The sequence below is a fragment of the Mesoplodon bidens genome, assembly GCF_964165515.1.
Source record: "Mesoplodon bidens genome assembly, chromosome: 1".
NCBI classification, from domain to species: Eukaryota; Metazoa; Chordata; class Mammalia; order Artiodactyla; family Ziphiidae; genus Mesoplodon; species Mesoplodon bidens.
The window spans coordinates 170,596,761-170,718,656 of record NC_138176.1 but is presented as its reverse complement, the minus strand read 5'-3'; the positions used below and the strand labels follow the sequence as shown (position 1 = coordinate 170,718,656).

At 51.1% G+C, this 121,896-nt stretch overlaps 2 protein-coding genes across 4 annotated transcripts in view; both read left to right on the top strand.

Annotated features, from left to right (window-relative positions):
• The first annotated feature begins 609 nt into the window (after positions 1–609).
• Positions 610–44,182, top strand: SLC29A3 (solute carrier family 29 member 3). 3 transcript variants are annotated; one of them, XR_014015082.1, is made up of 7 exons: positions 610–690; positions 3,865–4,163; positions 26,083–26,165; positions 33,155–33,381; positions 37,548–37,710; positions 41,697–42,714; positions 43,671–44,181. XR_014015082.1 is itself a non-coding variant. In XM_081224534.1 (6 exons), coding segments are annotated over exons 1-6 (1,425 nt in total). In that variant the 5' UTR covers positions 610–689; the 3' UTR covers positions 42,349–44,182. The 3 variants fall into 3 exon arrangements, 2 of the variants coding, with proteins under 2 accessions (XP_081080660.1, XP_081080661.1); XM_081224534.1 differs by having other exon boundaries at positions 41,697–44,182; XM_081224535.1 differs by lacking the exons at positions 26,083–26,165; positions 37,548–37,710 and having other exon boundaries at positions 41,697–44,182.
• Positions 44,183–110,904: 66,722 nt separating this feature from the next.
• LOC308628990 (cadherin-23-like) overlaps positions 110,905–121,896 on the top strand; it is a gene marked incomplete at its 5' end in the record, with an annotated part of 201,076 nt that continues 190,084 nt past the window's right edge. The window contains 2 exons of the mRNA XM_081256434.1: positions 110,905–110,971; positions 117,414–117,491. Coding sequence (XP_081112560.1) covers positions 110,905–110,971; positions 117,414–117,491 — 145 coding nt within the window. The remainder of the gene's footprint in view (positions 110,972–117,413; positions 117,492–121,896) is intronic.

Sequence of the window (121,896 nt, the reverse complement as noted above, 5' to 3'; positions counted from 1 at the left end):
GTAATAGGGGCACAAGGCAACGCCGGCCCCTCAGGGCATGTGACAATAATGAGACAGTGGATGTCAGGGGCACAGCAGAGAGAGGGTAGGATAAAGGTGGCTGTCTTGGCCTGTAATTTAGACAGGAAGGTCTGGCGGCTGGTGGGAAGGCCTTGGTGGGGCCGGGATGGTCCCGAGGACTGCGTGCTGCCGGCCCAGCTACGCCCCTGCCTCAGCCAGACAATGAGCCTCTGGAAGGTGTTGGCACACAGGAGGGTCCCTCAGGCGGCGCGGGGGGTGGGGTGCGGGGAACAGCAGGGGATCAGGGAGGAGCGGGTGAGACTCCGCAGGAGTCTGGGGGCAGGTGGAGAACTCTTCCTGGTTCTGGGGAGCAGGGCTCTGGGAAATGATGGGGTCGGGCTCCACGGTGGAGAAGCAGCTGCGGCAGCACCGAGAGCCGGCTCACGGAGCACTCGCACGCCCGCCTGCGCAGTGCACCTGGCGGCCTGGCGCCTCACTCTCTCCACCTGTGAAATGGGGTAGCAGCGCAGGGAGCGCCGGAAGGAGAAAGGTTTGCAAACCGGGAAGCGCCGGCGGTGGTGGGCGGGGCGGCGCCTGGAGGCGGAGCCCGGCCTGCGGCCCCGCAGAGCCCCGAGTCGTCGTAGTGGCCGCGGTAAGCGGAGAGGCGGCGGCGGCGACGCGGCGGCGACAGTAAGTGCGGGCCGGCGGTCGGGCGCGGGTCTGGCTCCCGCCCAGCTCTTCAGGCTCTCGGTCGCCCACTGGGCTCGCGCAGTCGGCGGCCTCTCGCCGCGGCCCTCCTGGGGGGCTCCACGGGAGCCTCAGGACCCCGGCCTCTGTCTTGGCGCCTCTCGCTGTGACCCCCTCCCCAGCGTCCCTCCCCTTCCTCTCTGCTCTCTCCTCCTCCCCCTACTTTCCTCTCACTTTCCCTCTTTCTGGGTCTCTCTCTTCTTTCTCCCCCAGATTCTCTGCCCTCCTCCCCATGGATTTCCTGAGACTGGACCTCACCTCCTGGATATGGGGGGCCTGGGTATGGACAGGTCAGCCCAGAGTATCCAGAAGGTGGCTGACTGTCCAAACTGAGAAGCCTGAGGCTGGGGGTGTCCACAACCCCAAGGCAGATTCTGCCATGGCCTCTGGGTGGCACCGTGTGTTTCCCAGCAGTGCTTTCCAGTAGGTTAGCTTCACCAGCCCCCCTGCCCCCATTTCATAGGTGAGGAAATAGAGACACAGAGGCGAGACTGACTTAGCCAGAGTCAGTCAGAATCTTCCTAGAAACCAGCACCCAGACCCGGAGGATGGCCTGCAATGACTCCAGGCCCCGCGAGTTTCTGCTGCTTTGTGCAGGGGCTGCCCCTTGCCCCAGGTCACCCAGGACGGGAGCAGGGCTGAGCCCAGCCAGCTCCTGCAGGTGCCTGAGGAACACACTCCAGGCCACAGCCAGCCCACCAGCCGAGGCTCTTCCTTACCTTTCTTTTTAATCCAAAAGCCAGCAGCTAGTTTTCATAAAGCGTAATAAGACTTTGCTCACTCCAGTGCTTTGGCCTGTGACCTGGGTGAGAGGAAATTCCAGACTCCTTCAGAAGCTTTGTCAAGGCTGAATGGTCCTGGACAAATAGATGCCTGGAGCTGAGAATGGACTCTGGCAGAGTGTGGCCTGGGTGACCGAGCTGTTGGCCCCTGCACCGACCCTTGGAGCTGGAGCATCTGGAAGGAACCACTTGGTCTTTATCTGTTGTCCTACGTGGGTCATAATTTTTACATTTTAAACACTAATTTAGAAATGGTGTGTGTGTGTGTGTGTGTGCACGCATGTGCATGTGTGGCCACACTGTCTGGTTAGTGCTGAGCTCCCTGTGAGCAAAGCTGGGAAAGGGCTCTGCTCAACCAGGGGAGTTTAAAATAGACCTGATGACTCGGATGCTCTGGGTATCCGGCATCCTCCTGCCTGCCTGCTGCAGGGTATATGCTGCCCCAGCAGGGGAAAACATCCTGGCTGCACAGAGTCCATTCATTCAGCAAACACTGATGAGGGTGCCCTGCAGGGCTGCATTCACCGCTGCTCACAACTCACTGGCCAGGAGACCTTCCAGAAAGTCTGTACTTCGAGCCAGCAGACAAGGGTGCATGTTGCCAGGCACCTGCCTCCCAGGGATGCCAAGGAGTCCAGATGGGCTCAGACTGTTTGGCTATGTAACCTTACTCTTATTGTGTGACTCTGGGCAAATTACTCAACCTCTTTGAGGCTCACTCTTCACCTGTGAAATGGGTCTTAGAGTACTACCTACTGTACTGCGCTGTTGTCAGCCTCAAGCGCTAGGTACGGACCTTGACATGCATGAGTACTGCATTTAATTTTAACTATCAGGAATTCTTACTGTTTGAATGTGGGACAAATCAAGTGACTTTAAGTCCTCATTCTTTGCTTCTGATAAAAAGGAGACAATAATTCCTGTCCTGCCCAATTCCGGGAAATGTTGTGAGGCTCTCCCGAAATAGTAGCAGAGCCTCATAAGGCTCTGTACCTCTGTGACAGAGTGTTCCCATCTCACCTGGCCTGGCTTGATGCTCTGAGTTAAGGCTCAGACTCCTATGTGAGCCGAGATGCATTGATTTGTTTATTGCAGAAGGGACTACAGAGTATCCCATCCTCAGCTTTATGGAAATATTTCCCATTTATCAAGCTACTGCCATGGCCTATGTGCTATATAGAGCATAGAAGTAGGCATGCTACCTTGCAGCCAAACTCCGCAGCCAGCCAGCCAGGTGACAAGCCCAGGATGGCAGGGAAGGCGCTGATGTTTGTTAGCATAGCCAGCCAGTTGCAGTTTACAAAAACCATTGTAAAAAGGCTTCCCTGGGTTTGCGGATGGGGATGGGGAAGGTGAGGCTCAGAGCATGGTGACTTGCCCAAGGCCATGTACACAATTGTTACTGGCAACCTGGAATCTTCAATTTGTCTCAGCTGCTACCGCAAATGGGGAGTTGCTGTCTCGTGGTGGCATGTGATGAACAGAGGTGGGGACCCAGGCCGGAACTGCAAGCTCAGGCTTGGCCATTGACCTGGTTTGTGACCCGTTCTTTGGACCTTGGTTTCCCCACAAATGAAATGAGAGAGTGGACTATTAGATGTTTCAAACCAGCTTCTGGGGGCAGCTCTAGACACCATGAGTTTTTTTTTTAATATTATGTAATTTGAATGCCTTTATTTTTATTTATAATTTTATTTTTGAACAGATAGTTCACAAAGTTCAGAATTCGAGAGGCGCAGAAGAGTATGCAGTGAAGTCCCCACCCTCTCCATCCCTAGCCTCCCACCTCAGAGGCAACCACTGTTTGAAATTTTTTGTGTGTCCTTCCAGAGGATATACATACATATGTGTGTATTTTCTCCTTCCCATCTACCCCATCCCTGCTTTTTTTGCACAAATAGTACCATATTCTGCACACTTTTCCTGCTCCTTACTTTTCTCACATAAAGTTGAAGAGTTTAGAGAGCACTGTGTGCTCATCAGGGGTCCTAATTCCTTTTGTTATGGCTGCTTAGAAAGTTCGATGCCTTGAGACCAGATTTGCCCTTGCAGATTGATTGCCACAGGCCCCACCATGCCGCATTGCCTTACTCCCAGCTGCCCCACAATTATTTGCTACTCTGTCGCCCTTGTATGGACTGGGGGGAACCTGAGGTCACTTACAGTGTGACATCTTGTCCTTCTCCCTAATCTTTAAACCTCAAGCTCTCGAGCCACGCCTTGGTGACCCTGTAGACCTCAGAGTGGGGACACAGTCAGCTCTGTAGGACGGGTGAGTCCCGGCTTCAGCTTCTGATCACCTGCCCCATCTCTGCTTCTCTCTCTGCTCCAACAGTGGCCATCGTCTCAGAGGATGACTTTCATCAAAGCTCCAACTCCACCTACAGAACTTCAAGCAGCTCTCTCCGAGCTGACCAAGAAGCACTGCTTGAAAAGCTGCTGGACCGCCCACCGCCCAGCCTGCAGAGGCCTAAGGACCGCTTCAGTGGTACCTACATCATCTTCTTCAGCTTGGGCATCGGTGGCCTGCTGCCATGGAACTTCTTTGTCACGGCCCAGGAGTACTGGATATTCAAACTCAGCAACTGTTCCAACCCAGCTACAGTAGAGGAGCCTAAGAGCTCGGACATCCTGGTAAGGCGTGTTCCTCCTGGGAGGCGGTGAAGGGTGACTTCATTTGGGTGCACCCATCCAGGGAGGCTTGTAGCGTCCTAAGAGTATGGATGCAAATTGGGAAGCTGTGGGGAGTATAGTACGTAGATGGAATTCACTTCAGTCCTAAAACATGCTCTGTGTTGTATATGAGGCCTCATGCTTCACGTGGCAGGGGAAGATGGAAATGGATAAGAGACAGTCCCAGCCTTCACATTGCTTAGTATTTAACTTGGGGAGGAGATGCAAATGTTGATTCTGTGCAGTGTGGTATGGTAACCAAGAATCCAGAGTCCATGCCTCCAGGAGTTTGAAAGGGTGGGTATAATAGTGCTAAATTCACCTGTGAGTTGCAGAAAATTCCATAAGAGCAGTGGCTACCACAAGATGGAAGGTCATTTTTCTCTCATGTGCAAGTCTGGAGGGGACCAGCCCAGTGCTAGTGTGATGTTCCATGTTGGCAGGAACCTAGTTACTCCACCATGTGGGGCTTCTGTATTCAAGATCACTTCATAGTCCAGGATGGCTGTTGGAGTTCTAGCCATTACATCAAATAGGAAGAGGAAAAGGACAGGTATAAGAACATAAACACGCTGGGAAGTAAAACACATTGCTTTTGCTCATATCGCATTGGTCAGTCATGTGACCACAAGCACTGCAAAGGAGGCTGGGAAGTGTAGTCTTTAAGTGTTGTCTTTATCCCAGAGAACCATGTACCCAACTCAGATAGGAGTTTGTGTAGTTATGGAAGATGGGGAATTGAAGGCTGGGCGTAAGTAGTCTTGTCATTAGGGGAGAGATCTCTGCAACTTAGAAGAATGGGGAGGAGACATTCCAGGTGGAAGGAAAACTCTGAGCTATGGCAGGTTGGGAGGAAAGTGCAGATGTCTATGAGGAACAGTGAAGCATCTGGTTTTGCTATATGTGGGGTGCACATAAGAGAGAAATAAGGCTTGAGATAATTTCCTGGGCCTTGAAGGCTTTGCTTGGGCCTTGAATGTCAAGGTGAGGAGTCTCAGTTTGGTTGGCAGTGGCATCAAGCCCTCTCTCTCCACCTGGGGCTGCTCATTTTGTGGGGCGACTTTTCCCACGGGCAGGGAGAGTGTTAAAGAAAAAATTATTCTGCCACTTGTTAAAGTGGTAAGGAAACCTTTACTCAAGACTGTCGCAGTAAGGGAGAGAGATTGGGCTCAGCTCCAAATACTGCAAGGACGAGTGGGGATTTATAGCTAAGGAGCAAAGTGAGGGGGTCAGTGGTTGGAACATTGCTAAGAGGAATCATCAGGATAGAGGGATTTTTTTTTCTCATAAATTAAGGTTTCATTATAATTTGGTTTAGTATAAAAATTGTCACTAACCTTACTTGGAAAGTAGCCATAGCATTTGAGAATTATTTCTTTTTTTAATGTTGAAGTATAGTTAATTTACAATGAAGGGTAGGGGGATTCTTGCTAAAGGCAGGCCAATGACACAGACACCAAGGGTGGGGGATGAAGAACTTGATCAGATCTCAAGGGTGATAAGATATCAAGGGTGGGGGGATTCTCCATAAACTGACTTAGCAGGATTCTTGGTAAGACTGAGCTGGCAGGTGGAGATAGGACGGGGGCTAAGGTCCACGTTTAGTGGAGAAGAGAGGGCTCAGTGTGGCTCCTCTCTGTCAGGAGCCTCAGTTTCCGCAGCTGATCTGGGGCAGGGTGTGCTCTCTCTTGAAAGCTCATGGATGGGGGCAGCAGGGTGCTCTAAAGGCATGCCAGGCCGGGGGCTGCCAGCTGCTCCTCTCCTCCAGGGGTGCCCCAGGGGACAAGAAGAGGACACCCTAGCAGACCCTAGCCATACCCATCAACTGGCCTAGGAGTTGGCTCGCCACCCCTTTTCTGAGAGCACCTTTGAAATCCCTGACCTAACCCCACGGAACTTTCAATGAGTCTGACGCATTGACTGAGGCATCCCTGTTGTCTGTCTGGAAGGGCTCTACCATGGCTCCGCAGTGGAATCACCCAGGAAGCTTTTTAAAAATTCCAATCTGGGCCCTACCCCCGAGATTCTGATTGAATAAGGCCGAGGTGAGGTGTGGACATGGGCATTTTGAGACTTCACACTCCCTTCTCCAGCCCCAGCCCCTTGATTCTGACACCCTGTGAGGGCCTCTCCCTGTTACCTGAGGAATTCACAGAGGCCAGAGCAGTGCGTATAAACTCATTTCTGCAGGGAAGGGCTGTCACAGAACCTAGTATAGTAATTTAGAGCGTCCTACTCAAGGCGTGGTCTTGGCACCAGGCGTCACTGGGAGTGTGTTAGTGATGCAGAGTCTCAGGCCCCCAGACTGACTGAGTCAGGAGCTGCCAACACGCCACCCTGGGGACTGGCAGGCGTGGTAGAGTTTGGGAAGCACTGGCTAGGGCAGGGCTTTTGGAAGCAGACTGCATGGGTTCAAACCCTGCCTCTGTTCTTAGCCACCTGGCCTCTCGGTGCTACCTCATCTTGCAGGTGTATAACAGGAGGATAATACACCCACCACCTTCTTAGGGTTGTTGTGAGGATTAAGTAAATTAATAGGCATGCAAAGCACTTAGAACAGGGTCTGGCACCACTGCTGTGAGTTCTGTATAAACATTATTATTGTTATTATCCTTCGAGGGATGGGGCCACACTTCTGAGCTGCATGTGGCCCTGGTGTATTTCCAGACGTCTGGCTGGCTTAGCCAGGGTGCTTTATGATCCACTTTTATTTACCAGTGACTCAAGCGTCCCAGCTTTCTGCCAGCCTCCGTAAATCAGCCAGCGCACTTGGGCTTCATCCAGAAGATCCCTCTCTGTCTGGGCCAGCACCCAGCCTTGGATGGCCCCCAGGGCTACATTCCATGTGCACCTGTCCTGCCTCCTCGGGGCTGCCCAGGGCAGGCGAGGATGTGCGGTCCAGTCTCTGGGAGTGGCCCTCGCCCAGTGGAGGTGTGCCGTGAGCGGCTCTTGCTGCGAGGCAGTCCCTCCCCGGCTGCAGGCACTTAGCATTCCAGGCCCTGCTGCTATGCTTTATTGCCTCTTTCCAAGTGCTGCCAGGTGCAGATGTAGTACCTGCGGCTGCCCGGAGCTCCTGGCTCTTGGCATCGGAGATGAGAGACCTGTCACCCCTCGATTCATGGGCCAGGTTTGGGAAGCAAGCATGCTGGGGTGTTTCTGCATTTTGTGGGCCATTTTTCTTGGCCTAATTCCTCATTCCTGCCACCCGCCTCCCCAGTTCTTTCCCCCTCTCTTCCTGATTTCCCTGCGAGAGGCGGCTGGTCTGTGCTGTCACCTGAGGGCTACTCTGTGCGGAGCGAGCGGGGGAGAGTCAAATGGGTCCGTCTCCAGCCACCACCTGCAACTCAATTAGCTGTGGGTCTGGATGTTGGATGTTCTCCGTACTTCCTTTTTATATTTCCCAGGGATGGATACCATTGGGTGGGGAATTTGACTCCGTAAGGGGTGTTTGCACAGGCCCCCTCCCCAGTTATGTCACTTTCAAGGTCACCCCGCTTCTCAGGATCATTTTCTTCTGCCTGGAACACCCTTGGGGTGGTTTAGAAAGCATTCTCAGGCTCGCCTGCCCCCTTGTCTCCGTTCTCTGGAATAAGAACTTTGAATAAACTCACCACAGGACTGTGGGCCCAGAGCCAAAAAAATTAGAGCATAAATGAGGAAGAATTGATAGGAAAAGATGGTGCTTTGGGGAGCCGTCTTCTGAGCCTGACTCTGGGCCACCATGCTGGCAAGGGTGTTAAACACACCGTCTCTCATTAACCCTGTTTTTGGTTTTTTTTTTCAGGCAAAAAGCCAGAGGCTCAGAGAGGTTCAGTAGCTGGCCCCTAATCACATAGCTAGGAAGGGCTGTAAACAATTTTACGGAGAATTTAGGTGGATAGATGACTGCAGAATTTGTCCTGCTCAGAGGGTAGTGCAGAGGGGACTGTCCTGTAGACAGAGGCCGCCCCACACCCTGATTTGGCCAAACCCTATTATCTTTCTTCCTGTGGAGAGCCTGACCCTGGTGTGGCCTCCTTTTCCACCCTGGAAGCCCAGGTGCCTTAGCTGTACCCCTGGATTCTGGACCCAGCTTCCAAGCTGTCAGCATCCCTGATCCCTTCCCCACACCACCTCTACCACTTCCCCCTGCCCCCCACCCCAGTCCTCCCCTGGCTCTGGGGTTCGTAAATCATCCCTGATCCTGTGGAGGGCCTCCTTGGCCTCTCCTGCAAGCCTGTAGCGCTGCCACTGGGCCAGGGACTATAAGGCGGACACACACCCCCTTTCTGCCCCAGAGAAGGTGGTGATGACACCTTCTCCCGGTCATCCCCTGCCACGAGGCCTCCACGGCCCCTGCCCACGCATTCTTCCCATTCGCCTTGGCCTGCCCAGGGCTCCTCTCTCAAGGGGCTGCGGGACATGGCCAGGTCGTGGGTGGGACCCACAGTCCGACTTGGTGTCAGCGGGGCCAGGACCCGGGCCTGGCCATCTATTGCCATCCCGTCCATCCCCTGACCAGAGGCGCCCCAGGGGCCCAGACCAGGGAGTGGGGCAGGAGGTAGGTGTGTCTGTTACTCCTGGGAACCTCCCCTGCCTCAACCCTTCTGAACTACGGGCTCCTCATCTGGGTCCCCAGAGCCTGACGTACTTCCCCATCAAGTCCTCGCCCCACAACTCATGGTACTGAGGACTTATTGTGGGGTAGCAACACTCTCAGCACTTTGCCTGCATTAACTAATTTAACCCCCAGCACCCTGTGAGGTAGGAACTGCTATTATCCGTGGTGACAGTACCCTTTTCAAAGGTGAGAATGCCTCCCCCGCCAAACCGTTTGCTCTTTGGGAATAGTGAGTACAGTTCTCTTACTCTACATCCCTGTGCCCCCAGCACAGAGTTGCACATGATAAATATTTGTTGCTTTAGTTATTATATGGCTGGGAAAGAAAGCCCCATCACCCCAATCCACGATAGGGGTGTCATGGTTTTACAAAGAGAAGAAGATCTGGGGGTCACAGTGGCCACCACCAAAGGAGTTTTGACGTTTCAGGTGGGTTAGCAGAGACATGACGTGGGATTCCTGCATAGGGAAGGAATCCAGGTTGATCTGGTTCAGCAGGTCTCTGAGCATCTTCTCATTTATGGCACCTTTGTCCTGGCCCAACCCCTCAGCCCCACAAAGAAGCAGGATAGCATGACTTGGGAACTATTCTTACCACTAAGGGCAGACATCCCAATTCAAGGAGAAGGGTTAAAAGCAACCAGGATGAACTAGTTTAGAGAAGGACAGATTATCAGAGGTCTTGGTAATGACCTGTTGATTTTACAAAGTCCCTGCCACACAGCCTGTACCTGCCGCCATTGGACCCACCATCTTACTTCATCTGCAGGATGACCTGGTGAGTTAGGTGCTGTAGCCCTAGTTTTCAGATGGAGAAACTGAGCCTCACAGATTTGGAGCCACTGACCCAAGGTCACTGACTAGCAAGTGACAGAACTGGGCTGTGGACCAGTCTGGAGGTCAGTGGAGCCTGTGCTGGTAACCGGCGTACTCTGGCCTCTCCATCTCCCCTAGCGTCCTCCGCTCTGGCTGTACAGTAGAATCACCTGGAGAGTTGTAAAAACCTACCCGCCTGCCCAACCCACCTGATTCTGGTGACATTGAAGGAGGGGCCTGGGCAGAAGCATTTTTAAGCTGTCTAGGTGAGGCTAACATGCAGCCACATGATCCAAGAGTAAGGTTAGCAGGTGGGGGTAATGAATAGCTGTCTTCTGCCTCTACCAGAGCATCCATTGAATGGGCTTAGGCTACATCGTGAGAGACTTAGGTGAGCCCTCTAGAAGGACTTCCTGCAGTACAAGTGGTCAAAGCTGGCAGTGGAGGGGAGGATGAGAGCAGGCTCCCTACTGGAAGTCCAAGGAATGGTTTTCCTTAACCTGGTCTTCAGAGAGTGTGGGGTCCTCTCTGGGACCCTTACAAATGGAGGTGGTGATGCCAAAAGCTCAGCCTTTTTTGCACCGGTGCCAAATCAAATCTCAGAGACAGAGTTTTGGGTAATGTAGAAAAGAATAGCTTTATTGCTTTGCCAGGCAAAGGGGGACACAGCGGGCTCCTGCCCTGAAAAGCTCTGTGTCCCAACCTGGAGGATTTGGTGAGTTTTATAGTAACGGTTCAAGGGTGGGGTTGCTGATAAGATCAGGGTGTGTGCAGGGCCTGTTTTTTTTTTTTTTGCACAGTACACGGGCCTCTCACTGTTGTGGTCTCTCGCGTTGCGGAGCACAGGCTCCGGATGCGCAACTCAGCGGCCATGGCTCACGGGCCCAGCCGCTCCGCGGCATGTGGGATCTTCCCGGACCGGGGCATGAACCCGTGTCCCCTGCATCGGCAGGCGGACTCTCAACCACTGAGTCACCAGGGGAGCCCTCAGCTAATCTTCTTGATGAGTTTCTCTGGTATGAAGAATGCTGACATCTTCCATTTGTTGGGTTTTAATTCTATAAAGAGCTTAAAAACACTGTTGTGTATATCCCTTGAGTCCAGGGCCCTGCCCCAAGGCTGCACTATTGTTTCTTGGCTGCCCCTCCCTTGTCTCTGCATCCCCTCTCTTCCCTGATTAGCAGCTGTTCGAATCTGCCCCTTGGAACTCAGGTCATGGAGGCTGGAGTCTGTTCCCTACAAGAAAGGGGGTACAGAAGGGCTTCTGTGCCCAGGAGCCCCATAAGGTCCTGCTCTGTTTCACTGGATGGAGGGTCTGGTGCTCGCCTGACCTAAATGCTTTGGGCTTAATTCCTCAACATGACTCTGCTGTCCCCTGATGCCTGACAGCCTGGAAAGAGACTTCAGCTCTTCCTCTGGGCACACGCTCAGTGTGAGCTGAGGGGTTCCATAGCCACCTTCCTCTCCCTTCTTGTTTGCCAGCCTCCTGAAAAAGGAGCACTAGAGCCGACTGGGCCCTGAAGTGGATGTCCTAGCACCTAGGGTCACACAGGCCAGAGCAAGTGAAGCCATGAGAACGGAGGACAGGGAAATGGAGACAGTCCCGGCCTCTGCTCTCCTGGGCTGCTATCACTGCCAGGACCAGCCAGTACCCTCTCTGTGCTGGATCAGGGAGTGGACTGTGACCTGCTCCTGGAGTTTTAAGAGCCCTGGGTAGTTGATTTTGTAAAAGCTCTGTACCTGAGAGGAAGCTGGGTCTGTCTGTCTTGTGGGACTGCAGGGTAGCTGGGAGCAGCCCAGAGGGTGACAGGACTTCCTTCAGCCCCAGTCCTAGCGGTGCCCTCCCCCGCTGTGTGGCTTGGGGCCAGGCTTCGTGGCCCCTGGGTGCCCTGAACACAGACCCACCATGGAGCGTCCGCAGCATGTACAGAACGCTCCAGATGTCGCCGGGAGGGAAGTCTGGTATTTACTGCGCATCTCCTACATGGTAGCTGCGGTGTGAGGACTGGGCCAAAGCCTCCTAACATTCACCGCCTTTATCAAACCCTCGCCCTGTGCCAGCCACTGTACTAAGGGCTCTGACTTGTTTATTAATTCCACGATATGTATTAAGCAACCTGCTGTGTGCCAGAAGCTTTCTTTTCCTTATCTCTTTTGCTCTTTACTACAGCCCTCAGGAATAGGTATTATTATACCCATTTTACAGAGAAGGGAACCAAAGCTCAAAAACTACAGGTTATTTGTTCCCAGGCACAAAGTCAGTGACTCAGGCCGGGCCATCTGAACCCACATTGTCCATGCCCTTAACCCTGGGCTCCATATCAGCCTTTCCAGGTGTTTTCACACTACACATTTCATCTGGCAGAACGTACATGTCTGTAATGGAAAGAGCAGTTTCATGAAGCAGTACCTACACTTAAAAAAATCTCTGATTGTAGTTTTCAGGGAGGAGCAAGTGATCATCCGTGCTGATCTTATAAATGGCTTATAAGCCACCCAGGCTGAGGAGCATGGAGAGTTTGCCTCTGGATTTAACCTCGTGTGGGCCCTTGGTGGCCTTGGGGAGCAGCGACATGGGGGTAGGGGCAGAAACTGGACCCGAGGCCGTGAGGGAGAGGATGGGGGAGGGACTGGGGAGACTGCCAACCTGGGAACTACCTCTAGGAGTTTTGCTCTGCAACTCTTTCCTTCTGGGGGATTGGAGCGGGAGTTACAGGGGATGTGTGGTCAAGAGGGTACGGATATTCCGGGTTTGTTGTATTTTTAACACAGGAGAAATAGCAGGTAGTTTGTGTACTCATGTGAATGGTCCAGTGGAGAGGGGACCGTGAGTGCTGAGGAAGAGCAAGAAACATAGCTGAAAAAAAAAAAAAAAAAAAAAAAGGGCTTCCCTGGTGGCGCAGTGGTTGAGAGTCCGCCTGCCGATGCAGGGGACACGGGTTCGTGCCCTGGTCTGGGAAGATCCCACATGTCGCGGAGCAGCTGGGCCCATGAGCCATGGCCGTTGAGCCTGCGTGTCCAGAGCCTGTGTTCCGCAACGGGGAGAGGTCACAACAGTGAGAGGCCCGTGTACCGCAAAAAAAAAAAAAAAAAAAAAGAAACATAGCTGAGTGCAGTCTGCGAGCAGACAGGGCCTGGGCTCGGGGCACAGTGGAGGGGGTCCCGGAAAAGCACGCAGATGATTCAGCCTGAGGAACAGGAAAGAAGGCAGCAAAAGAGAAACTGAAATAAAATTCTGGTTGTGACCCATTAAGTGGATTTCATATCCTTCATGAACAGGGTTGCAACCTGGCATTTGAAAGCCCTGCTCCACCCATTTGCCTGTCACCTCACATCCAGCCATAAGGATGCATTTTGCCCACGGAGGAGGAAAGTGAAGCAATAAGTGACTTGCTGAGGCCACAGGGCTATGAAGACAAGAGTGGGGGCCGCAACCCAGGGGCATCTGAGCCTGCATCAGGTTTCCTGGGGCATTTGGCAGACACCCAGATTCCCAGGCTCCACTGTGCTGGCTCCTCCTCCCTGGGGTGGGCCTGGGCACTGTTGCCAGGTGCTCCGGACATGGCCAGCTGGCAGGGTAGCAGGTATCCAGGTCTCCTCTGTCCACATGCTGTTCCTTGAGAAGCACCATTCTGGGTGTAGATGGATCATGACGCTCCTGCAGTCCACTCCTAGTGCAACTCAGATCTCTCCGAATGGAAAAGATTCCATTTGACAATCTCCTTTTTTTTTTTTTTTTTTTTCTGTACGCGGGCCTCTCACTGTTGTGGCCTCTCCCGTTGCAGAGCACAGGCTCCGGACACACAGGCTCAGCGGCCATGGCTCACGGGCCCAGCCGCTCCGCGGCATGTGGGATCTTCCCGGACTGGGGCACGAACCCGTGTCCCCTGCATCGGCAGGCAGACTCTCAACCACTGTGCCACCAGGGAAGCCCTGGCAATCTACTTTTTAAGAGCAGAATTCTGAAGAATAGTGCTAAGTGAGGGAAACACCCTTCCTTACACCATGAAAGCATATTAAAGCGGGATTTTGCCAGAGCCCTGTCATCCCAGGAAAGGAGGAGTTGGGGGTGGTCTGGGGGTCAGGCAGGTTAGGGTGGGGCTCTAGGCTTCCTGAGCAGGACATGGGTGAGTGGCCACCAGGCAGAGAGGGCAGGTCCCTCTTCCCAGCTGCCCAGTGGCCTGGGCTAGCATGAATGGCTGCTCTAAACCATTTTTAAAAAATAGAACCAAAGTGAGTCATTTTTTTTTAATTCCCTTGTCCACCCTCTGATTCTAACTGCAGACCCAGCCAGCATGTTATTCCCAGTAAATATACCTGTGATGGCTTTTTCTTCTGTTTTTAGCTCTTGCTGTGTCCTGCAGAGGGAGAGAAAAAGCCCGACCTGAAACGCTGTCAGTCATGCCTTCAGTGGCCTCGACTTCTCTTTTTATTTTCTCCCTGTGTGCTCAGGGCCCCTGTCCACGGCTGCGCCCCGCTCCCTGGCCCTCCCAGGCTATCGCTCGCTCCCCTTCTGCCTTCGGTTTTGTTTCTTCCTGCACACATCCTTAGAGTGTAGAGGTGATTTCCTCGACAAATTAGAACACGGCCTGGGCCTTACGTGCTCCAGTGTCTTCTCAATGTGATTGATCATCTCGAGTACCCGGAGAGCAGAACCAAACTGTAGTCTTTGCCGGGCGCCTTCATTACAGGGCCATAATCTGGGAGGGATCTGTGGTGGCAGCAGCGACCTGGGAGGCCCTCTTGGAAGTCTCGTGTGTGCACACACACGCAGGCACACATGCATCTGAGGCCTGTAGCAGCCTGTGGTTTCTGCCCACATGAACCCCCAGAGAAAAATAGCCTCCCTGTAGAGGAGAGGGCATGTTGGGTGAGGAAGTGCAGCTGGCTCTGCTCAGGACTGCCTCTTCCTGGTTGTGCTCCTGGGTTTCCTTCTACAGAGAGCAGCTGGAGCACTGCCAGGCCACCTCATTTTTTTTGCTTGTGTTTTGGTTTTTTGTCTACCACTTCCTCTTTAGGCACATGCCACAGGGCCTGGTCCCTGTCCCCAGCCATCAGCCCTGGGTTGCTGATGTGTGTCAGCCCTCTGGGGGCTGCAGAAGCTGAGGGTAGGTGGGGAATTTCCTTGGAAGGCCTCTTCCTCCTTGCCCTGGCCACATGATCAGGCTGCAGAAGAGGAAGGACAGGCTGGCCGAGCATCAGCAGGGACCGAGCCCTGAATCAGCTCTCACCCCGCAGAGGTTGTGTGTGGATTTACAGGCTCCCTGTTTCTCTGACCTTTCCCTCTACCTGTTTCTGAGCCATCTCCCTGCCTACTAAGATTCCAGCCTGAGGGTGCGTAGGGGGCACATAAAGATGAAGATCCAAGGCCTGCTTGCCCCTGGTCAGGGACCTGGCGAAGGTGGGGTGGAAGGTTGACGGAAGTGATGTTGCCATTTTCCGCGCTCACCCTGCGTGGTGGAAAAACCTGGGGCTCAGGAGAGCTGGATTGTTTCTGACTCTTTGTCAAATTTGCGGGGTAACTTAGGGCTCCATTACCTTATTTAAGAAACTAGATCGAGGCTGGCAAACATTTTCTAAAGGGCCAGAGGGTAAATGTTTTAGGTTTTGCGGGCCACAGGATCCCTGTTTAACAGGTACTCAGCTCTGCCCTTGTAGAGTGAAAGCCACTGTGGATAATTCGTAAGCACAGGGGTGCAACTATTTTCCAGTATTTACAAAGAAAGAGGGTGGGCAGATTTGTCCCCAGGCCAGTCTTTTGCCAGGACTAGCCGCTCCCTTGTGGTTCTCCCCCTACGAGCGTTGTGAGATCCGTTGTAGAGGTGCCTACCTGGCTTAATTTCTCTTCGTAACACTTATCACTGCGTGACATGTTGTCTGTTTGTTTATGCATTTGCCAGCTGTCTGCTTGACCAGAACATCAGTTCCACGAAAGCAGGAACTTGGACTGGATCCCCTGTTAATAGCTATAGGGCTCAATAAATATGAGCAGAGTGATGAGTTAATCAATAAGCATTTGTAGAGGGCCAGTCACGTGTCAGTGCTGGACTGCTGGCGGGGAGAGGGCACGGGAGGAAGACCGACGTCCCAGGATTAGACGCCGTGGTCCCGTATTCAGGGGGTTGGAATCTCACTGTGGGGTCATTATTTTACCCGCACGCTCAGACTACACCGGAGCAGACTTCCTTCCCTACCCCTGCCCAGTCGAGTTGCTCAAGCCTGAAACTGAGGCGTTACCTTTATTTCCCTCTGTCTTTCCACCCCCACCTTCAGCCCACTAGCAAGTCTTGTCAATTCTACCTCTGAAACGTCTCAGTCCCTCCAGTTCTCCCCTCCACAGTCTCAGCCTCGCTGGCCCCCAGGGCGCCCCCTTCAGTCGATTCTCCATGGAGGCTGCAGAAGTGGTCTCTTTAAGACAAAACAGAGAAGCTGTCCACTGCGCCAGGTAAGGGGACGGGGGACTGGGTCTGAGCTATGTGACTTTGGGCAAGTACCCGACCTCTCTGAGCCTCAGTGTCCTCCTCTGCAACATAGAGGGAGCAAAGACGTGATGAACACTCGGAACAGCACCATGTGGTGGGGGCTTGGTGAATGGGTGCCTGTACCACGTTTCTCAGCTGTTTAGAATCCCACATCCAAAACTCCAACCCCAGCCTGGACGCCCAGGCCCTGCCCATACCCCCAGCCTAGTCCCCTCCTCTCTCCCTCGCTCCCTGGATTCCAGAATCACCCTGGTTTTTCAGTTGCTTGAACACACCAAGCTCATTCATGCCGCAGAGCCAGCTGTCTGCTGTTCCCTCTGTCCAGAAAGCTTTTCTCCTCACCCGTCACACAGCTTATCCTTGGGTCTCTGTTCACACATTAGCATCTCACTACCCTCTCTAACATCAATCCCCCACTAGGCTCTATTTTACCCCCTTATTTGGTTTTCCTTTTTATCCCATATGTTATAACTTGCAGTCTTTTTTTAAAACTTGTTGCTTCCTCATTTTTTGCCGCCCTCACTAGAGTACCCCAGCTCCAGCACACGTTGGGCAAATAGCAGGGGCTCGGCCATTACTTGTTGAGTAAGTGAGTGAGCTTTGGGGATCGACTACCTTTATCATTTCTTGAATGAATGAATGAGTGGATAAATGCATAGCCCCTGCCACCCGCTCCTGCCAGGCGACCCGCTAGACCTGGCACTGGTCATGTGGTTTTGCTGCTCAGAGGCCTTCCATAGCTCCCTAGTACCGTCTGGGATAAACACCCCTCTGCAGCCTGCTACATGGGAGCACCTGTTAGCCTCCCTCACCCCCACGTGCCCCATCATTTAACCAAACTGGAGCCTGAGAAAGGTCCAAAAGAGAGGGGGACAGTACATGAGGAGCTCCAAGGAGGGGCCAGGAGGCCAGGCTACTGGCGGAGGGGGTGTCGCTGCTGGGCCCTTTGAGGCAGACAAGCACAGGACAAATGGGCTTGGCTTGTGGGTGAGGGGCTGTGGGCGGAGGAGGGAGCTGAGCAAAGGCGAGGGGAGAGCTGGGACCCGGGGGAGTGGACGTGAGCTGCAGTCAGGTGATGGGTACGCGGCGGGGGTGGGGGGGCGGCAAATCATGGAGCTGGGGTGAGGGTGAAAGGGAAACCGAGGAAACTTTGAAGGGAGGACACTGAGAAAAGGAGGGAGGAACCATGCGGCCTCGGGTCTTGTGGGTTCTCTTGAAGGCCTCTGATTTGGGAGCTTGGAGCTTGGGCTCAGCAGGCCACCCAGGCGGGATGGCCAGCTGGCAGCGGAAAGTGTTCTGGAGTCAGCGAGTGACGCCGTCAGAGCTGGGGGATGAACTCCCTGGGCAGGGCTGTAGCACAGGAAGGAGGGAGCTAATGAGGACCCTCCGATGGCAGAGAGTGCAGGGGACTGAGCCGCCGAGGAGGGGGCCTGGAGGTGGCCCGTGAGTCCAGGAGGGGGCGCTGGAGGGGAGGTGCAGTGGTTTCTCGTGGCTGTTCCATTAATAAGCTACCACAACCCACGTGGTGTAGAGCAGCAGGAATTTTATTCTCACAGTTCTGGAGGCTAGAAGTCCAAAAGCAAGGCTCCAGCAGGACCGTGCTCCCCCTCTACCCCCCACAAAGACTCTGGGAAGAATCTTGCCTCTTCCAGGTTCCAGGGGCTCCCAGCGAGCCTTGGCTTCCCTTGGCCTGTGGCAGCACAACTCCGGTCTCGGCCTCTGCGTTCACTGGGCGCCCTCCCTGTGTGTCTGTCTCTGTGCCCTCTCCTTCTTGTAAGGACACTGGTCCTTGGATTTAGGGCTTACTCTGATCCAGTGTGACCTCGTCTTAACTAATTATACCTGCAAAGACCCTATTTCCAAACCAGGTCGCATTTGAGATTCTGTGTTGACGTGAATTTGGGGGGGACACAGTTCAGCCCATTATAGTGGGTGGCATGTGGTGACAAGAGCCTGAGGGCTCAGACCAGGCCGTGGTTATGGGTGGGCTGCAAAGAGGACCCCTTGAAGGAGTCTTTCCCTGGAGCCACCCAGGAGCGGGTAAGGCATTCACAGTGAGGGCAGACGCTGCATTTTGAGGGAGTTTGGAGTGAAAGGAAGGAAGGGCCTGCTGGCCAAAGACAGTGAAGTCAAAGAGGTTTTTTTTCTTAGCCCAAGGGAGACCTGAGTGAGCCTCTTAGGCAGAAGAGTAGGAGGGGGCAGCAGTGAGGGAGAGAGAGAGGAAATGCAGGTGAGGAAGGTGAGGGTTCGTGGTGGAGGAAGAGCACCTTCTTGCCCTGGAAAGCTTTACACAGAGGGGAGGGAGGGCAGGGAGGCTCATTCCAGAAAACCTCAGGAACTTTGCTTATCCTCTGGCAGGAGTTCCAAAGGAGGTGTGAAAAAAGATCACAGGCTGAGGAGGGCTTCCAAGCTATTGAAGAGCCAGATTTATAGTGGCCCCAGGGAGTGTCTGGGCCTGGAGAAGGCCTGAGAGTCCATGCTCAGGCCAAGCATCAGGGCTGATGTTAGAACAGCATGCAAAGATCTCATGGGGCCTTCTTTCCTTGGAGTGGCTGGGTCATCTTTCTGGGCCTTACCTGTCTGGCTCTGACCCCAGCTTTGTTGTGCCGTTGGGCCCCTGGCTACCCCATCACACCTTGGTGGATCTGGGCTCCTGTTTCCCTCACCTCTCTGAGCCCTGGAACAGGCATTGCCCCTCCCTCCCTGCCTAGCCAGCCCTCCCTGCTCATCCAGGCCCCCAGCCACAAACCCCTTAGTTTTCTGAGGCCGGTGCCCCAAACAGGGGGCCTTAGAACCCACAGACAGAACGCCACCTGCACCCCTCACGGGGACAGCAGCTCTCTGCTCACTTCTTGGCCTGCCCAGGAGTGACTGTCACCAGTGCCAAGGTGGAGACGCTTCCCCTGCAGCATCCCAGACACAGAACTCAGCTCTGGGCTGTCCGAAGGCAGCAAGTTTGCAATGGCAAGCTATTCTTGGCTCCAGCCTGCTCGCTGCTGCTAATTTCATGCTCCTGTGATCCAGGTAACGCTTTGCTGCCTCGAGCTGCCACCCCCCAGGCTTGAATCGCTTTTTCTCGCCCCGCAGGAGCCCAGCTGCCTCCACCGTGCTCTTGAGGTGGGGGCCACGCAAAGCTGCCTCTCAGAAGCCACTGGGCGGCCGGCCCCAAGCTAGCTGGCCGCGGCTCGTGACTAATTTGCTGCACTTATTTCAAAGTGTGCAAATGGCATTCGGGGGAGAGGAAGCTTACCCAGGGCCTGCCAGAGATAAACGGGCTCATTTTGGGGCCTCCCTGCCTGAAGAAACCTCTTTCCCTGGACTCTGAGCTCAGAATTAAATTCTTCCAGAAGAGATGCTTAGCACGGAGCCTCTCAGCGTGGAGGAGAGGAAATGCTGCCCGACGTAAAATGCGCCTCACATCTGGCCAGCTGGCTCTGCTGGGTTTTTAGATTGTGTTTGAGGAGCATCTCTCCCCCTTCCTGGTGTTCACAAGCTGGGCTAGAGGGTCATGGACGGAAATGGTTTCTTCCTCTCCACTGCAAGTGGATCAATGCCCTGTGCCCCAGCCACAGGGCTGCTCCACACCGACCTGCCACCTGGGGGCCCCTGGCACCTAGCGCCCCTGGGCGGGCTCTGTCCACACTCTGAGTTTTGATCCCCGCCCCCACTCGTCCTGGGGTGTTCTGCTGGGGTTTGCATGGTCAGGAGAGAAGCTGGAAGCCTGCCCAGTGCTTCCCAACTACAGTGTCCTCCTTCACATGGCCTGTGCTTAGCAGCAGACCGTGTCCATCCATTTCGGTGGCTGACAGTAGTGAGGGCTTCTCTCTCAACCTTTATTTTTTTGTGTGTGCTTTTTACTGCTACTCCGATCTACAGGCCTGAGGAAAATGCACAAGGGAATGGACGGTGGGGTTTAAGGAAAAGAGAGAGTTAACAGGCAGAGGGGAGAACTCAAGCCCCCTCATTTGCTGGCTGGGGCAGAGGGAAGACGCCACCCTCATGGAAACTTTGATCCCGCGGGCTGGTCCCAGCTCACTGCTGGGAAGGCATGTGGGCTGCCAGTCCCGGCCTCTGGGGCAGCCAGTGACATGCTGTAATCCCAGTGACGGTGTTTGGGTGTGTGTGACTGTGAGGCAGGCGGCCTCAGCTACAGCGGCTCTTACGTTGTGGAGAGATGATAACGATCTCCCCATCCCACCCCTGCCCCGCATCAGAAAAGCCTGCCACCAGCACTCTCCAAATGTGCACCTCTGTGCAATTCATCCACCTCTGTTAGCCTCAAGCTTCTTATCTGTAAAATGGGAGCAATCCTAATTCTGACTTGCTCTTACAGGCTGAGTTAAGAGCAAATGGACTGGGGTCTGTGCAGGCCACATGTAAGCAGTTTTGTTCAAATGTCAATAACCTGGTACTGTGCAGGGCTTCCGTGTCCATTGGATTACCTGGCAAGTGCCAAAGAGGACCTTTGATGTTACCTCTGCCAGACGCCGAGCCCTAGGTAATTGCACAGTGCAGGGGAGATACTGGAGGGCAGGGGGATCAGACTAGACATTCAAGGAGCAGAAGTTTTCCTCTTTGTTCCTCAGAGCTGGGCTCGCCTCACACTGAGTTGGAGAATTTAGAATGGTGGGGCCGCTCTCTCTCCTCAGCACCCCGAGGGGGAGGGGCAGGTGCTGTGGCTGCATTCCTGCCTCTCTGCCCTGTGTTTGGATTGAATGGATCACAGGGTGCCTTTCTGTCTCAGTGCAGTAGATTCCTGTGGATGCTGAGGAAAGCCTCAGGGTGGTCTGTTCCGACGGATGAGCTGAGGTTAGAGTCCTAAGTGGCAAAGAAGCATCCATCCCTGCCTTTGCATGTGCTCTTCCCACCTCTTGGAATGCCATTTCTCTCTCCACCAGCAGCCCCTCCCCATATCTGTCTGGCAAACTTCCCCCCATCTTTCAGGCTACAGTCCAAGATGGATGGCCTCCTATGGGAAGCCCCCCCCAAACTCCCTCCTTCCCTCCCCTCCCATCCCTTGTATCCATTGTTCTACAGCTGTAGGGTTACACCAGACTACGTGCTGCCTAAGAGCATCAGGCACCCTTTCTTGTCTATTTTTTTTTTTTTTTTTTTTTTTTGCGGTACACGGGCCTCTCACTGCTGTGGCCTCTCCCGTTGTGGAGCACAGGCTCCGGACGCGCAGGCCCAGCGGCCATGGCTCACGGGCCCAGCCGCTCCGTGGCATGTGGGATCTTCCCAGACTGGGGCACGAACCCATGTCCCCTGCATCGGCAGGCGGACTCTCAACCACTGCGCCACCAGGGAAGCCCTCTTGTCTATTTTATACGCCAAACCACCAGCACCACGTTGGGCACACAGTGAACAAAGGAGTGGGTAGAACAGGAAGGGATGCTGATGTGCATGGACAGTGGCCACTCAGCCAGGCTGAGGGCTGTGGGATTACCAGCCTCTGGGTCTCCCGCCTCCTCTGGTAGACAAACCTACTTGGGGACCTTTCATCATCTCATAAGGTCCTGCCCTGCTACATCCACCCACCTTCCAGCCCTGCCTTCTTCCTGAATCAGATACGGTCTCCCACCTGCAATTATGTCAGGCCCAAACTGACCCCCATGAGCTGTGTAAACAGGGCTGCCATGCTGCACAGCTCTGCGGAGCTCCATTCATGTCGCCGTCCACGTGGCTGGTGCCCCCTGGGGTTGTGCACAGAGCAGCCTCCACTGTCATAGGAGGGGGCCCAGTGCCATTGCCCTCCTCACTCCTCCAAGACCGGAGTCCTTGGTGTCGTCGGGTTTACCTCTGGAGGTAGAGGCTGCAGACTTGTTGCAAGGCGCCTGGTGGGATAAATAACAACAGAGCCTTTTGAGGGAACTCTCAGGAATGGGTCCCAAGTGGAGGTGAACCATGGTGTGAATTATCCCCAAACATTGCATTACGTAAAATCACCCTGTGGGATGGCGATTTCAGATTTCTTCGGAGGGGGCAGCACTGTTACCATTCTGACTGCAATGCATTTGAACCAGTATTCAGATGTCTTCACATTTCCTTGAGTAAAATGGGAGAGGGTAACCTCAACAGGCCTTGGAAGCAAATGAGACGAACCCAGGAAGTGAGTACCAGCTGCAAGTCTGCGATGTGTGGGATGGAGAATTGAACATAGGGCCTTTGCTGTTGGATGTTTTTAGAAAGGAGCCTGAGGCAGCACCTTACCTGTGATACTCCGTGGGGAGCGCAGTCCTCGGGAAGTAAGAGTGACGGAAAGGGGAGTGAGGCGGGGATGGAAGAGGCAGATACAGGCTGTGGTATCACTGCACTGGCCACAGCTTTGCAACTAAACACAGCTGCTTGCTCAGGCACACGGGATGTCTCCCGAGGAGCCACGTGGAGCCACCACATTTTAGAACAGATGTGGTGGAGGGGGGTGAGGAAAGAAAGACAAGCAATGTGTCTCTAGTCTCCTTCCCATCTCCTCTCATTGGTTGAAGCCTACCTTGTGGGTGGGGCTTTGCCTCCCCCACCCTTCAGAGAGGGTCACCCGGCCCCTCCCAGAGCCACCCAGGGAGCAAGAGCCTCAGGGAGCACAGCCCAGCCCAAGCAGTACGCAGGCTCAGGGGTCTCTTCTTGGCAGCTGGCGCCCCCTGCTGGTGGCGGCAGTGGCTTTATGACCACGTGGGACCAAGTAGCAAGGCAAATGGCCTAAGGGGCAGGTGAGGTGAGCAGATCTGGAGTGGCACATACACTAAGTCCAGTTTCTTGAAATCAGTGGATGCTGCTTGCAAAAATGATCCTAATTTTAGCGAAGGATTTGGAGAGGAAAGGCTAGGAGGACTGATGTGGTCGTCAAGCATAACCTTCGTTCCCCTCGTGGGCAGGCACGTTGGTCCTCATGTCTGGCAAGAAGTTGAATAAAATCATGGTCGGCTCTCTCTGCCTTCATCAAGGAACTGAATTTAAATTGCAACAGGAAGGCTGCGATATTCAGAAAAACCCCTGTTACTAGGAACTCAGCTATCCCAAACCCTCACTAAATAGGAATCTACTGCTGCAGAACAGAATACTACCAACTTAGCAGCTTACAACAACACACGTTTATTATCTCACAGTATCTGTAGGCCAGGAGTCTGGGTACAGCCTAACCCAGTCTTCTGCTCAGGGTCTCACATGGCTGCAGGAAGGGGTTAGCCAAGGCTGCAGTCTCACTGGAGGCTCAACTGGAGAAGGATCACTTCCAGGTTTACTTGGGTTGTTGGCAGAACTCAGTTCCTTGCGGTTGTAGGACTGAGAGCTTCAGTTTCTTGCTGGGTATTGGCCAGAAACCACTCTCAGCGACTAGGGGTCACCTGCAGTCCTTGCCACGTGGGTTTCCTTAGCCTGGCCCCCTGCCTTCTCCAAGCCATCAAGGGAGGAAAAAAAGAGTCCAGCAAGATGGATACCACCACCTCATGTAACGTAATCCTGTCCACATAATTGTGTATACCCGTCACCTTTGCCGTGTTCTGTCAGTTAGAAGCAAGTCCAGGCAGGTCCCAGCCACACTCAGCAGAGGGGATGATACAAGGGCATGAACACAGGAGGCTGGGATCATGGGGGCCACCCTAAGAGCCTGCCCACCACACCTCATTTTGCTAGAGCTCTGCTTATAAGCAAAAGCAGCAAATAAGTAAAAACCACCACATGTTTATATCAGGAATTAAGTTTTTTTTAAAAAAAAAAAAAGCTCTGTGGGATGTGCTGAGTCCACCTGTGCCACTAACCACAGATCCCAGATCTGAACCAGTAGAAAGATGACCCAGGGTCAAGTCCATTCTTCCCCTGCCTCTGCGCCCCACCCTGTGCCCTTTGTAAAGCAGAGAAATGGGCTCAATCAACAGAAAGGAAGTCCTAGCCTTACCCAGTTGTCAATATTTAAAAAGCTTTTCCAACATTAAAAGGAACTTCTTCTGCTTAAATATCAACAAACCAGAACATTCAATTACCTAGAAAATCCCCATTCCTAAAATGTTCAAGCAACCTGAGCCTGCTTGAAAAAACAAAGACAGAGCTTCTGCATCCCACGTGATGGCCGTTTATAGATTTGCCACAAAATGAACAGCCACTGAAGGAAGACTGTCATGAGGAACTCAGATTTAGGGCAGTCCTGGCCCCCACCTGCAGCTGTCTCTTCCTTGGGGCCCCTTTCCATTGCTTCCAACCACCCAGCACCTGCCTGGCCTCACCTACGCCCAGCCACTATGTCAAGGCGTAATTGACTGAGTGCCTCGGACCAGTCCAGGCTCCACTGAACCCATCAGGCTAGGACGTGAGGTGGTCCCTCAAAGGAGGAAGGCTATTTCTGAGGCTCATGGTTGATGGACCACAGTAGCTGTGATTATCATTTTAATTGCAAGGCCATCACAATCTTATATTCAGGGTGTAGATTTCAGAGACCACAAAGCACTCTGCAGCCTTAAAAACAGACTGTGGAAACGGTCTGTGCTTCAGACTAGAAGTGGCCCATTATGACATCTTTCTTTCTTGGCCTCCACATTGCAGTCAGACTCTCCCAGAAAGGAAAGATCTTACCCTCCCTTTTAAGGTCTGACGCAAATCCCACCTCCTCTGGGATCTTCTCCCCAAACCATATTCATTCCCACTCTCTCCAGGACTCAGCCCCCTCGTCTACTTCCCTACCCAGAACTCCCTTAGAACTCACTGCTGCTACCACTGATTTGACAACAACCCCCCCCCCAGAATTCTGACAGCTCTTCCTACGGTGTTTTGAGACATTAAAAAACCTCACACTCTATCGTACACTCTCAATGGGACACCCCGTTCTTAACAGGGAAGAAGCATGTCTTAAACTCTGCAGAGATCCTACAATTGCCCGAGCTCTTTGCACATTGGCAAGATTTTTGCACACATTGCTCTTGGTACTTGGCACGTCTGTACTCAAAATAGTTCCCCAGTTAAGTTCAATTTTGTAAACTTTCCAGAGTACTCACAGCTTTTTTATTTTTTAGGGTAAAGAATATCATTCGTATAAAGCCCTTGTACTTGCACACGGTATGCTTAATACATGGAAGCTGTTTTCACGGCTTAGAACCCATTGTCAATACTGACCTGGGGTTCACGGTTTGACATAAAAGGACCAAAGCCAAGATGTGTCAGCCTTTCCAGTGTTTTGGCTTTTTGTTCGACACGTATATTGAGGGATGAGGTACACTCAGTAAAATCTACCCTAGTGAGTGGACAATTCCCTGAGCTTTGAAAAATGCATACAGTTGCCACTCAGCTTCTTCAGCTGAAAGTTGCAGCACATTATAATCAGGAATCTTCGTCTTTTCTGTGGTCTCATGCACTCTTTGTCTGTAATACTGTCGAGCTACTTCCAGGAAAACGCCCTTTTTCCTCATCTTGGCCAGACTAAGAGCCACTTCCCAAAGTGGCTTTGACCTTGGGTAGCAGCTCTATTGAAGGAGCAAATCCAGAGTCGGAACAGAGTTTCTCTGCAAGGATCAGGGCCCCATGTATTTCTAAGAGGCCTCACTTGGTTGCGAGAATGTGAGAATGGGGATGAGTCATAACAAAACCCATCTGGGTGTCTCTGAAGTTTGACAATGGGCTAAGACGACAGGATAAAATTTTTCTTTGTAAACATACATCAAGTCCTGTCTCCATTGCCTCAGACATGGGTGGAACAGGTAGGATGGGTGGGAGCATGGGCTGCAGAGTGTTAGCGCAGGGACAAAGTCCTACCCTTCCTTATGTCCCCAGCACTTAGCACAGCTCATTGCTGGTATCTGTTGTGTGACCGAGTGAGCGGTCTTAGGTTAGAGATGGGGCAAGACCATGCCATCTCGGGGTGGACTTACCCATCACTCGTAGGTGTCTAAAGACAGTGGGGAGAAGACCCACCAAGAGGGGCCCTGTCCATGCTCTCAGGTGGGGCCCCTCCCCTCCATCCTGAGTGACCTCAGCAGACTCCTCACTTCTGTGATTGCAGAACTACTTTGAGAGCTACCTGGCCATTGCCTCCACTGTACCCTCCGTGCTGTGCCTCCTGGTGAATTTCCTGCTTGTCAACAGGTAGGCCACCTTCCTCCCTCTCCGAGGCCCCTGACCTTCACCTCCAGCCTCATCCGCTCCCCTTTGGTCCACAGTTGCTTCTCTTCTGCTGGCTTACATGTGCCCACTGAAGTAGGAAGCAGGCAGTTCAGACTCCTCCGTGAAGACTGAGAGTCAGATCGCTTACCTGGGGCCCTGCCTATGGAATGCCTGGTCAGGGAGCCGCACGCTGCCACATGGGGTCAGAGCTGACTGTCAACAGCTGCCTGGGCCGCAGGGACACCATGGGTGGTGGGTGGGGCCCGGGGAGCAAGGTTTGTGGAGGCTGGTCTTCCAAGCCTTTCTGAGAGCCGTAGAAAGTTAAGAGCCTGGGGTCTTCCCTGGTGGTCCAATGGTTAGGACTCTGTGCTTCCAACGCAGGGGGCATGGATTTGATCCCTGGTCTGTCAGGGAACTAAGATCCCACATGCCACGTGGAGCGGCCAAAAAAAAAAAAAAAAAAAAAAAATCAGAGCCGGAAGTTAAGAGGCTGGCACCCCACCAGCCTGGTTCTCACTATATGGGAATGGGTCACCCAATGTTCAGTGCCAAGCTGGTAACAGCAGCTCATGAGTCGACCACCTATGGGGGTGGTCAGTGGGTGACTTCTGACACAGCATTTGTGAAGGGTGGGATGCACTGTGGAAGAAGGAGTGATTTAGGAGATAGCCCGTGGCCCTTTCACCCCACTGGGTGACTGGTGCCATCCATTCTCCATTTAGGTTTACAGGGGTAACAGCCTGAGCTACTTTGCCTGCATTTCCCCTAAGCTATCATTAGCTGATAAAGGTAGCTGCGTTGTGATTCATAAACTTGGGCATCTCTTGGGCACTGCCTACTGAAACCTTAGGTCACTGGTGGCAAACCTGTTTTACCCAACCCTGCTCAGTTTGTAGTGACTACCTGGATCTCTGCTTGAACAGGATTCTTCGGCAGGTCTGACCTCAGGGAGTGTGCTGTGATTGATTATTGATGTCTGTTCTGAGTCCAGGAGGAGAGAGGGCAGCGCATGTGCCTCAGGTGTGCTAAGCCTGAATAGGCCAGTCTTTCCAAACATTTTATTTTGTGGGGTTATTCCAATGATCTGTTGTTGCAGAAAAATGATCCCAGAGCATGGTGGCTGAAAACACTACCACTATCTCTCATGGTTCTGGGAGTCAGCAGGCTCAGCCGGCAGCTCTGGTTGGCCCTCTCTCATGCGGCTGTAGACAGCTGGGGCCTCCGCGGGGCACCTCTCTCTCTGTCTATCTCTGTCCCTCCCCTCAGTCTCTCGCAGGTTGGCCTCAGGTAGCAGGACTTTTCATGTTGTGGCTGAGGAGCAGGTGCTCCAAGAGAGCAAGGCAGAGCTGCATGGTTTTGGTAACCTAGTCTCTGCAGTCCCATACCGTCCCTTCTGCCCACTCTGTTTTAAGGGACCAGGGACCCCACCTTTCAATGGAAGGAATGTCAAAGAATTTTGCACGCCTCTTAAAACCAAAGTGAAGGCTGGACGAGCAAGAGGGAGAATGGTCTGAGACGGCCTGGGGGCCGAAAGCCAGCTGGCCCCTAACCTGCCTGCTCATGCCTGTCCCTGGCACACAGGGCTACGGTCAGTGTCCTGGCAGGAGGAATGCAGCCTCCAGAGATCCCGCCCAGAAGGAGGCAGGGAATGGAGTTGTGAGCAGGGTAGAGCTGGGTCCCTGGCAGTGACTCAGAAGAGAAGGCATGAGGAAAGGAAGGGCATGCAAGAAGAGGACGACAAGGAAGAGGTGACAGAGCCATGGCGGTGGGCAGTCCCTCGGCCTCTCACCACCCTGTCTCCTTTCCAGGCCCCTCTCATGATCCTCTGTCCAAAGTGGAGGTCAGGAGATGTGCGCAGGACCACAGTGCCAGGAAGGGCCGGCCTGAGCTGGTGTCTTACCTGGCACTGCCCGCTCTGTGGTCGTAAGGTCCAGCAGGCTGGAAGCCAGCCGGGACCGGGGAACAGCAGCGGCAGGGAAGGCCCAGCCTCAGGACCCTGGGCGAATAATCTCTGATCATCTTAATTAGCATTCCGAGCACTCATAGCCCTCGGAGGCATTCTCTCCTTTAATCTGCAGTGGCCAAGAGCAGCAAGTTTATTCCCCTGTTTTACAGATGGGAAAACAGGCCGACAGAGGTGACCTGCCCAAGGTCATGTGGCCATTAAGAGGTTGGAGCCAGGATTGGAAGTGGGACCCTTCTCCCCCACATCTGTGCTTGGAACCTCTGGGCCCCCTGCCTCCTAGTTCTCCAGCTTCACAGGACCCCTCCCTGCAGCCAGAGCCGCATCTCAGACCTTATAAGCGAGAGCCCATTTCTGCCCTGACCTCGGGCTACTGGAGGGAAGGAGGTGGTGAAGAAGGTCTGGGTCTGTCTGCAGTGGGCGCTGCCCTCCCGAGGATGGCTGGGAGCTGGCTCTGAGGGCTCAGTGTTACAGGGCATCCTCCAGAAGGGTCCTGCCCACCCCAGGGCCTGCCTGTGCCCTTTACCGGCTCCAGGAGAGTCGTGAGGGCCATGTGGAAAATGCTCCCAGCCTCTGCCTGTTTCTGGACTGTGGGAAGATGGTTTGGAGCTAAGTTGTTTTTTATTTAATGTGCGAGATTGAAATGTCCCCTTTTCTCCCCTCCTGGAGAACCCTGGCTTTCTCTAACTGGCTCATCCATAATCGCCAAGTGTTTTATTATGTTAAATCTGTAGCATCATAAATACTTATGAGGAGGATTTACATTTTGGAGACTTACGAAGAAATCAGTCCCCTGGGGTCCTGAGCCCTCGTGAGCAAGGGAGGGAAGCTGGCAGCCTGGGTACATGTGGCAGCCCTCTGCAAGAATCGCCTATCAGTATGACCTGCCCCAGGGTCCCAGGGCTGGAGCTGTCACTTCAGACGTCCCCTGTGCCAGAGCAGAGCCACCAAGCCTAGGGCAGCACTTGTCTAGACTTCCCCTAAAATCCCAACAGTGTTACCACCCCGTGGGCTGCTGTCCAGGTGGAAGAAGCAGAGAGTAAGGCAGCGTGCCCCCGTTAGTGGATGTGGGGCGGGCTTGCACGGGGCACATTTTATAAAGCTTTACAAGCATTGACAATAGCCCCAGGCAAGATCCCTGAGGGCTTGGAGCCCCTGCAGGGGAGCTCCAGCTGAGAATGGGTTCTGCAGCTGGCAACTGGCTGGCGAGGAGGAGACCTGTGCAGGTGAGGGATGTGGGGGGGTGGGGGGCAGAGGCAGAGCTGGGAGCTGCGTTGCTTTTGTAATGCATTTGGTGTTTACCTCCTCCCCTCTCCCTCTGCCCTCCTCTCCCTGCCCTGGGGGTGCCTGGGTAAGAAGTCCCCCAGCTCTCTCCAAAGCAACTTTCCTGTTCAGGCAACTACTTACCCTGTTTTGACAGGCACGGAGAGCTTCTGGGATGCCAGCAGCGTTGCTGGGGTGGACCTTTCCTGCGTTGCATCTGGGAGGAGGTGGTTGGAGACAGAGGCCATTCCCAAGGCTGGCTGGGATCGCTGCTGCTGTTTCCAGCTGTCTCCCTGCCATGCTGAGGGGGTCAAAAAGCAGAGCGTGAAGGGGAGCTTGAGGCCCAGCGTGCACTGCTGGGACCCCTTAGTTATCAATTTGTGCATCCAGCAGGTGTTTACCAGGTGCCTGCCAGCCCCTATGCCAGCCCTGAGGGTGAGAACGAGATGGGGCCCTGTCCCTGTGCTGCTTCTCATGTCTCCTGCTCTGTCCTTTGCCTTCTTCTTGCCCCAAGGAACTGCTAAAACTTTGGGGCATTAGTCCCCAGCCTTTCTCTCCACTTGAATTTTTTCAGATTTAGAAGCATAAACTGGAAGAAACCTGAACTTTTTCTTGTCCCACCTCTTCTTTTTCAAGGAAACTGAGACCCAGAAAGGTTGAATATTTGCCTGGGGTCACACAGTGAATTGGTGGCAGACTTGGCAGGGTTTCTGTCTCTGGACTCAGGCTCTGTGCCCCTGTGGCTCTTATCTTTGGGGTGGGTGGGGAAGCTCCAGCTCCTGGGGGAGAGTTGCGGGGCGGGGGGACTGTGTGACAGGGTTGAGTGTGTAGCATCACCCTGAGCATCAGAGTAAGGCCTGACCACCAGCCTTCAGGGCACCTGGTGTGCATTTAAAATAGATACTCAGGGGCCCCTGGGGTCCCGGTGCTCACCTGACTGCCCACCAGCTCCTGCCCAGGCCAAGTCCCCTGCAGACCCTGGGAAGATGTGTCTTGATGTGGAGTTTCTCAGAAACAGACCCTGGAACAAGGATTCAAGTGCAGGTAGTTTATTTGGGTGGCCACAGTAGGAGAAGGGGGGAGACTGGGAAGGGATGGCAGCCAAGAAAAGAAGCCTTATCAAGCCAGCTCCCATAGAAGGTGACCAAGCTTCAGCTGCTCAGAACTCTGGCAGCCAGTATGGAACACACACCTGAGGGGGTGGGAGCTGGGGTATTTATCCACCCACTTCCCCATCATTGGCTGAAGGCTGTTCTTGGGAGGTGTTAATCAATCACCTGTCACTTGCAACCTGCTTCCTGGTAAGAGGGGAGGGCAGGAGGGCAGGACACCCGTTGCTCAGAGGCGGAGTCTCTATGTTGCTCCCCACGTGGAAACCCTGATGTGCCTCTACGTGTTGGTTGGCACTCTTGGTAACAAAGGAAAGAGACACAAAAAAGATTTTCTCATTCTTTCCTTAGAAAATTAAAGTCAGGGCTGCCTCCGTTGCTGGATCTAGGGGAGTACAAACGTCCTTCTCATCCGCCGGCCCTGGGCTCTGTGTGTGCCTACTTGGCTTCATCTCAAATGTGGCCTCTCCCCATGCAGCTGGCCAGATAGGGACCAGCAGCCCCCAACACGGTCCTGGCAGACACCCAGCTTCTCTCTACCTTTGAGTCCCAGCGATGACTGACTGGCCCCGCCTAGGTCACATGCTAACCCCTAACCCAATCCAGTGGCCAGAGGTATGGGTGGGACACCCTGATCACCCCATACCGGGTCGTGTGCCCTCATTTGTGGATGGGTTGGTGTGGACAGTATGACCGTCCACCTCCGCAGGACACCTTGGCATGGAAGGAGTGCTCTTGGTGGGAGGGATGCTGGCAGACAAAGCCTGCATGCCCACTCCACGCCCCACTCTGAGGATCAAGTCTTGGCACTTATCAGTTGGACTAGGCCCTCCAGGGTGGGGCTCCATGTCTGTCTGGTGTCCTCTGCTCTCAGTGTCACCTGCAGCCAGAGTCCATTTTAATTCCCTGAGTGTGCTACGCTCTCTCTCACAAGATATGTGCACCCACATCCAGTCATACCTTACACTCCAGCTTAGGTATCGCCTCCAGAAAACCTATGAGATGCTCAGAGTGGGTTTTGTGCCCCTCAGATGTGCCCAGGATGCCCTATGGCCCTGCTGATGGAGCACTTTGCACACTGGAACAAAATGCCTGTCCCTCATCTATCCTGTGTCCCGGGCATCCAGCCCAGTGCTGGACACACAGTATTTGGCAAGTGTTATTTGTGGAATGAACACACCAGAGAGGACGTGCCTTAGCAAGACAGCCATGGGTTGGGGCTCAGCAGACCTGGGTCCTCATGCCAGCTCCTCACACCACAACCTTGAACTATCCCTTCACTTCCTCGGGCTTCCTTCTGCCCCCGACACAGCCCAGGCAGCACCTGCTCTCCCTTCAGCCAAGGATAGGAAGGAAACTCAAATAAGCCCGGGGCCACAAAAGCACCTTGAAGAAATCCTTTCTTGCGTTTCATGCTCATCATTTCACACTTCTTTATGTATGTATATATTTTTTCTGCCTTTCATGTCTTTCTTTTTTTATCCAAAAGAAATTTGTGTATAACTAATCTGGATTTTCTCCCTCCCAGCCGCCACCCACTGGTTAGCAGGAAAATTAACTAAACGTCCAGTCTGGTTTAAAGCTTAGTCTAAGCTGATGATTTAAACAACCTCTTTAGATGATGTTCTCTCTCCCTGGAATAAAAATGCACTTTCACAGAGAGCTAGGCTTCCTTGCTTCTCCCTGCAGGACGGTGTCTGGGCAGGTTGGAGGCTGGGAGAGGTGTAAGGCTTACATGCAGGAGTGGGGCTGGATGGGGGTAGCTGGCTCTAGCTTGGCGTCAGCTGCTGCCCATGACAACTGAGACCATCACAGGAGCCTCCTTCTGCCCTGGCCACCTGTTCTGGGCCACCCATGTTCCCTTCATTCCCAGGGAGGCAGTAGAGTGTCATTCTGAGAGCACAGCTGGGGGCAGCTGACTGACCTTGGGCAAGTTGCTCAGCCTCTGTGACCTCGGTTTCCTTATCTGTATACGTGGGGTAGGTAAGAATACCTATTTTGTGGAGCTGGTGTGAGAATTCAACAAGTTAGCATTTAGAAACCACTTAGAAGAGTACCTAGCACAAATGAAGTACTATCTCAGTGTTTGCTTTGATGACGACAGCGATGATGATGATTTTCTTCTCTTCTCCCTTCTCTTCCTGCCACTGCTAAGTTTTGGGGGAAGGAATCCCAGTGGGTGGTTGTTCTGTTTAAGCACTAGACAAAGCCAGCAGGAGCTCATCCCCATGGCAGGAGGAACGGGGGTCTTGCCTCAAGAGCCCTCATCTCCTGTCCTTGAACCTCACAGCAGGATGAAAAGAAGCAGCATCTGAGAACATTGCCCTGAGCCGGGTACTGCTGCCTGGCTCTATACACTCCCCGCCAGAGATCCTCACAACCACACCTTCAGGTAGATTGATTCTCCTTTCTTTTGTATGGATGCAGAAGCTGAAACCGGAATGATAGAGTCACTAATCCAAGTCCCCACAGGACTGTGAGCCAGGAAGGCAGGATTCAGACCCAGGCCTCCTGACTGCAGAGTGCACGGTCCCAGCCACTGAGCACACCTGCTTCCCTTAAGAATGTTCACCGACCCCAGCCTGGCATGGGAGGCCCGAGGGGGTCTCTAACCGCTTCTGGTATCCTCGCCTCAGGGTTCCGATTCACGTCCGCGTGCTGGCCTCGCTGACTGTCATGCTGGCCATCTTCGTGGTGATGACCGTGCTGGTGAAGGTGGACACCTCCTCCTGGACTCACAGCTTCTTCGCCGTCACCATCGTCTGCATGGCGATCCTCAGCGGCACCTCCACCATCTTCAACAGCAGCATCTTCGGCATGACTGGTTCCTTCCCCATGAGGAATTCCCAGGCGCTGATATCAGGTGAGAGCTGGGGTCCAGACAGCTGAGCAGGTCAGTCTACCTGGGGGTTATTTGAAGGAGCCAGAGGTGAGCATGTGGTAGCCCTTCCAGAAAAAGAAATGAGTGTTATTTGTGTTTCCATGATCTATTATTGTGTAACAAAGCACCCAGAAACTTCTTAGTGCCTTAGAACAATAAGAATCATTTCTTTGGCCCATGTATCTGCAGTTTGGGTAGAAGTTCGCAGGGACAGCCTTCCTCCTCGGCTCCACGTGGCATCAGGCAGGATGGCTCTCCTGGAGCTGGAGGATCCACTTTCAAGATGGTGTGCTCACCCAGCTGGCGTGGTGGTGCCGGCTGTTAGCTGGAAGTTCAGCTGGGACTGGGGCTGGGGCCAGGGTTTCTCTCCATGTGAACCTCACCACAGCTGCTTGGGCTTCCCCATAGCATGGCCTCTGGGTTGCAAGAACAAGCATCCCAAGAGGCCCAGGCAGAAGCATTATTTCCTTTTATGACTTAGCCTTGAAAGACATTTAGGGGCACTTCCACTATAGCCATAAGCCTGCCTGGATTCACGGGGAGAAAACACAGACCCACATATCTCAGTGGGTGAGTATGAAAATCATACTGTAATGGGAGGGGAGACATAGTTGCAGCTCCTTTTGGAAAATACAGTCTGCCTACCAAGTGCGTTTCCTGAACCAGCGTTCCTTTCTTTCCCTCCCTCCTCTCCTCCTTTCCCTTCTCCTGTCCCCTTTCCTTCTCGTTATTTTTCCTTTCTCTTACCTTTTCCCCCTTTTTTTCCCATCTTTTCTCCCCTCTATCTGTATTTCCTTCCTCTGTAATTTTTATGAGACCTACTATGTGCCAGGGATTCAAAGATGAACAAGACTCAGCCTCCCAGGAGCTGATAGCCTAGTAATAAACTCCTCTGTTACCCTGAACTTTGGCATTTTACGGGGCTGCTGACATGACTTGGGAGCTAAAATTTTGATCCTAACCGAAGCCTGTTGCCTAGACCTTAGCAATTCTGTTCTCTCACCCAAATGTCTCAACAAGATGAAAAGGAGCTGGGTCAGGAAGAATCTGTGCTTTCCCAGGAGACCACCATCCCTTAAAGCAAGACTGGGGGCTCAGCTGCTCTGTTCAGTGTCTCTGCATGTCCATGTTGTGTGAAGGGGTGCAGTAAGCATTTGCCCACTTCAGAAGCATTTTGCGAAGAATCTGCTCTGTGCCCATTAATTGATAATGCCAAATAGTATGTGACAGGGATGACAAATACCTGGACAAGTGTATATCTCCTTTCCGTTCCCACACCAGTGCCAGACATCACTAATCGATCTGTATCTTTCCTCCTAAGCGTCTAAATCCTTCTCAGCATAGCACTGGAGACACTTACTGTCAACAGAGCAGAGTTCAGATGTGAGCTCAAATATGTTTGCCATTTTTTGTATAAGATTAGGCTTCTGGCTGTATCCTCAGAGAAACCCTTGGGCGTAAAGTAAAATAAAAGTGGACCCATCACTAAGTTTCCTGAGTACAATCAATATGTCCCTAGCAGTGCTTCAAGAAGGGCATGCCTAGGCTGAGGGAAGTGGCCACTGAACACTGGATTTAATCCCTTCTGTCATCCTGGTCTCTTGTCCCCTCATCTCCCTCCATCCTGCTAGAGGATTTTTCAATATAACAACCTTGCTGGCTATCTCTCCAGGAGCCAGTGACCAAACACACCGATATGTTGGCAAGGCGCCCTTCAGGTTCATCTGGCCACCTGCGAACCTTCCAGAGAAGGAGACTCTCCCGTGCACTTTTAAGAAAGTCCATTTTTGAAAAAGTGGAGAAATCTAGTACTCACACTTCAGCATTAATTACCCTGGGCCCTAAGCCGTTGTCACCACCGTGTGCAGCTCCCAGTGGGCACCCATCACCCTGGAAGATTCGAGGTGTCCCGATCTTCCAGAGGCCTCAGTGCCACTCACCAGCCCCCATTGTTTTTCATCCAGAGGAACCCATCTGTGAATTCTGTGTGTGTTGGCATCTGAGGAACAATTCATTTGTTTTGTACTGGTGTTTTTTTAAGTCCCTCGTTTGCATGTATTTCCATAACTGATGAGATAAAAGTAGGGAGTCATGAAGGATGAGCTCCCGGAGGCCTGGTTTGTTGTTGATGATAATATTATAAATTCTCTACAAGTTGGGAAGAGAGAGAGGAAGTGATGTTAAGATCTCTTCCTCAGGGCAGCTAGGGAATGTCTTATGGAGTTTAACTCTAGTTCTTACAAATCACCCAGGTGGGGATTACAGCTTCTCAGAAGTTGGCACCCTCTTGGCAAAGAGTTTACCCTGTTGTTGCTGTTTTGATGTAGGAAGGACAGAAATAACCAAACACCTAATTGGGAATCTGAGAGGATTTATGTGGCACTTCTCAGTACCAGACACTGTCCTGCTTTACCTGTAATGATCCTCTTAATCTTTGTAACAGCCCTAAGAGGTGGGTTTTAACATCCCCATTTTACAGATAAGGAAACGGAGGCACAGAGAGGTTAAGTGACTTGCTGAAGGTCACACACATAGAAGTGGTAGAGTGAGGATTGGACTCAGATGTTTTGATTCTAGAGTCTGTGCTAGAATTAAAACATCACTATGCTAACTTTCATTTCTTTGCCCTCCTCTCAGATCCCAACCTCTGGCCCCACCCAGGCTAATAGAACTCATATTGAGAAGGTTGGAGAGAAAAAGGGCCGTGGACTGTTTCCGGCAGAGCCACAGAGGTGTCAGTCAGAGTGTGGGTGAGGCGGTGAGGATGGGCATCGTGGTGGACGAGGGCCCAACTGTCCCTCTCCCACCTCTGCTCTCTGCAACAATGGGCAGTGAAGTGGTGCCTGGTCAGACCTGCCAAGTAATGACAAAGCTGTTTGCAGTCAGTGGCCTTCTTGCCTCCTTGAGACTCAGTATCCTGATCCTCTAACGCAGGCAAATCCATCCGTGCAGCCAGGCAATCCTGTGTTCACAGGCACTTACTGTGTTGATCCTATTGGACGCGTCCATGTATTCATTGTTTTTTCCATTCACTGTTTCCATTTCCATCCCACTGTGGTCTCATGGGAGGGACAGGACAAGTGTGAGTCCCATCTTCCAGGCAAATAATCAGGCTGAGAGGAGTAATGATCTGCTCACATGTGACCATGTATAAGCTCTGACTCGTGGCCAGCACCAGTTGACCACCCACGGTTGTGAGGGTTCAACAGAGAAGCAAGACACATGCCCTGCCTCCCAGAAGTGACGGTGTGATTGTGGTGAAGAAGGGGACTGACATTCGTAGAAAGCCCGCTGTGTGCTGGGCTCTTTCTAAATATCATCTCATTCTGTCCTTGCTCTGCAAGGCAGGTGTCATTGTCCCCATTTCACAGATGAGCAAACTCTGGTCCCAAGAAGTCATGTTGCCCCCAGGTCACGGCGAGCAAGTGGCAGAGTCAAGGATCAGATGTACGTCTGTTTGGCTCCTGGACCCATGAGTCCCCTCGGCTAGGTTGTGCTGCCTCTTCTGTTAGGTAGCAGAGAAAGACGTGGTGCCACGTGATCACCTGGGCCACGTGCCGAAGCCCTCGGCAGGAGAGCACATTCCATGTGGTGGGGCAGTTGCGTGCATGCGAGTGTGTGTATGAGTTGGGGGTAGCATGGTGTGTGAGTATATAGGAGTGTGTGGCTGAGTGTGTGTGTGTGTGTGTGACAGTGTGGTTTGTGACTGTGTGTCAGTGGGGGTGTGTGTGAGAGCTTGTGGTAGCCTATGTGTGTGTATGTGATTGTGTATGGGTTAGTGAGCGTGCATGCGTGTTCACACGTATATGGTGCACAGCTGCCGTGGGGTACAAGGTAAGCTCCATGAGCCCCTGGGTGGCTTTCTAACCGGTAAGGACTCCCCAGGTCGGCTGGCCTCGCTCGAGGCAGCGGGGAGCCTGTGCTTGGACAGGCCGGAGCCTCTTCCATGCCCCTTGGAGAAGAGCTGGGCTGGGGATACCCTCCTAGAGTCAGAAAGCTCACGGCTGCAGGACCCTCCTCGCCGTACTGTGAGAACAGCAGCGTTCTCAGCAGGGACAACGTGAGGATGGGGCAGAGCGGGCGGGCCCGAGAGGCAGGGAGGGTGGGCCCGCCCTGACCACCTGCGGGGGGTCCCACGCTCTCTGCAGGAGGAGCCATGGGGGGCACCCTCAGTGCCGTGGCCTTGCTGGTGGACCTGGCGGGGGCCGGTGACGTGACGGACAGCACCCTGGCCTTCTTCCTGACGGCGGACGTCTTCCTGGTGCTCTGCATTGGGCTCTACCTGCTGCTGCCGCGGTTGGACTACGCCAGGTGAGGCCGCGCTAGCGCTCCGCGGCATCCTTCTCTTATGTGTGCTTATACCTTTATACTGTCTGCTTGAGTTCTTCTATCCTCTAGCTAGAGCCCATGTTCGTTTCCTGGCTTACTGCCTGTCTCCCTGCTGGAGTGTGACCTCCCCTGAGGGCAGAAGTAGAGTGGGTTTTGTTCTTTGCTGTATCCCATGCCTCGAGCTGTGCCTGGCTCACAGTCATTGCGCAGTAAATTGGCTGGGCCGTTGGACATGAGAAGTTGGCTTTGCGTAACAACCCCAAGCAGCTGAGCAGCTGGAGTCTGCGTGTTTTCCATCAGAGAGGGCAGGCGGCGGAAGTGGGACCTGAGGAAGGATAATGATGAAAAGAAGCTCCTTGGGCTGCGCACCTTCCCTGCTCTGTGCTCAGCCAGGCCTCATGGGGCTTCTTAAAGCTCACACACCCGCTTCTCATGGGGTGCAGCACTGTGACTTCTCGTAAGTGTGCCCGTTCACACATGAGAAAACCAGGCTCAGAGAGGCTGAATTACTTGCCTGAGTCCAACAGCCCGTCGGCAGCAAAACCAGCGTTCGAACCCCACTCCAAACCTCTGTTTCTAACCCCTGTCTCTTGGGGCCTCTCTCGACCCTGCAGGACCTCTTTCCTTGCCTTAGTCTCTCTCGCTTTCTCTCTCTCCTTCCTCCTTTTTCTTTTTTGCTTCCTGCTGCTCTTTAAAAAACAACCCGTGACTTTTTCTTGCTTTTTATTCTTTTCAATGCATTTTCATAACCATTGTCGTATTTGATATAGGAATGGCAGGAATTATATTCCCCATTATACAGGTGACTAGACGGAGACAGAGAAGGCCAGGTGCTTGGCCTGTGGTCCCACAGTGTGCGAGCCACAGACTGGGCGAGAGCAGGGGTCCTGGCTCTGCCGGATCCACGGGAACGTATTTGGTGTGGGGGGCACTGAGCTAAGCAGTCCATTTTTTTTGCTTAGGATATATGACAACCTTGTGCAGTTTTTACTGTATTTTCCCATTTTACCGATGAGGAAACTGAGGCTTTGGAGAGTTAACAGACATGCCCAGATTTCTTACCTGGTGAGTTGTAGGCGGGGATTAGAACCTGGAGCCGTTTTCCGGCTGCGCCATTTCCACTGCATCCTGCTGCATCCCTGGCTTGTGACTGCGAGGTCCTTCCTCACCACTGACTCCTCCTGTCCCTGTGAGAGTCTCCTCGTTAATCCCCAGAGTCCCCTGCCTTCACCAGAATCCTGAATCTGCCGGGGCAGGTTGCTCTCCCCAGTTAGAGGATTGTTGTAACTTCAGCTGGCCTCCGTGGCCTCAGGAGGATAAAAGGGGACTGAGTGATGACACCATGTACCCCAGGTGGCTACAGACCTGAGTCTGCCCACCCCCTCCCTGCCCTTTCAGGGCTGTCATCACAAATTATCCAGTTGTGCTCCACGATGATGTCCCTGTGATTCCTGGGGTCTGACTGGCTCGCTGTCCTCCCAGCCCCTCATATACTGCCTGACACCTTGTTGCTGCTGATTAAATTATTTTGAGGCAATGAACAGAAGGCAGGAGGTTCCCACTACTCCTGCTGTTTCCCTGTGTCCTGTTTCAGGGAGCCTCGCGTGGGCTCTTTACACTGGGGTGGCCAACCTTCCTTGTTTGCCTGGGACTGAAGTCCCAGGGGTTCCCAGGACCGGGAGCTTTCAGTGCTAAAACCAGGATAGTCTTGGGCAAACCAGGACAGGTGGTCACCCTAGTTTTCAGTCTCACTTAAGCAAGCCAAAATCCTTTCCAGCTGAGCACGTGAGACAAGAGAACAACCCAGGGCTATGCCAGCCCATGGAAGTTTCTATTTCTTTGCATATTAACACTTTGGTCAAGGCTTCTGGGTTTACAGAAACCTATCTGAGGATGGAGCTTTAGAGCTGTGCTCCCAGGGCTGCTCAAACTAAATCTTACTTAAAAGGGAGCCCACAAGTGCTGCACCCAGGAGGGCTGGGCTAGGCTGCCCCATCCCACTCAAGAGGAACTGAGCCTCACGCAGTGGTGGAAACTGCTGATTGTGGTAGGGTGAGATGGGGCAGTTAGATTTGGAAGAACTTATGAAGAGCTTTGACCAGAAGAACTTGGTAGGCAGCTTCCTCAGAGCAGACTAAGGCAAGAACTTGACGCTGAGTAGAAGCAGAAGTAAGAATAGTCCTTTCTCTAAATAGTGATTGGGAAACAAGACAAGGTTCAAGGCTGAAGTGCTCAGCTCAGCATTACATGGAAAAGTGATTCTGGGGAGGAGTCCTCCCACTGACTCGCTTATGGACAGTATGTAGGCTCTTAGGATGGGAAGGCTGGCAGGGATCTCAGAAGCTACAGCTACAGAACCCCTCCATTTTACAGAGGAGGAAACTGAGGCCCCGAGAGGGGAGTACCTGGCCTAAGGTCACAGAGGGGAGGCAGAAGTGGTGCTGAAATCAGAACCCAGCTATCACCAACCTACTGTTCTCCCTGGCCCCACACCAGTTCTTCTGTTTGAGATATATTAATACAATCAGCCCATGTCTCCTGATTTTTAGGCACCCAAAGCCCAGAGAGGTTGAGTGACTCAGGAAAGATCACACAGCAATGCAAAGAGACCCAAGCCTTTTCTACTCTGGTCAGAGTAGCAGAAATTGAAAAAATTGATCATATTCAGTGTTGAGTATATGCGGGAAAAGATACTTTTATAGGCTTATCAGTTCTTTCAACAATTATGTTTTGAAGGGTTATTGTGTGCCCAGAGATTTAGCTGGGAACAGCCAAATGTGTCTTTGCCCCAGAGAGCTGTCTTCTACTGAAGGAGACAGAAGATAAACCAGTAAACCAACACAATGATTATAAATTGTGGTCAGTTCTGTTTAGAGAAACAGGTGCTCTCATGGAGATTCAAGGGTTAGGTTACTTTAGTTAGGGTAGGTAGGTGGTACAAAGCAGAGATAAATTGGTTCTACCTGTCTGGAGAGCAGTTTATCAATATCTATCAAAATTTTAAAGGTACAAACCTTGTGATCCAGCAGTTCTTCTTCTAGAAATCTGCTCTACTGAAATACTAGTGTATATGTGCAAGGATTTATGTATAGGGACATTCATTGCACCATTATTTGTAGTAGAGAAAAACTAGAGCTAACCTAAATGTCCAGCATTAGGGGAGCAGTTAAATTGTCCATCCATACAGTGAAATACTCCGCAGCAACAGAGACAGAGCCGTCTGTCCCTGTGTGAAAGGATGGCCACAAGATACTCTTCTTTAGGCAATTGTGTGTATACATTTATGTATAATAGTTATGCATGTAGGCAGTTATATAATGTATTTATATTATGTTAGTTATACTGTTGCAAAAAGTTTTACAATATGTATAGTTTGATCCCACTTTTGCTTAAGAAACATAGCTGTGTGTGTGTGGTGTTTGCACGTGCATGGAACAATATACACCAGACTCTTAATGATCTGTACCTGTAAGGAGTGAGAACAGAGGTGGGAGGTGAGAGTTCTTGTTCTACTGTATCATTCCTCTTATGTATTATTTGGGTTTATTGCATCAAGCATGTGTTACTTTTATAATTTAAGATTTTAAATTACTTTTATACTTGAAGAATAAATGCTACTTCAGCTCCACCTCTCCCCACCCCCAAAACCAAACAAAAATAAGTGAGTGAAGACTGGATCCCAGGCTCACCATGCAGTGGTCAGTGCTGGTTTCCTCTCTCCCTGCTCATGGCACGGCCAGCACCACAGAGCAATGGACTGGAGTCCAGCCTTACAGGCAGCTCCAGGACAGGAAGGCTGGGGACTGTGCAGGCCTCCCTCTGGCCACCCCACAGCACACGTGTCATCTGAGGGCATCCTGGGGCTTAGGCTTTACATGCTGGACCTAAAGACCCCCCCGGCCTTGTCTCTGAAAATCCCGAGTGACCCTGCTTTCCAGCCCCTCTTACCACTAGCCTCTCTCCTGCAGGTACTATATGAGGCCTGTCTGGCCGGCTGTGTTTTCCGGTGAAGAGCAGCTGCCCCAGGACTCCCCCAATCCCCCTTTGGTGGCCCCTGGATCCAGCGACTCCCAGATACCACCCCTGAGCCCCATCTTGAAGAAGACTGCTGGCCTGGGCTTCTGCATCATCTACCTCTTCTTCATCACCAGCCTCGTCTTCCCCGCCATCTCCAGCAACATCGAGTCCCTCAGCAAGGGCTCGGGCTCGCCGTGGAGCACCAAGTTCTTTGTCCCCCTCACCACCTTCCTCCTGTACAACTTTGCCGACCTGTGCGGCCGGCAGATCACAGCCTGGATCCAGGTGCCAGGGCCCAGAAGCAAGGTGCTCCCCGGGCTTGTGCTCCTCCGGACCTGTCTCGTCCCCCTGTTTGTGTTCTGCAACTACCAGCCCCGCGTGCACCTGCAGACGGTGGTCTTCCAGTCTGACGTGTACCCGGTGCTCTTCACCTCTCTGCTGGGGCTCAGCAACGGCTACCTCAGCACCCTGGCTCTCATCTATGGGCCCAAGATCGTGCCCAGGGAGCTGGCCGAGGCCACTGGGGTGGTGATGTCCTTTTACATTTGCTTGGGCCTGGTGCTCGGCTCAGCGTGCTCTGCCCTGCTCGTGCACCTCATCTAGGAGGGGCGGTGGCTAGACCTCGGTGCTGTGCGATGCCTGGGAGCCTCAGCAAGATGGGCAGGAAGGGCCAGGAGCGCCCGGGTGGCGAACAGGAAGGGCTGGAGTTGGGCTCTGCAGAGTGCAGAGCACAGAGCACACCCGGGCCTCGTTGCTGCCAGGGAGCTGGGACCAGTGCTGTCCCCGGGACCAGGCAGACATTCCAGATACTTTGACAGATGTCCTGAGATGTTTTGAGGACCAAAGACACCTGAATAAGACACAGTTACAAGTTGCACAGAAAGCTCCTTGCCGATGGGTACATTCTGCCTGTTGTTATTCCCTCTTGGGGAAAGTGTTGCCGGTGTTCGGCTCTTGAGTTGTTACAGGGTGAGTGCCAAGACCGTCGACAGGCCCTTTGCCTTCTCCCAGCCTTGCTCCTTCCAGCTGATGGCAAGATGCCAGACTCCTTAGCCCTCCCTACCCGGAGGAGGTCCCCCTGGGATGGCCAGTCCTCAGGCCAAGGGTCTACCCACTTTCCACCAACCAGACTGGGAACCCCGGGAAGACAGGCCTCCCAGGAGCCCTTCCTTCCCTGGACATGGGCTCCAGAGGGCTTCCCTGCTGTACCCAGGACCAAGCATGTCAGGCCTGGATTTCAAACAGGGATGCTTAAAGTGGTCTATGGCCTGGGTCAGGGCAGGGTTTAGTGTCCATGTTTACAATATGTCAAGGCCATTGGTTCAATGGCCTAATAAATACCTGGGTATTTAATGAAAGCCTTATTGGTGGCTGTTTTAGGGTCTTGGCAGGAAACAGCATACTCAAACTGAGTAATTTAAGGATATTTGAAGAGTGGGCGTAGGAACCCGAAGGGGTTATGCATTATATCCCAGAAGTATTGGGCTGGCCAAAAAGTGCTTTCGGGTTTCTCCGTAAGATGTTGGCCAACCCAATAGTAAGGCTGTTCTACCCCAGGCCTGAAGGGAGGGATACGTCCAGCCTGCTGTGACCCACAGGAGGCATGTTCCCTCCTCCCGTCCATCTCCTCTGCGCCCCTGTGGACTGAGTCACAGCCAAGGAGCAGGCGGAAGATGGAGACTGGACTGGAGGGGCAGAGGGTGTCCAGAGGGGGCCAGTAGCCCCTTCACCTTCCTAGCTTGGTTTATTATGAGCATCAGCTGAGCTCTGAAGCTTTGATCAACAGAATTAGGTGTTGCTTTGTCCTGATTTTTTCTGGGTAGTCGTATATTTTGAAGCTGTTGTTTCAAAAGGCAACCCTCAGGTTCTGAGGCCTGCACACACTTGTGATTGCCTGACATGAGTAGTAATTTATATTTTTTCAGGTTCCTTGAAGGCTCCCGCAAGGCTGTTCCTTGGGGGAGCAGGCTGACATGGGAATCCGAGAGAGGAAGGAACTAGATCAGACCAGGAGTTTTCTCAAGAGCTGTGCAGGAAGCACAGAGCTTGCCCCGAGAAGTGGCAAAACCCTGAGAGCTGTGAATCCACCGGCTCCTGCTCTGAAGCGCACCGGATCCGAGATGTCCTGTGGACAGCTGATTAAACCGGGAAGCAGTCAGGAATCCACCCAGTGGCAGCAGCTTATGGTCCCCACCGACTCGGCTGGTACACACTCCCTCTCTTTGGCCAGAGAATTGAAAAGGACACCCTTGAAAGGTTTTCTGAAACTTGATACTTGGAAAAAAAAATTTTTTTTCTTTTAAAAATAAATTCTCCCCTTCCCTTGCAGGAAGTTGAAACTCCCCTTGGTTTTTCTTCACTGACTTCAATGCTGTTGATCATTTGGGGCATCTGTCTGGGAGGTGAGGTGACTCATCTCAACCTCAGGTATCTTATAAATGGGGAGCATGTCTGTTTTAAGGTAAAACAGCAGTCTGAGCTCAGGGGTGGGACCGCCCTGGAGCTAACAGAGGAGGAGGGGTGGGGACCTCGCATGCTCTGTTGAAGGGGGTAGCTTTCCCGTTAGTGAGTTGATTTAGAATTAGCGTGGAGTGAATGGGGAAGAGGGTGGCCGGCGTGATGATACAGTGTTGTGGGGAGCTGAGGAGATGACGGGCTCGCAGTGCCAGCTGTGCTGCCGCGGCCGCTGCCGGAAGAGGGGCCGCCTGCTTGGCTGGTGGGAGGGTTATCCAGGCTTTTGCCCACTTTTCTTTGTTGCTCACTTTAGTGGGCATTTTGCAAAGGATCATTCCTTCTCAGGGAGGAAGGTAAATAAAAATACATCTCCAAGTAGAGGGGCAGACTGGAGTTCAGTCACCCTTGTCCCCCATTTATTGTAATAGCAGCTCATGGGGCTTGTCTGCTCTGGGTCTCAAGTCTCATGTGACCCCAGGAGGCTTGTGGAACTAGCTCACATGTTTTGGGGCGTGAACAAAACTTGCTAAAGAGGAGGGGATTTTTCAGTGAAAGAGGTGGAGGAGAATCCCTGAGAAGTTGCCTTTGTCTGGTAGTGCTCTGACTTAATCCCAAGTGGCAGTTTTTAGTGCATGCCCTTGTGTATTTCCATCCCATACACATCTTCATTTTCCTCCTTCCATTCAACAAAGAAAGCTAGAGGCAGCCAACTGACTCTATCTAGTGGGTTCCTACATGCATGGGGACATGAGGAGGCTTGACCCAGGTGTGGGTATTATTAGTGAAGCCCATTCATTCTGCTGTCTTCAGCCCAGTGCTCCTGAGAACATTCGGGACCCTCTAATCAGCTTGGACGTGATGTGAGGGGGTTTACTGCAGGGTCCTGGCTTCTGAGACCATGGCATGCTTTACTACAGAACTTCAGATAGAAGAGAGAAAGCCGAAAGTCAGTTGAAAGATTTCATTCTACTGGAGGTTAAATTTAAGCCCATGCTCATCTTTTTTTTTTAATTATAGTTGATTTACAATGTGTTAATTACTGCTGTATAGCAAAGTGATTCAGTTATACATATATATATTCATTTTTTATATTCTTTATTATGGTTTATCATAGAATATTGAATATAGTTCTCTGTGCTAGACAGTAGGACCTTGTTGTTTATCCATTCTAGATATAAAAGCTTACATCTGCTCACCCCAACCTCCCACTCCATCCCTCCCCCAACTGCTTCCCCTTGGCAACTACCAGTCTATTCTCAAGGTCCATGGTTCTGTTTCTGTTTCATAGATAGGTTCATTTGTGTCATACTTTAGATTCCACATATAAGTGATATCATATGGTATCTGTTTTTCTCTTTCTGACTTACTTCACTTAGTATGATAATCTCTAGTTGTACCCATGTTGCTACAAATGGCATTATTTTGTGCTTTTTTATGGCTGAGTAGTATTCCATTGTATATATGTACAACATCCTCTTTTTTTCTTTTTTATAAATTATTTATTTATTTATTTTTGGCTGCGTTGGGTCTTCGTTGCTGCGTGCAGTCTTTCTCTAGTTGCGGCGAGCGGGGGCTACTCTTCGTTGTGGTGCGTGGGCTTCTCATTGCAGTGGCCTCTCTTGTTGTGCAGCACGGGCTGTAGGCTTGCGGGCTTCAGTAGTTGTGGCGCACGGGCTCTAGAGCGCAGGCTCAGTAGTTGTGGTGCACCGGCTTAGTTGCTCCACGGCATGTGGGAGCTTCCTGGACCAGGGCTCGAACCCGTGTCCCCTGCACTGGCAGGTGGATTCTGAACCACTGCGCCACCAGGGAAGTCCAGTACCACATCTTCTTTATCCATTCATCTGTCGATGGACATTTAGGTTGTTTCCATGTCTTAGCTATTGTGAATAGTGCTGCTCTGAACATAGTGGTGCACGTATCTTTTTGGATTATAGTTTTGTCTGGATATATGCCCAGGAGTGGGATTGCTGGATCATATGGTAGTTCTATTTTCAGTTTTCTGAGGAACCTCCATATTGTTTCCCACAGTGGCTGCACCAGCTTACCTTCCTACCAACAGTGTAGGAGGGTTCCTTTTTCTCCACACCCTCTCCAGCATTTGTGACTTGTAGACTGTTTTAATGATGGCCATTCTGACTGGTGTGAGTGGTGCCTCATTGTAGTTGTGATTTGCATTTCTCTGATAATTAGCGATGATGAGCATCTTTTCATGTGCCTATTAAGCCCAAGCTCATCTTAACCCTGTGTGCTTTCCGAATGAAAGTATCTAGTTTCTACTTTACCAGCATCACTTCCTTGGTGGCAGCTTTGCCAGTGCCAGTTATGCCTGCAGTCTGAGTCACTGCTGCTCTCCACCCGTTGGCTGGGGTCAGCCCAGTTTCCAATCCAGCTTTGACCCAGGCAGGATCCCACAAGGAATTTCAGCCCCACTAGCCAGTGGAGGCAGGGACTAGCCACCTGGCCACAGACCCAGGGTACTGGGCAACTTTTCCATCAGCTACTCGGACACCTGGCCCAATGCTTTCTGGGCAAAAGCCACTTCACTTTTTTCTAAGCCTCAGCTGGAAAAAATAGACACCCCAACACTTATCCTGCCTTCCTCGTGGACATGTGGCCAGGTACCCAGATGCCCTTTAGAAAGGGCCATCTGGTTGTGTCCAAAATGGTTCCAAGAGTCTGTGCCCTGGAGCCAGGACTGTCTAGGTTTGAGCCCGCATCACTTCCTAGCTGCACGACCACGGGAAAGTTCAACCTGACTCTGTTCCCTCAAACAACTACGGCGGTGATTGTAGTCCCGGCCTCGCGTCTGGTGGTTGTAGACACTGAATGGTAACTAGGAATGCGTATAAAACATTTAGACTTGAGCCTAATCAGTGCTAATCACCTCCTCCTAGAAGGCTGTGTCTTCAGACCTTTCCTGTTTACCTGATGCTAAACTGTCAGTACTAACCCACTGCCCTCGTTTCTCTTCCTCACTGGATGCTGGGCTGGCCTCGGCATCCCAGCTCCTGGCCCCTCCCCTGCACCAAGTGCTGCCCATAGTTGGGGCCAATAGTCTGCTTGGAGGAGCTTCCCCAGGAATGTGGCTTTATGGTGCTGCTCACCCAGTGATGTTTTTAAAAAGGGGAAAAGAAGAGCAAGGAAGGGAAGGGAGGAGGAAGGAAGAGAAAAGAGGAGATGAGGATGGGCTGGGAGTCTGGGGTCTGCTCTAGGATGCAGGCAGGTTTGTGAATGAGAGTAAGAGGGTATCATTTAAGTCTCTTAAGTGCAGAGTTCTGGAAAAATTACAGCTCTGTCCACTGGTTCTGTCTGGAAAGTACAGATGCTTTCTTTTCCTTTTCTCCTCACCTACTTGTTTCACCTGTCCACCTTTTTGGTGGAGGCAGCTGGAAAGGCATTTCCGGCCCATGGGATGACACTCTGCTGTGTTATCCCCAGGTGGGGTTTGGTGCCTTTAACCTTGGAAGAGCACTCATTGGATAAGGTGTTTCTCTGCTGGGCGATGTCACAGACCACAGTTCTAAGGGAGACTCTGAGGCACTGGCCTGGCTGAGAGCCTCTGAGCAGGCCTGGCTTCTGTAGCAGGGCAGGGCACGGCCTGCATCACAGTAAAGGAGGTGCTGATTACTGAGCGCCTACAATGGCTAGGCTGTGCCATGTATAAGAACCCTGCCAGGTGGGGCTGGCATCCCATTTCACAGAGAGGGAAACTGGGACTCAGAGGGGTTAAGTCGGCGAGAGGCTGAATTGGAATTCAGACCAGGGCTGTGAGGCTCTGAAGCCTGTCTTCTCTCCTCTCCACTCAGATGCCTTAGAAGATTGAGAGGGCACTGCCAATTTAAATGGTTTGCAGATCTGAGGAGCCCCGGGCCACATGCTGGGTGGGTGGAATGGGGTTCCAGGAGGCTGGATTAACCTGTCCAGTGTGAGTGACAACAGGCACCCAGCCTGCCCTCCGTGTCTCTGTGGGATTTGGTGCGGAGTCACTGGTCTTCAGTAACCAAGGTTACAGTCTTCATGGGCACTTGAACCACAAGCCCACCAAGCTAAAGGCAAGGTTTACAGAGGTGTGATAGAGGCAGGAGCCTCACTGTGTGGACCTTACATGTCAGACGCCTTGCGTGTATCCGCTCCAGGGTACCAAGGAACCAGGGGGCCCATCTTCTCAGACACAGAGCAAAGTGTGACGTCCTGGGATCACCACACCTCCTATCCCTGACTTAAACACACACCCAGAGCTGGGAGGGCCCCTGTGGTCACCGAGTCCACACCCTGCCTCTTGGCAGGGCGATACTTGGGTTGCTCTAGACCGGCTGGCACCAGGCCTGTGCTGCCCTGCAGATTCTTCCAGATGGAGTCCCGGAGCCCCAAGGAGATTGAGCATCGTCAGTCCTGCTTTATTCTGGAAACAGCCTCATGTTCCCAGCACACCTCTCACACACTTCACTCTGGACAGAAGAAGAACATGGGATCTTTTCCCCAGCAGTCTCACCCGACAGCATCCATCCCTGCTGCTCTGGCCCCAGTCCTGCTCTCTGGAGTTTAATGAGGGCAGAATGTCTAATGCCCCTGGACTTCTAAGTCCTTCCTACTTCCTTCTAAGACTCTTACCCAGGTCTCGACTGGAGACCTCTGGATGGAATGCGAGGTTCACGGAACCTGAGATCATATTCAGAAGTTGGCGTGCTTGCCGTGGACCAAGGAGCCATAGCTTCCATCAGATTGTCAAAGGGACCATGTTCCAAGGCTTCAGAGCCCCTGGGTGCCTGGCTACAATGACCTGTCCCATCCGATGGTGTCCCTGTACTGGGCACAGTGCTGAACGGCAGGACTCTGGAGCCAGGCTGCCTGACTTTGAATCATGACTCTATCTCTTATTAGTGATTTTGGGCAGGTTTCGTAACCTCTCTCAGTTTCCTTATCCATAAAACAGGGTACCTGCCCTATTGGGTTGTTGTGAAGATTAAATGAGTTAATCCACATAAAGCTCTTCATCTGTGCTAAAGTATTACTTCTCCCCATCACCCTGTGAAGTTGGCAAGTCAAGGGTGACCCTCACCCCTCTTCTGATGAAGAACAGTGGAGACTGTCACTCAGGAACAGAGCCTCTGCCTGCAAAGGCAGCAGGTCCCGCCGGCTAGCCAGTGAGATCACTGCAGAGAGGAAGTTGGCCTGTGAGGCTCTCAGGGGTGGGAGGGCTCCATTAGGGAAGCTGGGAAATAAACTGGATCTGTCAACAGTTTCAGTCACAGGACACAGGAGGCCGGAGGGGGCTTTAGGTATGAGTCAGAAGCCACACAGCCGAATGGGCCTGACACCCTGGCCTGTGAGCGTCTCCATGATGGCCTCCTTGAGGCCAGCCTGTCTAATCGGATTTCCAGAGAAACAGAAGAGCTACCGATCGCGCACTATGGGCCAAGCATGTTAACATGTAATCTTAATCCGTTCAATCACACTATGAGGAAGTAGTAGTATCCCCAATTTATCGGTGCCAAAACTAAGATTCAGACATAGCCGCTAAGTGGCAGAACTGCGATTCAAAGCCAGGTCTGTCTGACTCCAGGACTCCAGCTCCTAAAGATTTTGACGGCAGCAATTTGCATCAGAATCGTCAAGAGCACTTGAGAGACTGCAGACTGTTGTACCCACCTGCAGGGATTCTGATTTCACAGGTCTGGCGTGGGGCATGAGAATGCGCATTTTTTTTTTTTTTATTTAGTGTTATGCGGGCCTCTCACTGTTGTGGCCTCTCCCGTTGCGGAGCACAGGCTCCGGACGCTCAGGCTCAGCGGCCATGGCTCACGGGCCCAGCCGCTCCGCGGCATGTGGGATCCTCCCAGACCGGGGCACGAACCCGCGTCCCCTGCATCGGCAGGCGGACTCTCAACCACTGCGCCACCAGGGAGGCCCTAGAATGCGCATTTTTTAACAAGTTCCCAGGCAGTGCTGATGCTGCCGGTCTAGGAACCCCACTTGGAGAACCAAAGGTGCTGGACCACCAGAGACGGATGAGGGGCTGTCAGGAGCTGATGACCTGGCCTGAGCAAAGAGAGAGCAAGGGCTCCGTCTGCTCCCGTTCCAGTCGAGGGCTCAGGACTGGAAGGTCTTTAAAGAAGCGAATGCATTGTGGATGCTCGCACGTCGTTCCTTAAGCTGATCACGGATCCAGGGCAGAGACTGCGTTTAAGTGCCAAGCGCATCTTCTCCACCAGCCCCCAAGGTTGGCGCCCCGTGGCTTTAGTCCTCAGCTGCATCTTTCCCACCTGCTCCCTTCACCATCAGTATTCAGGAGGGAGGAGGGAGCGAGAAAGGGTAGGGCCTGAGGGCTGAGTCAGCCCCAGCCCACTGCTTGGAGTTGCAAGTCGGGGGGTGCAGGGCCGCCTCCTGCTAGGAGTGCGGTCACACCTCCTACCTGTTCTGGGCACCCATTGCTGCTGAAGTGGTATTAACTGTTTTTCATTTTGCTGAGCCTTTGCTGAGACTCAAAAAGGGAAATGAGCCATTACCAGACAGCAGTTTGAAACAGAAACTGAATTGACTGCGTTTTCTAATGACATTTTGTGAGCTAAGAATGCAGAAGTCTGGCCTTGCTTTATCAAAGTTGTGTTTCAGAAGTCGTTGTCTCTGGCTCGCCTTCTGCTCACACAGTTCTGTGAGAAGGGATGGGAAGGGTCATATGCCAAAATGTGCCAGCCTGTTAGTGCCACACCAGCTGGTATTTAAGGGCTGATCCATAGCCTATTGTGAGGATATCAGGAAATTCCCCTTTCTTTGCTTTTTGCTGCTCCAGACCTTTGGGCTCTGCCCTGATAGGTAAGGACTAACCAGCTCAATTCTTGAAATAGAGAGCCAGTGTACAGAGCTCACAATCAGGGGACTTTGGGCAAGTCACTAACCTCCCTGAGCCTTAGTGTGCTTACCTGCAAAATGGGGATATTAAGCTTGCATATCTCAAAATCCTGATCAGGGCAGAGTGCCCTGTAAACTGCAAAGGGTATAGAAGATATTAGCTCTTGTTGTTGTTATTAAACTACCTGTAGGTCCATTTGTAACCCCATTCCATGGGGCAAGGAATCTGCAGGTCTAAGGGGACATGACAGCCTGGAGGTCACACCTCTTCCCCCTTCTGGACCATCCTCTGGGTACCCAGAATCCCTTGCCTAAATGGGCTCAAACTGCAACCAGGACCTGGGCAGGCTCTTTCCTAGGTCCATCCCCCCAAGGGCAGACTGCTCGAGGAACTTCTAGATTCAAGGGATGGCTGTGTGCAAGTGGTGCTGAGTTGGGACATATGGGTTGGGGTAGCCACATTGTGCATAGGAGACTTCTCCAGGTGGGGGACAGAGCCATCACATTCCAGAGGCAGAGAATTCCAGATTCAAACCTTCTGGGTTGTTATAACGGTGTACGTGTCAAGGTAGGAGGGAGAATATATTGTATTTAAGTTTGCTACCTGATTTATAACTAACGTATTGAGACACATGGTATATGGGCCTCCATTTGTAGTCTTGCCCCGGGCCCACAGATGTTCCTTTTTATTACTAGAAGTTTGAGTTCCACTTCCTTTGAGCCAGGTCAACCTCTTATTTTCCTCATTGAGTCTATCCTATTTCCTCTTCTCTGTCTTTCTAAATATTCAAAGCCGTGCCTTATTAGAAATGTAGCCAGGACTAGTAGAAATTCATCGAGATTCCAGGGGCTCCCTTTCTGCTCTTCCTTAAACCGTTTCTCACCCCCTAGAGACACACAGGACAGACCGTGGGCAGGAACATGAGTCCCCTCGTCGATGGCTGGCCTCCTTTTTGTCTCCTAAGCCGTATCCAGACAGTGGGTATCTGTACCACTTCAGGGTTTGAAGATAGAGCTCCATGCAGCTGCCACTATGGTAACCCCTAAACCATGGAGACTAGACGATTCTGAAAAAAGCCATGGGCTCCATCCTGGGGGGTGGGGGAGGCCCAAGAAGCCTATAATTTTGTACAAGGAGCAACTATAGGAAGAGGGGTCCTGCCTGGTCCTCCCCCATCTCCATCCTGGAAGGGTGCAGGTCCTCAGGGGACAGAAGGGGCGAAAGTTGGTTGGTGAGAGGTAGCAGCCAACAACTGCACGCCACGAGTTGAGGCCCTATCAGGTTCCCCTACCTCTTCCTTGGCTTGCTGTTGCTGGTGTCATTATCCACATTGTGCTCCATATAAAACCCTTTCCCAATGTCCCCTTTCGTATTCAGACACCCTTTGGCAATGCAGAGACTCTGATGCAGAAGTAGGGTTGCTTGCCTCTGTGAGTTGTCTCCCCCTGCCCAGAAAGTAAGACAGGAAGAGTTGCTCTTTCCCCCTTGCCTTCTGTGGTCCTGGGACGATGCAGACAGTAGTCAGACAGCCTTTGGTGCACATCAACTTCTGCTGAACAGCTGTTTATCTCACCTGTGCCTGAGATGGCTATATGTAGAGGAGGAAGGGCAAGGGGAGAAAAGGCTTGCAGTGGACCCACTAGGGGCTATCTCCTGCTCCCCACCTGCCCCACAGACCCTGAGAGAATCAGCCCAAATGCTGGCTATTAGACAACTCCAAGGACTCCACTGTTTTTCCAAGTGTTGAGAGTGAACTATTGGTACTGTGCTGGGTGAATTTAGGTGCCATCCGGCAGAGCATTAAACAACACAGAATCTCAGCATGGGCAAGTTCTTCCCTTTTCAGTTCTTTCAATCCTAATTACCCATAGGAGGAACTTTCAGTTTAATTTGTGAGTATCTTCAACACCTTGCTAAAACTTGCTCTTCTTCCTTTTTTTTTTTTTTGTTGTTGTTGTACACGGGCCTCTCACTGTTGTGGCCTCTCCCGTTGCGGCATGTGGGATCTTCCCGGACCGGGGCACGAACCCGTGTCCCCTGCATTGGCAGGCGGACTCTCAACCACTGAGCCACCAGGGAAGCCCTCTTCTTCCTTTTTAACAAAATGAGATCAGGCCTCAGTTCAAGGTCTTGCCCCCTAGAATTGAGAACAATGGTTTGTTTTTATTTGTATTTCTATTTAGAGCTTCGTACCTTCTATTTATGACAGGTGATTATTGGTTTTCCAGTGAAGTAATGATATACAGTTTTCTTTTTAAAGTAAATTTTAGTAAAGCAGCTGAGTTAATGAATATCAAATTTAAAAGATACAGGTAGTATTTGGATATGGTAAACATCATTCAATTTTGTGATTTTAAAGGCAGGGAAACTGAGACCCAGGCAGGAGTCCCAAGAACCCAGGATGGTTAAGTGTCCCTAACATTTAGGAAGGACACAGACATCTATCTTCCCTGAAAACCATAGACTATGTTCTGCTTGAAGGTCACAGGCTAGGTAAGGCCCCCTTCTAAGTTCAGGCTCGCATTAACTCCTTTCATGGCTGTGTTTTCACTACTTCCATTTTAGCCAATAAAAGTGAGAACTTCTGAAGTTACTGATTGTCCCTTTTAAACTCAGGGCACAAACCTGGCCATTTTCAGAGACAAAGGGCTTCATCCCTGTAGCTAGCAGTGACTGGTAGGGAGGAGAGGAATGAGATAAAAATAGAAGTGGAGAGAAGTGTTAAGTAGAAAGTAAAAGACACAGCAGCTTCAGCATGGTGAGAGGTAAGGAGTGGGGCACTACACTCTGGAGTGGGGCAGCTACATCTCCCAGACTGTCCCTGTCCTAAGTGGACAAAGCAATATGTCTCTGACAAAGCTCTGGCCAAAGTCCCCCTTTCATGCCAATATGACTGTTATTACTTGTTACCATGACTGTGATGACTTGACCACTAACCTTGCTTGAGCACTTAGTAGGTGTCTGGCACTTGGCTAAGATGTGACATCCATCCTCACAAGAAGCCTTTAAGTTAAAACCTTGGCCTCTGGAGCTGCACTCTGGGTTGGAAAACTGGCCTCTCGGAGCTGTGTGACTTAAGGCAAATTAAATCCCTCTCTGAGCCTCAGTTTCCTCGTCTCTCTAAAATAGGCATAGTAATATACCTATCTCTCAGGATCAGAATGGTTCTATACTAGTACGCTTATCAAGGGTAGAAAGTAAGCAGTCACTAACAATGTCGCATTATTAATCACTATTGATACTAGCACCAGGAAGACAAAGCTTCTGATAGTCATTCTACCCAAGGTCACAGAGCTGAACCAGGTTGGCTAAATTGGTGGGATAAGTCCAGGAGTGTTTGAGCCTCTGGGCTTCGGGGCCCAGAGGTGGGGTGGCATGTCAGGGGCTACTGGACAGGGGCCCAAGCAGCCCGGTGGGGGCTCCAAGCGACCTCCAGGACCCAGACCCATTTTCTGGGGCCTGGACTGGCCGGAGACTCACACTGCTGTGACCTGCCAGGCGGGATGCGGCGGATCCTCAGCCCCGAGAGGCCGTCCCTAGCGACAAGTAGCGATGACCAGCCAGCCGCTGTCACCTCGGCTGGGAACCGATTCCACGCCAGCCCTTGAAGCACAGGCCCAAGCTTGGCTTCCGGGAGCCGCGGGGCATGCCGGGAGCCGGGCTGCGCAGCCAATCCCCGCGCGGGGACAGGCAGCAGTTGCCCGGCAACGGTGGGGGCGCCCAGGCGAGGGGGGGCGAGGCCTGTAAGGCTGGGCGAGCAAGTGTGGAAGCTGGAGAGGTAGGTGACCTGCAGATCCCGGAGGAGTCTGCTTTTCCAGTCCCCAGTTCCTTCCCTCCTACCTGGACTTGAAGGAAAGAGATTATCAAGACAAATGATAAGAAGCAAGAATAAACCATGGGAACTAATAATAATAAAAAGATATTCATATTGATTGATCACGTACTGTGGGCCTGGCTCTTTACAGGGATTATTTCATTTGATCCTCATTTGATCTTGCAGGGAAAATACGTTTACTGGCCTCATTTTGTAAATGATTAACCGGAGCTTTAGACAGATTAGGCACCTTGCCCAAAGTAACTCAGCTAGAGAGTAGCAGAGCTGGAATTTGAACCGGGTGGTCCTGAGCCCAGGTGGTCTGTGTTCTTACTGAGTCAAGCAGTTGAACACCCATTTCAGTTCAGCAACAGAAGCTGCTATAGGCCTACCTGCAGGGGCCAACCCAGGCTTTATGGGTCCTGAAGCTTAGACAATTGGGGGGGCCCTCTTTAGGAAAAAGAATAACAAATTGCAAATATAAAATCAGGTAGAAAAGAAACTTGTTTAGAATGTAAACAAATCACAACAAAACACTTTGGCTAATTTTACAAAAACACCTGACCGTGTGAACACGTTGCTAGGGCCCTACACAAAGGCATCCTTGGCCCTTAGCTCCCACTGAAGTCCTTCAATCAGACGTCAGACTACCTTGCAGGCGTCTCTGCCCTTTCCCTGACTACCCTGCATCCCAGCCACAGGCCCTCCCTTGGCTGGGCCCTGGCAATGGGGTTTAGTAGGGTTTCTCTGGCTGTGGCAGCAAGCTTGGCCTGCCCAGTGAGCAAGCTAGAGAGTTAACGCCCTTGGTTGGAAGCAGCCCTCAAACACTGATGGACCCAGAACTGGTAACCATCGGCAGTCAAGTAGGATCATGCTGAGAAATCTTTTATACCAGTGATTCTTAGGGTGTGGCCCTGCAGCACTTAACCTGTTAGAAATGAACCCTCTCAGATGCCACCCTACACCTTCTGAATCAGAAACTCTGGATGGTGGGGCCCAGCAGTTGGTGTTTTAACAAGCCCTCCTAGAGAGCCTGATGCACGCTCAAGTCTGAGAACCACTGTTCTACCACACTGTTTCCCAGAGTTCCCTGTGGCCTGGAGCTCCCGTGTCTACAATGGTAACCTGCTCAATAATGCACCTTTTTTTGGTCTCCTTCCTTTGCTTGTCTGATTTCCTCACTCTTCAACTGGGGCTTCCTAGGATCATCTCCAATAAACTACCTGCACTTGAACCCTTGTCTCAGGTCTGCTTCTAGAGGAACACCAGCACAGATGAGAACAGGAGGAGGTGTCACTGCCCAGTGAGGAGGAGGATGGTGGCTGGCACCCACTGGATGGAGGCTGAATGTTCTGCTAAATGCTTTGCTTTCATTGTCTCATTCCCCACCCCACCCCTCCACGAGGAAATTGGGGTCAGAGGATTTAAGTGGCTTTGAACCCAAGGATTTGAACCCAATTCTGCTTGAGTGCCAACGGTGAGCTCCTTACCCACAAGGGTAGAGGGCCAGCCCACGTTATGTTCACCTGTCACTGCTGCTCTTCTCAGGGCAGTCAGGAATTCAATTTTGTCACGAGACCTGCTACAGTCTGCGACCTTTGGGCACAGCCAGAGTGCCCACCATGGGACGCTGAGATGATGTGTGCACTGGCCTCACGGAGGGCACAGCTGGAGAGGCTCCCTCACTCCAGTGCTGAGGTCCCTTGGGTCCAAGGCTGGTCCCTACGCCCTCCAGCCCACTGCTGTGCCCAAGCATGTGCCCTTAACTCAGAGCTGGAGGCTTTTCTGTCACAGATACTGACATCTGGCCAGCTCTGCAGCTGAGGGTCCTACTTGTGGAAGCGGTGGGGAAGGGTGTGTGCAGACCCTTGAACTCTGCATCCTCTGATGTTAGAGGCCCTAGGCCGCTTGGTTCTGCACATTTCCAGGAAACTTGGTTCTGCACATTTCCAGGACACTATAGCTCTCACTCCCATGTCACCTGCCCTAGTCCTCTAGGCTTGTACCCTCAAGAGGAATGGCCTTGCCTTCTCTAGGCCCACAGCACCTGAGGTCCTAGGTGTCTTTATTGTTAACAATTTCTCTCCACTCCCTCTACCTGTGATCCAGGAACGATGGCTGTGCTAACGGGTGTGGGGTAGATGGGGGGATGCGATGAGAGCACAGTCTTTGGCTCTGCTGCTGACTTTGGGCGAGTCTTTTTTTAACTTCCTTTTTTAGCCTTGTTTTTCTCATCTGTAAAGTGGGGAGCCCACCTCCCCTCCCTCGAGGTTGTTCTAATGATGCTCACAGGAGATAGCAATGTACACATATGACACAGGCATGAGCAGTGATGGGTGCAGTCTGCACCTGGGGCCTCCTATTCCCTCCATCACAACGAGGAGGGACCTGGGTGCTGGTCTTGTGTTCTCCAGGACCCTGGTCTGCCAGAAGGCTGCTGGTGATGCCCAAAAGGTAGATCTCTCCCCAGGACACTGCCAGCCCTCTCTTCAGGGTGGAAGAGACAGAAAGTCTTACTTGGGCAGTCACTAGCTTGAGGATGTCTCAATGCCTCACCCTGCCAAAAACAGACACCGGGCTCTCCAGTTGAAATCAGGTCCCTCTATAATAATTTCTCACCACATATTTGTTTTTCCTTTGTGGCAGTTATCATGAATTATAATTATTTATCTGCCTATTTTTAGACTTTAAAAAAATTTTATTTATTTTATTTTATTTTTGGCGGCATTGGGTCTTTGTTGCTGCGTGCAGGCTTTCTCAGGTTGCAGTGAGCAAGAGATACTCTTCGTTGTGGTGCGCAGGCTTCTCGTTGTGGCTTCTCTTGTTGCAGAGCACAGGCTCTAGGTGCACAGGCTTCAGTAGTTGTGGCACACGGGCTCAGTAACTGTGGCTCGTGGGCTCTAGAACACAGGCTCAGTAGTTGTGGCGCACAGGCTTAGTTGCTCTGCAGCATGTGGGATGTTCCTGGACCAGGGTTCGAACCCGTGTCCCTTGTGTTGGCAGGCAGATTCTTAACCACTGCGCCACCAGGGAAGCCCTAGACTTTTTTTTAAAATGGAAAATTGTGAACAATTACGAATGAAAGCGGAATAGTACATAGCCCTCATGAACCCATCACCCGGCTTCAACAATTGCCAACTCGGTGCCAGTCTTTTTTTACCTCTACCCGCACTCACTCCCCCTCCCTGTATTAATTTGAGGCATCATATCATTTCATCTATAAATATTTTGGTAGGTATCTCTGAATGATTAGGGCTCTTTTATGAAATATAACCACAATGCCATTATTACACTTAAAAAGATGAGCAACAATTTCTTGCTATGTGATTATTGTTAAATGTTTGTGTCCCTCCACCAGGCTGGGGGCTTCATGAGAGCTTTCTCTCTTGTTCTTGGCTGTATCCATAGTGCCTGAGAGCTAGCAGACTCTTAGTATTTGTCGGATGGATGGATGGATGAATGAATGGGAGAAAGGCAAAGGGCGCTGGGGACCCACCTTGCTTTCTGTGGATGCTGCTCCATCCCTTCAACACTGCGGTGTGATCGCTGCCTTGGAGGCCCACAGTCACATACTCTCTCTGATGTGAGCAACACTGTAAAACTCTCTCAGTTTCTTTCCCTCTCAACCTGCCTTCGGCTTAATCGGGCAGCAAGTCACTAATCCTCTCCTCATGGCTGCAGCCCACTCCCCCTGTGCAGCTAATTCCACCTTCCGACTTAATCATCATCCTTAATGCTTTCAATAAGGGGCTTTGCATCTTCAGAGCCCCACTCAGGCATTAGCTGATTACTGTAATCTGCCCGACTCCCAAGGCGTCAGCCAGGATGGCACGGGAAGCACAGGGCTTCCTTTATTCTCTTGGAGTCTCAGTTTCCTCATCTGTAAAATTGGATGAGTGGACCTAACTGGCATTGGTGTGGGGAGTAAGGAAAATGAGGTAAATAAAGTGCCTGTTCCCTGACACCTCAGAAGCACTCAGGAATGATAATCATTTCCCAGCATAATTCAAGGAATAACTCTCACTGGAGAGCCAAACAGATCTGGATTTGAATCCAGCTTTTGCCGCTTAAAGGGAAAATTTTCTGAGCCTCAGTTTTCCCATCCTTACAATGGGGGTGATGGTGCCAACCTTTCAGAGTTTGCTAAAAGGATGAAAAGACATGATATGTGTCTGTGAGGCACTGGGCAGAGTGCTGGGCACCTAGTAAATGCTAAATAAGTGCTGGTGGTTACTTATCTTCCCAGAAGGAGGTGGAGGCAGGGGAAGGAGGGGGAGGCTGCAGTGCCCCTGGGCAGGTATGGATCACATCTTTTCTCCTCTGTTCCCTAAGGTGTATAGTCAAAGGAGGATGCCTGTTGCACTCACCATTGTATCCCCAGCCCTTTGCCTAGCTGTGTGCTTAGTAATGAATAAGTGAATGAATTTGGTGAGGTGGGGATGTGAATAACACATCTGAACAGGACTGGATAGTTTCTAGAGGACTCAAGATCTTTATCACACAACCAGAGAAGGTAAGCAGGCCAAGGATTATACCCACATGTTACAGGTGAAGAAACTGAGGCTCAGGGAGATCAACACTGGGTCTGTAAGTGTTAACAGCTGGGGCTAATTCCACGCCAATTTGGCTCTGACAGGAAGAGTGTGCCAAGCATTGGCCTCAGGAAGAGTTGGGCCTCTGTCTTAGGTGGAGTTACAGGTCTTTCCAAGATTTTCTAAAGCTGCAGGGATTCTGTCTGCTATGCCTTCTTCCTCCCACTGTGCCTGGTACGGCCTGTGTCCCAGTGCACTTGTTTTTTTTTCTAATTTTCTGGTTGTCTTCATTAGATAAGTTTTTTCCCTCTTTTTCTTTCTTTTTTTTTTTTTTTTTGCGGTACGCGGGCCTCTCACTGTTGTGGCCTCTCCCGTTGCGGAGCACAGGCTCTGGACGCACAGGCTCAGCAGCCATGGCTCACGGGCCCCGCCGCTCCGCGGCATGTGGGATCCTCCCAGACCGGGGCACAAACCCGTGTCCCCTGCATCGGCAGGCGGACTCTCAACCACTGCGCCACCAGGGAAGTCCCCCTCTTTTTCTTTTTTTAATTGAGACATAATTGACATCCAAGTGCACTTGTTTTTTTTGTTTTTTTTTTTTTTTTGCTGTACGCGGGCCTCTCACTGCTGTGGCCTCTCCCGTTGCAGAGCACAGGCTCCGGACGCACAGGCCCAGCGGCCATGGCTCACGGGCCCAGCAGCTCCGCGGCATGTGGGATCCTCCCGGACCGGGGCACGAACCCGTGTCCCCTGCATCAGCAGGCGGACTCTCAACCACTGCGCCACCAGGGAAGCCCAAGTGCACTTGTTTTTAATTACTGACAGTTTCAGCTTCAGGGCTGCCATGAAGCCCTGAAGGCTACACACTGTGCAACTCCAGGGGATGGATGCCATTCACCAGGACAGCAATGAATCACCAAGAGGTAAGTCCCATTGTGAAGCCAGAGGTGGCCCTAGAAGGAGATGGGGGCCCTCCCTATGTCCTGGCTGGACTTTGGTCAGGAACTCAGCTCCAGGAACCAGGGCTTCTGGGAACTCCCTGGTCTGTGCTTGTAGGCAGGGTCAACATTTGGAGTGTGGACGTCCAGGGGCTGATCTCCACCCTTCTTAGAGATAAGGGTAGGAAAGCCCTGGACCCCGAACCCTAGCTTTAAAACTTGAGGTAGTTTAGGAAAGGGAGAAAGGCTCAACCCAGTACTGTATATACTATATTACATATATAAGTAATAACTTAATCTTGATAATAAAACTCTTTGAATAGGCATCATCCACCCATTTTACAGATGACTTAACTGGACACATGGAAGTTAATTAACTTGCCCAAAGGGTCACACAGCAAGGAAGTGCAGAGCTGGGATTCAAACTCCAGGCCCCACTATGTTACCTCTGGTTGTAACCTGCATTTTACAAGGGAGGTAGCTGAGGCCCAGAGAGGGCCAGTGACTTACCCAGGGTCACACAGCCAGCTAGTGACTGAGTAGATACTGAACCCAAGAATCTGGACCCTCAGTCCCGAAACGAGCCCATAAGGGTGCCTGGCCCATCAATTTATATATATATATATATATATATATATATATATATATTTAATGAATTTATTTATTTATTTTTGGCTGTGTTGGGTCTTCGTTGTTGCACGTGGGGTGGGCTTTCTCTAGTTGCGGGGAGCGGGGGCTACTCTTTGTTGCCTTGCGTGGGCTTCTCATTACGGTGGCTTCTCTTGTTGCAGAGCACGGACTCTAGGCGCGTAGGCTTCAGTAGTTGTGGCGTACAGGCATAGCTGCTCCACAGCATGTGGGATCTTCCCAGACCAGGGCTCGAACCCGTGCCCCTTGCATTGGCAGGCGGAATCCTAACCACTGCGTCACCAGGGAAGCCCTCAATTAATATTTTTGATAAAAACAAGTCTAGGGAGAGACCTAGGACGCCTGGGACAGGAATGCTGGGGGATGGGGCGTGTGTGGAGTAGATGGTGAAGGACAGGCACCAAGCCTCCGCACTTTTGGCTCCGGTCTCTCTAAAAAGAGAGCCTGTGTTCCCTCCATTTCAGGACTGCGAGCGGGGTCCCGTAGAGTGAGAGGTGCTGCACCAAACTCGGCCTCTAGGTGGCGCCCGTACCGCAGATCTGGATTCCCTTGGACAGCCGGGCCCTAGGGAACTGGTCTATCCCTGGGGGCTGGTCTGTCCCAGAGTTTTCACTACGCCCTGGACAACAGCTCCCTTTACCCCCCCCCGCCCCCCCCCCGCTCCAGGCTACTTCTGTCCTGGCTTTGGCAGCGAAGGATTGGCAGGGCCCAGACTGGGAGCTCATGCCTCAACTCAGTCCTCACTTACAAGTCCTCTGCAGGGCCCTGGGTGAGAACCTTTAGAAGGACTTGCGGATCATCCAGATGCTTCCCTTACGCTGGACCTTGGGCAGTTGCTCAACCTCCTTGAGCCTCACTTTCCTCATCTGTAGAGTGGTAGTGGGTTTTATTGCCAAGATATTGAGAGGATCAGATGGAACATTTTATAAAATGCCTGGCCCCTTGCAGGTGCTCAACAGATGGGAACTATTAAGGATTGGTCCACGGACGGTGGCTGCCTGCTGTTACTTCTGCCTGGCTGCTATTTCTTCTTCGTCTTTCTCAGCTCGCAATGCCAGTCCATCATACCACACCTTACCTCTCACCATCAGCCTCTTAATCCGGCCCTTGTGGACCTGGTACCTCCTTGGAGACGATGTAGAATGGCAATTAAGCAGAAAACTCTGAAGTTTTGCTAGCTGGGTTCAAATCCTTGACTCTAGCATTTCCTGTGTGGCTTCGGTCAAGTTCCTTAGCTTCAGTGCTGCAGATTCTTGGTGCTCATCCACTACACATTCCAGCGTCCCAGTAGTTAGGTTGGAGCCATGTGACTAACTAGTTCCCGCTGGAGAAATGGGATCAGGAGTGATGCGCGTGTCACTCTAGGAAAGGTGGTTAAGAGCCTGTGGACCTCCTCCATCCCTGTCTTGCCCTGTCATGGTGGCCTGTGTTTGGCCACAGGGGTATGTGTTTGTGTTGCAATACCCCACAGGGATATTGTGTTAGAGTATAGCTCTAAGATGGAAGCGCCCTGAGTCCCCAAGTCACCCTCAGAGGAAAGCCATCCCACCAGCCTTAACACAGTATGAGCAAGAAGTAAATTTTTATTGCCATTGAGATTTCAGAATTTGTACTACACCAAGGCCCAGTTTAACTTCACTGATACAGCCTTCCTTTGCCTCAGTTTTCTCATCAGTGAAGTGGAGACAATAATAGTGCCATTCTCATAGAGTCATTGCGAGGATTAAGTGAGATTGTGGGTGTAACCCCCTTAAGATGTGAAATTTTAGTTTTTATTACTTCTTAGGAAGGTACAGAAAAGCACGAAATGACTTTAGATTCTCAGAGCAGGAGGAACCCTGGGAGGACCTTGAACTCACTCCTCAAGTTTAGATGAGGAGACAGAGGCTCAGGGGGAGAAATACCTTTTTCAAGGTCATTCAGGCAGAACACGGCAGTCAGGGCTGAATCCTGGGTCTTCTGATCTCTGTTTGGAACTCCTCCAGATACACCTTGGTTGCTGCTCTCTGGGCGCTTATGATTTTATTTGGAAACAAGACAGACAGACATAAGACAAAACGATCACTGAAGCTTCCATACGGGAGTTGTCCAGAGAGTGAGGGTCCTGAGGATCAGGACTTCCTGGCAGTCCAGGAGGTGGGCAGGGAAGGCTTCTGGGAGTTGGTGGGGCTTGGAAAATGGGCTTCAGCAGAGAGCTGGGAGGGCAGTGGGCAATGGCAGGAGAGAGGACAGGGTGAGCCTGGGCCAGGGGACGGGGAGGTCTGAAGAGCAGGGCGAGTGGCCCATAGAACAGATGAATCAAGGCATGGTGTGTTTAACCAGTGTCCTGTTGAGGAGACCTGTAACTCCCCCCAATGCTCCCCTTCCCCCCATTTTAAAGGGCACCGCACTAAACATCCTTGTACCCACCTCTGTGTATTTTGCCAGCTGAGATAGAGGCTATGTCGGGAAGAGAGGTTGGGATGACACCCAAAGGTATGCTGGGCCTGATTTCTTAGGGTGAGAGGCTTGGGGGCTTTGAATGCCACCCTGATGCTTCCCCTTAACTCTTCATGTCAGGTGACATGAAAATGGGAACAAGCTCTTTTCTGGGGTAGTTTGACTGCAATAGGGCCCAGAGGTGGGAGGCGGGGCCAGCTGCTTCCCTCTTTACAGGACATTGGGTTTTCTGGGGTGTGACTAATGGGGCCAGGGTTGGGGCTCAGACCCCAGAGACGGCAGCTCTTGCTTATTGTCCCCCCAGTCCAGGCTGTGGACGTGCCCGGGGGCGTTGCCTTCTCTCTGCCCCACAGTTTGCAGCCAGGGCGGGTTCTGTGGGTGGCACACAGGGCCCCACTTTGGAAGGGCCCAGCCCCGTTTGAAGCTCTCTCACCACCCTTCTATGGAATGCATGCTGGCAGATTAACAAGAGAGAGGCAGCCCCTCTGTGTACCCACATGGAAAGAGCTCCAGGATATATTTTTAAGAGCAAAAAATCAAGTTATAGAACAATATGTGAAGTGTGACTCTATTTATAAACAACAAATATTTCTTAAAATCACACACACACACATGCAACCTTATTATTCAGTTTTCCCCCCTACTGACTGGTTATATCCATCCATTTACGATTCTTCTAGGGTTACCCTAGAGATAGAGCAGGCATCCTTGATTTATTAACATTTACCACACATCACATTTTCACCCATGTCCCGGACAATGCAAGGGCCTTAGAACATTCTAACTCCATTTACCCCCTTCCTGACTCATGTGCTATTGTGTTGTGTATTTTAATTTTCTCTGGTATTTCAAACACTAGTTGTATTGTTTTATACAACCAAGATTCATTGGTATTTATCCATATTTCCCTTTCTATTGCCCTTCTTTCCTTCCCGAATATCCAAGCTTCCATCTGGGACCACTTTCCTTCTGCCTGGAGCCTCCCCTTTATATTTATTTTTATATTTGAACCATTCATATGGTTCAAAATTCAAAAAAAGAGAAGTGTTCTATGATAGATGTCTCTCTCTCCCACCCCTGCCCCCAGACCCAAACTATATATTTGCATGTGTATATAGACCATTACTTGGAAGGATACACACCAGATTGAGAGGGGTGGCTTGTCTGTGTGGTCTGAAACGTCTGCGAGGATAATGTATTCCTGTCTCCTGTGTGCAAAGGAAAGTCAGGACCCGGGACAGGCAGCCAGGAGACCCAGTCTTTTCTGACTGACAGCCTCTCACTGTGTCTCTCAGTGCACACAGCCTCTCTGCATTATCTGGGTCCTCTTTTGATCCTTGCCCCAGCCCTGTGGGCCAGGAGGGGCAAGGTTCCCCATTTCCAGGACAGCTAATGCCCAGGGCTCCTGGGTACCATTTTATGTTCATCAACTCATTCAGTTCTCACAACAACTGTACTAGCATTGCCCCCATTTTACAGATGAGCAAACTGAGGCAAAGAGAAATTCAAGAAATTCTCTGCCACAGAGCCAGGATTCAGACTAAGCCCAAACAGCCCAACTCCAGAGCCCAAGCTATTACTAACTCCATTTTACTGATGAGGAAATGGAGGCCCCAAAAGGTTGAGCCATATGCTCTAATTCACACAGTCAGTAGCTGCAGAGCAAGAACTCATATCTGTGGTCTGGGGGTCGATACCCATACCCCACCCCCCAAGACCAGTGGTTTTCCTCTGCACATTAGAATCACCCAGGGAGCTTTCAAAAACATCTATGTGTAGATGTTAGCCCAGATCAATCAAATCCGAATCTCTGATCCTATTTTTACATCCCTGACCCTCCTCCCAGGAGCTTCTAAAGTGTAGCCAGGGTTGAGAACCACTTCCCCGGGCCCACAGGTAGGCAGGGCTTGGGATCTGACTGCTTGGGTTTAGTTTCATTCAGACGTTGCCCCCAGTGACCTTGGGCAACCTGCTTTTACATTTCCGTGCTGGCTCCATTTCCTCATCTGTCAGATTGGATCATTAGAGTGTCTTCTTCATTGGAGGATTGAGTGAGATAATCCATGCAAAGCACTTGGAACAGTGTCTGGAACAAAATCCATTTTAAACTGATGGCATTACTATTTCTATTATTATTATTACTATCTGTGTAGCTTTGTAGAGAGCCTTCCCGTCTCCCCTCAGGCTCTCCGTCTGTGAAGGCACCTTGAGGTGTGAACTGCCTGGTCTTGAAAGGCATCCTCTAGCTCCAGGGTGCTCATGTCAGTGTTAGCTGGCTGGATATCGAGGCTTTGCCACTCTTTGAGAAGCCCAGCCCTACCCATTTTGTGCAGAAGCTGCAGCAAGCACATGCCTGGAGAACCAGGGACCTGCTTCTGTGGGCTGAGTCCAGGCTCTGATTATGGTGTTGGTGCTACTCACAGCCAGGACATGCTATGCTGGGCCGTGCGGAGAGAAATCGCCCATGGTGGGGAGTGGCGGACAGGGCTCCAGCTGTCCCCAGAGAAAGACAGAGGGCCCTGGGTGGAGGGCCCCTCCGAGAGGCAGGGCAGGGGACCCTGGCAGAGCAGGGGGCCCTGTGCCCACTTCCTACCAGTGCCCAGAGCACATGGTGCCGGTCCTTGCCACCAAGTGCCATTCACACCAATGCATAATTCATGCGCCCATGTGCCAATCTGTGCCAGCTTTAATTAGCTCCTAACTTTTTGTCATTCATTTTGCTGTGAATACCTTATAAATAAATGATGGGAGAGGGGAGCAGGGAGCAGGGCAGGAGCGTGAGGGGAGGAGCCTGGCTCCTTAGGCCTCATGGGGGAAGAGGGAAACTTTCTGTAGAGGGGGCTAGGGAAGCCATGCCCTCGGGGGTTCCCCGCGGGCCCTCAACTCTGCAGATGGGTGGCCCCAGCCCACCCTGTTCGCCTTCCAGCCTCGCTCATTCACAAGCTGCATCGAGCCACCACAGCTGTGCCAAGCTCTGAGGGCCCACAAACTAAACTCAGGAGCACACATGCTTGGTTTATGGTGGCAGGCGCTGCCCCAGGAGAGGGGAGCCGGCAGACGCAGACAGGAAGCAACAAAGGGCTCCGCACCAGCTCAGGGCTGGGAATAGAGGGGGAGTAGGAAACGCGAAGTGGGAAAGGGATGCTGTTATGGAGGGTGCCCAGAGGAGAGGCGTTTATGTGCGCTAAAAATAATAATCGACGCTCATGGGGAGGAGAGACTTGTTTGTGAGTGTTGTTTTGTTTTCACAGTTTATAAAGCACTTGAGTGTGTGTTTTTCTCTTTTGACCTGAACGGCAACCTTGGGAGGTATTCAGGGAGGCTGGGGGCTATGCGCCCATTGACTGCTGAGGAAACTGAGGCTCAGACAAGTTGGCTAAGACCCAGGTCCACTGCATTCTATCTCCTGAGCCTTGCATTACACCCCCGTGCCTCGCCTCCATTCCTGGAGAAGAAAGGAGGGGTGGAAAGCTCCCCAGCGGGGCTGGGGTGCCGAGGGGCTGAGGGGGAAGCCAATCCAGTCCCAGGTGATTTAATAGGATGGACAGATTTAAAAGAGCAGATCTGGATTCCCTCCCCCTCCTTTCCTCCTGTCCTTTCTCATTGAGAGTGCCAGTGGGTCAGCAGATTATTTGGTATTTTAGGGATACAGAGACAGTGAAGGGGAGATGCCCATTCCTCCAAGATGCCAGCCCAGAGCCACTGTGGGACAGTACAGTCTCTTCCTCTCCATCCTTTAGCTCATCATGCTTTTCAGTATTATCATGCATCATACTGGACATCTTCGCCTCCAAGCCCATCCCCCTCCTCCACCAGCTTCATTTGCTCAGTGATCCCCAGGCCCAGGTGTGGCATACCAGGCCCTTCATGGTCCAGCCCTTACCCCTCTCCTGAGACTCCTCTCTCACCTCTCCCAGCACACCGTGGTCCAGCCGTACTGCCGAACTACCTGAAGCCTCTAAACTGTGACTTTGTACACACACAGCCCCTTCTACCACAGATGCCCTTGCTGGCCTTATCTGGCCAGGAGCACTCATCTTTCAAGGCTCTGCTTACGTGGTCCCTCCTCTTGGAAGTCTTCCCCAGTCTCCTTGGTTGGGTGGACTGTACCCTTCTTGGGGGTCCCTCTGTCACTGCTGAACCTGGTCCTGGCCTCAAGAATGGCATCGTCTCATGCCTATATCTGTCATTCCAACTGGACTGTAGCTTCTCTGAGGACCAGAATAATGTCATATGCTTCTTTGTGTTCTTAGCACCCAGTCCAGAGCCTAGAACACTATGGACCCTCCAGGAAACCTTGCTAGATGAATGAACAAAGACATGGTCCCTGTCTTTGAGGATCCTAAAATCAAATGTGTCTCTGAGCTAAAGATGAACTTGAACCCATTACAGAGATATGGCCACTTCTGGAAATACCTGGACAGGGTCATTCCGATATGGAAGGAGCCAGTATATCAATTCTTTCTTTTCCTTCTTTCCTTCCCTCTCTCTTTCTTACCCTTCCTCCCTCCCTCCCTTCCTTCCTTTCTTCCTTTCTTCCTTCCTTCCTTTCCTTCTTTCTTAAATCTTGGGAAAGGGGAGATGGAGGTACTCTGGCAATGCTGACCCCATGTTGTACTATAATCCCCTACAACTGACAGGAGAATCTTCATATGGTCCATACCAGGCAGGGTTCTCATGGTTGCCAACAACAGAAATAAGCACTGGCTAATTGATTCAGAAAATGAATTTACTAGTTAGATAAGGAGGAGTGCTTGCAGAATCAAACAGAGGCTGCAGGATAGGCCCAGAAAACAGATAGGAACCAAAGGAGGCAGGTGGCCAAGAATGCAGCTGAGAACGAAGCCCAGGTCAGGCCTCAAGTGCTATCGGTCAGGGTTTGGTACTTTCCATAAATTCTAATCTATTCTAAACTATTTCTAAACTTTGTGATTCTCTTCAAGGTTCAAAGTTGAGAGGGGAGCTTCTGATTGGCTGGCCGGGGCCTTGCGCTCTGCCCTGTGGCCAGGAGGTGAGATGATGGAGGACCTTCCCTTTTAATTGTTACAGTTAAAGCAGGGCCTGGTCCTTCCTCAGTGGGGAGCTCCCCTCAGTAGGACAGGGGTTTGTATGATGCTGGGCCCTGGGCAGGTAGCATCTCTATGGTTCTTTACGGTTGTCAAAGTGCTCTCACACTGCCCCAGGAGGAAGGCTGGGCAGATGCCATGACCTCAATTACAGAAATGGAAACCAGAGCTCAGAGAGGCTGAGAGACTTGTCCAAAGCCACATAAAGTGGTAAGAGGTGCCCCAAAGGTTTGGGGAGAGGCAAAGGTTTCCTAAGGAAAGGCAGGTGGGGAGAACTCTGAGCTGTTGGTGGACAACCCTGACGTAGTTTGAGAGATGGAAACCCCAGCCAGGAAGAAAGGCCAGAATTCCGGGGATTAATCCCCTGGAGATTAGAAGGCGCTGGTTCAGAGGATAGAGGCTGAGTTCTTTTTACCAGCTCTGAGTCTCCTGCAAACGCTGCCATCCTGCATTTGTCTGCTTCATGTGCAGAACAGCAGGACCGCTACTCACTTCTAGGGTCACAGCTCCTGCGGGGAGAGTCCATGTGCATTCCCCCGGACATTTTTTTTTTTTTTTTGCGGTACGCGGGCCTCTCACTGTTGTGGCCTCTCCCGTTGTGGAGCACAGGCTCCGGACGCGCAGGCTCAGCGGCCATGGCTCATGGGCCCAGCCGCTCCGCGGCATGTGGGATCCTCCCGGATTGGGGCACAAACCCGTGTCCCCTGCATCAACAGGCGGACTCTCGACCACTGCGCCACCAGGGAAGCCCCCCCAGACCTTTGCTCATGCTCTTCCCTCCACCTGAGATGCCCCTTTGCTTTTGCTGCCTGTGGAACTCCTGATCATCACAACAAAACTCAGCTCTGAAGTCTCCTTGTCCAGACAGCTTTTCTGGATTCAGCTTTCTTGAGAATCCATCACCGCACTCTCCTTGGGCTACCTCTCCTCTTTGCAACACTTAGCCTGCCAGTCTATACTTGATTTACATGTCTGTCTCCCTCTTGGACTGGGACTGCCACAAAGACAGGGCTGCCTGTTATTCACAGTTGTGTCCCCAGTGTGCGGTACTGGCTTGTTCTCCTCAGATCCTTTCCCTGCTCTCCTCTGCTGTGCTTCGAATCATAGCAGGGCTGACCCCAAATCCCACCTGAGTCTGCAGCTTGTGGCTGGGGTTGGCCAAAGGGAGGCATTGCGGGGAGGCCAGAGGGCTGGGGGAAGGGAGAAGTCAGGGTATCTCTTCTTCACACTTGACCTTAAGCAGTGTCTCTGGCAGTAGCTGTGTCTCCGGCTCCCACCAGCCAGGTCCACTGTGGTTCCATCTTCCACGGTGTGACCCTGATCCTGGTGACTCTGCTTCCTCCCTTCATCCATCCAGCCTTGGGGGCTAGCAACTTTCTGCTGTTGCTGAACTCTGGGTTACCTCACCATCCCCTGTTTGATTTCTCAGCTCTTCCATCACTGTGCAACCAAATTTGCTTAGAATCCCGTTACACACTCAGAGCAGTTCTGTGGGCTGGCTGCACTCGGATAGACACCCAGGTTCCTAGCACGGTGCTTGACACAGAGTGGGCACTTGACAAATGCTTGTGGAATAAAAGTGGCGGCCAAAGAGGTTCTGTGAACAGAAGTATGATGCCCACATTGGAGGAGGTGATGGTCTCCCTGAATTCAGTGCTGTTTTGTTCATGTGTAAAATGACTACAGACAGGCTGAGGAGTCACAGTTTAAGACAGAAGGTGGCAAACCAGAAAGAAAGAAGGTTTGGGGATTGGAGAAACTTTGAAGAGACCTCCTCTAGTGCTTTCATTTTGTGGATGAGGAACAGGAGGCAAAGAGAGGTCATGTCTACCCAAAACCAGATAGAGAACAGTCTGATATTCAGAACCCAGATCTCCCAACTCCTGGCCCCATCACCCTGTCTTAAACTGTGACCCCCTGAGACCTGTCAGACCATATCTCCGGCTCTGCCCTTTGTCTTCAAGCCCCAGACTCATGTGTCTAATGGCCTACCTGACATCTGCATTCAGTCATCTCACACTCGACACATCCCGGGGCAGGGGGGCTCTTGCTCCTTTCCCCGTGGTGGTCCTCTTCCCTTGCTCCCCATCTCAGGAAACAGCACCCTGTCCATCTACTTGCACAAGCCAGAAACCTGGGGTCTCCTTGACACCACCCTCTGCCTCACCCTATAATCACTTCCTCTCCTAGTCCTGTAGATTTTTACCTCCTGAATATCCCTTCTTTCCACTTCAGCACTACCACTCCAGGCCAGGACTCCGATACCTGGACAGCTGAGTAGCCTACAGAGATGTGAGCTCCAAGAAGGTGGGGATATGTGCACATACACTTGTGTGTGTGTTTTGTTCACTGATGTGTCCCACGTGTCAAGATTCACAGGGGTTAGCAAATTTTTTGTAAAGGGCCAGATAGTAAATATTTTAGGTTTTGCGGGCTGTGGAGTCTCTGCTGCAACTCCTTAACTCTGCAGTTGTACTGTGACAGGAGCCATAGCCTGGTGGGCATGTCTGTGTTCCACTAAAACTTTCTGTACAAAAATGGGGGGCAAGATGGATTTGGCCTGAAAGCTGCAGTTTGCTGTTCCTGGTTGAGAAGTTCCTGCCACACAGTAGATAAGTAAATATTTCTAATTGAAGAGCTATGCTCTTATCATCTATTACCTCCCAATCAATTCCCCATTTTTCCAACTACAAATCAGATCATGACAGTTCCACCCCTCCACCTCCATCCCAACCATCTGCTTCAAAGCCTCCACTCTTAGGATAGAGATCAAATCCTGATTAAGGCCAACACGCCCTGCACGGTCTGGCCCTTTCTCCCACTGTGGCTTTGCACTCACCGTCCTCCCCACCCTTCCAGTGCTCCAGCCTCTCTGGCCTTCCTTCACTTCCTCATGTATGCCAGTTCCTTCCTACCACAGGGCCTTTACACATGCTGTTTCTTCCCCCTAAAATCAACTCTCTCTCCATCGCTTATCCTTCAGATCTCAGCTCAGTGTTACCTCCTCCAGAAAATCTTCCCTGATCCCCTAGACCAGGTGCCATTAAAACACTCCTTTTCCTAGCATTGATTCTGACTCTAATTTTACCTGTTTATGTGTTTCATTGACAGTCTGTTTTCCCCATTAGAGGAGCTCTGCAAGGTACAATGACCAAGCCTATTTTTTTTTCTCCATCACATCCCCAGAACCTATTTCCATTAGCTAGCACATAGTAGCAGTAATGAATGAATGGTAAAGAACAGGAGCTTTGGAATCAGGCAGATTCTAGGTTTGGTACCTGACTCCACCACATGGGTAAACTCACTCACCTCCCTAAAGCCCATTTTATTGTTGTAAAGCCAGGCTAATGACAGGACCTACCAGAAAGGCTATGTTGAGGACAGAATGAACTGAGGTGGGAAGTCTCAGCCCAGAGCCTGGCTCTAGGCAGCTATTGTCAATATGCTGACAATATGGCAACAGTGACAGATCCAGACATCCTATCACATGAGAAATAGTTACAAGAATTCAGAATGTTTAGCCCTGGGAAGTAAAGACTAAGGCCAGGGAATGACCCTCTTCAGCTATGCGAATCTGGACTCTTTCTGACTCCAGCTGTCTGGAAAAGTCAAGAAATCTCCATCCCTACATAGGTGCAAAAAGAAGCTGGGAGACCCTTATGCAGGTACGCAGCAGAAGGGTCTCCTGCACGGATGAGGGTGCTCAGGTGACATCAAGGGTCTCTTCCAATCCGGGGTCCTCATTTGTAAGCAACTGGGGACATTTTGAGCTCGACTGATGGGAGAGGGCGCAGATTGGAGAGCATGAGTGGGGCGGGCGAAGGCAGCTAGTTGAGCCAAGCGCAGGTAAGTGGCCCCAAGGGCTAGAGGGACAGGCCGCTCAGTGCGGCTCTGGGAGCAGAGAGGGGGCGCTTAAAGCCAACAGATGGCGCAGGCTCACCTAGGCCAGGCGCCCGCTCGCTCGTTCTAGCTTCCCTGGAGCGTTTCCCCGTTCCGCCGGAGACGCGGGGCCGGCGGGAGGCGGGCCAGGCCCTTACCCCTCTTCGGGACAGGGAGGCCCTGCGGAGCACGGCTCCAGCACGCACCTGGGGCCGCTTCCTCCTGCTTCCTCCTTGCCCGTTTGGGGGATTCGTCGAGTTGCCACAGCAGCCGGTGCCATGACATCGGCAGAGGGCAGCTTCGCCAGCACTGAAATATACACGCCCTGAGCGCCTGGCCGGGCTTCGCAATGCTTCCGGGGGTCCGAGCGGGTCCAAGGGTGGCGGGTTCAGGGATCCTGGCGCCCATGGTGAAGGAGGGTGGGCGACGGGGCGCGGCCGGGCGGGCGGGGGCTGGGCTAGGCGGGAGGTGAGAGAGGGAGCGTCAGGAGGCGGGGTCTGAGTGGCGGGGGCCGAGCAGGGCGGAGGAAGCGAGGGAAAGTTGATCGCGGACTTGAGCTGCGGAGACGGCTCGGGAGAGAGGGACGCGGGCTGAGGGAGCGATGCTTGGTGAGAAGACGCGTCCGACGGCTACCGGGCGCTGAGCCGGGCGGGGCGGGGCGGCCCGGCCCTGGGCATGGATCGCAGGGGTCCGAGCCTCGAGACGATTGGGGCGCGCGTCGCCTGAGCCCGCTGCGCGCCTGAAGTTGCGGCCGGCAAGCGGCCAACAGCGAGCAGACAGTCCAAGGGGACCCCGGAGCGGCCAGCACGCCGCGGATGAGCCTTCGCGCCGGCAGCGAGACGCGGCGGTGGTCAGCACCCGAGCGGGCGGCCTGCGGGGGCCGATCCAGCGGAGAGCAGAGCCCAAGGCGCGGCGCGGCGTCGCTCCGCACACGCACACGGTACCAAGAGCCGCGCATCGCCCCTTCCCTCCCCGCTTCCCTCTCCTTCTCCACGCCGTTCACCCGCCACGCGGTGGGAAAGTTGGAGCCGTGGGGTTGCGACCGCAGCCGCTGAACTACTTGTTCTTGGCGCGGCCATCGCCCGTGGCGGGCGCCTGGGACCTCCTTCCATCCCGGGCCCCTAGCCAGCATTCTGCGTCCCGCTCCGAGCCCGCGGTCGGACGCGCGGCAACTTTGATTCCTGGGAACTCGAATTTCCTCCGCGTTGGCCTTGGGAGGAAAGGCACTCCACTCCCCACCCCGGGTCCTAGACCCGCGAATATTCGAGCGCTTTGCTTTCCGCCCCTCAGAGAGGGTCTGGGTCTAGGGTGGGGAGAATTTCGGGGGCAAAGAGGGCGTTGAGATCCGATCCCCTCTCCTTCTGCGCCCTGGATCCCCTTTTGGACAGTGGAGACGGGGTGGGGCACACCCCCACCGCGGGCTAGGCATCGGCACTGGAGAGACCTAAAGTCACGTAGCTCTCCCCTCCCCTCGTCGCCTCTCAGTGCCCTCGAGAGACCTCAGAGGACTCCTGCAACCTCCCCACTCCGGTCCGGCTATGGGAAGACGCGCTCTTCGCGGAGCAGGCAGTCTTGTGCGGCTCGCCCTTTACCTCCCCAATCCCTGTGCAGGCCCGCCACGGGCGGTGCTGGTTGTCCCCAGGGACTTGCGCTCAGGGGCGCAGCCCGTGTCTTCCCTGCAGGTCAGCCCGGGACGCGTGCAGAGCCCGTGCGTTCCAAGGTGGTGGCGGCACCAGCCGGCGGGCACTCAGTGCCTTGCTTTCCCGGAGCGGACACCCAGAGCGTCTGCCTCCGTGCCTCGGGCGGAGATCCTGTGCCCTAGCCGCCGGCCACCGCCCTACTGCGACTCCAGCCCAGGGCCCTTGCGCCGTCAGCGGCCCACTGGGGGCAAATTAGCCTTTCCTGGGTATAGCACGCCTCACTCTCCCCAGTAATTCGGAAAGCAGCGCCTGCTTCTTTTTCATACTCTGCCCTCTCAGACAAGAGCAGGCGTTGACCCTTACCTTTCAGCCCCTTAGCAAGTACCCCCACCCCAATGTGGATTTTGAAATAAGCTGGAGACGCACAGGAGAACTCTGTGTGTGTATGTGTGTGTGTGCGTGTGTGTTGCGTGTTGGGTGGAGTCTGACTGTTGCATAGGGGAGAATTAGGCTGCATGGGGTGGGGTGGGCTTGAAGAGCTGGCTGGTGCCAGGTGAGAGGTGCTGATGAGTCAGCCCGTGGTGGGGTAGAGTGGACTTGGAGTTAATGTTTGGTTCATGGTGCGAGGGTAGGTGCACTGCAGTCAGCACCTATGAGTGTGGTCAGCACCTATGAGCCTGGGGAACCAGATGTCACTCTGCTGCAGAGAGGGCTGGGAGAGGCCTCTTAGCTGGGGGAATTGGGATGCTTGGTGGTGTCTGGGGAGGGTGGGAAGGCAGAGTGCCTGAAAGGCAGAGAGGGAGAGTACCCCGTGGGCTGGAAAGGTGGCACTACAGAAGAGACTGGTGTGACAGGGAGGCTCTGCTCTGGGTGGTGGAGAGCTAAGAGGGTGTGGGAGGCCCAGAGACGACATCCTGGCCTCATCTGGGCTGGGGCCCCATACACATGTCTGTCTCTGCCTTCCTGACCCCCCAAACAGCTGGGCTTCTCACATCTGCTTACCAAAGGGCTTGATTTGAGGGTTATGATGGTGGATGGTCCTGGTTGCCTCCAAAATAGCTCCTCCACCCAGCAAGTGACCTTACCTGCAAATTCACCATTTGAAGTTCATTTTTTCGAGCTTAGTATTTTAAAGGGTGCCTTTCTGAAGTCCTAATTTAAAATGCACATACTTCTGGGAGGTGAAGGTCTAGTAGAGCCTTGCTACCCTGAGTGTGGCCTGTGGATGTGCAGCATCAGCATCACCTGGGAGCTTGTTAGAAAGACAGTTGCACTCCACCCCCGACCTCTTGAATCAGAATCTATATTTGACAAGATCCTTTGAGTGATTTGTTTTCTCAGTAAAGTTTAAGAAGCCCTGGTCCATAGTACCTTCTCGGGAATGAGCATTTCACAGCCCCTTGGTGCAGAAAGAGTGTCGAAAAGGGCCGTGGATAAGAATGTAGGTTTGAGAATGAGACTGGAAGTTCTTTTCCTGGAGATTTATGGTAGGGTTGGGTTAACAATCCACTGCTGGCTCCTTGTGGGTATTCCCTGCTAATGCCAGGAGGGTATCTGTGTTTTAGGGATCTTTAGACAGATTCAAGTAGCAGCTCAGCTTTCCGTGCAATTGAAACATTACCACGTGTGAGGCATATGGGCGGTAGAAAGTGGGCAGAGGGGGTAGGGTTGTGGAAGCTGGATAAGCTGCTCTGCCTCTAGGAGGCCTGGGGCTGGGTAGATGTTGTCCCTTAAGGGGAAAGAATTAAGTAACTGTCCTCCACTTCATCTGTCCCTCCCAAATGGGTGGAATGACCCACTGATCACACCTCTTCACGGCCCTCAGGACTTACGCAGAGGGAGCTTCAGAAATGCTAATTCGGGGTAGCCTGCAGAGGAGATGATAACAACCAAGCTCCACTCTTATCCCCCCATCCACCAGCCCAGGCTGGACATCCCATTTCTGATGCCCTGGTGCCATGGGAGGTCCCTAGCCCCAAGGAAGAAGGATGATGCCAAGACACAGTGGCAAGGCACCACTCCTGGTCCTATGGAGGAATAATGGTGACCCTGAAGCCATCAAGGCTGGCCTCATAGTGGAGGTCTGAAGGACTTCAGAGGAATTTGGATCAGAGCCTTGGTGAGGCCAGTGGTATCACAGGTGAAAGGTCATGGCATGACTCATGCACCCCAGCTGTGCCAAAAGAGGACTGCTCTTCCTCTCTGCTGGCCTCTTGGCCAAGGGCAGAGTGGCAAGGGGGAGCCGTGGGAGGGCATGGATCAGCATGGTCATGGGCCTAACAGACAGTGATGCTCATGTGAAAGATTCCTTAGTTGGTGAGTTCAAAAACAACTAGGTCAATAAAAGTCCTACTGTTTCCTAGGACCCTCAGGTTTTAAAAAAAATTCAGTTTTAAAATGTAAAGGTGGTTTCTTTTTAAATTAATTTAATTGCCTTTGTTCATTTCTTTTGATTTTGAGCCTTGATTTGAGTTTTTCTTGGCCCTGGGCAGTCTTGTTTGTCCATTTAGTAGGTGAGCAAGGTCATTCATTGAGTTGGACCCTGCTGGATGGGTTATTTCAGGATGGGATTATTTTGCCTCCAGTGGAAAAGAAGTGGGGACGGGAACAGGCTCTTCTGTGCTCTAGCCTCCTGCACCTGTGTGGGTGATACCATCAGTCAGGCCTTCACTGACCCTGGCATGGGGGTGGGGTGGCCTCTCCAGCTGGGCCTCCCTCCCTCACTGCCCTTCCATTGCACTTTTCACTACTCTGCAGTGGTCTGGCCCCTCACTAGACAGTGAGCTTCTTCAGCACAAGCTGTATCTTATTCCTCCTTGTATCCCCAGGGACTGGTGCTTAATCACTGTCCATTGACTAAATGGCTATTACATTGGCATTTGGTGTGCCTATAACCAGTTTTAACTATTCATGTTGGTTCCTTTCAAGACTGGGTAGCTAAAGTCCATCTTCCTGTATTCTGGGGTCTAGGCAAATGCCCTTGGAATAGAGATCTCAAACTCACATGCCTAGAGGGGCTAGGAAACTGACCAAAGAGTAAAGCAGCCCCAAATATAAGACAATAGGACGTGGTGGGGACCGTGGAGAATGGAAGAGCACAGGCCCCAAGTAAAAGGCACAACTGTAGTCAAAACCCACCTATATGGCAGAAGTCAAAATAATGGTTACTCCACGGTGTGATGACTGGGGCTCAAGGGGTGCTTCTGGAGTGCTGGAAATTTCCATACCTTGATCTGCATATCTACAATAGTGGTGAGTGATCATTTATGCAGAAGAGTCAATTCAGAAGAACTAGAGCATTTATGGAGATAAATAAAACCATATTTATTTTGGTTCAATAGGAAAATAGCTTTATTGAATTGCATAAGGCAGAAAATGCATATTCTTACCAACTTTATTGACTAGAAGGGTGTCAGTGGGAAACTTGGCATATTTAAGAAGTAGCCACATGGAGATAGCTTTCTAGTCTTTCACTGTGAAATTTAATCTGGTTCTGTCTCGGGGAGTGGGACGGGCTGCTGCTGCGGCTCCTTGCTGGGTGTGTAGCTGGGTCTCGGCATTCGTACTCTTGGGGCTCTGTGTTACCTCGGCAGTGAAGGTCCGTGTGGCTCAGTGTATTGCCGGGGAACCGGGACTATCAGACACCTGTCCTCAGCCCCACGGGCCTCAGGCAGTGACACGGAGAGTGACACAGCAGGCTCAGGCTTAGCGTTCGTATTTTTGATGTTTCCTTTGCAGAGTCTAAAACCTCATGCAAGAGTCGGTTATTATTATGATCGTCAGCCTGTTCCCTTCATGGTTTTTGTGGGGCGACGTGGAGGCAGACAGAGCTGGAGTAGAATGCTAGCTCTTCTACCCCTGAGCGCTGAAGCCTTGCCCAGGCCTTAGTTTTCTCAGTGGTTAAATGGGAATAATTTCCAATTATATCGTAGGCTTGCTATCAGCATTAATCAGAAGAAAACTCTACAGAAAGCCTTTTGTGCAGGGCCTGGCACACAGTGCACATGCAGAATACAATAGCTTTTATTATTATCCCTTTCGATTCAGTCACGCGTTAGGCATATTGTATTCAAGCAAAGAGGTGAAACCTCCCCTTATTTTGAGAGCTGGACAATCTATAGGTTCATAAATTGAATTCTGCCTAAAGATGTGTGTGTGTGTGTGTGTGTGTGTGTGTGTGTGTGGTCATGGTCTTTCATTTTGCATTACACAGTTAAAGAAAAAAAACAACATTTTCATAATAAAAATCTAGATATTGACATTTCTGGCTGGAACTGGCAACATTGGGTCTGTGTTCCCAACTGGCAGTGATCCGTTGGGGCTGAGTTGCAGCCGCCCCTTTTATTTATTTGTGTTTTATTTAAAATTTTTTTGACTGAGGATTACATACATACAATAAGGTAAACAGCTCTTAAATGAAAGTGGTGGATTTTTGCATATATGTGCACATGTGTAACCCCAGCTGGATCAGATGCATCCCTGGTGCCTTGGCAGGGCTCCCTCAGGCCCTCTCCTGCTCCAGAAGTAACCACTATTCTGACTTCGCTCTGACTTGTGTCACACGTGTGAGTTTTGCAGGTGAGCTTACAGCCTTCAGTTCTCCACAGTCTCCACTGTTCCCTGTCGTCTCACATTTGTCCCTGCTTTACTCATTTGAACTAAATCTTGGCCCCTTTAGCCATTTGAGTTTGTGACATTTACTCCAAGTGCTGGTAGGGTCCTTAGAGACTAGCTGGATGTACCATGTTACAGCTGTGGAAACTGAGACTCACAGATGGGGAGTGGGCTTATGCCAGACCCTCTCTCTGGGTGAGGTGGGCCTGGGTGGTGGCCAATCAAGGGCAGAGCCTGGCTTCTCCCACCCCAGAAAGAGGCCAGGCAGACCCCCATCTCTTGGACCCCAGCAGCCCAGGGCTTGACCCTGCAATCACAGTCACCCAGAGCCTCCCACAGGCTGATCAGCCTAAGAGGGAGGGAGTCTGTCCTGGAGATGCATCTTCCCCAAGGCAGGCTGTTAGCAGCACTGCCTTCCTCTTTAAAGGCCGTGCTCCATTTGGAGAGGACCTGCAATGCCATTTGTGACAAGGGCCCTGTGTACCACCTTGATTGTGTCTGTTTCTGAAAGAAGACTGTAATTTGGGAGCCAGTGAAATCAAGGGAGGGAAGTAGAAGAGAGAGCAAGAGAGAGAGAGGGAGGGAAGAGAGAGAAAAAACAAAAGGGGTGGCTGGGACCATGTCTGGGTCTTCATTTGTAGCACTGGTCCCATCCCCAAGAAATGCTGGCTTCCCCGGGACTCGGGTCAAGGTGGGCTGGGTCCCTCCAAGGGCCTCCCTTTAGCTCTGCCCCTCTTTTCTTCTGCTCTTTGCCAACAGAGCTAAAAGCCTCGTCATCCTGCCCCAGGCTTACCCAGGGCTTCACTCTCCAGCCCTCTGCATCCCTTCTCTGGCTCTGACCTGCCTTTGCCCTGGGAAGAGGCTGATTTTGCCCTTTTCTCCTGGGGCTAAGAGAGCTGGTATTATCTCCCGGGAGCAGTGGTGACAGAACTCTAAGCCAGGCCTCTCTCTGCCCCTTATACAGAGGCCTGAAGCTTTGTCTTAGGAGAGGCATGGGTGGACTGCCACAGGAAAACCAGCACATACTGGATAGTGGGGCAGGAGGTCCTTCCAAACCCATCCTCCTTGTGTTTTAGGGTCCCACATCCACTGCTGGTGAGACCTTTCATTCAGGCATTCAGTTAACCAATACAGAGCATCACCTGTGTACCAGGCTCTGCCTAGAATCCCCATTCATGATGAGTGTCTGTAGCAGTGCTATCCAGTAGAAATATAATGCAGGCCACAGATGCAAGTCACATATGTAGTTTTAAATTTTCTAGTAGCCACTTTAAAAAAATTAAAAGAAATAGGTGAAATGATTAAAAATTTTTTTTATTATTTTTTTATACAGCAGGTTCTTATTAGTTATCTATTTTATACATATTAGTGTATGTATGTCAGTCCCAATCTCCCAGTTCATCCCACCAGCCCTCCCCACTGCTTTCCCCCCTTGGTGTCCATACATTTGTTCTCTACAGCTGTGTCTCTATTTCTGCCTTGCAAACCGGTTCGTCTGTACCATTTTTCTAGATTCCACATATATGTGTTAATATACGATATATTTTTTTCTCTTTCTGGCTTACTTCACTCTGTATGACAGTCTCTAGGTCCATCCATGTCTCTGCAAGTGATCCAATTTCGTTCCTTTTTATGGCCGAGTAATATTCCATTGTATATATGTACCACATCTTCTTTATCCATTTGTCTGTTGACGAAGAAATAGGTGAAATGATTTTTGATAATCTGTTTTATTTAACCCATTATATCCAAAATATTATCATTTAACATATAATCAATGTAACAAACTATTAATGAGACATTTACATACTTAAAAAAATTAAGTCTGGAATTTGGTGTGTGTTTTGCATTTACAGCACATCTCAATTTGGACTTGGCACATTTCAAGTGCTCAATGGCCACGTGTGGCTGGTGGCTACTGTATTGAACTGGGGGAGACAGATAATAAATACACAGTCAAGACAGTTACAGATGGTCAGGAATGCTACAGAGAAAACAGAGAGGGTAATTGACATGCTAAAAGTGGAAGATAGGGTGGTCTGGGAAGGCCTCTTGGAGGATGGGAAGATGTGGTCCATCTCCATGGACCTGAGCCCTGGCAGGTCTAGGGAGAGGAGTGGAAAGTGGGGAAGGGCCCATGTGTCCACAGGCAGCCCCCCCAGTTACTGAGCATGGGATGAAATATCCCCTTCTCCATAGAAGACCCCAGTGGAGGGGGCCCGGAATGGATAACAGTATTTTAGAAAAGCACCTTATCTCTGGGGTGTGCGTGCGTGCGTGTGTGTGTGTGTGTTTCTCCCATCTTTTCTGCACACTGTCTGTGAGAAAGATAAGGATTAAGTTCATCTTCCTGCTGCTTTTTGTGTGTGTGTGTGTGTGGTACGCGGACCTCTCACTGCTGTGGCGTCTCCCGTTGCAGAGCACAGGCTCCGGACGCGCAGGCTCAGCAGCCATGGCTCACGGGCCCAGCCGCTCCGCGGCATGTGGGATCTTCCCAGACCGGGGCATGAACCCGTGTCCCCTGCATCGGCAGGCAGACTCTCAACCACTGCGCCACCAGGGAAGCCCTTCCTGCTGCTTTTTACACTTGGGAGTTTTCCAAGCAAGGAGGAAGTTGGCCTGGAAACCTGAGGAAGTTGGGGCAACCTGGAGCAGTTGGGGTCTTGTCCTCTGGGGGAGAGGGTCTGACCTGTCCAAAGTAGGGGGGCTTGGATGTCAAGGGGTCTTGGGGTGCTTAGCAGACCTGAAGGCCCATCTTTTGTCCTGGACTTGGGGTAGGAGGAGGACGAGGAGGGGATCTTGGGGCTTTGGAAGGAGTGCCGTGGGCACAGTGCTCTGGGGCTGGGTAAATGCAGGCCTTCCTTGTTGTCTGGACTTCACCTGACTGACCTGGGCCAAAGTGAACATTCAGGTGCCCACAGAGTCCAGTGTGTCTGGGCAGCTGGTGTAAGAGAGTGAGGCTGGCTGGGCGGGCACTGGGCACACTGCACTTGCTTGCCCCATATAAAGGGGGCACCGCTGCTACAGTTCTTGTATGTGGTTGGTAAGCAGGCATGCAGGACAAGTGTGGCCAGACACTCTGACTTTTCAAAATTCTCTGGAAATCCAGATTTTAAAGTACAAAATTTTATTTTAAATGTTAGCAACCAATTGAAGTATTTAAAAACACTGTGAAACCATTCATTCATTGATCAAATATTTACTGAGCCCCTACTGTGTGCCAGGCACTGTTCTAGGCCTCTTGGGTCAGTCAGTGGCTCCTGTGCTTGTGTAATGTATATTGTCGGGAAAGCCCCTCAGCAAGCTGCATGTGGCCCATGGATGACCAGTTTACGTGTGACCTTTGCCATAGAGTATCGGGACTGACAACAGTAACAGGAAGCATTTATTAAGCACTTACTGTGTGCCAGGCCTTGGGCTTAGCACTTCATATAAAATCCCTCATTTAGTCCTGACAACAGCCCTATGAGATAAGGACTTCTGTTACTTGTATTTTAAAGATGAGAAATCAGGCACAGAGAGGTTAAGCAGTTTACCCAGAGTCACATAGCAGGTGGCGGGGTGGAATTTGAGCCAAGGCAGTCTGAGTCCTTAATCCTCACTCTGTTCTTCTCTCAGTACTTTACTTAGAGAAGGCCAGAGCCAGATCCCTGACTAGACAGATAGAAACTGAGTTCAGAAAGGACAACTGACCCCCATTGGGTCTGTGTGGAGACAGTGACAGAGCCGGGCTTTCAATCCAGGCCTGTCAGGTATGTTTATTGCTGTGTGGACTTCACCTGTGATTGATCCTGGGTTGGGGTTGGACATTCAGGTGCCTACAGCTCCCACACACTCAAGAGCAGGGCTGGGCAATGATTTAAGATCCATGGGAGTAAATGAGGGGGGTGGGCAGCTCACGAGCTTAGAGGCTACAGGTCATCTACCTGGATCAGGTTGCCCCATCTGGGAAGGCCATGTACTTCATCGCTCTCTGCACTTGCCCGGACTGGAGACCCCAGCTTGACCCCAGCTCTTCCACCTGTAAAACCAGGGGGTCGAATGCAATGACTCCTGTGATTTAATCTCTGCCTCACACCTTTCCCCCTACTATTGACCAGGCTGGCTGGCTAGCTGCTTTCAGTATTTCTGGCCAAGCATTAATCCTAAGCTGACCTCGGTGTGGACACTGGGTCCTGGCCTGAGTGACTGGAGGACCATGGACTCCTCTTGTGGTTTTCTCGTGTTGGTGTACCAGTGTGGTAACCTTACCGTGAGGCAGGGGAATATGTGTGAATGCTGAAGAAGGATGCCCCTGGCCGGCATGTGAAGACTGCAGTGACAGTCCTTGCATTGACTCAAGTGCTTTCATCCTCTGAGCCACAGTTTCCTCATCTGTGAAGTAGAAGGGAAAACCCTTCTGGCCAATCCACTTGATTCAGGAGGAGGGGGCTCTCATGAGACATAGGAAAGTGCTTGGCTAAATGAATTGTGATAACTAGACATTGCAGTAAATAAATCAATATTTATGAGTCATCACTATGCATTAATGACTTGAACTATGCAGGATTTACAAGAGATATGCAGATAGATATTTAAATAACATGAACATCTCTAAATCCAACAGCAGTGTCTTTGAATGGCTTGATGGCTTATGCCCACTTTAGCAACTTGGCACCCATCTTTGGGGGAAAGTGTACAAGTCAACAAATCAAGGGACTAGTGTTTTCAGGACACTGTGCAAGGCACACTAAGGTATAGAAATAGGCAAGTCTAAGAGCTTTCACGGCTATTCAGAGTACCATATTTGGGCCAGTCAATTTGGGTGTGTGTGTGTGTGTATGAGAGAGAGGGCGGTGGGAGAGAGAGAGAGAGAGAGAGAGGGAGCACACGAGCCCTGTAGCCAGTCCCCTTTGGGGATTTCAGCATCTCGTGCGCGCCTGACACAGCTAAGGTTTTCCTTCTATGCTCTTCCTCACTGAACTCAAAGCTCTCCCTTCACCTGAGGTGCTGTGTAGAGTGTGAAGAAGTGCTGGGGGCTGAGTTAGCACTGGGACGGCTGCGTCCTGGGAAGAAGACAGGAAGGGCATGGGGTGTACAGAGTGGGGGTAGACCTGCCTGGCTGGCTGACCTGCCAAGCCGAGCCTGAGGGCTGTTGGAAACTGGAGCTCAGGCCAGAATAAGGGAGCCCATGAATAATACAGCGGGAGGGAGGCTGTTAACTAGGTGACCTCGTTGCACCTGCGTGTTTCACAGCTTCCTGGGGAGCTGCTGCGGGGGGCGGGGCCAGGTGTTGGCGAGGGCAGAGGGGAGAGCGAAAGGCCGGGTGGAGACACAGCTCCTTCATTTTCCTTCCCGCTCTCCTTTCAACTGTCCAGCTTGGAAGTTCTTTGTACTGATAGCTCCGTCTCCTTCTGGCTTTGACCCAGATGGCCTTGGCCGTGTGCGCATGCGTGAGTGTGCTTGCGTGCGTTCACACACAGGTGCGCTGGAGCCGGTAACTGGGATGTTCCTGAGCAAAAGCTGAATGTGAGGCTGCGCCTTCTCCCGTGCCCTGACCCCCAGGCCTGATTTCTGGGTCTGTTTGCTAAACTGGGCGTCAGGCCTGTCTCTGGCCCCGCGGCACTGATGTGCTGTGTCATCTTTGCCAGGGTGGCCCCCTCTCTGGGCCACTTCTGGCCGTCACGGACAATGCAGGCTTCTGAGCCAGGACTGTGTGGTGTCCCAAGATTTGGGCCTCTGACGAGGGGAGCACCGTTTGATGTAAGTTAGGGGTAGGTAACCCTGGCTTTCTCTTCTAATGCTCTGGGGGTCTGTCATTTTTAGTGTTTGTCACTGGGGCCCATTTACAGCCACCCAGACTTGGCACAAAGGAGCCGCCCTAGCTCCCATACCTCCCAGTGAAGCAAAGAAAGCCCCTGGGCAGAGATGGGGGCCTTTTTAGGACAGAGCGGAGGGAGATGAGCTTAAATTGCAGCAGGAGAGCAGAAAGGCAGACCCACGGAGAAACTGGTTGAGCAGTGTGTCAGGTGAGCAGTGGAGAAAGGTGAGATGCTGCAGTCCATTCCCAGAGGAGGCTGACTTTACCTGGCTTTACCTTCCAAGGAGTTGTTTCCAGACCCCTGGCCTGGGACTGGGAGGCAGAGGACCCCTGGCCAGTGCCTGGGACAGGACCAGGAGCCCTGGCCTCCACCTCCCCTTTATCCTGAGTGTTGTCAGCAGGGGCCTGACCGAGGAGGTCCCAGGCCCTCCTCCCCAGGTCTGGGAAGGGACTTTTCCCCAAAGCCACACTCTGGCTTCAGCCTGCTTCCTCAGGCTTAGGGAGCCCAGGCCCAGTGCCTGCTACCCTCTTAGAACTGGGCTTTCAAGAGGTTGTACACCTCCATACACACACACCTCTCTGCACAGACTCGTAGACACATTTGTCTGTCTGGACGAGATGGGGAGCACCTCCTCCTTGGGCCTGGTCTGGGTGTATGTGGCCAGGGCTACAGGCACCAGGTTTCATCTGTGGGCCTATTCCTCAACAGGGAGTATTTCTATCTCTGAGTCAAACTACCCAGGTTCAAATCCTAGCTCTTCCAATGATTAGCTGTGTTACCTTTGGCACTTTAATTAATCATTCTGTTCTTTAGTTTTCTCATCTAGAAAATCAGGGTAATAATAGTACCTACCTCAAAGTGTTATTGGGAGGATTAAATGAGTTATTGCCTGTAAAATGCTTAGAAGAATTGCCTGCCATGTAGTCAGTGCTCAAGAAATGCTGCTGTTATGCTACTGTTCTCCTCAGCTGTTAGTTATTATGCTACTTTTATTCTCAGCTGTTAGTTATTATGCTACTGTTATTCTCAGCTCCTGCGTTCTGGAGGCTCACAGTCTTGCAGGCTGCCTGAGGGTGCCAGGAGTAACTTATGCCTGTGATAAAGGCTATGTATCTAGAGGTTCAAAGGAGGTGGGGGTGGGGTCTGGGTTGGTGGGGAGCAGTCTTGAAAGGCTTCATGGAGGAAGAGGCGCCCTTGCTCAGAGGCTGTGGCTTCTCTCTGTGCCCACTGGCACTGTGCTCCCATGGTAGAAGGGCAGGAAGAGAGGCAGGGCGGTACAGTGGTTAGTAGCATTGATGTTGGTCCTAAGTCAACTGGAACTTTTTTAGTCAGCTTTGTAATTGCAATATAACACATATGGAAAAGTGTACAAGTAATCCACGTACAGCTTAAATTATCACAAAGTGACCACTACTCTATAACTGCCACCCAAACCAAGAAAAAATAAATTACCAGAAGCCATCTCTCTGTCATTAGTCAAAGGTAACTTCTATCCTGACTCCTAATAGCATGCATTCATTTTGCCTATTTTGAACTTCATAGAAATTCAATCATACCATATTTTCTCTTGGCAATGTTTTCTTCTACTCAACTTATTTGTGAGATTCATCCTGCTGTGTATAGTTACATTTGTTTGTTCTCATTACTGTATAGGTTTGCATTGTGTGAATATACCACAGTTTACCCATACTATTGTTGATGGACAATTGGATTGCTTCTAGTTTTTGGCTATTATGGAAAAGGCTGTTAGTAACATTTGTTATGTGTTTTTTGGTGTACATATATGTGTATGCAATTCGGTTGGGTATATTTGTTCTTTTTACCAATACAAGCTTTATAGTGTAATTACTAGTTTATATATGTAGTCTTGATATCTAGTAGTATAAATTCTCTAGCTTTATTCTTCTTTAACACTTTTGTTTACTTTTGGCTCTTTGCATTTCCATATGAATTTAGAATCAACTTTTGAAATTCCACAAAACTCTGCTGAGATTTGATTGGGACTGCATCACCAATATGTAGATCAATTTGAGGAAAATTGACATCTTTATAATACTGAGTTTCTGATCCACAAACAAAATATACTCCTCCATTTTCCTAGGTCTTAATAAATTTCTTTCAAGGATGCTTTTTAGTTGTCTGTGTAGAGGTCTTACACTTCTTTTATTAGATTGATTTCTATGTGTTTTATGTTTTTTGATACTATTGTAAGTGATATTTGAAGGTTTTTATTTTCATTTCTAATTACTTGTTTCTGGCATATAGAAGTACCATTGGTTTTTAAAATATTGACCTGTATCCAACAATCTTTGTTAAATCTACTTATTGAATCTGATAGTTTATCTATAGAATCTGCGATTTTTTAACATGCACAATCATGTTTTCAATAAATAATAATGATTTTATATCTTCTTTTCCAATATTGATATCTTTTTTCTTGCCTTATTGGAATGGCTAGGCCTTCTAGCATAATATTGCATTGAAGTGGTGATAGTGGGCATCCTTATTTTGATTCTGGTATTGAGAAACCTTTCAATATTTCACCATTACCTACAACGTTTGCTGTAGGATTTTTGTAGATGTCATTTATCATATTAGGGAATTTTCTTCCATTACTTTTTTCAAAACTATGGGAAAATATACATAACATAAAATTTACCATTTTAGCCACTTTAAGTGTACATTTCGTTGGCATTAATAACATTTAGAATGTTGTGCAACCACTATCACTATCCATTTCCAAACTTTTAATCATCTCAAACAGAAACTCTGTAAACTCTGTACCCATTGAACAATAACTCCCCATTTTCTCTCCCTGCAGCCCCTGGTAACTTCTGTTTTCTGTCTCTATGAATGTGCCTGTTTCTAGGTATCTTGTACAAGTGGAATCATATAATATTTATCATTTTGTGTCTGGCTTATTTCACTTAGCATGTTTTCAGGGTTCATTCATGTTTAGCATGTCTCAGAACGTCATTCCTTTTTAATGTTGAATAATAATTAAATTATATGCATATACTATACCTCATTTATCTATGCATCCATTGATGTCATTTGGATTGTTTCCACTTTCTGGCTATTGTGAATAATGCTGCTAAGAATATCAGTATGCAAATATCTGTTTGAGTCCCTGCTCTCAGCTCTTTGGAGTATATATTTAGGAGTGAAATTATCATACAGTAATTCTACATTTACTTTTTTGAGGAACTGTCATACTGTTTTCCACAGAAGTTGCTTGATTGTACATGCCCACAAGCAACGCACGAGTTACAATTTTCTCCACATCTTCACCAACACTTTTTATATTTGTTATTATTAATATTTTTATAATAGCCATTCTAATGGGTATAAAGTGGTGTCCCATTGTGTTTTTTTTTAATTTTTATTTATTTATTTATGGCTGTGTTGGGTCTTCGTTTCTGTGCGAGGGCTTTCCCCAGTTGCGGCAAGTGAGGGCTACTCCTTATCGCGGTGCGCGGGCCTCTCATTATCGCGGCCTCTCCTGTTGCGGAGCACAGGCTCCAGACTCACAGGCTCAGTAATTGTGGCTCACGGGGCTAGCTGCTCCGCGGCAATGTGGGATCTTCCCAGACCAGGGCTCGAACCCATGTCCCCTGCATTGGCAGGCAGACTCTCAACCACTGCACCACCAGGGAAGCCCCCATTGTGTTTTGATTTGCATTTCCCTAATGGCTATTGATGAGTATATTTTCATGTGCTTTATTGGCCATTTGAACATCTTCTATGGAGAAATGTCTATTCAAGTCCTTTGCAAAGCTATTTTTGAATTGGGTTGCTTATGTTTTTTGTTATTGAGTTGTAAGAGTTCTTTATATGTTCTGGACACTAATCCCTTATCAGAATAGAAATATTTTCTCTCATTCTATAGGTTGCCATTTCATTCTGTTGATAGTGTCCTTTGATGTATACAAGTGTTTAATTTTGATGAAATCCAATTTACCTTTTTTATTATTGTTGTTGCCTATGCTTTTGGTGTCATAGCCAAGAAATCATTGCCAATTCCGTCTCATGAAGATTTTCCCCTAAGAAGTTTATAGTTTTAGTTCTTACATTTAGGTCTTTGATCCATTTTTAGTTAATTTTTGTATGTAGTGTAAGGTAAGAGTCCAACTTTTGCATGTGGATATTCAGTTTTCCCTGGACCATTTGTTGAAAAAGAGTGTCCTTTCTGCATTGAATGATCTTGGCACCCGTGTTGAAAATATTTTAACCATATATGCAGTGGTTTATTTCTGTGCTCTCTGTTCTACTTCATTGGTCTATATTCATGCCCTTACATCAGTATTACACTTACTGTGATTAATGTAACTTGGTAGCAAATTTTGAAATCAGGAAGTATGAATTCTCCAACTTTGTTATTTTTCAAGATTGCTTTGGTTATTTGGGGTTCCTTGAAATTGCATATAAATCTTAGGATGGGTTTTTCTATTTCTGCAGAAAACACCATTAACATTTTTTTTTTTTTCTCGGTACGTGGGCCTCTCACTGCTGTGGCCTCTCCCGTTGCAGAGCACAGGCTCCAGATGCGCAGGCTCAGTAGCCATGGCTCACGGGCCCAGCCGCTCTGCGGCATGTGGGATCTTCCCGGACTGGGGCACGAACCCGTGTCCCACGCATCAGCAGGTGGACTCTCAACCACTGCGCCACCAGGGAAGCCCCACCATTAACATTTTGATGAGGTTACATTAAATCTGTAGATTGCTTTGGGTAGTATTTTATCTTAACAATATTAAGTATGGTACTTTAACAATATTAAGTCTTACAATCCATGAACATGGGATGTCTTCCCACTTATTTATGTCTTCTTTAATTTCTTTCAGCAACGTTTTATAGTTTTCAGTGCACAAGTCATTTGCTTCCTTGGTTAAGTTTATTCTTGAGTATTTTATTCTTTTAGATGCTGTTGTAAATGGAATTGTTTTCTTAATTTTGTCTTCAGGTTATTCGTTGCTAGTGTATAGAAGTGCAACTTATTTGCATGAGTTGATTTTGTATCCTGCAACCTTGCTGAATTTATTTATTGTCTCCAACAATTTTTATTTTTATTATTTTATTTTTCCAACAATTTTTAAATGGAATCTTTAGAGTTTTCTATGCATAATCATGTCATCTGTGAATGAGATAATTTTACTTCTTCCTTTCAAAATTGGAATTGGGAATTTATTGCCCAATGACTCTGGCTAGCACTTTCAATACTGTGTTGAATGGTAGTGGTAATAGCAGGTATCCTTGTGTTGTTCCAGATCTTAAGAATGTCTTTAGCCATTGAGTATGATGTTAGCTGTGGGTTTTTCATATATGGCCTCTTTTCTTCTGTTTTGCTAAGAGTTTTTTTTTTATCATAAATGTGTATGGAATTTTATCAAATGTATTTTTGCATCTATTTGAAATGATCATGTAATTTTTCTTCTTTCTCCTGTTAATGTGCTGAATTACATGTATTGATTTTCAAAGGTTAACCAACTTTGCATTCCTAGGATAAATCCAACTTTGTCTTGATGCATTATTCTTTTCATAATCCCTTGGACGCTACTGGACTAGCCGTAACAGCTTTCCCTTGACAATATTTTGCATGTGAATTGTTAATGTTCTTTAAAATATTTTTTTATCTGTGTTCATGAAAGAGATTGACCTTTGATTTGCCTTTCTTCTGATATCCTTGTCAGATTATAGTATCAAGTTATGCTGGCCTCATTATATAAATTAGGAACTGTTCCTTCTTTTTCTGTTTCTCTAGGAGTTTGGATAAGATTTGTATTATGTTTTTCCTTAAATGTTTAGGAAAATTAAATAGAGAAGCCACATGAGCCTATATTTCTTAGTGGGAAGGTTTTTGATAACAATTTCAATATCTCTAGAGAAATAGGACCATTTATATTTCTGTGTTTTTGTGTGTCCATTTTGGTAAGTTGTATTTTTTGAGGACTTTATTTTATATAAATTTTTATATGAATTGATATAAAGATATTCATAATATCTCCTTCATTATTGTCTTATAGTCTCTATACTTTGTAGAATCTGCAGTGATACTTTCTTATTCATTCATGATACTGGTAATATATGCCTCTCTCTCATTTTTTTCATTGTCTTGCTGATCACTGGATTTGTCACTTTTGTTAGTCTTTTCAAAGAACGAACTTTTAATTTACTGATATTTGTTTATTTAATTTTGTTTTCTATTTCATTAAGTTCTGGTTTTGTTAGTAAATTTAAAAATTTCCTTATACTTTTGCATTTTATTTACTTCTTGAAACACTTTTTCAAGAAAGATATAGATTATTGTTTTATAGTTTCTTCTTTTTTAAAATCTGAATTTAAGGCTATGAAGTTTCCTCTAAGCACAAAAGTTGTACGTCAAAAAATTTTGATGTTGTATTTTCATTATTTTAAGGCTCAAAATATTTTCTAATTTCTGTTGCACTTTCTTCTTTGATTTACATTTTTTTTAGAAGGACATTGCTTCATTTCCAAACATTTGGGGATTTCCTCATTTTTTTAATTGTTGTTTTTGAGCTTAATCTGCTATGATCAAAGAACATACTTTGAGTGACTTCAATTCCTTGAAATGTTTTGAAAGTTACTTTATGGCCCAGAATGGTGAATTTTGGTAAATTATCCATTGCCTCACAGGAAGAAAGTTTATTCTGTAGATGTACACAGTGTTCATTTTGTCAGTGAGGTCAGATATGTAAGTCAGGTTGATTAGATGTTGGTATCCTTACTGATTTTTCTGCTTTTTCTATTCATTTTTGAGAAAGGTGTGTTGAAGTCTTCCATTACGACTGTAGATTTGTCTATTTCTCTTTCTAGTTTTCCCCAAAAGTCCCCAACCCATAGGACAAGGGCACTGGAGGGCCACCTAGATGTAAAAAGCCATTTGAAGTTTTGTGTGGTTTTTAATGCTCCTCCTTTCCCCCCAGTTATATCATACAGATTTTCAAGCACACAGAAAGGTTGAAAGACCTATACAGTGAACACCATGTACGCCCCACTGGGATCCTACAGTTTACATTTTGTTGCATTTCATTTATCATATATGCATCCATCAAACCCTTTCTTTGGGGCTGCATTTCAAAGTTAGTGGTGTAACATTGGCTCACTTCACCCCTAAACCCTTCATCATGTGTATCATTAAGTAGTCAACTTGCCTAATTTTAAAATCAAAAGTGGGGACCTGAAACTTAGTTCAGGCACAAGGGCAGCTCTTTAAGAGAAAGTGAGTCAAGTAGGGGAGAAGATGTCACCAGGAGGGTTTTTACCTGGAAGACTTAGGATGGTGATGGTGAGGCCAAGGGTCCCTCTCACCTGCCAGGCTGCAGGGATGGGGTCTGGCTTGGCCTCTGTTGAATGCTTCGCATCCAGCAGTTCAGGGCTTGTGTTCAGGATAGGTCTGTTGAGCGAATGAGTGGGGTGCTTCAAAGGGCAGAAGTTGCCTGTGTGATTCTGGAGGCTATAAGCCCAAATAAAGAGTGGAAGTCCCTAGAAGGCAGCTTGGGGTCCATTACAAGAGAAAATTTGTCTTTCTTTTTCTTTTGTTTCTTTTCTTGTCTTTTCTTTATTTATTTTTGGCTGCATTGGGTCTTTGTTGCAGCGCGCGGGTTTTCTCTAGTTGTGGCCAGTGGGGGCTACTCTTCGTTGAGCTGCGTGGGCTTCTCATTGTGGTGGCTTCTCTTGTTGTGGAACACAGGCTCTAGGTGCACGGGCTCAGTAGTTGTGGCATGTGGGCTCGGTAGTTGTGGCTCGTGCGCTCTAGAGCACAGGCTCAGTAGTTGTGGTGCATGGGCTTAGTTGCTCCATGGCATTTGGGATCTTCCCGCACCAGGGCTCAAACCTGTGTCCCCTGCATTGGCAGGCAGATTCTTGACCACTGCACCCACCACCAGGGAAGTCCTCTTTTTCTTTTTTGAAATACCAAATTATCTTTTGTTTCTACAACTTTATTTTCAGGTAGGTCATATAGTGTACATAGAAAATTCAAAAGTCCCCAAATGGAATACAGTGAAGTCTCTCTCTCCTCCCTCTCTCCTCCAGCCACCCAGGTTTCCCTCCCAGAGGCGGTAGGTTTTCTGGTTTCTTAGTGTCCTCTCAAGTAGTCTCTGCACACACATAATGATGATGATGATGATGATGGTAACACTACTAATAACACTTATTGAGAGCTTATTATACGTGAGCTTGTATTCCAAGTATTTTACATACATTACTTCATTTGATCTTCGTAGCAACCCTATGAAGTAGGTACTATTATTACCTCCATTTCAGAGGTGCGGGAAACTGAGGCCCCCAGAGAAGTTAAGCAGCTCAGGAAAGCTCATCCACCCACACGGACAGTCAGGATGTGAATCCAGCCGGTCTGGCTGCTCTCTTGACCTCTTGTTCTATTCCTTTCAGTGTTTCTCATAACCAGCTGCATCGAAAGCTCCCTCCAGTGGCCTGGCAGTGGTGCATTTAACAGTGCACCAGCCTGGCTGAGATGGTGGTGAGCTCCCTGTCCCTGGAGGACGTTCAACCAGATGACTCCAAAGGCTTCTCCACAAATAACCTTGTTAGTTTCCCCCCCAGCTTTAGTTTCTTCTGCTCTGCTGCCTGCAGGGTCAGTCTTCTCTCCTGTCTGTAGGGGTGTCAGGTCTGTATCCTGTTCCCTGGAACCCAAAAGAGGAGCCCTCTGAGCATCTCATAAGGAAGGATGAGGTCTGGGCAGGTGTGGCCGCTCCCTGTTTGCAGGAGGCAGTGCCGAGGCACAGAGTGGGCAGCGGGTGCTACTCAGCCAGAAAGCAAGGCTGAGTCTCCCAGGAATGGTCCTCCACACTCCTTTTCAGGTCCCTGCCTGTCTCCCTGTGTTTAACCTGGCTTCTCTCCCCCTTTCCACCCCCCACCCCAGGCCTGAGGAGAACCTGTTTGCCTGGAGAGGTGGGTGGGGGAATATGGGAAAGAGCTGAGTAAAATTCTTCGCTAGGAACAAATCTCATTTTCAAGAAAGTCTTGACAAAATGAGGCATTAAATTACAATATTTTGAAGAGCGTCGTAATTCTATTGCAGACAGCCCTTCATCATGGAATCTGAAAGCTGGGAAAATACAAAACTCATCAGATTAAAATAAACCACCTACTGCTCTAGAGAAAAGCTTATTTATCAATATCAATTTACTTATGATTACTCTGGCCTGCAATTTGTTATTTTTAAGAATTGTGATTTGCGTATTGCTCATAGAGATGTGAAATATTTTTTCTTAAATTGAGTGTTTTAAAAAAGATGTCCTTAGTAAAGGTTAGAAAGTGGTTACTGAGGATGAGGAATGGGGGAGGGTCAGGAGATAAATTAAAAGAGGCTGGGGTGGAAGATGGTGAGGAAGTGGGTGTGTGAGGAGCTGAATGGAAGCAGACGTGGACAGAGTGAACCCGAAGCCACCTGAAGCCTTTGGGTCTTTAAAAGAGGGTTCTTTTTTTTATTATTCATTAAGAGGAAGGACATCCTAATTTACCAAACTGTCCAAAAGATGGAATGTATCCTATGTAGGTAGTGAGCTTTCTGTCACTGGAGGCATACAAGTTCAGGTTCAAAGTCTAGAAGGGAGGATGCTGTAGAGTATAGCTATTGGACGAAGAACCAACTGTAGTTCTCTCCAATCCTGGTGTTCAGTGATTCTCTGAATCTCACACACCAGGTCTGGAGGGTAGGACAGTGTGGGGCAGTCTTGCACCATGTAGAAGAGAGAGCCCTGGATTGGGGTGGGAGAGTCAAAAACCTCCATCTTGAATTCACTGGCTCCCGTGCTCCTGGCTCCAGGCTAGCCCTTGCTCTGTGGTACTCTGGAAAGGTCTCTGTTCCCGGAGCCAGAGCCTCCTGGGTTCGAATCCTGCTGTCGTTGCTTTCTGCTGTGAGATCCCAGTCAAGTTGTGGATTCTCCTTCAGCCCCAGTTTCTTCATCTGCAGGTTGGGTCAGTAAGGCCCCCTCATAGGTAGTGGTAAGGATCTATGTATGACACTTTATAAGAAGTCTAGCACATGGTACGCATGCTCACCATGTGTTAATACCCATCCCGCCTCCCTCCTGGGCCTCAGCTTCCTTATCTGCAAAGTGGACTGTCTGCTGGGAATCTCCGAGTTTCTTCTGGCTCTAGTTTTCTGCCCCAGGTGTTCAGTGTTCCTTGTGCGAGGAAGGAAGGTGGTTGGGGTGAGGGGCAAGCCCCAGCAGCTCCTGGCACCTCAAACCTCCTTCATGGCCTCCTGAACTGATGTGGGTGGTTTTCCTGGTCAAAGGACCTGCTGTCAGTTCCCCATGTGCTTGTTCTACCTTTGGGAAACTGGATCCCCATTTCATAGATGGGAAAGTGGAGGCCCAGAGAGGAGAGGGGTAGTATGCTCGTCTGCTTCCCCCACAGCCCCGGGTCCCCTAGTCTTAAGACTCCCTTTCCTGGGCAGCTCCATGGGTTGGGGGGAGCAAAGGGGAAAGCCTTCAGAATTTTAGGGTGTGTTTGGCATGAGGCACGCCCACTATAGTCTCTTTTGGGGAGAAGCAGTTGTGCTCTGGTCCTCTACTTTCTCTCCTTCACTCCCTCCCTCCCTTCCATTTATTCTTGTATATTTTCAATACCTAATATTGAACACCTCCTATGCTATGACAACCCCTGTGTTAGGCTCCAGAATATCCAAGGTGAATAAGGCAGGGTCTTGATTCTAGGTGATTTCAGAGGCTGGTGAAGGAGACAGATGCGCGCGCACGCACACACACACACACACACACACACACACACACACACACACAACTGTGCGGCATGCTAGAATGGAGTAGTCTGTCTGTCAGGGGCACAGTAGAGTGGAGAAAGTCATGCGGAAGCCTAGCTGGTGAAATCAGAGAACACTTCCCAGAGGAGGTGATGGCCAAGCTACCTGTGAAAGGATGAGAAAGAACTTGCTGTGGATTTTGTGCCCCTACAGAGCTGGGGCTCAGTGACAACCAAATGGCTAACCATGCCCTGCAGCTGGGGCTGGGCTTGAAATCACTCCCTGCCCCAGGCTCGGGGCAAGTCCTTTGCCTCCAGAGGAGGAGGGCAAAGCAGGAAGGCCCTCCCTGGCTGGGTCCTGGTGAGGAGCACATCTGGTTAGAGGTTAGCAATGGACAGGCAGAGGGATAGCTAGCCAGCAGCTCTGGCAGGGCGATCTGGCCTCTGCAGGTGGGTCTGTTTGCTGGGAGTGGGATGGGAAGGCAGGGAGGGTGGTGGTGGGAGGTGGCAGCTCTGGGGCTCACCTAAACAGATTCCTAGTTGAGTCAGTTGAACCGAGGTCCAAACACTTCAGGGTTTGGGGGTCATGCCTCTTAACCCCCCTGAGATTCAGTCTCACCATCTGGGAAAGCGGGTGCCATTGACACCTGCAAGGTGCTGTGAGAGCCAGGTGACCTAAAAGGCAGCAGTAAGCTGGGCAGGCATCACGGATGGTGCTCTCTGTCCTGTCTGAGACCACATGGTGCCGGCTCCCCTCGTGGCTTGCGATCCCGGTGAGGGGTGAGGCGGGGCTGTGACGAGCGTGGCAACAGTGACATGCCCTACACCTAATGGGCATTACTACTAGTGTTGTTACTGTTTTGTGACTTAGGCAGAAGAGACAGGGACTGCGGATGGAGCAAGGCATGAGGGCATTTGAATCGATTGGATGCTCACCATGGGTGAGGCGCGCTCGAGGGCGCTCCTTTAATCCTCAGGACATCAGCCGAGGAGGTGCTATTCTCTCGGTTTGAACAGAGGGTAAACTGAGGCTGAGCAGGGTTTTGAACACAGATGTCTCCCTCCAATCTCCGGAAGCTCCCCGTGTGGCATTGTCCCTTTCTCCCCACCGCATAGTGAGATAGCCCGGCAGGACCCCGGTTCCTCACTGAGCTCTTGGTCAAGCATCTAAAACTTCCTCCCCACCAAGGTCCCACTGGGCTCTTCTTTCTTCCTTCGGGAGCTGCGATTATAGTAAGCATAAAAACTATCGAACAGCATCTTGCATAATTATGTGGGGAGGAAGCAGCTGTCACAGACAATCTGGAAAAGATTTATCACTTAACTTCCAGAGAAAACTATCGGCTTACTGTAGAGAGTGAGCCCAGGCCTTATCCCCCTCCTCCCTGTTCCCTGGGGTGGGGACATGCACCCCCCTCACCACCACCACCACCACTACCACGGGGATCCCATTTCCCCCACGTGGACCTGGCTGAGAGCGGCTTTCCTGCACCACAGCCACAGGCTGTTCAAGCTGGTAGGGGGCGCATCTGTATCCCTGTCCTCCTGGAATGTTGACTGTGCACCTACTATGCGCAGGCTTGGGCTGGCTGGGGAGGACACTCAGCATGGTTAGCACAGAAACGAGAACTTGCATGCCTGTGTCAAGTGCTTTAAAGCAGCGTGAGCAGGGATCCCAGACAGAGGATGGAGGGCCACTTCTGCCTGGGAGGCTGGAAAGGGGTCAAGGGAGACTCCTCAGGGAAGGTGACATTTCAGCCTCTTTCTGACAGGTGAGTCTCCACATGGCCAGGTAGGAGGGAGGGCCGTCGGGCGTGGGGACCTGCCCAGGCAAAGGCCTGAGCTGTGACGTCCTAAGTGGCATCTTGCGGGCCAGGATACTGAAGCTTGGAGAGACCCGATGCCTTGCCTGGGGGTTACCACACGATTCACGGCTACCCCGTGATTGAAAATTCCTGTCTGCACCTAAGGAGGAGGAGGAGGAGAGGCTTAGTGCTGACCGGGTGTCCCTGAGAGACTGGAGAGGTCACAGAGGGCGTCCTGGAGGGGGTGGGGTGGAAGGCAGGCGAGGGAACCAGTTTAGCTAACATCACAGTGGGAGAGAGGAGAGGGAGAGAGAGAAAGAAAGAATATGAATGGGCTCCCAGTCGTTAAGCCCCGGGCTTGGGGATGAGGCAGAGGCCTTTCCTAGGAGTGTGGCTGGCCGGGAGCCTGCCCTGGCCTGGGCTCTCGAGCTCCTGTGTGGGTGAGACCACAGCAGGAAGTGGGCACCTTTGTGCTCTCTCTGTCGCCTTCATTCCCTGCGGTCCCCCGGGGACCTGTGCCAAGGAGGAGGCATGGACTCTGCCACTTGACCCCTTGGCTTATTCTCAGCATCCAGCTGATCCTCTCAGTGATCAGTTTCCTCATCTGTGAAATGGCCTAGCATCTGCCTGTCTAGATTTGCGATCACATTCACGGAAAGACTTTGCAGAGCTAAAATCAGCAGAGATGTCCTCCTGGCAGCTGCTTAGAGTTGGGGGTTGTGCCTCAGGATGCAGCATGGAAATTGCTGGCTGATGGCTGCCCAGCATTCCAGGCCCTTTGGGGCAGGTTTTGGGGGGCAGCAGGGCGAGAGTGGAAAGGGCAGAAGGAGAGAAGGAGGTGGAGACTTGAAATATATGTGGACCCCTCCATCTGTCTGGTAAGAAAGGGACATACAAAAGGGTGACGTGGCTTCCCTCTCACCCCCATGTCTTGGGGACACTAGTGAACTAGCCGGTAGAGATTGAACTTGGTCCCACTCAGAGTTCCCTTGAGTGCCTGCTTGGCCACTGAGCAAACGACCTTGACTTGTCTGTGGGTGGGGCGGGGCAGGGCGGGGCCGTGGTCAGCATCTGAGAGGCAGAGAAGAACAGAGCCGGGAAAACCTCGTCCACCTTGCGCTTTACAGAGGCGAGCGGGGACTTTCCCAAGGCTACCCAGCAAGTGGTTGCAGGGACAGGCTCAGGACCTGGGGTCCCCATTTCCATCGCTGGCTCTCAGGCTGAAAGGCTGAAGACAAGGAAGGCAGCCTCTGTGGCACTCAGTTTCCGTGTTTGTGACATGGGCTGCTCCTGGCCCAGGTTGGCTCACCACTGGGCATGGACTTCAGGTGTGGCAAGATGGGACTAGGTGAGGCCAAGTCGCCTCCCTCGTTGGGGGTGGGAGGCAGCGCCCAGAGAGGCAAGCAGAAGGGTCAGCACCCTGGTTGAACTGGCAGGTTAACTGGCTTAAATCTGATACACTTCAGTTTGTACACTAGCTTGCTTTCTTCCTTTTTAAATTTATTTTTTTATTCTTTAAACAGCTTGATTGAGATATAATTCACATATGATACTATTTACCCACTTAGGGTGTACAGTTCAGTGGTTATTAGCACATTCGCAGAAAAGTGCAACCTTTGCCACAGTCTATTTTGGAACATTTTTATCCTCTTAGAAAGAAATCATACCTTTTACCTATCACCCCCATATCTTCCCATCACGTCAACCCTAAGCAACCACTAATCTATTTCCTGTCTCTATAGATTTGCCTTTTCTGGCTGGACATTTCATATAGATAGACTCATATAACATGTGGTCTTCTTTTGTGACTGGCTTCCTTGACTTAGCATGATGTTTTGAAGGTTCATCCATGTTGTATCAGTACTTCATTAATTTTTATGCCTGAATAATATCCCGTTGCATGGATGCACCACGTTTTGTTTATCCATTTGTTCATTGATGGACATTTGGTTTGTTTGACCTTTTGACTATTAAAAATAATAATGCTCGAACGTTCATGTGCAAGTTTCTGTGTGGACATAGGTCTTCACGTCTCTTAGCTGTATACCTAGAAGTGGTATTGCTGGGTCTTATGCTAACTGTTTAGTAGTTTGAGAAACAGCCAGACTATTTTAAAGTGGCTGTACCATTTTACATTCTCATCAGCAATGAAGGAGGGTTCATTTTCTCCACATCCTCTCCAACGCTGCTATTATCTTTTTGATTATAGCTAAACTAGTGAGTATGAAGGGATATCTCATTATGGTTTTGATTTGCATTTCCCTGATGACCAGTTACATCGAGCATCTTTTCGTTGCCTTACTGGACATTTGTACATCTTCCTTGGAGAAATGTCTATTCAGATCCTTTGCCTATTTTTAAATTGAGTTATTCATCTTTTTACTGTTGAGTTGTAAGAGTTCTTTATATATTCTAGATAAGTCCCTTGTTAGATGTATGATTTGCAAATATTTTCTCCCATTCTGTGGGTTGTCTTTTCATTCTCTTGGTAGTGTCCTTTGCAGTATACATATTTTTAATTTTGATGAAGGCCAACTTGTCTATTTTTTCTTTTGTTGCTTATGCTTTTGGTCTCATATCTAAGAAACCATTGCCTAATCCAAGGTCATGAAGATTTATACCTATTTTTTCATTCTTTTTTTTTTTTTTTTACAGTACGTGGGCCTCTCACTGTTGTGGCCTCTCCCGTTGCGGAGCACAGGCTCCGGACGCGCAGGCTCAGCGGCCATGGCTCACGGGCCCAGCCGCTCCGTGGCATATGGGATCTTCCCGGACCGGGGCACGAACCCGTGTCCCCTGCATCGGCAGGCGGACTCTCAACCACTGCGCCACCAGGGAAGCCCACTGTCATTCTTTTGCATGGGACTATCTAGTTGTCCCAGTACCGTTTGTTGAAAAGACTGCTTTTTCCCAGTTAAGTGGACTTGGCATCCTTGTTGAAAATCAGCTGACCGTAGACACATAGTTTTATTTCTGGACTCTGTCAATTCTATTCCGTTGATCTCTACGTCTCTCTGTATGCCACAACCATGCTGTCTTGATTACTAGTTTTTATTTTTAAATTTTTTTGCGGTACGCAGGCCTCTCACTGCTGTGGCCTCTCCCGTTGCGGAGCACAGGCTCCGGACGCGCAGGCTCAGCGGCCATGGCTCACGGGCCCAGCCGCTCCGCGGCATGTGGGATCTTCCCAGACAGGGGCACGAACCCGCATCCCCTGCATCGGCAGGCGGACTCTCAACCACTGCGCCACCAGGGAAGCCCAATTACTAGTTTTTAAATGGGATATTTGCTACTTTGTTTAAATACTGTTAGTACCCCAGTGCAGATAGCTTAGAAAATACAGAAAAACATTAAGGATAAAAAAAAATCACCTGTTATCTCACTGAGGAAGATAAAATAAAGATGCAGATGTGTTGCTATATGTTTTCCATACATATATATATATAATATATAATTTATTTTTTTCCAACATAGTAACACACTATGAATAGTCTTGTAGCTTACGTCTCCTGTTTAACAATTTGCCATGAACATTTTTCCTTGTCAGTAAACGTTCTCTGAAAACGTGATTTTCCATGGCTGCCTCGTAGTCGGCTATATGAAAGTGCCCTAATTTACTCATGTAAACTTCTGTCATTGATTATTGATTGGCCTGTTTTTACCAATATAAACAGTGCTACTGCAAACATCCTCAAAAAAACCTCTGTGCCATGATTCTGACGATTTCCTTAGGGAAATTCTGGTCGGTGGAACTGGAAAAAAAAACTGGAGTTTTATTGTGCCAAATGGCCTCCCAGAAATCTGTACCATTCCCACTAGAGGACATTTTCACAAAAACTGCCACGTGGAATACAGTCTGACTCAAAAGCTGTTTAGAAGTTGTTTATGTACTTTAAATATTAATCCTTTCTCAGATATGTGATTTGCAAGTATCTTCGGCAGGTTTGCCTTTTACTCTGTAGATAGTCTCCTTTGATGTACAAAAGTTTTTCATTTTGATGAAGTCCAATATATCTATCTTTTCTTGCCTGTGCTTTTGGTGTTATAGCTAAATCCAATGGCATGAAGATTTCCCTCTCTGTTTTTGTCTGTGGTTATATATATTTCATAGTGCTGGTATCAGTCACTTATTGCCTCAGTAAAGCTGCATAACAAACCACTACAACAATCATTTACTCTCACTTATGTGTCTGTGGGCCGACTGGGGAGGGTCAGCAAATCTAGGCGAGGCATGACTGAGCTTGATTCTGGGCCCTGTGTGGGTTCAGTCTTCTCACTCTATCTGGGGCATGTTCTTCGCAGGTTGAAAGGCAGGAGCTCAAGAGACAGGTCCCTCTGCACAAGGATCATGCTTCTGCTAGTATGGAGCTTGGCCAGAGCATCCATTGGTCAAAGCAAGTCACATGGTCGAGCCCAGCATCAAGGGTGGGACAGCATCCTCTGCCTACCGTGAGACCCCAGCATGGGTGTAGATGCTCAATCCTATGCAGAGTGAAGGGTTGGGACTAATGATTCGATCACCCACAGTGATGACCAGGGGGTGGGAATGAACTTGGCAGGTTTGAGGCTGAGAAATGGCTAGTGTGCCTGAAATACGGTGATGGAAGGGGTAAGTAGGAAAGTGCCACTTACGGATGCATGAAAGATATTTGTTAACTGAATTAATCAAAAGAATGTATCAATGGAAGTGAATTTACTGAGATGGGAAAAGCAAGGATGGGAACCTATTTAGAGAAGAAATTGGATCGCTGTTGGATAAGTTAAATGTTAGAGACACACCAAGAGGAGATGTTAAGTTGGCAGATGGCTGTATGGGGTAAAGTAGACTCTTCTTGTAAGGAGCTGAGGGTCTTCTTGCAGAAGGAGGATGTGTGAAAGTCTAACTAACCCTTAGAGCTGGGATAGCTGTCTCCAAAAATGTATGAAGGACAGGGGGAGCTGAGGATCCCACTGCCGGCAGAGATCCAGGAAGGCTTCATGGAAGAAGTGGCATTAGAGCTGTGCCCTGAAGGGGGGGCTGGACATGCAAGGTGGGGCCAGGTGGTCCTCCAGATGGAGAGAATAGCCTGGCCGAGGCACAGAGGGAGAACACAGAGTGTGGTGACTGGCAGTGACCCCTTGAGGGAGAGGGTGCAAATTTCAGCAACGTGCCAGAGCTGGGCCAGGGTCTGTTGGCTGTTACCATGCTGGTGAGTCAGGAGATAGGAGAAAGGTGACCTTGATCAACCCTATTCTTCCTCCCCACCCTGATGGGACTGGGGATCTGAGGATCAGGAGCCTCAGCTGCCTTTTCTGGAGCTCAAAAATAGAGTGAGTGCCCAGTGCTGGTGAAGGTATCGGGAAACTGGCCCTTTCCTAATTGTTGGAGGAAGTGCAACTTCGGGCACCCTCTTTGGAGAGCAGTTTGTCAGCAGCTATAAAAATATGAAAATCTCCCACTTCACACGGTGTATAGACATGGGAACAAGGATATTCATTGTGGCTTCGTTCGTTAATGCGAAAGGTTTAGAACAAACTAAATGTCCATCAGCAGAGGTTAATTATGGTCCCCCTGTATAGAACACTCCACAGCTACTAAAAAGAGCAAGGCAGCTCTGTGTGTACTGAGATAGAACAATCTTCAGGATACATTGCCATGAGAAACACCTAGGAGTAGGATAGCATGAATACCACTTGATTTTTTTTTAAGAGGAGGAGAGACCTATATGCTATATCTTTACGTGTACCTACAGTACTTCAGGAATTCTTTTTTTTTTTTTTTTTTTTTTTTTGTGGTATGCGGGCCTCTCCCTGTTGTGGCCTCTCTCGCTGCGGAGCACAGGCTCCGGACGCACAGGCTCAGCGGCCATGGCTCACGGGCGGCCCAGCCGCTCCGCGGCATGTGGGATCTTCCCGGACTGGGGCATGAACCCGTGTCCCCTGCATCGGCAGGCGGACTCTCAACCACTGCACCACCAGGGAAGCCCTTTTAGGAATTCTTGATTGCCTCTGGGCATGTGTGGGCTTGGGTAGAAAGGAGACTCACTTCCTGCTCTACATCCTCCTGTACAATTATTTACCCTGTCTGCGTATGACTTCCAAAAAGGACAGAATAAAATATAGTTCCTGCTGAATGATTTTTTAAAACGTATAGGTTGAGGGGACTCAAGACACCTAGCCTCCTGTGGAGGATGCTGGACCACCTGACACACCACCATGGGGGTCTCAGGCTGTGCCCCTCTCAGCCCTGCTTGGCTCACCTCCCCCCCACCCTCACCCTCGGTTCACTCAGTGGGAGCTTTGGGGAGACACCAGGGAAAGGCACAAGAATATAATGGCCACAGGGTGGTCTTTTCCCTCCGTCCAAGTAGGGTCCCTGTAAGTGACCTTCCATCCTAGCAGCCTCCCCAGACAGTGACCTGGATGGTGTGGGTTTTGAAGTGTGGCCATCAGTGGCCCTAACGGTGTGCCTGCAGGCATCTCCTTGCATGCACAAACATCTCTGTGTGTAGTGGTGGTGAATAATCCCCAAATTGTCTTTGATTTCTACAGTGTATTTCTGTATTTCTATTCAAAGTTGAGTGCGTCTGATTTTATGGGAATTCATAACAGTTCAAATGAAATTGTGGCGCCCTGCTGTGAAAATCTCTCATTCCTGAGAAGCTGAAATGCTCAGGTGTGCCCTCCTGCCCTTTCCCTCCCCCTCTGCTCTGTCCCCCTTCCTGTCCCCTTGCCTGCTGGGATGGAAAGCACTGCCTGTCGGCACGCTGAGTGCACCCTCTGCCCCTGCGTCTCCTGACTGGGCTGCGGGGAGAGGTGGGAGATGGTGACAGGAGGGCCTGCGCAGGAGCTGAGCCCAGAGTGGGCTGGTTTCCCGGAAGAGGAGAGAGTGCCTTGCTCCGCAGCAATGAGGAGCATGCTTTCTAGTCTGTCCAGGAAGCCAGGCTGCGATGGGCTTCATCTCGGGTTTGGTGCAAAGGCATTTGATGAAACCCCTGAGGATCGGGAGGGGTTTGAGAGGAACCTGGCTCCCTCCAGCCTGGGGAAAGGGGGGACCTCCTCCCCGCGGCGTGTGGGAAGGTAGCCTGGCTGGGCTGGCAGGGCAGAGAGGCAGGGCCTCAGAACTGGGACCCACTTCCCGGGAGGAAGTGAACTCCTGTCCCTAGAAGGGTCTGAGCAGCTTCAGAGGGGTGCGGTTATAACCTGAGGACCTGCCCAGCTCCGAGGGTCTCCTGTGGCATTCCGACCTAGGACCACGGGCCTCAGGGAAGTTCAGCAGAGCATAAGAAGGAACTTTCTAATCAGAGTTGTCTGTCTGTCCACAGGCTGCTGGCAACGTTTTGGTAGGGTGGACACAGGCTAGGTCTCTGATTGTTAAAACATTGAGTGTTTATTATAGAAAATGAGGAAAATGAAAATCGTATATAGAAGAATGTAAAGTCAGCCATAAACTCACCAGATGAAACCACTGTTTCACGTAACAGTCCTGTACGTGTGCCCCCCTACACACACACACTCACACATGTACACAGCCATACACAATCCTCTGAGCGCTTCCTGTGGACATCCCACAGCTGAACCGTCCCCCTTGGCTGTCTGGGCTGTTCTCCTGTCATACATAACACAGCAGTGAATGTTCCGTGGCTGAGTGTCCACACACAGCCATGATGATTTCCTCAGCTAAAGTTCTGGAAGTGGAATTGCTGGGCCACGAGGGCGTACACATCTTCAGGCTCTTCATACAGATTTCAAATATTGATGGATTCTCAGCCAAGTTGCCTCAGCTTGAGGGTGTGGGAGCCCTGGTGATCTTGTCCCTCCGGTGGCTTCAAGTGCCGATGACGCCCGCATTCACATCTCTAGCCCCACCTCAGGCCTGAACGCTAGTTGAGGGTATCCTCCTGCCCCGTCCAGCATTGCTACTTGGCTGTCAGCAGCCATTCCAAACTCACCATGCCCCAACCTGAGCTTCTGATCTTGCCCCTCAGCTGGTCCCACCCGCAGCCTTCCCCTGTCCTGGTTAATCGCAACTGCATCCTTCCAGGTGCTTGGGCCAAAACCCTCTGCTCAGTTCTTTCTAGCACAGCTATATCCTCTCCAGCAAGAAACCCTCTCAGCTGTACTCTGAAAATGCCTAGAATCTGCCAGATCTCACACCCGCTACCCCTACCCTGCTGGAGCCACCGGCATCTCTGGCTCGCATCGCCGTGGTAGCCTCCACAACTGTCTGCCTGTATCTGCCCTTGCCTCCTCCTGTGAGTCCTCAGCTCCACAGCCAGAGTGCTCCTTTAAACCTTGGGTCACTCTCATCCCTCTTGGCTGTCTGAAGACCACGACTCCCAGCTTACTCATGTCCGTGGTTTACAAGGTGCCCATGGTGGTCCCGTTGTTCTCTGCCCTCATCTCTTACAACTATCCCCACTGTGCACCCCGCTTCAGCCACACTGGCCTCCTCGCCGTTCCTCAGGCATGCTATAGCACATCTTGCCTCAGGGCCTTTGCACAGGCTGTTGCCTCTGTCCAGAAGGCGTTTCTCCCAGATAACCCCACGGCTCATCCTCTTGCTTCCTCATGTGTTGGTTCATACATCACCTTCAGTGATACTCAGACCTCTTGCCCCGCTCCTTCCCTCCTTCCTTAGCACTTACCATCCCGAACACACTGTAGAACTTGTTCACCGACTCTCTGTGTTGGGCTCCCTTAGGCGTGCCAGCTCCCCCTCCGCCAGGTCTTCAGCCTGTTCTCTTCTCTAGGCCGCTGTCTAGCGCAGTGCCTGGCCCACAGCCGGTGATGTTGGGGCAGACGTGTGCAATGGGGCCACACCTCTCCGTGTAGCTCATAAGCTCTCTCAGGTGTAGGTGGAGGCTTTGATTTTATTTGCGGGGGGAGGTGATTCCTATGTGGGGGTGAGTCCTGGGATGCTGTAACTGCGCCACCTGCCAGAGCTTCCCCTGCTGGCCCTCAGCCCAGGCCTCCATGAGCAGCAGGTCATTATGGGCTGATGACAGGACAAGGTGAAGGCCAGTGTGGGCAGGGTTGCTGCCTTGAATCTGGGAAATTCTGTAGTCCACTCCCTCCAGGGACAAGGTGTTAACCTCTAGGGGATGGTGCTGGAGGAGGCATAGGGGGTGCAGAGGGAGGACTTGGTCACCCCTGATGGTGCGTGCATTGTCTTATTGGTACTGGTTCCAGGGACAATGCCTGTCAGATGCCAGCGTGGAAGGGCAGACTAAACAGGAGCCTGCTCTCCAGCCCTAGTTGTACCTCTTCTTCTGGCACACACACTTGGCCTTGCTGCCGGCTCCTGTATACTGTGGCTGTGGAGCATGTTGTATTCTCACCCAGTCTGGCTTAACAGCCTCTGAGTAGATGCAGGGTCCAGCCCAGGGCCTTCCCACCAGGCCCGCAGTGTGGGCCTGCCCTGGGGCACGTCTGAGCTCAGCAAGGGTTGGGGCTGAGGCTGGGAGACCTTGGGCTGGAGCACTTACTGGCTGTGTGACCTTGGGCAAGTTGTTTAACCTCTCCAAGCCCCAGCATGTAGGACACACTCCACACCACGGTGGCTGGCCTGTACTATGTGCTCAGTAAGTGTTAGCAGTATGCATCCTTGAACTCTGTGTAGCTCACATCTCAGCTCCCCTAGAAGGCTCAGGAGTTCTCTTTGCATGGCCCTGGGCAGTGACAGGTGCTGTTGCTTTTTGATATCTCACATGCATTGCCAGCCATTCTCATGATCCTGTATCCCTCCCACAGTGCCTGGTTCAGGGCTTGGCAGAAAACGGATGTTGGAAATTGGCAGCCTGAGGGCTGTGGGTCCTGGCTTTGGGTCTTCTTGATAGTGGGTATGTTTGAGAGATTTCTGGAAAGCTTCCTGTGAGAATGGTCTTTGGGACAGCCGGCTCTAACCCTGCTTGTACCTCTGGGACAGGTCTCTGGCACTTATCCCAGGCCGGACAGGAAGCCCAGCACAGAAGCGTGTGTGTCTATGTTTCCTGGTCCAGTGGGGACAGGTGAGGGTCATTGGGAGCTCAGGCCGAATCCTGAGGGTGGCACAGCCTCGCATGGTAGGGAAGGCCATGCAGCTCTGCTGGCCTCGAGGTGGGAAGGCCAGGAGGCTGGGGGAACAGCTGTTTCACAGGGCGGAGCGAGGTCAGGCAATCCCGGGGAACCCACACCACTCGCTGCAGCCCCAGCACCTAGGGAATGCCGGCAGGCAAAGGCAGCATGTGGTTTTTTTTTTGTATTAGTTTCTGCTTTATAACAAAGTGAATCAGTCATACATATACATCCGTTCCCACATCCCTTCCCTCATGCATCTCCCTCCCTCCCACCCTCCCCATCCCACCCCTCCATGTGTTGCAACACCTGGCCCGGAGGTTGGGGCCCAGGGGCCTCTTCCCATTGCCACTAGCCTCTGTTCTCTCTGGACCTTGCTTTCCTCCTCTTGGCCAAAGGGACCAGAGGAAGAATAAGATCTGGGATCTCCGGGAAAACCCAGTAGTAGGATGGACCCACTTTGTCCTGCCTACTCTGTTTCACCCTTTGGAGCCTGTGTCCCCTCCACCTAGCGTCTGTGCCACCTTGCCCCAAGGCAAGGATGGAGAGTCAGAATGGAACAAAGATTGTCCCTGCTGTTGGATGCTCCAGAGGTGGCCTCTGCCAATCCTGTCAAGTGAGGGCTGTGTTTGGCTGCCCTTGACTGACAGAAGGGGGACACTGAGGCAGTGTGAGTGCCTCTGAAGGGGAAACAGACGTTTAAGGAGAGAGGATGGGGACAGTGTGCCCAGCGGCATCAGAGCCTGAGCCAGCTCATGGAAAGTGAGATGCATCATGCACTCGTGTGTGTTGTGCACACATGCTCACTTCTTTGTGTCACATTCATCCTGTGTCTATTGTGTTGTGTATTGTCCTCCTTGAGGGAGGGGCCACGCCTTCCCCTGTCATAGATTAGGAAAAGGGGTGGGCAGGGTGGGGGTGGACAGCAGCATGGTGTGATGGAAATAGCGTGGGACTCAGGTCCAATCCTAGGTGACCTCTCTGAGCCTTAATTTCCTCATCTGTAAAATGGGGACAATAATATCTACATTTTAGAGATATTTGGGAAGATTGAATAAAGTCATACCTGTGAAAACCCCAGGCTTATGGAAGTTGCCTAGTAAGTGTTCATTTTCTTCCTTCCTTTCTTCCGCTGCAAACTTCTGCAACACCCAGCAGAATGGTGGGCACTCCCAGCTATTTGTGGATGATCTTCTTAGCAGATGTTGTTTAATTCTCATAATAGCTGGTTTCCAAAGGCAGAGGGCTGGAGATTTTTTTTAAAAGGCACTCACTCACTATGAGATGTCAGAGCGTCACTTAATTGCCCTGTGCCTCGGTTTCTCCACTTGTAAATCAGGGATAATGCTTGTGATGCTGGCTAGCTTCTTTGCAGCATACAGTAGGCTAATGCAAGATAACAGATGGAAAGTGGTTTGAACATTTAGAAAAAGGCGTCATGCTCAACCTCACTGGTAGTTAGGGAAATGCAAATTAAAACAACAAGGCCATTCCATTTTTCATGCTTCCAATTGGCAGCCATTTAAAAGAGGGATCACTTCCAGGTGGGCACAGAGGCCCTCTCATACACTTCTAGATGGAGTGGGAATTGCCACAGTCTTTACAGAAGGTAATATGACAGTGGCTAAGAAAAGTTTACATACGTGCTCTGTGTTGTATTTAATTGGTCCGTTAATGCTACTGTTGGAGAACCAAGATTGAGAGCAAAGTCCCAACACAGTTACATGCAGAGAGATGTCCACGGTGACATTGACTGTGTGGCAAGAACCAGTAAACACTCAGATACCCAACAATAGGGGATGTTTGTCTCCATGACGAAACATCCATACCATGAACTGTTACCTAGCTCTGAAAATGGAGGAAGTGGATGTGGCTGTGTTGACCTGGAGGGTTGTCTGTGAATTATCATGACATGAGAAAAGTGAATTTCTTTTGTGTAGAGGGTGACTTCATCATCCTAAAGAGAAACAGCAGCCACACCACTCGTTCGCGTTTGTAATGTGAACATATCTGCTTGGGTGTGGAGAAGGGCCTCGTAGGATGCACGCCAGGCCCAAGCTGCCCACTCTGGCCATCAGACAGGTCATGTTTGGCTCATGAAAATGGAATTATTTGCCAACATTTAAAAATTGAATTCATAGTTAAAGCCAAATTTCCAGCTTTTCATTGAGAAAAATCAGAAGCTCTGGGCACACTGCACCCACATTCCCTCTTGGCTGAAATACATCAGCAGCTGCTGCTTTTGGGCAGAGTGTTGGCCTCCAAATGGCCATCATTCCCACCACTGGGGTCTCTTCATTTGTATGCCCTGCCTGCCCCTGTGATAGGCTGCTGACCTCTGGAAACGCAAGGGGGTGGAAATATAGGGATATGATGGGCATTTGTCTTTTATTACGTGACAACATCTTAGAATCTTTTATTTCCCACGTCACTGTTTCATACTTGGTAATTAGAACATTTTAAGTACAGTATTCAAGGAAAACACGAGGGCACCACGGGCCATGTGTGTGGTGTGGGACAGGATCCATCCTCCACTTGGCACCGGGCTGGGAGAGGGAGTCGGCTCCAGGTCCGGAACCAAGAGATCTGAGCCCTGGGTCCTTTCTGAAGCCCTTGCCCCGAGGTCTTGCAGAGATGTGAAGTCTCTCCACAAAACCCTTTTCTTCAGCTCCCTTCTCCTCCCCCAAGGCTTTCCTGATCATTTAATGATGAGGGGGGTGGCATGTCAACTTGGGCCCAGATGCTGACCCCACCACTCACTAGTTGGGGGTCTCTAAGCAAATTGTTTAATGGCTCTTGGCCTTCAGACCCCACCTTGTGAACCGGGGAGGATAATACCTCCCAGGCGAGGTGCACAGTAGGTGCTCCCTGAAGGAGGATGTGTGGGCCCTTGGCTAGGCCGTGGGGATGCAGAGGTGAGTGGGCCGTGAGGTAAGGCAGCGTTAGCAGAAGGCAGGGATCCTCAGCTGAGGAGCGTGGGCCCCTCCCAGTGTCACTGCTGGTCTCCAGGGAGGCCTGCTCTGGAGCCGCTGCTGCAGGAGTAAGAAGGAACCAGAGGGCCGTGGCCCTGCTGTAATGGGGCCGGGCAGGCCACAGCCGCGATGGGAGGGAGCAGCCCTCCCGCCGCTCACCTCCTACCCCCGCCCCACTACACTTAGAGATGGGAGCTTGCTTTGCTGAGCCTCTGGCGGGTGGACCCCAGCTCTCTCTAGAGCTTAGCTAGAGAGAAAAGTCTGGCTCCAGCTTTCCACAGACTTGCTGGGGGGGCCCTGGTCAGGTTACCTCCCTTCTCTGTGCCTCTTTGGACACCATGGCCTGGGGGCTCCTTTCATATCCAAGGTTATGAGATGATACTGCAGATATAAAAACTGGGAAAGAATGTTCATTGGGCACTTTGGCTGGGGGTGGGGGGTGGGGGGCGGCTGCCGACCCGCTCTGAGACCCCTGTCTTCCTGCTCAGCACCCGCCTCCTAACTCTGTCCCCACTAAGCCAGGTTCCACCGCCCTTGGGGGATGCTGTCCTGGAGGATAGAGGCAGCAGCCCCACCCTCTGCCCACGGAGCCCCGCATGTGTCACAAACCTGTCCCCGTGCCCCCTGAGCCCTGCCCACAAGCCGTGCAGTCGGCCTCCACGAGGGCACAGAGGGGACTGTTGCCCATGCCCTCAGCCCAGTCGTGCCACACCACTCTCAGCACTGGGCGATGACAGAACCCCAGGGTACAGACCCTCTCTTCTTCCCCATGTGCCCCGCCCCCCCGTCTGCACAGATTCTCTCTCCTCCCTTCTCAGGCCCAATTCTCCCGGAGCTGCAGGGCTGAGGCAGTGCTGCACAGCCTGCAAGAGCAGGCGCTCCAATAGGACGTTTCTCACCCTCCCCTCCTTTTGTCCCCAGGAGCCATGAGGTGCCACGTCGCTTCCAGCTGCCTCGTGGTCTGGCTTTCTGTGCTGATCTCTGGATGCTGTGGTAAGTTCAATCCTCCACCTTCTCTCCCCACAGCGAGCATGGGAGGCCGGGCTGGACGGTGTGTGGTTGGCGTTTGTGCTCTGGGACTCTCAAGACCCTGCCTTGCTGTGTGTATGACTGGGCACTCACTTCCCTTTCTGGGCCTCAGTTGCTTCTGCAGCCCTCACAGGGCTGAAAATACCAGCCATCCCCAGGGCCTGGGACACCTGAGGGAAGGGGAGGAGCCTTGAGAAATACTTGAGCTCTAAGGGGAGGCATCTATGACCGTGAACTGTCCTTCTTCCGGGATGCGGGGACTGGCCCCAGTTCTAGTCCATTTCACAGTTGTCTTTTGAGCACCTACTGTGGGACACTGTGTGCCCTACTATGTCCAACTCTGGGGGCATGGGAGAAATGACATTCTTGGGCGCTCAGGGGCTCACCAGGGAGAAAGACACAGATAGGATTGCTCTAAGCAGGGTGGATAAAGTGGTAATGGGTGTACAGAGCTCCAGAGAAGCCCATCAGAAGAAAAGATTAATTGAACTTGCGGGCACAGGAGAGACCCAGCCAGAAGAGAGATGTTTCATCTGGGCTCTGAAGACTGAGAAGTCGTTTTAAAGGGGGGAGAGGGAAGAAGGGAATCCTGGAGGAGGGAATAGCCTGAGGGAGGGTGTGGCTGCCAAGAGTCTTTCTTCTCTGCAGGGGGGGCCAGCCCTCCTTCCCCTGGCCTTGCAGCAGCCAGGTCAGTGCCAGCTTTAGTGCCCACGGAGGAGGCCAGGAAAGGCCTGGGCATTTGCCTCTCCTGGACAGCAGGAGCAAAGCAGCTCTGGTGTGCATGAAGGAAGGCCAGGACAGCAGGCACAGCTGGCTCGGTGTCCCACGGGACCAGGGTGTCCTCAGGGAAGAGCTATGGGCAGAGTGTGCCTGGTGACACAGGCAAACATATTCCTGAGGGGCGTTAGCTCCTTCTCTCACTCCAGGGAGCCGGGAGCCTCTGGAGGAAACCAGAGCTTCATGCTTGGTGGACTGCTGCTTGCATCCTGCTGCCCGAGAGTCCCTTGAAGGTCCCCTCTCCTGGCTTCCACGCTGGGAGGGATCTCTGCTGGAATGCCTCTGTGATGGGGAGCTCACTCCCATCCAAGCAGCGCAGCATTATGGCACAGCCTCCAAGACTCTCAGGGGCAGAGCCAGAAGGGGTCTCAGACCCTCTTTCCACTCCTGGCCCACTTTACAAAGGAGAAACTTGACACCTGGAGAAGCAGCTGGCCCAGGGTCATACAAAGCAGGGCCCAGCTAGGCCTCGATCCAGCTCTCTGTCCTCCCGCTCCTCTCTGCCCCATTCGGGGAGGGCTCAGTGAGGGGCACCTGAGACCCTCAGCTCCGACCCTCTGGGTTTGCTTGTTGGTGTCCTCAGACTCCTCAGGGACTCTGTGACCTTGGACACTCATGCCCTCCGCCGCCTTCCCCGTTAAAAAGAAATATAACAGGTGCTAACAGCTTGGCTGCCTTCCTAGAAGAGGTGCAGTCTCCCCTTGAGCTCTCTAGATCACAGGCGGCTCATGCATCCAAATTGCAGCAGCTATCGTAACAGTGACAGTGATGCCGTGCACAGGACACCTCTGGCAGGGAGGCAGGGTGAGAGGGCAGTGAGGGCTTTTTGTCGTCATCTTGAGGCTGGGAAATGGTGGCCAGAGAGGTAGAGCCATTTGCCCAGGCTGCACAGCAGCGAGTGGCAGGGCATACAAGGCCTCCCCTGGCGCTGCTCTGTGCTCCCTGTCCTGTGCACCTTCCCCGTCATGAGTTGGGGGCGGGGTCTAGGGCTGTGCCCAACATGGACCTCAGTGAGAACCATTGTGCCTTCAGAGGCCTGGGCAGGTGGGCCTGGGCTGGGGTTGGGCTTTCCTGGTTCCAGTCCAGGCTCTGCCACTTGCCAGTGTCCTTCAAGCCCTCAGAGGAATCCCCTGTCCCATCCCACGGTTCTGAGTGAAGTCTGTGCTTCCTGGTCTGATGGATGCCTTGTCCTTCCCACGTCGTGTGCCTTGACGGCTCCGCTCCTCCACATCTGCCCAGCTTGCTTCCTTCCGGGATCTTTCCCTTCCTTGCCATGTGTGGAAGGCCTGTCATCCAGCACCGCAGCTCGAATCTGCCTTCTCTGTGAGCCTCCCCCTCTCCCTTCTCCCCTCAGGCCTGTGGTGGTTAAAAGCTTGATTCTTGGGCTTCCCTGGTGGCGCAGTGGTTGAGAGTCCGCCTGCCGATGCAGGGGATGCTGGTTCATGCCCTGGTCCGGGAAGATCCCACATGCCGCGGAGCGGCTGGGCCCGTGAGCCATGGCTGCTGAACCTGCGTGTCCGGAGCCTGTGCTCCGCAACGGGAGAGGCCACAACAGTGTTGAAATAAATATTTAGAGCTGGTGGACCTGCATCTACTTTGTAGGGAAGGTTAAGTGTGAGTGGGCCAGGGGTGCAGGGAGAAGGCGTCCAGGGCAGAACAAACAGTAGGTGCCAAAGCAGGGAATGAGCATGTGTGGGGCGGGGACAGAAGAGTGCATCGTGGGTGCAGGCAGCTGGACTCGCGTTCCTTCACAGAAGTCGCCCGTTGTCCCCTCCCCTCGCACGGGCACTCGTGTTCCCACTTGGCCGAAGGCCTCAAAGCTCCTGAGGCATCAGTTTGCCTCTGGAGGACACAGCCTTCATGCCTTAAAAGTGTCTTTTAAGAGAACAGGCGGCCTGTGGGCACCCCCCTTTCCCACCCTCCCATCACCCTCCCAGTCCCCACTGGCAGCCCAAGGCCACTGGGCTTCCTAGGGTGGGAGCCTGTTCCCAGATCACGGTCCCGCTTGGTATGTGGCAGGCGACGTACGTCGCCGAGGCTCTGCCCAGCCGCCCGTGCAGAGCTCTCAGTGGCTGATTATCGGCAGGTCCTGTAAAACAAAATTTGAAAACAAACGATGCTGCTGCAGGTGACGTTTTTTCTGGCTGGTTTCCCTCCCATTGCCCCAGCCTGAGCCCATGCCAAATTCCCTGGTCACCCCTGAGCCTTCTACCCTGGCTCAGCTGCTTTCTGTAAGGGAACCCAAGGCCCCCAGCAGGGATCCAAAGCCTCCCCGTCTGGCTGAGCAGGCAGCGCTGTCATTAATACCAATATTAATAATAGCTACCATTTATCGAGTGCTTGCTGTGTGCGGGAGCATGGCGCTAAGTGCTTTATGTATGTAATCTCATTTAATCCTCAACACAGCCAAGAAGTAAGTCCTATTGTTATCGCTATTTTACACCTGAGGAAACTGAGGCATGGGGAGGTCATATGACTAGAAAGAGGCACAGGGAGACTACAAACAAAGGTGAATCCCTTGACCACTGACCTCTTTCTGAGGCTCTTGTGTGTGCGAGGAGCCCCAGGTTCCTCATATGAGAGGGTAGAAGGGTGTGGGCGAGTGCATATGTGTAGTTGCGGTGGTCAGGGAGGGCTTCCTGGAAGAAGGGACATCTAAGGCAAAACTTGAAGGATAAATAGGAATTTGGCAAGTGAAGGCAAAAGGGCCAGCAGTCCTGGCCAGGAGGGGAGAGAGAGGCTACAGTGCTTGCAGAACCAGAAATGACATCAGCTTGGGTGCCTGAGCAGAGGGGGTGGGGTGGAGATTCCATTAGTTCTGCCTGCTCCCCACTAGGAGGTCTCCAGCAATGAGGGAAGTACTAGCCTCTGTGTTCTTGAGCCTGGCCCAAGCTCTGAGGGAGCCAGGTCAGCAGAAATGAGGGAGGGGAGGGCTGCAGCCCACCCACGTTCAGCGCCCCTGGAAGACCCAGCAGGAGCTGCTTACGTGTGTGCTGCACGATGTCGGCCCCATGTGAGACCGACCAGCCGCCCATCCCTGGTTGGTAGGGGCAGAGGGGGAAGTGCCCTCATTTGCCTCCTTCTGGGGTGTTTTCCAATACCAACAACCAGTTCTCCAACTCTCCAGACACCGACTGTGTGTCCAACAATTCAATTCAATTCTGATGCTGTCTACCCAGAGTTAGTGCCAGATTCCACAGATTTAAGGGTTCAGCTCTACTTTAGATGCCAGTGGTGAGTCCCAGACCACCTGTACTTCTGACCAGCTGGCTATAAATCAGGGCTTCCTACTACCCTTTCTCAGGTTCAGTTAGCTAGAATGACTCACAGAACTCAGGGAAATACTTTACTTACATTTACTGGTTGAATATAAAGGGTACAACTCAGGAACAGCCAGATGGAAGAGATGCACAGGGCAAGCTATGGGGGGGGTGGGGTCGGGTGGAGCTTCCATGCCTCTCCAGGTGTGCCATCCGCCCAGCACATGGATGTGTTCACCAACTTGGGAGCTCATCAAATATTGGAAATCTCCAGCTCCCCTCCCCTCCCTAGAGGTTGGAGCTGGGCTGAAAATTCCCCATCTAATCACTTGGTCTTTCTGGTGATTAGCCCCTTCCTGAGGCTCTCTGTAGAGGCCCCACTCTAAGTCTCCTCACTGGGAAAAGGGAACCCTCCTACCCTGTTGGTGGGAATGTGAATTGGTGCAGCTACTACGAAGAACAGTATGGAGGCTCCTTAAAAAACTAAAAACAGAGTTACCATATGATCCAGCAATCCCACTCCTGGGCATATATCCAGAGAAAACCCTAATTTGAAAAGGTACATGCACCCCAGTGTTCATAGCAGCACTATTTACAATAGCCAAGACATGGAAGCAACCTAAATGTATGTCAGCATATGAATGCATAAAGAAGATGTGGCATGTGTACGCAATGGGATACTACTCAGCCATAAAGAAGAATGAAATAATGCCATTTGCAGCTACATGGATGGACCTAGAGATTATCATACTAAGTGAAGTATGTCAAACAGAGAAAGACAAATACCAATGGTATTGCTTATATGTGGAATCTAAAATATGACCCAAATGAACTTATTTACAAAACGGAAACAGACTCATGGACATAGAAAACAAACTTATGGTTCCCAAAGGGGAAAGGAGGGGGTGGGGAATTAAGAGTTTGGGATTGGCAGATACAAACTACTATATATAAAATAAACAAGGTCCTACTGTAGAGCACAGGGAGCTATGTTTAGTATCTTTTAATAAACTCTATCTAGTGGAAAAGAATATGAAAAATAATATATTTATATGTATGTATAACTAAATCACTTTGCTGTACACCAGAAATTAACACATTATAAATTAACTCTACTTCAATAAAAAAATTTTTTAAATTTAAAGATAAAAAATAAATCACCTCATTGGCATAAACTTGGGTGTGGTCAAGGGGGCCCCTTATAGATAACAAAAGACACTCCTATCACTCTGGAAATTGCAAGGAGTTTTGAAGCTCTGTGCCAGGAACTGGGGGCAGAGACCAAATATATTTCATATTATACCATACTACTGAAGGCCTCTGGGGCGTTGCTCAGGGGACAGAGGAAGCCAGCCTTGGGGAGGCTTTGTGTGAGGGCCTTGTGATATGGGGGGCTCTTCATAGATGTGAAATTCCTCAGCCCATGACGGTATCACGCTGTCCCCTTCCAGAGCCAGCCCCCAACCTGAGGCTGTCACAGAGTGGTACAGGGTTACCTGCACAGGCTTCCAGGTCTGGGTTCCAGTACGGCCCGTGCCACTCTTACCGGCTGTGTGACCCTGGGCAAGTTACTAGTTACCCCCTCAAAGCTTCATTTTCCTCAATAGTAAACTGCAGACGTGACAGCCCATGTTGGACCGTGAGGATTGCTGGAGGTGGTACAGAGGAGGGTTCCATAGATGGCAGCTATTATTATTGTTGTTGTTGTTGTTATTGTTATTAATCACATGGCATCAGCTGGCCATATTCCTTCACACAACAAATAGCTGCTGAGGCCCTTCTAAGTGCCAAGTCCTGTTCTGGGCACCAGGGTTGCAGCGCTTAACACAGCAGACAGCCCTTGTCCTTGCCAAGCTCCCAGTCTATCGACAGCTGGGAGGCCCCGTAGAAATACAACGTGAGCCACACGCGTGGTCTTAAATTTTCTAAGAGGCGCATTAGAACAGAAACAGGTGAAACTCATTTTAATAATGTATTTGACTTAATCCAGTATAGCTACAATCTTATCATTTCCACGTCACCAATATAAAAGACGAATGAGATATTTCACACCCACTTTTTCGTACAACATCTTCAAAATCCTGTGTGTGTTTTACACTTCAGCACATCCTAGTGTGGACCAGGTCTCAATAGCCACACGTGGCTCGTGGCCTCACTGAGCGAACGACCTGACAGCCTCCTGCCTGCCTACTGGCGTTACTCCCCATTTGCCTCGAGGCAGAACAGCGAGCTGCCAAGGTCCCGGAAAGGTGTCTGCAGCACTGGATGCAGGTTCAGTGCCCGCTGTAGCCCCTACTCTGTGCCCCTTGCAGAACGCACGGAGCTGGCACAAGGGTACTTGACTGATGCTCTTGTCCTCTAACTTCCAGGCCAGGTGAACCGACTGCCCTTCTTCACCAACCACTTCTTTGATACATACCTGCTGATCAGCGAGGATACGCCTGTGGGTGAGTTGGCGCAAGGGCTGGTGGGCAGGCTGGGTGGCGTGAGGTGGGCTCCTTTCCCACAAGTGAAAGGGGTCTTAGAGATTGAGCTGATCTTCCCCCTGTTATTGGAAACTCTTCCATGGGGTCCCGGATGGGTGTTCGTGTGGCCTCTGCTTGGTTGCCTCCAGGGATGGGACACTCACTACTTCCTGTGGTGGCCTATTCCAAAAGAGAGGAGTTCTCAGGGTCAAAGTTTTATCACATTGAGCCCAAGTTGCTTGACTTTCACTTCTGCGCTAATTTTGTCCTACAAAATGCCTTGTTCCTCTTCCTTGTGAAAATATGAAGATGAAAGCTCTTGTAGAGTTTGTTTTGTAGCCTTTTGTACTTTTCCGTGATTACTGAGTTTTCTGCACTGAGTATGCCTGTCTTTAGAAAAAAAAATTATCTAGGGAGTGATCACGAGCATCCTGGTACCCGCTTCTCACCACCCGCCCCCAGCTTGAGCCACCTCATCACCCAGCTCTATCCTCAAGAGCCCCTCCCGAGGGCCTGGCTCCTACACCTGCAGCTGGAGGTCGGCACTCATAGCCCCATGGCCTTAGCTCAGCTCTAGGGACCCTGAAGCTTCTCAGGAAATGGGGTTGAATTGAACAAACCCATCTTGCAGCTGTGCTGATGGGAAGGCACTAGTTCTTGTGAGCACGCAGGAAAACAACGCCAGGAGGTGCCACTCACCTCCACCAGCACTCCCTGTTGTGTCCTCTCATTCTTGTCCGTGTCATTTTACAGAAAGCGCTTGTAATCTGGGGCTTCTTACACTCAGGTCTGCCTGCTTCGTGGGTATCAGGGTGGGGCTGTGCGCCAGAAGCAGCATGCATCGGCAGCCAGCATGGTGCATCTTTCTGGAGTATCACTTATACTTGAAAATGAAGCAGGATGGCTTAGAGAGGGGAGGGCTGTGAAGACACTTAACTAATAGGTCATTTAAAGCACTCTTTCATATGTGTAAAACCAAACATAGATGCAAAATTCTTCAAAGAAAATCTCTGCTTGAAGAGGGGAGCCTCAGTGGGCCCCAGACTCTCCCCTGCTGTTTGCAGGGGCACATGAGACCTGCAGAGGTCTTTCCTTCCACTCTTCCTTTTTTTGTGGGTAGGTGCTGGGCACAGCAGGTATTCTGACTATTGTAGGGATTGTCCCCATGGCCCAGTGGCACTCTGTGTCTAGGGCTGTGGGGACCCACTGTGTAGAAAGTAGCCACTCTTTTGACGATTAGCAGCCCCACGCATCAGCATTGTGAGGCTGGATTTGGGGATTGGTGTTTGGGCATCTGGATGTTTGAAGTGTCCAGGAAGGAGGCAGATTGCCTCTCTGGAATGTTCTTCCAGAGGCTTAGCTCACCTTCTGAGGGGTGGAGAGGATGGCCGGCAGTCCCTTGGGGACACTGCTGAGCTGGTTCCTCCCTTCTGAGTTGGGTCAGGGGGTGGTGTTTGTGGGCTCCTAGATTCTTCCTGGCTCCTCCGCAGGCCCAGACCTGGCGTGGGGCTGGCACACAGCCAGCAGAGAGGTGCCCAGTGCCTGTGGATCCGTAAGAGATGAATGTTAGCAGCGTTTATCACCACTAGGGGTTCTGCTCTTTCCAGTTCATTCATCAGTTTATCAGATATAGATGGGGTGCCCCCTGTGCCAGGCCTGGGTGCTGTGGATTCAGAGAGGAATTCGACAGAGGGATAAAGAAGTCAGCGTCGCGGGTAATAGAGGCTAGGTGGGCTGTCTGGTTAAGCCCCAGTGGGGATTGAAGGGGGACGAGTCGTGCCTCTGGGGGCAGGGCAGAGCAGGAGGAAGCAGGAGAGGTTAGGGGGAGGTGGTGGCTCTTGAGCGGAGCCCTGAACGGGTCCTTTCCATTGCTTCACACACTATTTCCTGTGGCTGATTTTTATAAGCGTCTGGCGTCTGTTTGAACCTCATCGTCCTGGAGATTCCTTTGTGGTGGAGGCAATATATCTGGGACAGGCAGGCCCCTGAGGCAGAGGTGTGGCCAGCCACTCACTGAGCCGGGCTGCTGGCAGGGAGCGGCACCAGCCCCATCACCCCATCTGTGGCCCTGCGTTGCCCCGCTCCGCCCTGAGTGCGGGGTTCTCAGAGGCCTGTGCTGCAGGGAGGGTGATGGGGTTGGGAGGGGTGGCCATTGCTCGGCCAGTGCTGGTAGTGATACACCCTGGGCTGGACGCCCCCAGCGAGCCCTCCAGCAGGCCTTGCTCCAGTTACCTTTGGCTCTGGTTCTTGATTGTCTTTTGCAAACGCGGACATCAACTGGCCTCCAGGAGTAACTCCCAGGACTCAGCCCCACTATGGCTGTGTTTGGCAGTCACAGTGCGAGGGGGGGCGGGGGGGGCATCTGATGCAGTGGGGATTGATCCCTGGCTCTGGGAGGCCGCAGGAATGCGAGAGGGTTCAGTGAGCTGGAAGACAGCTCTGCTCATCTGTCTGGGCAGGGGCCAGTGCTGAGCTGGACCGCACCCTCCTGGCCTCCTCCCTTCCTTTTGCATCAGGATGGGGCAGCACAGCTCCGCCCTGAAAGTCATGAGCCCAGTTTCTGTTCCTTGCTGTGTGGCGTTGGGCACAGTGCCTCCCCTCTCTGGGCCTCTATCTCCCCATCTCACCAATGAGAGGGCATTGGAAAAATGGGCCCAGTGGCCTTGAGCTGGGGCAGTCCTGCTGCCCAGGGTGTCACATCTCTGGGCCCTCAGATAACACAGCCCTGGAAACCTCCACTGAGTGCTGTCGCCTACTTGCCCTGGACCATTCGGAGGATCATATGGACTCACGTGGACAAAGCAGGGTGCAGACCTCTGACCAGCAGTGGCCAGGGTGAGGATAAGGGTAGAAACAGCTTGGCAAGCAGACTGGTCCTTCACCTGCCATGTGGAAGGGGGTGGCCTAGAGACTTGAATTTGAGGCTTGCCTCTCACTAACCCTTTGCTCTCTGAATCTCAGTGCTCCAAACTGTAAAATGGGCTGGAATAGTCTCCCTTCTGGATTGTTGGGCTGTATACATACCCTATAATTAACTCCAAAGCTTCCACACCTGGAATGCTTTGTTGTTACACAAAAGAGAACTTAATGTGTGTCCCAGGGATGGCTGGTTGGACTGTCCTGCCAGCCACGGGCTTGCAAGGGGGACAGGCAAGCACATAGGTGAGCTGGGTCCAGTGGGGTGGTTGGTACCAGTGGCTAGAGCCAGAGACCAAACTAGTCTGAAAATGTCAGCTTACCAGAGGAGGAGGTCAGAGCTGCGGGCAGACCAAACTTCCAGCTCTGGGACAGATTATCCGGCTTCTGCTTGGACCCCCAGTGAAGGGGAACTCATGATCTTACCAGGCTGCTCATTTCTGTGCTGTGGGGACAGTTCTGGGAATGAAAACGTCTTCCTAATTTTGACCACTGGAGCCTTACAGAATAATAATGATAACATAACATATGGTATACTATATATATATAATATATATTATTATACTAACAGTGTTTACTGAGTGCTTGAGGCAGTGTCCTAAGTGTCTTAATTCGTTTTTAGATTCCTTTTAAGAATGGAAGGTAGAGTTTGATTACACGCTCTATCAGAATGTAGTTTCTGTGAGTGTGCTTCCAATTCCTTCTGTGTGATGTTCTTTTTGTAGCCCATCTCCCAGCTGGAAAAGACAGAAGCCAAATGAAGTCATTAAGTAGCTCTGCCTTCCCCTGGCCTGTTAACATCCAGGCCCCCCTTGTCCCTGTTTGTCTTCTCCAGACGTGGACCTCAGTCACTGGCAGCAGAGCCCGGCCTGGGCGGGGCAGAGCAAGAGCACAGTGAAGACTTGATGCCTGGCCAGGCTGGTTGGCATAGCCCACACCTCGGCCCTGGCTGTCGGCAGCGAATGGCCTCATGGCGCCTTTAGGATGAGGGACAGGGTGCAAGGATGCTGCCTCCGATCGCCCTCCCCAATCCACTCCAAACACTCCACCAATATTGCCCATGTCGGGACCACCGACCACCTCCCTGTTGCTAAAGCTGACCGTTAATCCTCAGGCCTTCTGGCCTTTCGGCAGTTATCTTTATTTCCTCCAGGACGTCACCTCTGGCTGTGCTTTCTCAGTCTCCTTTGCCTGTTCCTCCACTTCTCCAGGGCCTCTTGGCACTGGAGGGCCCCGGGGCCCAGCTCCTCTGTCTCTTCTCCATGCTCTCACTCCCGTGCCATGCCTAGTCCGGCAGCTCTGGGTACCACCTGTGTGCTGACAGCCCTGAGGCTTCTACCTTCTGCCCGGGCCTCCTCACACCAGAGATTCTAGACTCATATACCACCTCTCCATCCATTTCCACGTGGATGTCTAAAGGGCTCTCAGCCTCAGTCTAAAGCCACACTCCCAATCTTCCCTGCAAACCCCT

What these genes read in the sequence shown, in the direction of transcription:
- SLC29A3 (XM_081224534.1), top strand. An exon ending in CTAAGAGCTCGGACATCCTG is followed by an intron (nt 4,164 to 26,082) that starts GTAAGGCGTGTT and finishes CTGTGATTGCAG; the next exon opens with AACTACTTTGAGAGCTACCT. An exon ending in TTCCCAGGCGCTGATATCAG is followed by an intron (nt 33,382 to 37,547) that starts GTGAGAGCTGGG and finishes CGCTCTCTGCAG; the next exon opens with GAGGAGCCATGGGGGGCACC.